The 140,012-nt window shown below is 46.0% G+C and overlaps 6 protein-coding genes, 2 long non-coding RNA genes and 1 pseudogene across 21 annotated transcripts in view; 7 read left to right on the forward strand and 2 right to left on the reverse strand.

Annotated features, from left to right (window-relative positions):
• Positions 1-215: 215 nt before the first annotated feature.
• On the forward strand, positions 216-21,524 carry LOC147580830 (uncharacterized). Its single transcript, XR_015251132.1, has 3 exons — positions 216-1,121; positions 16,601-16,744; positions 21,493-21,524. It is a non-coding gene; the product is annotated as an uncharacterized LOC147580830 (long non-coding RNA).
• A 226-nt stretch (positions 21,525-21,750) lies between these two features.
• Positions 21,751-25,694, forward strand: LOC147580831 (uncharacterized). The gene is made up of 3 exons (XR_015250786.1): positions 21,751-21,840; positions 24,688-24,751; positions 25,289-25,694. It is a non-coding gene; the product is annotated as an uncharacterized LOC147580831 (long non-coding RNA).
• A 16,361-nt stretch (positions 25,695-42,055) lies between these two features.
• Positions 42,056-60,250, forward strand: DDR1 (discoidin domain receptor tyrosine kinase 1). Of its 5 annotated transcripts, none has more exons than XM_086706499.1 (18): positions 42,056-42,188; positions 48,857-48,989; positions 49,081-49,183; positions 49,381-49,609; positions 50,986-51,133; positions 51,381-51,489; positions 51,961-52,147; positions 52,259-52,505; positions 53,029-53,124; positions 53,252-53,403; positions 54,301-54,466; positions 55,445-55,555; positions 56,654-56,898; positions 57,072-57,199; positions 57,445-57,663; positions 58,144-58,378; positions 58,982-59,131; positions 59,238-60,250. In XM_086706499.1, exons 2-18 carry the CDS (start codon positions 48,899-48,901, stop codon positions 59,376-59,378), a joined length of 2,757 nt encoding a protein of 918 aa, XP_086562625.1. In that variant the 5' UTR covers positions 42,056-42,188; positions 48,857-48,898; the 3' UTR covers positions 59,379-60,250. The 5 variants fall into 5 exon arrangements, with proteins under 5 accessions (XP_086562625.1, XP_086562624.1, XP_086562623.1 ...); XM_086706498.1 differs by lacking the exon at positions 42,056-42,188 and adding an exon at positions 43,823-43,938; XM_086706497.1 differs by lacking the exon at positions 42,056-42,188 and adding an exon at positions 45,348-45,484.
• Positions 60,251-65,954: 5,704 nt separating this feature from the next.
• Positions 65,955-71,718, forward strand: GTF2H4 (general transcription factor IIH subunit 4). Of its 5 annotated transcripts, none has more exons than XM_086706493.1 (14): positions 65,955-66,207; positions 66,841-66,983; positions 67,242-67,346; positions 67,696-67,827; positions 68,094-68,190; positions 68,279-68,367; positions 68,564-68,675; positions 68,811-68,879; positions 69,082-69,165; positions 69,558-69,690; positions 69,916-70,007; positions 70,680-70,727; positions 70,875-70,953; positions 71,424-71,718. In XM_086706493.1, exons 2-14 carry the CDS (start codon positions 66,841-66,843, stop codon positions 71,594-71,596), a joined length of 1,356 nt encoding a protein of 451 aa, XP_086562619.1. In that variant the 5' UTR covers positions 65,955-66,207; the 3' UTR covers positions 71,597-71,718. The 5 variants fall into 5 exon arrangements, with proteins under 5 accessions (XP_086562619.1, XP_086562615.1, XP_086562616.1 ...); XM_086706489.1 differs by having other exon boundaries at positions 65,956-66,175; positions 69,877-70,007; XM_086706490.1 differs by having other exon boundaries at positions 65,956-66,150; positions 69,877-70,007.
• A 101-nt stretch (positions 71,719-71,819) lies between these two features.
• On the forward strand, positions 71,820-83,302 carry VARS2 (valyl-tRNA synthetase 2, mitochondrial). 4 transcript variants are annotated; one of them, XM_025916960.2, is made up of 30 exons: positions 71,841-71,978; positions 72,417-72,643; positions 72,783-72,864; positions 72,981-73,081; positions 73,386-73,507; positions 73,627-73,693; positions 73,796-73,893; positions 74,608-74,689; positions 74,864-74,983; positions 75,264-75,375; positions 75,995-76,083; positions 76,599-76,689; positions 76,923-77,050; positions 77,191-77,294; positions 78,022-78,103; positions 78,420-78,496; positions 78,577-78,652; positions 78,942-79,047; positions 79,247-79,317; positions 79,438-79,563; positions 79,785-79,889; positions 80,031-80,099; positions 80,225-80,303; positions 80,425-80,552; positions 80,672-80,824; positions 81,199-81,405; positions 82,110-82,221; positions 82,380-82,555; positions 82,727-82,855; positions 82,950-83,302. In XM_025916960.2, the coding sequence occupies exons 2-30, from the start codon at positions 72,443-72,445 to the stop codon at positions 83,043-83,045; spliced, it is 3,189 nt and encodes a 1,062-aa protein (XP_025772745.1). In that variant the 5' UTR covers positions 71,841-71,978; positions 72,417-72,442; the 3' UTR covers positions 83,046-83,302. The 4 variants fall into 4 exon arrangements, with proteins under 4 accessions (XP_086562613.1, XP_025772745.1, XP_086562612.1 ...); XM_086706486.1 differs by lacking the exons at positions 72,783-72,864; positions 72,981-73,081; XM_086706487.1 differs by lacking the exons at positions 72,417-72,643; positions 72,783-72,864; positions 72,981-73,081 and having other exon boundaries at positions 71,820-71,978.
• On the reverse strand, positions 81,774-87,800 carry SFTA2 (surfactant associated 2). Of its 2 annotated transcripts, XM_086706494.1 has the most exons (4): positions 87,533-87,800; positions 87,205-87,293; positions 86,131-86,228; positions 81,774-82,249 (listed from the first exon to the last, which is right to left on the reverse strand). In XM_086706494.1, exons 1-4 carry the CDS (start codon positions 87,591-87,593, stop codon positions 82,201-82,203), a joined length of 297 nt encoding a protein of 98 aa, XP_086562620.1. In that variant the 5' UTR covers positions 87,594-87,800; the 3' UTR covers positions 81,774-82,200. The 2 variants fall into 2 exon arrangements, with proteins under 2 accessions (XP_086562620.1, XP_025773150.1); XM_025917365.2 differs by lacking the exons at positions 81,774-82,249; positions 86,131-86,228 and adding an exon at positions 86,864-87,055 and having other exon boundaries at positions 87,533-87,735.
• Positions 85,212-107,124, forward strand: MUCL3 (mucin like 3). 2 transcript variants are annotated; one of them, XR_015251131.1, is made up of 3 exons: positions 85,212-86,471; positions 89,319-89,436; positions 102,654-102,759. XR_015251131.1 is itself a non-coding variant. In XM_086706495.1 (3 exons), exons 1-3 carry the CDS (start codon positions 96,371-96,373, stop codon positions 106,506-106,508), a joined length of 3,435 nt encoding a protein of 1,144 aa, XP_086562621.1. In that variant the 5' UTR covers positions 92,295-96,370; the 3' UTR covers positions 106,509-107,124. The 2 variants fall into 2 exon arrangements, 1 of the variants encoding a protein (XP_086562621.1); XM_086706495.1 differs by lacking the exons at positions 85,212-86,471; positions 89,319-89,436 and adding exons at positions 92,295-96,452; positions 106,362-107,124 and having other exon boundaries at positions 102,654-105,859.
• A 7,198-nt stretch (positions 107,125-114,322) lies between these two features.
• Positions 114,323-116,921, reverse strand: LOC112853794 (gamma-soluble NSF attachment protein pseudogene; annotated as a pseudogene).
• Positions 116,922-132,819: 15,898 nt separating this feature from the next.
• The window catches only part of MUC21 (mucin 21, cell surface associated), an 8,046-nt gene continuing 853 nt past the window's right edge, over positions 132,820-140,012 (forward strand). Inside the window, exons 1-3 of the mRNA XM_086708378.1 lie at positions 132,820-132,839; positions 139,102-139,280; positions 139,332-140,012. The exon at positions 139,332-140,012 is cut by the window's right edge and continues 68 nt beyond it. Of these exons, the coding sequence (XP_086564504.1) occupies positions 132,820-132,839; positions 139,102-139,280; positions 139,332-140,012 (880 nt within the window). The remainder of the gene's footprint in view (positions 132,840-139,101; positions 139,281-139,331) is intronic.

The following is a 140,012-nucleotide window of genomic DNA, read 5'->3' on the forward strand; positions in this document are numbered from 1 at the left end:
ACTGGGCTACCTGCTTGGTCAGACTGGGCACTAGTGCAAGTTTGTCCCAGAGGCCAGTTCTTCCTGGAACTGAGTGTCATTTCAGGACAGAGAATGTCAGGAGTCATAACTTGGCCCTGCAGCAAATGAAAGTCTTCCAATCCTGCCTGAGATGGCAGACTGCTTAGCTTGGGCCTTTGGCCTGAGTTAGGATTGCAGTTCCATGGGGAGTTGCTGGAAATCCCACCAGGGGGAGCCCCTTCCACATCTTGCCCCAGTGAGTCTCCGTCAGCCTCCCAGAGTATTTGTGTGGGTGCACACTGATGTAGTTTTTATATGATACAACATTGAACCATGCCTCCATTTTTCCTAACTCACATATTAAACTTGATCTACTGCCATGGTTCAGGTTCTATCGTGCTTCAGATAAGAGTAGTTATGACTGTAGTTACGTAACATTACAGGCATATGTTGCAGTGTGGGGTGAGAGAGAAACGAGAGTGATGTATCTTCACTCGCCAAATACTGCTTTGTCCACCCCACCTGGTAACCAAGGTTCTGAGAATGTTCTGAAGCTTCAGAGTCCCAGACAGTTGGAGGAGAGAGGCATGGGAGGTGGATCAGTATGTCGGGTGCTCGATGGGCTCCACTGCTCTCAGGCAGGCATCCCCACTAGAACAGATAGCCCTGGCTACCAACAAATTCTCCCTTTCCATTCTTGCCTTGTGCTCTGGAGACCACGGGTGGGGCGGTTCAAGGAGTGCTCAAGGAAGACACTGCTTGGGCGAGGATGCTGTGGTCACATCTGAGGAAGGGAGGTGGCTAACCCTGCCTCGCATGTGCTGGAGAGCAACTAGGGGCAGCAAGCTGGGTGACAGCTGGCAGAGAGGCTGAGCAGCGCAAGGTGGGGGCAACCTTTCCAGCTTTAACTGCTTAGATAGCAGACAGTCTGGCTCCTTACAAAGCACCACAGGCTCCCCTGCCTGGGTTAAAACACTGTAAGGTTGTGCTGTTAGAAGTGGTCAAGTAAGTCAGGGGGAATTCAGGGTCATGGGGCTTGTAATTCTCTGGTGCAGGCTGAGAAAATGCCAAGCTCTCCCAGGAAAAGTATCATGTTCCACAGAGCGCTGCCCACGTTGCAGGTAAGAGATGGGGGGAAGGAGGGCTCTAAGTGGAGAAAGGGTGGCAGATAGGACATGGTGATCCTTCCATGGCTCCTGAGTTTTAAATACTAGACCTTTGAGAGAATTGAAAAGGTTCACAGCAAAAGCCCAGGATTTAGGAGAAGGGGAGACTGAGAGCAACATTCTCCCCTTGGACTGGAGGGGAAGAGGGAAGGTGATGAGGCTGGGGACATTTATGGGTCCAGAGGAAAGAGTCTTTGGGCTAAGCTCTGGGGAGGTGGTAGAAGTGCCAGGATGGTTTGTGGGATAGGAGGGAGGCTTTGCTTATTTGAGCCCTAGCAGGCTGGAGCCCTTGGGAAAGAAGCACTGTGTGGTGCTGCCAGCTGGGCCAGGTCTCAAATGCCTCAGACTGGTGCCCTGTGCCTTGGTGGCACCCTGTGTCTTGGTCAGGGCCTGTGCCTCGGTGATGCCTTGCATCTTAGTGGGGCCCTGTGTCTTGGCGGGGGCCTGCACCTCAGGAAGAAGCAAGACAATCAGAACGGCTCCCGACAGAGATATGCCTATGAGGGACCATGCTGCAGCCTACACCAGAAACTGCCCAAAAAGCTTTCCACAAAAGAACAGGAAGAAAAATTGTAATGGCTTCATACAGTGAGATACTTCTCAGCGATGAGAATGCATCATCTCACAGCAACTTGTGACAACACAGGTGAATCTGCAGGCATGAAGTCTATACAAGGGCACATATTGTCAGGTTCCATTTATATAAAGCTCAAGTCCGGGCAAGACTGCAGAAGTCAGGAGAGTGGTTACTCTGTGGGGAGGGTAGTGACTAAAAGAGGACATGAAGGAGGCCCCTGGCATCCTGGGAATGTTCTATTCCTTAATCTAGGCGCTGGTTGCATGATGTGCTCAGTGTGTGAAAGTTCATTGTCTGCACACTTACGATTTGTGTGCCTTTCTGTATGTGTACTCTATTTATGTAAAACAGTTTTAGAAAGATTTAAGTATGAGAAATGAAACTACAGAATGGAGTGAGGAACATGGGAATGGTCTTTAGTCAGTCTCAGTGTTCACTGTCCTCTGTGCCCTTCTCGTAGCATCTTTGCTCTTGTCTCATCAAGAGGAGGGGAGGTGGTGCAGAATTTAAATCATGAAGGACTTTTTTTTTTTTTTTTTTTTTTTTTTTTGCTTACCCTTTTAATGGCTTCCTGAATTGATCTCATGCATTTTTAAGCTCCTGGAAAAACTGAAATGAATTAGACGGGTTGTGTTATTGACAGCTCCTAATTTGCTGCCTCCTTCATAAAATACTAGCTGGACTCTTGAGCATGAGCATCAGCATTTGTAAATCCATGAGTAAGGCCTGTGTGCTGCTCACAGCAGCCACACAGACACTACTGATCAAGTTGGAGGTCTTCTCACTATCTTCTCCAGAACCATCAAGTTTCATAGGTGCTGTTGCTAAAGCAGGACACAACTCACCTAGAATCACCCAGAGGGAGGGGTCCACTTCTATCCAGTGAAGCAGATTACAGATGACTACAAATCCTTTGCTGCTTGTCCCATTAAGAGTTGAGGTTCCCTTGAATCTGGGTGTATTCTATGGCTTTTTGATCAACAAAATTCAGTAAAGTGATACTGAGCTAGTTTCCAGACCTAGCCAACTTCTACTTCCTGTCTCTTGGAACACTCTGGGAACCCTGACCTGCCATGCAAGATGTTCAAATTCCCCAAGGCTGCAGCCTGAAGCAGTCATGTGTAGCACTCTTGTCAACTACCACCAGAGTCCTGCTGTCCCCACCAGAGACAGAAATGTGAGGGATGCTGTCTTGGACACTCTAGACCAAGCCCATCTGCCATCTGATGGTGCCAAGTGATTTCAGTCAACATCAAGAGTAGAAGAGGGGTGTCTGGCTGGTTCAGTTGGTAGAGCATGCAACTCTTAATCTTGGGGTCATGAGTTCAAGCCCCACATTGGGTGTAGGGATTACTTAAATAAATAAATTAACTGTAACTCTTACATTAAAAAAAAAAAGAGTAGAATTGCCAAATTGACAGAGAAAATCATGAGCTATGAGGCACTGGTTGTTGTTTTAAGCTACTGGATTTGGTATAGTTATTTCTCAACAAAAGGTAACTGGAAAAGTTTAATCTTTACCTGGAGCACAGCCTTCATACCTGTGCCTTCATTTGTTGGCTCTGTAAGAACTCATTTACTTAACTCACTTTGCCAAATTGTGGCTACAGTATTTATTATCTCTTCATTCCATTAGAATTTATCTAAGCTGCCAGGCTTGTGGCAGGATAGTTTATTGTGGAATTATTTTTTATTTTGTTTTTGTTGCTCTATGTACATTTTCCTCACTGAGAAAATTATGAAGTTGTTCTCAATTCTGAGCTTCTTTTTGGGTATGGAGCAGATGGGTGGTTGTTGGCATCTGGATTATGTACTAACACGTAGGCTGACAGAAGTGGCCTGTGGGTGTGTGCTGAGCAGAGGCTGAGATTCTCTGGGATCTGGAAATTTGGGACTTTCTCCCTATCAGTGGTGGAGACCCAGGCACCTAATTTTGTCCGGGACATTCTTAGTCCGAGGGATTGCTACAGAATGCTTAGAGAGGCTGGGCACAGTTTCTCCTAGTAGGAGCAAATAAGCCAGAGTCTCCCAGGTAGACTCTCTGTCAGCCAGGACTGGAGGGCTTGAAAGCAGGGGGAGCAACAAAAACAATGGCTGCTGAAATGGACTGCATGTTTATGCCACCCTAAGATTCCTATGTTGAAGCCCTAATCCCCAGTGCAATGGTATTTGGAGTGGGGCTTTTGGGAGATAATTTGGTTTGGATGAGGTCATGAAGATGGGGCCCCCTCCCCACACATGATAGAATTAGTGCCCTTATAAGAAGAGGAAAAGACTAGAGTCAACCCCCCACCCCTGCCATGTGAGGTTACAGTGAGAAGATGGCCATCTGCATGCAAAACAGGAAGAGAGCTCTCACTAGACACTAAATCTGCCAGCACCTTGATCTTGGACTTCCTAGACTCCAGAATGTGAGAGAAATGTCTACTGTTTAAGCCACCTAGTCTATGGTGTTTTATTATAGCAGCTTGAGCTAAGGCAGCTACCACTAAAAGGACCTGGCATTGCTTTTAATTTTTCTGATACTGCATAAGCCCCTGATATTTTGTAACCTTATAGAGGGAGGACAGAGCCCCACTAATGACGAGGATTGAATTTCTTCCCAGCCTGGCAGGTTGGGGCACAGAGTAGATTCCATTTGATTGAGAAAAAAGAAGGAATGTGACATTTGGTATAAATTTTATAACCAAAATCAATAAACATGATTCTCAAGGCATTGGAACATTTTATGACCTTCTCTTTTTTGCACTGTGGCTCCTATGCCCATCTAATTCTAGGCATTTTCCTTTGTAGGATTCTCCTGAAATGTCTCCAAGGTTGGAAATTTTATTTTATTTTATTTTATTTTATTTTATTTTATTTTATTTTATTTTATTTTATTTTATTTATTTATTACAAAAAGAAGGGAATGGAAACAGAAGAGAGGCTTCCTCAGAAAAAGAAACCCCAAGTATTTTTGATGCATGTCCCTTATTTCTTGCTTATTGAATATCTGCTTTCAGTATTTCTTTATTTTTTTAAGTTTATTTAAGTGAGAGAGAGGAAAAGAGAGAGTGAGCAGGGGAAAGGCAGAGAGAGAGGGAGACAGAGAATCCCAAGCAGACTCCATGCTGTCAGCACAGAGCCCGATGTAGGGATCAAACTCATGAACTGTGAGATCATGACCTGAGCTGAAACCAAGAGTCAGATATTTAACCTACTGAGCCACCCAGACGCCCCAGTTATTTCTTTAATCTTTAATAAATCATTAGAGATTTTTAAAAAGTTTACTCTTTTCTCCTAACAAATATTTCTTGGGTTTTTCATTCTTTTCTCTGTTTCTGTTCAGAAACTGGTATGTCTTCCAGTTCACCAAGTATGTTTTCTGCTATTTCTGACCCATTGTTAACCATCTATTGAGTTCTTAATATTAGATGTAATTTTGTATTCCAGAATTTCCATTTGATTATTTTATAGAGTTCAATTTTGTGGTGAAAGTCTCCATTTTAATATAGCTTCTCCATCTTTTCCTCTCTTTCTGTGAACCTATTAACTATAGTCCTTTTAAAGCCCTTTTTGTGTTACACAATGTTGGGATCACTTGTGTTTCTATTTTTATTGCCTGTTTTTCTCTTGATTTTCATTTTTATGGAAGTGACTCTCACCATGTCTGCGGATTTTGATTTGATATTAAATATTATTTATAAAAACTGTGGCTTAGGGGCACCTGGGTGGCTCAGTTGGTTAAGCATCCAACTTTGGCTCAAGTCACAATCTCACAGTTATGAGTTTGAGCCCTGCATCAGGTTCTCTGCTGTCAGCACGCAGCCTGCTTCAGATCCTCTCCCCAACCACCCCTCCCGCCCCTGCCGACCCTCCCTCGCTCTCTCTCTCTCTCTCTCTCTCTCTCAAAAATAGATAAACATTTAAAAAATAAAAAATAAATAAAAACTGTGACTTATTCAGATGATGATGTCTTTTACTACAGAGTTCACTTTTTTTTTTCTGCTAGGCAAACAGAATGGAAGCTGACCACATTGATCTAATTGGTGACCTAGCTGTGCTAAAGCTGAATTGCAGTTATTTATGTATTTAGTTTTTAAGACTGTAGTCCACCTTTTATTTGTTTTTGTTCCTAGGGTATAATTCTACAAGTTTTTGTAAGAGCCTAGTGTCTTCACTGGGAATCTTTCCCCTGGAGGGTCCTTAACTCTAATCTCTAGTGTTCAAAACTCTGAAAGACTGTGGAAAACATTATTCATTTCAGAGGTTTCTGCTTGCAGCCCTATGTGCATTCAAAATTTGGCAAATGTCTTAAAGGGATACTGTGGTTTTGAGACCTCTTAACTCTCCAGTTTTGTCACCCTATCTCCATCCATGGCACTCTGCCTGAACCAAGCTCAGAGTCTTAACCTTTTTCCTGAGCCCAGAGTCAGCAAATGCCTCTGGGAAAAAAGCAGTTTCAGATCAAAAGCTCACTTTCTTAGGTTCTCCCTTTAGAACTTTGACAAAAATTAGTTCTATAGTATGAATTGCTTCCTCAGATCTCTGGTGATTATAAACATTGTTTTTCTAGTTGTTTTTTGTTTGTTTGTTTTAAAGTAACCTCTACACCAAACATGGGGCTTGAACTCACGACTCCGAGACCAAGAGTCACATACTCTACCAAATGAATCAGCGAGGTGCCCCTATAGTTTTGTGGCCACTTTAGTTTGTCACAAATTATTATAGCTTACCCAAATTGGAAGTCTTCTTGTTTAGGTTTTTAACAATCTTCCAAAGCAGCATTGTTTAAAATTTAGTTTTAAAATATTATTTATTTTAGGGGCGCCTGGGTGGCTCAGTCAGTTGAGCCTCCGACTTCGGCTCAGGTTATGATCTCAGGGTCTGTGAGTTTGAGTCCTGCATCAGGCTCTGTGCTGACAGCGCAGAGCCTGGAGCCTGCTTCGGATTCTGTGTCTCCCTCTCTCTCTGACCCTCCCCCATTCATGCTCTGTCTCTCTGTCTCAAAAATAAATAAACCTTAAAAAAATTTTAAAATATATTATTTATTTTATTGAGCTATAACTGACATATAACATTGCATTAGTTTTAGGAAGACTTTTTAATAGATATTAAAATTATATAGTTAAAAATGCAAGTGATATCAACAGGTACGTGAGAAATATCATTCCCACCCTATCCCTACCTTTGTTCTCCCTTGCTTTGCCCATGTAAGTAACCATTTTTATTGTAATAGTGTCTTATTTATTCTTCCAAAGTTTTTTTATACAAATATAAATACTTTTATTTTGTCCCTTCTATTTTTATTTTCTATTTTTATTTATTATTATTATTTTTAAGTAAGCTCTGTGCCCAACATGGGGCTTTGAACTCACAACCCCAAGATAAAGAGTCCCATGCTCTACTCACTGACCCAGCCAGGTGCTCCTATTTCCTCCTTTCTTACACAAAAGAGCATATTATATATATTATAAATATATATATATATTATATAAGTGTATATATAGTATATATATAATCTTAAAAAACAATATTATATATTCTCCTTCCTTTTTAAAATTTTAATGAAATATTCTGGATATACTTCCATATCAAAGCACATAAAGGAGGGCGTCTGGGTGGCTCAGTCAGTTGAGGATTCGACTTTGGCTCAGGTCATGATCTCATGGTTTGAGAGTTCGAGCCCCATGTCGGGCTCTGTGCTGACAGCTCAGAGCCTGGAGTCTGCTTCAGATTCTGTGTCTCTGTCTCTCTCTGCCCTCCCCGACTTGTGCTCTGTCTATCAAAAATAAATAAAATGTAAAAAAAAAAAATTCAAAGCACATAAAGGTCTTCTTCATGTCTTGGTCCCTTTTGATAGCTGTATAGTATTCCATTGGTACATATAGCAGAGTTATGTGTTCAACCAGTCCCCTATTGCTGGACACTTGGGCTACATTACAATATAATAAGTTGTTATTACAAATAATGCCACAATGACTAACCTTAAAGCTGAACAAGTTTGTGTTTGTGTGGACAAATTTATAAGGTAGATTGCCAGAAGGGAGATTTCTGGATCAAAGGGTAAATGCATTTATAATTTTGGCATATACTACATGTTCTGCTTCTCAGGACTGTGCCATTTGCACTACTGCCAGCAATGTATGGGATAGTCTGTTTCCTTAGTCTCACGCATGCACTGTGATGTCCACCTTTGAACTTTTGCCAACCAATGAAAGATTTATATAAATCTAACATGGATGCACTTAGTCTAATTCTCCTTCTGGCATTTCCCTAAGAGCATCCTCAGATTCTTCTTTCATGTTAGACTACTTAATTACCTCTGAGATAGGGAAACTGAAGGTATCCCATAAAAAAAAAGCCATTTGTTTTCCTTTGCCTTTTTTTTCTGGCTTCCATTCTTGCCAGGATCTGCACCCCTAGCCCACTCTACATGTGCCTTGTAATGCAAATAGTACATGTACTCCTTGGAAGGCATAAATAGATAATGATATCTTTGGAATCTCCCAGTACAATAGATAGCATGTAAGGAGTGACCAGGAGGGTTGTCATAAATGTTTTCCAAGACCACTGACTTCAAACACCTTGATGCCAAGACCACTGACTTCAGGGAATTAGTGACTTATGAAAGACACCTGGACCCTGTCCTTTTTCTGACCAGTTCCTGGATGTTTAAGAGAACATGTGCACTAGATCACAATCACCAGTAAGAACTCCAGACCCCAAGCAAAGATAAGACTCATTCTCTTTTCCTTTCTGAGTCTCCCAGACCTGGGTCCATATCTTTCTATCTTATCTTCAATAAACTCTGCTTTTACCTCTTGCTGGCTCCCATCTAATTTCCATCCTTCTTGAAGCCAAGGACCCTCTCGGCTAGTCCTGTGGGTCCTTGGACCTGGCCTGCCAGCATCAGCTTCAACTATCTAGGACTGGAATTTTTAACCAGTCTGTTATTTCCTGATCCATACTGATGAGGTAATCTGTATGGTAAGATCTCTTGCCTTCCCTGAAAGGGAGGTAACATTGCCTGAAATAATCCACTCTTTTAACTTCCTGTCCCTCTCTTTGTCTGTAAAAATCTTACATTTTGTACAAAATCTTCAGAGCTCTCTTCTATTTGTTAGATGGGATGCTGCTTGATTGAATCGTTTGATAAAACCAATTAGATTTAAATTTACTCAAATGAATTTGTTTTAATTAAAAATATTTATTTATTTTTGAGACAGAAAGTGTGAGCAGGGGAGGGGCAGAGAGAGAGGGAGACACAGAATCCAAAGCAGGCTCAGTTGAATGTTTTTGAAAAACAGTATCTAGGGGCATCTGAGTGGCTCCATTGATTAAGTGACCGAATTGGCTCAGGTCATGATATCACGGTTCATGGGTTCAAGCCCCACATCGGGCTCTAGGTTTACAGCTCAGAACCTGGAGTCTGCTTTTGATTCTGTGTCTCCCTCTCTTTCTGCCCTTCCCCTGCTTGTGCTCTCCTTCTCTCTCAAAAATGAATAAATACACATTTTAAAAAATAATAAAAAAATAAAAGCAGTATCTTTTTCCTTACTGGTTCTGTACTGGTTATTATATATATATATATATACAATTATGGAGATCTAGAAGTTCCAACCTGCTCTGCTGTCTGTAGCTGGAGAATCAGAAGAGGTGATGGTGTATTAGTATGTTAAAATGTATGAGTATGAAGTCTCAAGAACCAGGAATGTGACCTCTGAGGGCGGGAGAGAGAGATGTTCTGTGAGAAGTAATGAGATGATTCATTTTCAGAAATACCAAATAAAAGCTGTGCTGTCTAGTTAACAATAGGTTTATAATCTATTGGAAATATGTACAACTCCTCTACCCCCAATGGAGTCCCAAACCCTTAGACACTTCCTGGTTTTCTTCCCCTCTCCATTTCACAAGGTTTTTTCACAGGCTTTGCAATAAGCATGTACCAAAGAACTGAAGTCTCTGCATCACCTCAAGGAATGTCCGTCCATTTGTTCCAGTCAGACTACTTTTTGCCTTACGTGGGCATAGGCAACTTCTGGGTAAGGTTGTAACTTCTGTAGTGCTCAGCCAATGAGGAACCAGGGGAAGGACTTGCATGCTAGGAGATAAATTGCGTACTGTAACTTCCCTGAGTGTGCCTGTCCATCAGACACCCGCTCTTGCAAGAATGTTGATTAAAGCATCTCTTCACTGTGCCCTGAATCTCCACGTCCTTCCTTTGATTGGGTCAGTGGGCTTATTTCTCACATGTTTCAATTCAGGCAAAGAGCTTCTTTCTCCTTTTTGTTCCATCAGGCCCTCACAGATTGAATGATGCCCACCCACAATGGGGAGGGCAATCTACTGAGTCTACTGATTCGAATGCTAATCTCTCTCAGAAACACCCTCATAGACAGATGCACCCACAAATGTTTTAGCAGTTATCTGGGCATCTTTTAGCCAACTCAAGTTGATACATCAAATGAACCATCACAAGGAGTAATAACCAGGGTATAAAAACCCCATCAGAGTGAAGGACTCAAGGGAGAATGCCTGGATCAGCCTCTCTTGCTGATATATGAGACCTATAGTCCTACTTAGGTGTAGTTTTTGCTGCCTCAGAATTAACTATTATGAAAATTTATCTTACAACATTTTCATTTTGGTCTGATATTCAACATTTCTGTGATGAATTGGTAAGTCCATGAGGGAACAGGATGGCTGAAGAAATGCTGGAGGGATGGATCCGCTGATGAAACCATATGCCAATGACAAAGACATCTGGTGTCAGCACCTTGTCCTCTGCCATCTTGGGGGAATGGTGTTACTCAGCAAGTTTCCATCAGAGGAATCTCTTCAAAGAGCTTCCAGGCTATAAACAGATTGTTTCCTTTTTCGTGTAATGCAAGCAGGTGGCCTTCAATTCAGCTCAAAGGACATAGATCAAATATGGTTGCTTTTCATGAAAGTTCCCATAAAATTAAATGAGGTAGTTAAAATCCTCCTCCAAGAGCTAGAGGTAGTGATTGCTTTGCTCTTGAAGAAGCTAAAATAAAATGGGAAATGTGGTTGATAAATGCACCATTGCACCATCCTGGCTGGTAGCTTCATTAATATGATGTTTGGTCCCAGAAGCCAGTAGTCAACTAAAGCCACTATGAGAATCAGCTAATGGAAATCTGTGAGGTGAGAAAAGAGGCCACACTGAGAAAGGAACTATCTCAGGCTGTGACCATTGCTGAAACCATTCCACAGTGTGTGGAAAAGACAAGAAGTCTCAGTGATACAAGAATCCTCAGTGCAATGAAAAGACCACCTGTGGGATGGGTAGCATTAAGTCTTTCAGCTCAGTTCAATGTAGCTTAGGGTAGGAGTAGCTTTTCATGGCACAAAATAAAAATAGGAAAGTAAAATGCCCCCTCCAATCCAGAAAATTTAAGCAATATATATTTTGCCTTTGTGGCAGTGATCAATATCGTATAATAATCACTCACTTATTTGTTCTGTGTAATCCATCCATTCCTTTGTTCATGGTAAAAGAAACATCAAGATGACAAACCTCTTTGATGAAAAGTCAGGCTAATGAATATACACTTAAAAAAACAAAATTCAACTCTCAAAATTTGAGATTTTATTGACTTTATTCAATGATTCATGAATTGGGCAGTATTTCATCTAGCAGATGAAAAGGAGCTCCAAGGCGCTGTATAAAACGAAAGACATTTCTAGGCAGATGTCAGCTGGAACAAGGAGGCAGAAAGCAGATTGATTATGGCAAGGTCACTTTCCTTTAGGAGATGGCAGAAGTCTGTCAGACAGATCCCCAACTAGCACTGATCAGGTGATTCCTGATTGACTGATTTAAGATTCTATTTCTGGGAGAGGCTGAAACTGTAATTAAGTTAGGTCTTGGCTTGGTGATTTGGGGCTTTGCATAAGCAACACACACACACACACACACACACACACACACACAGCTGAGGAAATTCTGGAAAAAAATGGAGAAAGTAGGAGAATGTATCCTGAAGGCATACAGGTTAAACTTATGTAAATACATTATTAGTGTTGTCAAAATCTAGATAATCTAGTAAAATCAGAGAAACAAAAGGCATAACAGAGAATTGATGAGCAAGAAACTGTAAAAATTTAGGAATGCATATCAAAAGGTATTTGGAATTTGTTTCTCTGGGTAAATTTGCTCTTCCTTGGCCTCTGACCTTTGTGAAATCATGCAGGTGGAGACACCCCAGCAAGGTCATGACAGAAAATATATGAATGTAGGTGGATAAAGAACTGGAATACTGCATCACAAATCTGACACAAGTCATCTGGAGTTAGCATCAGACTCCCAGATTAAGGGTACAGTCCCTAACATGACTGCCCTTATTTCAGATGTCAGCCACAAGTTTGAGGGTCCCCACTTGTTCTCTCACCAACTGGATTTAAATATGGAGGGTCCCCTTTCGGGTTTGATAATTTGCTAAAATGACTCAGAGAACTCAGGAAAATGCCATACTTAGAATTACAGTTTATTATAAATGATACTAATAAAGACCATAACTGAACTCAAGGGGTTCAGTACTTGAAGTGCATCAAATTGAACACAACCCAAGGAAGTGTTGAAAGCAAAGAGCTTTTTATTATTTGTTACAGGTAAGGAGACAGCAAGATAGCTCTCAAAACACTATGTCCTTGTGGGGTTAGTACAGGAAGCTTCTATTCTTACGGGGTAGGGGCAAGGACCTTGCATATACGTTTTTGGGGAAGAAGAAATTCTTCTGCTCTTCATGGTCCTTCTAGCTTGACTAAGAATCAAAGTGACATGAGACTGATTAACAGGAGAAAGTGAAATTAAATAGGTGTACCTATGGGGATTCCACACAGACATGGAAATTCCAAAGACAATGAGACAACTTGAAGCTTCTATGAACTAGAGAGCTGGTAGGGTCTAAGGATACAAAGGGGCGGAAGGCCATTAGCAGGAAGATGAAAATGAGATATTTGAAAAACAAAGTTGCCCTATTATGTAGTTGAGTTTCTAAGGTAAAGAGAAATTTCTGTTAATAGTTCTCTTTGATGAAAAAGCAGGCTAATGAATATCAGGCAAGCCATTAAGGGGAAGGTAAAGAGCTTCTCCTCAATTGGCTGGATTTTGATTGTTTTTAACTCAATGTTCATGTCAAAGTGGCCCATTTTTAGGAGGCATGTCTCCCACAACATTAAAGAACTCATACATATTCTATTATTTATGCACTTCAGTTAAATTGTGCATGCCTAGCACATCAACCTGCTAGTGCATGCATCGTATGTTCAAAAAATGGTGGCAAACTACCTATAGGAGAAGATCTTAGTTTTATAATGAGCTAAAGATATCTTCGGGACAACTCAGGGGGGCTTCTGTGCAGGTCCTCAGTAAGAGGCTATCAGGTGAGACATACATAGCAAGGGGCTGTCAGGTGAAATACCTAACCAGTGTGTCCTTGGCTGAACCTGTTGGTTCTGCAAAATAAAACACATTCTTCCCTGCTTTTGCCCCTTACCCCTCTTCCCTTCTGATAGATTTTAGCCCTTTGATTTGAATAGCTTCTTATTGCATCTTGGCTAACAGTACCAGCCAAATGAAAAAACATGTAGGGTGAAATATAATTAGAAGGTCAAGTGAAGCCCTTATACCAGAACATATTAAAACTTCAGGAATTTCATGTAATTTCTAGAACTATAGCACTTACCTGAACAACATAAGAAATTTTATCATTGTTTGCTTAACAGTGCTTCCCATGTAATGTAACATACCAAATAGACAAGGCCTAATTAGTCAAAAAGACTTCATTTATGATTAAAATCTGGGGGAAGTTTCAAAGTACATTCCTAGATAGGATCACAGATGATTATAAATTTAATATTTACATTTAACCAAGGTGGCAGTGAGGGATTGTATAGGAAGTTACATAGTTGTTAGCAAAACCCAGCTTCTTTAATACTGACAAGTTTCATTTCTATTAAGTAATCAAAGACCTGATAAAGACAACACATAGAAGCTTTAGTTTTCTGGGCAGATCAAGAAGAGAAAAACTTTGTTTACACTTTCTTACTAAGAGCAGACCAACAAAGAAAACTTTCTCTTTTTAACAGAGAGAAAGGCAGATTTTTATCTTTACCAGTGTTCTTTTATTATTTTATTTATTTTTTATTTATTTTTAAATGTTTATTTACTTCTGAGACAGAGAGAGAACATGAGTGGGGGAGGGGCAGAGAGGGAGACACAGAATCCAAAGCAGGCTCCAGGCTGTGAGCTGTCAGCACAGAGCCTCGAACTGCGGGGCTCGAACTCACAAACCGTGAGATCATGACCTGAGCCAAAGTCGGTTGCTCAACCGAATGAGCCACCCAGGCGCCCCACTAGTGTACTTTTAAAATCCATCCATTTCGGTCTTAGTCCTGACCACCAAAATCTTCTCCAAAGATTTTCCTTCACAAACCTTCTAAAACTTTCTTTTTCTGTCAACAAAATGTATTCTTATTTCTTATACCTTCCTTACACATTTCTGACTTCTGTGCATACAAAGTTGCTTTCCTTATCATTTCCATCAGTCCTAATTACATTTAGCAGAATTTTAACTTAGAAACCTTAGTCTCCAGTGAAAATTAAGTAGTAACCAATTGTGAACTATCTGTCACATAACAATTCCTTAGATTGGCAAATTTATAAATGCTTTTCATAATTTCTAAAAACATATGTTTTCCCATAGTACAATCTTTCAGTAAGGCATAAAACGTGTTTACCAACAGACTCAAGTATCCTCAGTTTCTCCATGATGGGAGGCCAAAAGCACAAACTTATTCATTAACTCATGCTTTAGTATTTTATCTTCTTTGGAAAAGATTTAGATAGCCAGTGAGTTCAACCCAACTTATCATTTAACTTAGCAAAACTTTATAAAGTTTCAGGTTACCAAAGATTTTGAAAGCTACTTAAAAATTTTACCTAGCGGCACATGGGTGGCTCAGTCGGTTGAGTGTTGGACTTTGGCTCAGGTCATGATCTCGCAGTCTGTGAGTTCAAGCCCTGCATCGGGCTCTGTGCTGACAGCTCAAAGCCTGGAGCCTACTTCAGATTCTGTGACTCCCTCTCCCTCTGCCCCTCCCCCACTCATGCTATGTCTCTCTCTGTCTCTCTCTCTCTCTGTCAAAAATAAATAAACATTAAAAAAATGTTTTTTATACCTACTTGTTCTTAACAATTACCCATGAAAACTCTTATGAGACAGACAAAATTAACCATCATTTTAAGCCATTTTTGCTGACAAATTGCAACAGAGATAACATGAGCTTATTTGACCTTTAGTAAACCTTGGTGAAATAGTTTTATATTTAATGTTGATAACTCTATAGACATGTCTATCATAATTAAACTAACAAACTTACATTAGCCTTAATACAGAATATGTTGCACCAATGCCCAGTAAAAGTCAATCAATTGTTTCCCCATGATTGATTTTACTTGGGGCACCTGTGGGGAAATCTAAAGTGGGCAGTTTAAGTCCAGGGGAATTCTTGGGCCCCTTCATGCTGATTTGGGAAGTGCTTCAGCTTGAACCTCATAAGGAGGTGGCCTAACAGCTTAGAGTGCTCTTTGCTCCTTGTGAGGGAAGGAGGAACAAGAGCCAATGGCACTGGAGGATGGTATCAGAGCCAGTTGATTCAAGCCATGACCATGGTGGTGCAGAAACAGCAGGAGGGGGAAGTGGGGGCAGAAGAGGTGAGGTGCCACCATCAGGGCTGGAGGTGGATAAAAGGCCAGACAGAAGAAAGAGGACTCCAGGTCCTAAAGCTCATCAACTTGGACAGATGAACAGATAGATGCACGTTTTCTTTCCATCAACAAAAAGTGAAAACAGGCAGTCCATGTTGAGATGGAGAAAACAGGGAAACAAAAGGAGTTTCAGCAGCTGCTTGGAAATATTCCTTAAAGTCCCCATCCTGAGGTAGACTAACCGCAGACAATTGGCTCCAATTATCATAGCCATTAACCTGGAAACGAATAAGGGAGAAGCCCCCACATACAACAAGTGTCAGACAACATTCATCTAGTCCTCTCAAGATGTATTTCAAATCTGATACACACAGAAGAAGCAAAAAAGAGGAGATGAATTACTCAGGACAAAAAGGGAGGCATGTACATGATCTTGGCAGCAACCTGTTTTTAAGAGAGGCAAAAAGGGGGCACAGAGAGAACATGACAGAACACAGATGATATAGCGGATTAACAGAAGCTTCTACTTCTGTAGAAACAGCTGAACTGATGGTGGATTTGAGGAGTAGAGGGGGAAGAGAGGGGTGTTCTCAGGCCCCCTAAAGAAGTATGGACAGATCAGGATTTGGGTACAGGGCCATAACAACCTAACCATACAGCATTTTGGTCAGTTTTTCTGGTCATACTTCTCCATCCTCTAGTTTATATTGAGGCCAACATAGTTACAAAAGAAGCAGATTTGGGAAGGAAGCATATGAGGTGTTGGAGTCAAACTGTTTCCAGTTTCTCAAGATACATCCAACGAGAGTGTTGGATAGGATTAAGGGTTTAGAGGAAAGATAAACAGTGAGTCTCCTGGGCTAGAGGCATCCTTGCTGAACCCCAAGAACATTGCCTTGGATAGGCTGGGCCCCTGGGGCATCTCTTTGGATCCATCAAACTATCATCCCTGGTGCAGGTGGGCATCCCCGCCCAACCTGCTTACCTCTTTGGCCTGGCATGCATCCTGAAGAGGGAACCCCTGCCAATCCTTCTTTTCAATCAACATGAGTTTCCTTGGGAAATGGGAGAAAAGTCTCCCCTACACTGAGATTGCATTTAATCTGGTGAGCCAATGGTTTTTGTTTCTTTCTTTTTTAGGCCTTTTCCCCCAGTAGATCAGAAGAAAGAGAGAGTAGAACAAAGGAGAACAGTGACTAAGCAATTCTCCAGCACAAGAAAGGCAAGAGTTGGAGACTTACTGATGAAGAGGTCCCTTCATGGTCACCAAAAAGATGTTGCCGGGTAAACTGGGGAGACCACAGGCCCTGGAGCCTCAACCCAGCCAGACCCAAACGGATTGCTGAAGGTTCTTGGTCATGGAAAGGAATTCAAGGACAGACATGTAGCACAGCAGATGAGTAACAGAAATAGGAAAGTTTATTAAAGTAAAAAACACTCAGGAGTTCTGAGAGGGGAAAGCAAGCTGCACATCCTGGGGGTTGGGTTTCTACCTTTTATTGACAGTTGTTAACTAGGGGGCAGAATATTTATTATTTGGGGTGGGAAGTAGGGTTTTGAACTTTTTCTTTTCTTGTCTTTATTTATTTATTTATTTATTTATTTTTTAATGCTTATTTATTTTTGAAAGAGAGAGACACAGAGCATGAGCAGGGGAAGGGCAGAGAGAGAGAGAGGGAGACACAGAATCCGAAGCAGGCTCCAGGCTCCATTCTGTCATCACAGAGCCTGATGCTGGGCTCAAACCCATGAACTGCAAGATCATATGACCTGAGCTGAAGTTGGTGGCTTAACCAACTGAGCCACCTAGGCACCCCTGGAGTTTTTTCTTTAAATCCAAATTGACTCCAATGTGTTAGGAGACAGCCAAAGAGAGAATCCTTCCTTTGGGATTGAGGAAGTTGATCCCATAGTTAAACCTTACAAAGCAAAGAGAGTACATTAACTAAGAGTCCATTACTAAAATCCCCCTTGGTTTCCGAATGGTATCCCATCAGGAATATTGCCGAATGTTCCTGGAGTTCAGAGTGGCAAGAGGCATCCCTCTTCTTGACCACTCTAACACCTCTGTACTACCTGAGAGGGAATGTCGACCTCCCTTCACTTCCCTCCTGCATCCTAGGCTACATTAGGGGCCGGTAGATGGACTGAAATACAACAAACATTGAGGCTGCCTCTTTCAATTTTGAGGGAGTAAATATATTTGGCAACGAATAATAATACCCCTTGCAAGCTTCTAGTTATAGTGTTAATGGATGGGGTAAAGGTCCTGGCCTTTGTTGAGAAAGGCAGCTATTTCATATCATATCAAACATCATATATCTAAACTAGAAGTACTTTCAATCTGAGACCAAGAATGCCAAACAGCCCATGGGGAAGGACAAATGAGACACATGAGAAAACAAAAGTGTGGAACTCCTAGTTCTAATCTGGGCAACTTTCTTGTGAGCTTTATCCATGGAGCGGTCCCAAAGGAGCGGTCCCCTGTTGAGTGAATGACCCAACTGTGTAATAGCTCGAACTAGTCCCTTTCGGGATGTATGAGGTTGGACTTAACTTGGATTTTATGCTCATTGAGGGATCCTGCCAGGTTATTTTGGAGGAAACCTTACAGGCAAGTCTTAGGATCAGCGGCTACCTAATAGCATGTATGGCCATCCTTTGTCCAAAGAATACAAGTATTAAAAGAACAAGTAAAACAAGGAGATCCTGATTTCTGAGCCCAATGCTATTACAGCCAAGATACTAGTGTCTGGCCAGATGGCAGGAATTTGTCTCTCCCCATAGTGTAGCCACAGGCAAGAGGTTCTCTCCTGAGCATTTGGACAAGGCATCTTCTGAAGGGTTGTATTATTCAGGTAATCTCTGAAAAAGAAACAAAGAAGGCTTACCAAGCTACTTTTGGATTCACTTTGTCACTGTCACCATAATGGGCCACCAAAACTGATGTTGGGGTCATGGAGTACAATGGTCAAGGAATAATTCTTGAGATGTTTATGGTGCAACTTAGTAACTTTATTTAAGTAGCATGGGGACAGGACCCGTGGGCAGTAAGAGCTGCACTGTTTGCTGTGTAAGGCTGGTGGTTATATACTTAGTAATCAAAGGGGAGGGGGCATGTAGGAAGAGAGTATCAGTTACAAAAGTTTCTTTGAATTTCTTTGAATTTTGTACTTCTAAAACTACTTTTGCAAGGTTCTTCTGGTGCTTATCATTCAGTTCAATATTAACTATTGGTGAGATATACAGGCAGTCATGAGACCCTTAAAGAATGTAGCAACCAGCAGGTATTTGATCCTTATTGAAACAGTGTAGGCATTAGGTCAACCTTCAGGGCAAAGGGCAAACATCTCTCTGCTTCTGTCCCTCATCATAATGACCTTATATTCATAGATAACTTGGGAGAAACTTGTGTACAATATTAAGGATTCACATTCAAGTACTTGTGGTATTTGCATTAATGTTTATGGACCTTCAAAAACATTTGTAATTTTTCCATGGATGTGAACGTTTCTTTTCAGTATGTTTCAAGTATTTTATATATTGATATTGTACATGATAATTTTTTGAATTATATTTTCCAACAGGCTGTTGTTGGTAAATGGAAAATCTATTGCTTTTATATTTTATTTTGTTATTACCCACATTTCTGAACTTAATGGTTTTTCAGTTTACTCTCCCAATTTTTAAGGAAGATAATTAAGTCTCCAATAAGAATACGTTAATTGCTTCTTTTCCAATGTATATTTAGGCTCTTTAATTTTATATTATCTTATTATATTGGATATGACTATCTAGAAAATATAAATAATAATAGTGGTTATAGTGGGAAATTTGTTTAATTCTTGATATCATAGGAATAGTTCAGTAAGTGTTATGTTGATGGTTGATTTGAAATAGACATTCTTTAGCATAAGTATCTTTCTATGCCTAGGTTCTGATGATTCATTTGTTTTTGTATCTATACAGGATTGATTGTTCAATTTTATCAAGTGTCAATAATAAAAATGACCATATGGTGTATTTCCTTTGGCCTATAAGCATGATAAATTTGAATATACTTTAAAATATTAAGCTATCTTTGCACTCTTGATTGGTCACAGTGTATTATTTTTTTACTGTTTCATACTAAATTTTTACATTCTGTATTGAGACTCTGGAAGTCTTAAAACTTTTTTCAGAAACTCTTCCTATATCCAATATGCTCCTAAACCAACCTCTCAGAAGAAAGACACTTTTTTCCCTTTGTACTTTGTCCAATATCAAAGGAAACTTCCAAGTTCCAAGTAGGTCAGGCTACTAATACCTACAAATCAATTCTTATAAAGTCATTTTACTAAGTAATTACTCTCTACTATACATTGGATTAAGATAAATATTTTATTTTTTTTTTAATTTTTTTTTTTTTTTCAACGTTTATTTATTTTTGGGACAGAGAGAGACAGAGCATGAACGGGGGAGGGGCAGAGAGAGAGGGAGACACAGAATCGGAAACAGGCTCCAGGCTCTGAGCCATCAGCCCAGAGCCCGACGCGGGGCTCGAACTCACAGACCGCGAGATCGTGACCTGGCTGAAGTCGGACGCTTAACCGACTGCGCCACCCAGGCGCCCCTGATAAATATTTTATTTAAGCTTTAAATCTATCCTTAGTTTCTCATCAAAAATATACTATAGTGAGAAATCAACAAAATCTTAAACAATATCCCTATAACAAAGACCTTTACAGCTGTTGAAAAAACTCTCTGCCTGTGATGATAATTTTCAAACACACACAAAAGTAGTAAGAGGAGTATAATGAATCTTCCTATGTCCATCACAAAGCTTCAATAACTGCCAAAATTTGGCCATTCTCACAACCTATTCTTACCACTTTTATTTTTTTCTGGAGATTAAAAAAAAATTTTTTTTTAACGTTTATTTATTTTTGAGACAGAGAGAGACAGAGCATGAACGGCGGAGGGTCAGAGAGAGAGAGACACACACACAGAATCTGAAAAAGGCTCCAGGCTCCGAGCTGTCAGCACAGAGCCCAACGCAGGGCTTGAACTCACGAACTGTGAGATCATGACCTGAGCTGAAGTCGGACGCTTAACCGACTGAGCCACACAGGCGCCCCTGGAGACTTTTTTAATGTTTTTTTTTTAACGTTTATTTTTGAGAGAGAGACAGAGACAGAGATAGAGCATGAGCCGGGGAGGGATAGAAAGAGGGGGAGACACAGAAACTGAAGCAGGCTCCAGGCTCTGAGCTCTCAACACAGATCCCAATGTGGGGCTCAAAGCCATGAACCGTGAGATCATGACCTGAGCTGAAGTCGGATGGTTAACCAACTGAGCCACCCAGGCGCCCCTAATGCTTATTTATTTTTGAGAGAGAGAGAGAGACAGAGAGAGAAAACAAGGTGGGGAGGGGCAGAGAGAGAGGGGACCTGAGGATCTGAAGCTGGCTCTGCACTGATAGCAGTGAACCTGATGTGAGGCTCAAACACATGAACCGTGACATCATGACCTCACCTGATGTCAGATGCTCAACCGACTGAGACCTCCCAGTCAATCCTGGAGATCTTTCAACACAAATTCCAGATATCATAGTATTTCATCTATAAATTCTTCAGCATTATACCCGATTCTTATTGAGTTCCTGCAAACTGAGAGCATAATCACAAAGCACAATTCATCATAAAGGTTTAAAACAGTGTGAACAAAATTCACAGTGTTGTGAATGTCTGGAACTACGTAATCCACAAAACTGGGTACTGCATACCCTTTAATGAATCCCACATGGACTTTGTTTTACTTACATGAGTTTTTGGTAAGAATTAGGGAGAGGGAACAATGTTCAAGGTTATATGTTTTGGCAATAACTTAAGAGTGTAAATTATTTTTGTTGCCAGTTATGAGAGGTCCAGTGAACAGAAAGTAGATTTGGCATCCTTGTAGAAAAATTATATAGCCTAACCAGAATTCATGACACCTAGTCTCTGCACATGAGCTCTTGACAGGATTCACTAAGCTGAACTGTCTCTCCTCAGAATGGTGTCTCTTAAAAGTGGACAGCCAGAGGGGCGCCTGGGTGGCGCAGTCGGTTAAGCGCCCGACTTCAGCCAGGTCACGATCTCGCGGTCCGTGAGTTCGAGCCCCGCGTCAGGAGGCTCTGGGCTGATGGCTCGGAGCCTGGAGCCTGTTTCCGATTCTGTGTCTCCCTCTCTCTCTGCCCCTCCCCCCTGTCTCTCTCTGTCCCAAAAATAAATAAATGTTGAAAAAAAAATTAAAAAAAAAAAGTGGACAGCCAGAGTGAAGGAGCCAGATAAAGAAGAGTACATCCTTCATGATGTCACTTATATGAAGGTGTAGAAAATGCAAATTAATCTATAGTGTTGGTAAGAGGATCAGTGGGTGCTTGGGAATGGGTGTGGGGAGGAGCAGAAAGAAAGGAATTACACAAGGGAATGAAAACTTCTGGGATGTTCACTTATTGATTATGGTGATGGTTTCACAGAGATTTACATCTGACAAAACTTATCAAAGTGCAGACTTTAAATCTGTCCAGTTTATTTTATATCAAGTATACCTTCATAAATGTTTTTTCAAAAACATTCAAAAACATTCAGCACAGCTGAAGGACAGTGTGCTGGAAAGCATGCAGATGCCCTTCCAGAGGTGTGTGCTCATAGCTCCAGGCACAGGTCATAAGTGGAACTTGAAACAAGAAGAGATAGGAGTCTGCAAGCTGACAACTATGAGCCCACAAGTTAAGGAAACCACCCTCCAGGTATACAATCCATTCTTTGGGTGGAGTCCTAACTAGCCAGTTCGTTGAGTCAAGGGTGGAGACCTAAGGCCTGTTGGTTCAAAAGGTTGCCCTGGAGATACAGTGCTTGCCTCCAAGGTTTTCCTGGGGTTTTCTTCAGGCAGCCTGATAAAACTCCCAGCTTCTTTGTACAACAGGACAATTTTTGTGTACCTGGACCTTGTCATGCTCAGGTGAAGCTGAGAACGTGGTGTTTGTTTCTGGCCTCTGTCTGAATATAAAAGCTAAAAAGGAATAAAGTTGAGCATGGGAATTATTTGGTACTGTATCTCTAAGAATTGTGTTGGCATTTGGTGGAATTTAGCTATCAGGCAGAAGTTAGTCAGACACTAGGATCTGGAATTTTGACTGTCACTCAGGATTCTAATCTGGACAACTAAAATTTAAAACACTATTGTCAAACTTTTACATGAAAAATTGGTTCAGGTGGTGACCCAATGCATTTGGGTAGAGAGAAGCCTGATCTTGCTAGTTTCTCTCTGCCTACCTAAACAGAGTGCTTCAGAGGAAGCACACCCCACAGAAAAGGCCAGATGTATCCATTACTGGGGGTAGCTTTACTTATACCATTAGAGTCTTGACCCTTCAAAACCCTTTGGAGTCCCATCTAAAGATCTTTGTATCTCCTACTGGAAAATATTGGGGTGCTCCAGGGTCCATGTAAGTCTTGTCCTACCTGCCTTGAGCTTTTTCCTCATGCCTGAAGGTCTTTTGGCTGCCCTAAGAAATGCAGGAGACCAGTGCCTGAACCCTCCTCTTTGGAAGATGGTTGAGGTACCAGTCTAGATTTGAACAAAGCTCTAGGTCCTCAGGGGCTGGTAGAGTAGAGCATCTTACCCAAGATAACTGAAGATTGGAAGATTTGGGAGAGTAGGCCCCAGATAAAGCATGGAGAGAACTGAGCACCAAGCGAGGGAGCCTGAGTTCCCAGGCAAGTTTGGAATAGGGGAAAGAACTCAGTCAGGAGCAACAAGGAATGGGGAAAAAAATGATGGGAGATGGCTGCTCTGAACAGACTCATGCCAATATCTCTACAGGCCATAGAAACGTCATTCATGAAGGTGGCAATTTGGTTTGGAGGCAGGGCAAGCACCCACTCACATTCCTACTGCAGGGCTGTATCTCTCTTAGAGTCACCAGTGGAAGATTCTGAAGTGTTCTAGGACATTTGGCGTGGGAGGCTATTTCATAAAACCATATTGTTGGCCATACTTCCCCATGGCCCAAGTATTTGGAGATGGCCATGATGCTTGATCCTAAAAAGATCCTGGTGGCTCATGTTAGCGGCTGCTTGATATTTCCTGGAGCCTCTCAGGAGATCATACCTTCTCAGTCACTAGTAGTTGTTTGCAGCACTGTTGCACTTTGCCAGGAAAAGGCCATCCTGACTACAACAGTAGTTAGACAGTGGTCTAGAAGTGCTCCCCTTGTGGGGCTGGACAGATTCCCTCTTAGTCTTGGCAACCTTTAAAGTCACTGCCTGGAGGGGCGCCTGGGTGGCGCAGTCGGTTAAGCGTCCGACTTCAGCCAGGTCACTATCTCGCGGTCCGTGAGTTCGAGCCCCGCGTCAGGCTCTGGGCTGATGGCTCAGAGCCTGGAGCCCGTTTCCGATTCTGTGTCTCCCTCTCTCTCTGCCCCTCCCCCGTTCATGCTCTGTCTCTCTCTGTCCCAAAAATAAATAAACGTTGAAAAAAAAAATTAAAAAAAAAAAAAAAAAAAGTCACTGCCTGGATGATGCTCTGTGGTGCTGGGCTTTCAAGACTTACTGAGCACTACACCCATGGCCTGAGTTCCTAATGGTTCTTGCACATGTTTTAGGTTTCCTCTTTTTGTTATCTCTTTTTGTATTGGTGTTACTAATCATGGGAGATAGATGGGCCACTCCTGCCCACCATTCCTGACTTGATGGGGTGAGTGAGAATTGCCCTCTGTCATGTGAGAGTTCCTTTCTTTTCTACTTTTTGTGAAGAGGTTTCTAAGAGTTACACGTGGAAATTCCCCTTTGTGTTCAAACATCTGCTCTGAAATTTAATGGCATGGCCCTGTAGCTCTCCACAATTCTAAACTTTGTATACATGCCATCCCCAGCATCCTGCCCCAGAGTCCAGTCTGTACTGACACCAGGCATATTTCTGATGTGGCACCCATAAGCTTTATACTAGCCTCATTCTTTCTCTTTTCTCCTTTATGACTCTGCCACTCCTCTGGTGTCTTAAAGGAAAGTTCCAGCCAATGTTTTAAACATCTTATTCTCTGGACCTGGCACAACACTTCCATCCTTTTCATCTTTGGTCCAAAGACTGAATTTTTGGTAACTCACTGTTATAACCATTATATTGGGTAAGCAACAATCATGAGGTATGGGGTGAAGACTGCCAACTACATACCAAAATGCCCTTTTCTTCTCTGTACACAGACTACATTTCCCAGCCTCCTTTCAAACGGGTGTGGTCACATGACCAAATTCTCTCCAGTGGAAGGTGAACAGATGTATATGCACCAAATTCCAGGTTTGTTCTATTAAAAACCTCCCACATTCCTCCTCCTTTCTCTTTCCCCCTTCTGGCTAACTGAGAGTTTGATACCCAAGATGACCTTTGAAGCCATAGTTGAAAATGGCAGAGCCACTGTTCGTTTAAGTTCCTGATTCACCACGAGGAGGAGAGCTGCCCTTGGAATCCAAACCTCCTCAGGAGTTTACATATAAGAAATAATGTTGTATTATGTTATGTACTGAAATTTTAAGGTCTTTTTGTTACTACAGCCTATTCTACCCTAACACAAGGTGGGATCAGGAAGCAATTTTATTTTCATTTCTCTGTATCTATGTAAACCCACTTTGTGGAATACAGTCTCATTCTGCCCCTAGATAAAATTTAAGGCAGGTTCTGTGACCTTTCTGGTCATGTGTAGATAATAAAAGGTTATCTGGTCACTCTAATTCCCCAAGTAGTTCAGTAATTAAATGGTCTAGTCTCATGTAATGGTAAAAACTTCAAACTTTATTTAAATTCCAGGCTTTTCCCCTTTCTTTGTGGCATTTACAGACCAGCTGCCCTCACTGGAAATTGAGGTATGCAGAGATTTCTCATTTCCCACTTTGTGCTTTGTGTCAGAAACTCCTATTGTCCCCCAATATTCATTTTCCTCCTTTTTCTTGTTAATTGAACTCCCAAGTTTTTGTGGATTTGTGGCTACACCAAATAAAGACTACATTTCTTAGCATCCCTTGAAAGTAGGTGTGGCCATACGAATAATTTGGCAACAGGGTCTGAATAAAGGAGTGAGCAACCCAGGTGCCACCATATTCTCCTGTTTGAATTCCCAGGCCACCTCACCCAGGGCCACATGCAGCAGGATTCCACCAGGCTGCTGTCACTGCTGTCATCCTCACCAGGTCAGAGGCTCTGATCCCAGAGTTGGTACAGGTAGTATTTTAAGAGTGAGTTCCGGGGCACCTGGGTGGCTCAGTCGGTTGAGCGTCCGACTTCAGCTCAGGTCACGATCTCGCCGTCCGCGAGTTCGAGCCCCGCGTCGGGCTCTGGGCTGATAGCTCAGAGCCTGGAGCCTGCTTCCGATTCTGTGTCTCCCTCTCTCTCTCTGCCCCTCCCCCATTCATGCTGTGTCTCTCTCTGTCTCAAAAATAAATAAATGTTAAAAAAAAAAAAAAAAGAGTGAGTTCCAAAAATGTAAGCTGAGTTTCCCTGGTTCTTTCTAGTCTACACAGATGCGCAAATGGGGCTACCATAAGGTAGTAAGCCAAATTTCAGTGTCTCTTCCAAACTCCTAAAAGCTTCCTTCTCTGTCCAAGTACTGCTGGGCTCTTAGGAAAGTCTTACAGATGCTCATAAATCCAGTCATCCAGGTATACTTTCATTTTGCTCTTGCGAGCATCGCCCCCAATAAATAAGTTCTCAAGGTACAAAATCCCATACTGGGGTATGTCTGTACCCAGGGGGGAAAGGTCTTTCCCTCTCTTTCATGTTCCACTTCATTAGAGGGCTGCCCAAGCAATGCCTGTGCGCTCCAGGGTCTTACAGAACTTCTGGAACTGCAGATTCATATTGACATTCAGTCTTCCTTTTGCCTGGGAAGGAGGACTAGAGATGATGACAAATTACATCCACTTACTCTTTAATTCAACAAATATTTCCTGAATTCCTTTTCCATGCTAGCCATGTGGTACAAGATACATGTGGTCTCTGTACCCATGGAGTTTACAGCCTGTTGCAAGACGAAAACAAAACACACAACAACAAAAGTCACTTAAAATTTTACATTCAAGACTTTGTTATTGGGTCCAGTTCATTGTGGATGATTGCTGCTTCTGCTTGGGTGAGTTTTGCGCATGAAGCTTGGCAACCCTCAGGCAAATAGATGCTGACAGTCTGCCTCACCATGTGGGGCACAACCCCTCCTTATCCCATGGGGCCTCGTGCAGGAGATTAATCCTTGCTGTGCTAAAATTGTCTGATTTTTTTTCACACTTAGTGACAGTTAAACAAAAACATGAACTGTGTTTTCCCAAGAGCTTTCTCCCTACCATTCCACACCATGGTTCCTAAACTCTCCATTTCCTGAAGCAAAACTGGATAGCAAAGAGAATGGTCTGGTGGCTCTGATAATAACACTGTAAGAGGAGGCCAAGGATTTGTTAACCCTGGCAGAAGAGGGAGGCAGGCCAGTGCAGACATGGGGAGGTAGGAAATTTTGAGAGAAGGTGAAAGGAAGGCTCACAGAGGGGGAAGTGGAAGGCTGAAGAAAGAAGTACGGGAGGAACTGAGGGAGGTCTTGGAGGCACATTCTCTGTCGGCCTAGGAAACCCCACACAGAGATAAACCGAAGTTCTGGGCAGCAGGTACAAGGCAGGAAGCACCTAGTGCATCCCTCTGAGACTCTATACTGTTTGGATTTGGGCCTTGAAAACCTTGAGTACCAATCTTCCTTGGGGTTTTACATGAGAATGAAAAGTCTCCCCAGCTACCAAATAACACATGAAGGAGATGTATTCTTACCTCACTTTCTATGGAAATGAAAGGATCTCATAGAAAACATCCAGTGAACAAACAGTAAGACTGAGAGACCCTTTGTCTGCTTCTCATCCTCTCCCAGGTCTCCCCACTGCACGTCTGTCTCCATGTAGCCCAGAGAAACTAAACTCAGTTTGGTGGTCATCCGGGGTTGAAATCCAGCATGGAATATTAGCTTCCTGTCCAAGAAAATCCAGATATATAATTTTTTTACACCATTAAAATGTCAGATTTCCTTTCTTATTTTCTCCCATCCAAGTACTAACCAATCTCAACCCTGCTTAGCTTCTGAGACCAGAAGAGATTGGGAGTGTTCAGGGTGGTATGACTGTAGACACCTTTTTTATTTTCTTAATTTCTGGTTCTGTGGCTTGGAATACAGAAACTTTCAGTCCCTCCTTTTGTGAAGTGTCTATTGATCAAGAAACATACCCTATAATAACATTAAGACAAGATATTACCTGATGGGTTCATGTGATTATTTCCTCAAGTGAGAGATTCTTTCATAGTTTGAATAATTTCATTCTATGAGTAGAATGTTCTGTAAATGATGTTATAAAGTAAGTTCAATGACTTAAAAGGCCCATCCCATTAAAGGGAGGATAGATCTCGGTAGAGAAATTTTCTCCTCTGCCTTGTACCTCTAACCCCTCACTACTCCATACAGGGTTTTTGTGGAACACATAGGCCACGCCTCACTCCAGGTGGACACCTCGTCAAGACTGGAGGAATACCTGCAGGCGGTGGCAGCTACACTGAATGTGGCCCCTGCTGTGGTCAGTGGCAAATGGACAGGCAACTCCTCCAGTGGAGAAGTTTGAACGCTGTTTTCCAGAGACATGATGTAAACTTCAAGCCTCGGCTGATGATCAAGTTGTGTAGTGTAGTATAGTTGTGTAGGTTGTGTAGTTGTCGCAAACTATCTATAATGAAGGGAGGGACTCCAGCAGTACAGAGAAGGAGGTGTGCCACTTGTATCACTATTGCCCTCGGATCAGGGGACAGGTCATTATGAAGTTCTTGAGTAATGCATGAGATGAATGCATTATAGATGGGCATTCTCCTCAGGTGAATGTATCATAGATGGGAGTATAGTCTATGGCATGATGCCTAAAATTAGGCAATTAGAAGTCTTAGGTTGTCACTTTTTTTCATTTGTTTGTGTTTTGTTTTTGTTTTTAATTTCAGAGAGAGAGGGAGAGAGAGAGAGAGAGAGAGAGAGAGATGGTGGGGGAGAAGGGCAGAGGGAGAGAGAGAGAATCTCAAGCAGGCTCCACACTCAGCTCAGAGCCAGACACAGGGCTCAATCCCATGACCCTGGGAACAGGACCTAAATCAAAATCAAGAGTGGGACACTCAACCGACTGAGCCACCCAGGTGCCCCAGGTTGTCACTTTTGGTGCCTTGAATGGGACATGGTGGTCTGTCCCAGGAGCATAGCAGCAGAATTTAGCACTTGTATCAGTCTTCTTTGATTAAGACATTATCAGCCCTCTCCCATCCTGGCCACTGACCCCCTCAACCACCACCACAGTGGATCCTAGTCAAGCACTAAGTCTGCTCTTTGTACTTAGGTTAGTTCCACCCAAGCATCAAGAGCTATGAAGTTCATTGGGAAGATCTCCAAGGACAGTTTTTGCTGCCTGCAATCCAGCAGTCATGATAGGTTATCTATCCACCTGCCAGCTTTGGTTCCCTGATATGCAAATGATTTAGAATTAGAAGCACACAAAAAATAGCTGTATTACTGACACCCCTGCCTCTGATCTCAGTTCCCTTCATATCATTCTTTTTTAAAAAAAATTTTCACGTTTTTATTTATTTTTGAGACAGAGAGAAAGCCTGAGCTGGGGAGAGGCAGACAGAGAGGGAGACAAAAACTGAAGCTGGCTTTGTGCTGACAGCAGAGAGCTCAATGTGGGGCTCAAACTCATGAGCAATGAGATCATGACCTGAGCTGTAGTCAGACGACACCCAGGTGCCCCCCTTCATATCATTCTTTATAACATTATGCAAATCTGATCATACCCAGGCTCAATTAAAAAAAAGCCTTTCCAGAACCTATTGGATCAGATCCAAATCTCTTGGCATGGCAGGCAAGTCCCTTTAAGAAAGCCCATATAATCTCATGAAAGCTTTTTGCAGAGGATACTTTTGGCCCTCACAAAACAGTCATCCCTGCTTCCTTGATGGCAAAGGTTTTACAAATTTTATTTATTATTTCAATCCTGTCCTCTCATAAATTCAGAGATGGAGGTCCCTTCACAGCCCAAAGGGATATACATATTACTATGATTGGTCTAATGCCTCTTCCATCCCTCTTGCCATGATTTATTTAGTAGTAGAGCTCTGGGCCCAGTTAGAAGTGAGGGAAAGTTGGCTGGGGCACTTCTGGGAAAACCTTTCTGCCTCTGAACATGGTTGTTGAAGATGTGGTATCTGCTGTTGCAGCAGCCAAACACAGTCTATGAGAATGAATTCCAACACACCAAGGATTGGGGAACAGCGAGATGGAAAGAAGCTAGATCCTCGATGGCATCATCAAGCCACCAAATTAACCCAGAACCTTTTGTCTGGAAACCTTTTAAACCCAAAAACTTTGCACTTGCAGCCACAAACATTCTGACTGATAAATGTGCATAATACAATCTTTTAGAATTCACCTCTTTCCTTCTACTTAATGCCTGCAGTGGTCTCTCTCACACCTCCAGGCTCTTGCATGTAGTAGTGCCCTCTGCCTGGAGTGCTTCCTCCCTGCTTTTTGACCTGTAAACTCCAGTCATTCTTCCTGTCCAGCTTGGGTGTAGCCTCCTCTGTGAAGTCTTTGCAGTATCCCCCTCCCCCCCTACACACCCCAGGCAGACCCAAGGAAGCCACTCCTGTATTCCCACTGTTCCTCATTGCTCTAATCTCTATGGGAGCAGTGCTTCTATATGTGGAACACATAAGAACTTCCCCATCTTCTCTTACCAAAATCATTTTATGAAAAAAAATTTCTAAACCTTCTTTTATTAATCTATCTGATGGAGTAATTCAAGCATCCCATCAAAACTCATTTTGAGGAGCAAATATAAGTTTGTAAAACACTTAAAATTTTAAATTAAAAAATGCTTTTCATATAGAACGTTTCAAACATATTTAAAAGGAGAATGTTGTAATAGACTCCATTGTATACATTTATACATTGTATACATTTATATGCCTGTGGCATATAAATGTATGACCAGTCTTGGTTCATCCACTGCCAGCCCCATCTGCCCCATTGTTTTGAGGCAGCCTCAAACATTGTGCCATTTCTCTCATTAATATTTTACTCTGATCTCCAAGAGTAACAGCTCTCTTTTTAAAAAATATAACCACAATATCATTATCACACCTCAAAATATCTACATTTATTCCTTCATGATATCATTAAATAGCAAGTCAGGGTCAAAGAATTAATTTTCTGATTGTTTTACACACACATATACAGTTTCTTGGAAAATCAAGAAATAAGATCCATATATTGTAATTGGTTGATATATCTCCAGTCCTTTTGAAAAGTTATTTAGATTTTATTTATGCCTGTGTCCTACTTTATGCTATTCTTTTTTTAAAAAAAAAATTTTTTTTTCAACATTTATTTATTTTTGGGACAGAGAGAGACAGAGCAGAACGGGGGAGGGGCAGAGAGAGAGGGAGACACACAGAATCAGAAACAGTCTCCAGGCTCTGAGCCATCAGCCCAGAGCCTGACGCGGGGCTCGAACTCACGGACCGCGAGATCGTGACCTGGCTGAAGTCGGACGCTTAACCGACTGCGCCACCTAGGGGCCCCTATGCTATTCTTTTCTAACTTAGCCAGGATTTTTTTTCTTCTCAGCATTCCTAATGGAACTAGTGTTTGAATGGCAGGGCCACTTGCCCATGCAAGGGGACCTAGAGGACAGGCTTCAGACAGTAATCTGTAGGCTGCAGTAAGCAAAATCTCTTTAAAAAAAAGTTTTTTTTCAGGCTTATTCATTTTCAGAGACAGAGACAAAGTATGAGTGGGAGAGGGTCAGAGAGAGAGGGAGACACAGAATCCAAAGCAGGCTCCAGGCTCCAACTTGTCAAAACAGAGCCTGACGCAGGGCTTAAACTCATAAACCGTGAGATCACGACCTGAGCTGAAGTTGGACACTTAACCAGCTGAGCCACCAAAGCACCCCAAGCAAAACCTTTTTTAAAGAGAAAGTGGTAAAGTTTCAAAAGCTCTTCTGAACACAAAAGAAAAGGTGGTTTCTTTCTCTCTCTCTCTTTTTCTTTCTCTCTCTCTCTCTTTCTTTCCTTCATTGTCTTTTTATTTTTTAATTACAGTGCCTCTAACTATATCTCAGTTTCTTCAACTTCTGAATTTTGTCAGTTCATTTATGGGGGCAAATCTCTATCAAAATCTATACGAAGAAAACCCTCCTACATTTGTGGTATGAGTATGAAATTGTTCAATTTCTGTAGGAGGCAATTGGCTGAGTCCATCAAAATTACAAATTCCCTTTTACTCAGCAAAGCCACTTCTGTGAATTTTCCCTACAAACATAATCATGTGTGACATGGCTCCTGTACAAGATGGTTTGCTGCAGCATTGTTCATGCAAAAGGATAGAAATAACTCAAATGGCCATCAATAGGAGGTCATTTTTAAAAATTATGGTATTTCTATACCACGGAATGCTTAGCAATTGTAAAAACTATATGTAAGCTCTTGATGTACTGATATCAAAAAGTGGGAAACTGAATAGTACATCCACATACACACAACACGCTTGTTTTGTTTAAAAAACAAAAAAGTATGTTTGTATGTGTATATTATAAATTTGTTTGTATATACACAGAAGGATAGAAGAATATCAGAAAGATAAATAGCCCATTGGCAGCATTGCTTCTGGGGAAAGGAACCGGATGGCCTGAGAATCTGGTGGGAGAGAAGATTCACTTTCAGATCTTTTTAAGTTTGAACCATAGGAATGTATTACCTATTCAAAATAAATTAAGATGATCTACATATAAAACTTAATACTTAAAAGGCTGAGTCAAGGGATTAGGAGTGATCTCTTGCAGAACTCAAATGCTACAGTTGACCATGACCCCCTTACATGCTCCCTCCATGGGCCTCAAAGACACCTGGCTCCCCTGGCTCCTTTCTGCTAACTCAGCTCCTATGCTGACAACTCTACCCGTCTTCCTCACATGGATGCTCCTCAGGGCTCAGCCTGGGCCTCTTCTCTTAGTCATTCTACACCAGTGCCTCTTTCTCATTCCTCCCCTATGGGACCTTATGGCACATGGTTCTCATGTGCCTGGGCAAAGCCTCTATGTTGTTTATTTATTCCATTGTATTCCACTCCTAATTCTATTTATCTCTTCCTGGGCAGTCATTCTAATGTGCTCCATGTTTTTCCTTTTGCTTGAAAGTGTTTTATAAATCTCATTCTACTTCTTATTTTTTCATTCAGTACTATGTTTTTTTTTGTTTATTTTTTATTTTTTTTTTTTTAAATTTTTTTTTCAACGTTTATTTATTTTTGGGACAGAGAGAGACAGAGCATGAACGGGGGAGGGGCAGAGAGAGAGGGAGACACAGAATCGGAAACAGGCTCCAGGCTCTGAGCCATCAGCCCAGAGCCCGACGCGGGGCTCGAACTCACGGACCGCGAGATCGTGACCTGGCTGAAGTTGGACGCTTAACCGACTACGCCACCCAGGCGCCCCAGTACTATGTTTTTAAGATCCATCAGTATTGCTGTCTTAGAGAACTAACTCAACCTTTGCATGATGTACAAGCCCATTCATTCATTTATTCAATCAACACACATTTATTGCACACTTCTTATGTGCTAGGTGCTGGGGATATAGTATGTGAGCAGAAGTGGTTGGAGTTGATGGGGAAGAGAGAGTTAATAGGGAAGAACAATGGGGGGGATCATGACAGCAGACTCAGTTGCTGGAGCTGGCAGAGACTCTAGATCATGGTGGGGGATTTTATCTCCCTTCTAGGAGAGCAAAGGAAATCCCCTAAGACAAATGGAGTTTTAGTGAGGGGATAACATTATCAGAGGTTCATTTTGAAAAGGTTATACTGTCTGCAGTGTGAAAGATTGATTGGAGTGGACCAGGGTGAAGGCCAAGGGGTCCTGGATTATTCTAGGCAAGACGTGAATTAGGAGAGTTGATGGAGGAGATGGAAAGACATTGTCAGATTTGAGAAATATTAGGGAGTAAAGTCCATGGATTGAATATAGGTATAAAAGAGAGAAAGAGGGGCGCCTGGGTGGCTCAGTCGGTTAAGCGTCTGACTTCAGCTCAGGTCATGATCTCTCAGGTCGTGAGTACGAGCGCCGCGTCGGGCTCTGTGCTGACAGCTCAGAGCCTGGAGCCTGTTTCGGATTCTGTGTCTCCCTCTCTCTGACCCTCCCCCGTTCATGCTCTGTCTCTCTCTGTCTCAAAAATAAATAAACGTTAAAAAAAATAAATAAAAGAGAGAAAGAGGCACCAAGGTGGACCCCAAGAAATTGGGCTTGTCCAGCTGGACAGTGATGGGCAGTTTTCTGAGAGAAGGAATGCCCAAAGAGGTCTGTTTTGGTGGCAAGGCAAGGAGGGAGGTTTTTGATGTGTAAATTATTTTTTTTAATGTTAATAATAACAAATTATTACTTGTGTGAGTGTGTACGTGCATGTGCGTGTGTGTGTGTTTGTGTGTGTGTGTGTGTGTGTGTGTGTGTGTGTGTATAGAGGAGAGAATTGCTTATTGTTTGAAGCTTTTAACTTTTGGGGTGGTTTGTTACACAGCATTACATAGTACTGAATGAAAACAATGGATTTTCACCACATTTGAAGGTTTTGTTTGATAAAGTATGACTTAAAATATATACTATGTGGCATATACTATCTCTAATTTAGCAGACCTGTGATGTCACCTCAAAAAAATGGGCAGTCACCCACTAGAGCAGATTAAACTTATGTATAAGGAGAGGCCTGGAAAGACATCCCAAGCCTACTAACATACTGTGGACAAAGAAGACAAACAGTAATCACAGGTGAGAACCTCATATAGGAAGCTATAACTGTGAGTGTTCCAAACTGCAGTGACTAATTTGCTATCCAGCTGCTTCTTACACAGGCATCTCTATGGAACGATGCTTCAAGTGGTATAGGAATTTATTTAATGTCTGTTGATAATGGGGACTGTTGATAATGGGGACAGTATTTCTCTGATATAGAAATATCAACTTGCCCCCATAAATCATAGGGTTTTGTGAAGATCAAAGGAAATAATGTGGAAAAGGTTTTGAGAGCACAAAAGAACTATGCAGATGTATAAGGGATTATGTATTAGTTTTGTCATGGTGACAAAAACTCCACACTCTTAAGGGCTCACAACACTCAAGGTTTACCCTTTGCTCATGCTGTATATTACAGTTTGGCCGTGGCTCTCCCTCTGTCATCTCACACTAGGACCCAGATGGAGTCATAGAGAACCATACACTGGCTTTCAAAGCTACTTCCTGGAAGTAACACATATCACTTCTGTTCACATTTCATTGAGTAGAGCAGGGACGTGGCTAAACTTGGCATGAAGAGGTAAGAAAGTATAATACTCCCATATTTTTGCTTGTTCCATTGTACTTTCTTCCTTCCTGATGTTCCAGGTTTCCTTCTTTTATCACATCCTTTCTATTTTAATTCAATTTAGGGTAGGAATGCTGATGACAAATTCTCTTAGTTCTTCTAGGAATATCTTGGTTTCCCCTTCATTCCCAATGGATATTTTTCATGGATGTTGAATAGTGGGCAGACAGTTCTTTTCCTTCAGCACTTGAAAAATGTTGTGCCACTTTCTTCTGGTGTCCATGGTTTCTGTCATTTGAATTATTTTTCCCCCATAGGTGATGTGTCATTTCTTGCTGCTTTCAAAATTTTTTGTCTTTGGTTTTCAGGAGCTACACTGTAATGTGTTTTGACATAGATTTGAGTTTACTTTGTTTGTGGCTTGCTCAGCCTTTTAAACCTGTAAGTTTATGTATTTTGCCAAATATAGGAAATTTTCAGCCATTATTTGTTCAAGTTCTTTTTTAGTTGCACTCTGATTTTCCACTCTTACTGGGACCCCAGTGACACAAAAGTTAGATATTTTGTTATAATCACAGAGGTCCTTTCTGTTCTGCTGTTGAGCCTATCCAATGAACTTTTTATTTTGGTTATGGTATTTTCTGCTTTTAAAAATGAGCTCTGTAGTGGGGGCCCTTTACTGTTGGGCAGGGATGAAAGTCTGTGATCCTCACTGAGTCTTCTCTGCTGTCACCTCTAAAAGGGAGAGGAGGCGTTTAAGGTATCAGAGAGCCAAGTATCAGAGGAAGTCTAGGCTCCTCACTCAGCCTTTGCTGATTGGAGTGGAGTAGCATTTGTTTTCCCCCTGGTGTTTGGCTGGGCTAGGCCATTATTATTTCATTTTTCTGTCTTGTTAAAGTTATTACTCTTAAAAATATAAAATTAGTTAAGCTTATTATAAAAACTAAAGTATACAGAGAAGCATACAGTACAAAATAAAACTTCCTTTCCTCCACCATTTGTAGACCTCTTTGATTTACTCCAGATATTGTTCTATAGCATTCACACAGGTCTACCTACTCATATACATGTGTACACATAGGCACATATATATGTATTTATGGGCATATATACACTACTCAAATGCTCCAGTCTCTTTGCTTCTCTGTTTGGTGGTTTTCTCTAGTGCTATGAGAGGTCACTTAGCCATTTAAGGAAGACTATAAGTGCCAAGGAATTAATACCTCCAAGGGCAAGCCCCCACCAGTGAGGGATAGGAGTTGGTGGGTGCTATGAACTGGATGATTTGTCCCCTCACCCAAAAAGTCATATGTTGAAGCCCTAATCCCCCATGGGATGGTATTTGGAAGTGGGGCCTTTGAGAGGTAATTAGGTTTAGATGAGGTCAGGAGGGTGAGCCCCCATGATAGGATTAGTGTCCTTAGGAGGAAGAGACCAGAACTCTGTGCTCTGTGTCTGCAATGTGAGGACAAAGCAAGAAGGCAGCCCTGTGCAAGCCTTCAAGAGGGCTCTCACCAGACACCAAATCTGCCAAGACCTTGATTTTGGACTTCCCAGCCTCCAGAACTGTGAGAAAGAATTGTTTGTTGTTTAAGTCATCCAGCCTGTGGTATTTTGTTATGACGGTCCAAGCTGACTAAAATGGTGGGAAATAACTTCTTTATCTCTTAGGGGGACAAATCTGAGGAGAACTCTATACAGTTCCTTAGATGGCTCTCCAAAGTTTTAAGTCCCAGTGTTCCCCAACAGTAGTCCACAAATTAACATACACACCATTGGCTTTTTTTCCTTCCCTGTCTCACTCCTCCCAGCCCTTCACTTGTGCTTCCTGGGCTCCCCTCCCAAGGAAATTACTTCTATGTAAGTCCTTGTCTCAGGGCATGTTATTGGGAAACCCTCAACCCTCATGAAAACTCCATCATTTTCATGGCTCTTCACCATGATTAATGAACATTTCACTGTCTTCTTTTCCTTTCTTCTGCTTTTCTTTCCTTCCTTCCATTTCTTTTTTTAAAAAAATTTTTTTTTAACGTTTATTTTTGAGACAGAGAGAGACAGAGCATGAACGGGGGAGGGTCAGAGAGAGGGAGACACAGAATCGGAAACAGGCTCCAGGCTCCGAGCCATCAGCCCAGAGCCCGACGCGGGGCTCGAACTCACAGACCGCAAGATCGTGACCTGGCTGAAGTCGGACGCCCAACCGACTGCGCCACCCAGGCGCCCCTCTTTTTTAAAAATTTAATTTATTTTTTTAAATTTACATCCAAGTTAGTTAGCATATAGTGCAACATTGATTTCAGGAGTAGATGTCTTAATGTCCCTTACCCATTTAGCCCATCCCCTCTCCCCCAACCCCTCCAGTAACGCTCTGTTTGTTCTCCATATTTAAGAGTCTCTTATGTTTTGTCCTGATCCCTGTTTTTTATATTATTTTTGCTTCCCTTCCCTATGTTCATCTGTCTTGTATCTTAAAGCCTCATATGAGTGAGGTCATATGATATCTGTCTTTCTCTGATTAATTTTGTTTAGCATATACCCTCTAGTTCCATCCACGTACTTGCAAATGGCAAGATTTCATTCTTTTTGATTGCCAAGCAATACTCCACTGTGTATATATATATATATACCACATCTTCTTTATCCATTCATCCATCGATGGATATTTGGGCTCTTTCCATACTTTGGTTATTGTTGATAGTGCTGCTATAAACATTGGGATGCATGTGCCCCTTTGAAACAGCATACCTGTATCCCTTGGATAAATACCTCGTAGTGCAATTGTTGGGTTGTAGGGTGCTTTTATTTTTAATTTTTGAGGAACTTCTATACTGTTTTCCAGAGTGGCTGCACCAGTTTGCATTCCTACCAGCAGTTCAAAAGAGATCCTCTTTCTCCGCATCCTCACCAACATCTGTTGTTGCCTGAGTTGTTAATGTTAGCCATTCTGACAGGTGAGAGGTGGTATCTCATTGTGGTTTCAATTGGTATTTCCCTGATGATGAGTAATGTTGAGCATCTTTTCATGTGTCGGTTGGCCATCTGGATGTCTTCTTTGGAGAAGCGTCTATTCATGTCTTTTGCCCATTTCTTCCCTGGATTATTTATTTTTCGGGTGTTGAGTTTAAGTTCTTTATAGATTTTGGATCCTTCCTTCCATTTCAAACAAGGTAATGGAAACCCTGTACACATCTTTGCACACCTGTACAAATATATCCATGTAGGATAAATTCTTAGGGGTAGAATTGCCAGGGAAAATTATGCACATTTAATATTTTCATAGACACTGCCATTTCCTTAAAAAATCTGTTTACACATATTTGAGAAAAATTCTACACATTCTCACCTCATTTCCTGGTCCTGTCACATAAATTCTCTTTGGAGTTTCCCCCAGGTACCTGCTCTATGACTTCCTCACTCTGTGACCAGCCCCCATTTCAGTAGCCCAGAGGCCCCAAGTTCTAACTTCCTTGTACTGGACCTTGAGGGTGAGGAGCTTTCTGGTCCTTAACAGGAATTCTATCACTACAGGTTTCCTCTGGAGGCTCCTGAAGGCCCTGGTTTAGTTTAGCCCTGCTTTAAAACTTGAATAATGTATGGACCCTTTTGAAAGAAATACAATCCTCATGGACTTGACTTAAATTATTTTTATAATTTAAATGTGTGCAAACCATGCATGCAAATCCAGCTAACTCTGAATTCCTTATGCTTCAATACTTGAGCAGTTAGGGGCACCTGGGTGGCTCAGTCTGTTAAGCGTCTGACTTCAGCTCAGGTCATGATCTCACAGTTTGTGAGTTCAAGCCTGGTGTTGGGCCCTGTGCTGACAGCCCAGAACCTGCAACCTGTTTCAGATTCTGTGTCTCCCTCTCTCTCTGCCCCTCCCCTGCTTGTGCTTTGTCTATCTCTCAAAAATAAATAAACATTAAAAAATTAAAAAAAAATACTTGAGCAGTTATAAAGCTGTAGAAACAAAACAAAGTAGAAATAAATCCACATAAAAGTAAAAAGGCAATTTGAAGTAACTAATTTGATGTGATGAGTAGCTGTTTTTCTGAAATGAAGCTGCTTCTGGCAACATAAACACATACTGCCTAATTCAGGTTCTTTTGAAATTGACACAATATTCCACTGTGTGCCCAGTGATGACTCAGTTCTCCCCATACTTGTGTCTATTCAAATTGCTCAGAAATCTTTGTCAGTACATGTCTTCTGGACTTCACTTAGTACAAATGCAGCCCAGACAGTTACAGAAGAACTAACTTGACCATAAAAAGCTAAACACAAACATAAACAAACACAGACACTCACATACTAGCCTTGTATGTATGTAAGATCTGTTACATATGATCCAGAAAATGCTTATAACACTTTTAAAAAATCACCAATGAAACAAAAACATGGAATTTAATCATTTTCACAGGGCATCATGGGTTGTCAGGAGTCCAGGGACCTCAGTTTGAGAAATACTATCCTAGTAGTGACTTTGACTTCCAGTGTGACCTTGAGCAAATCTTTTGCCATTGTTGGATCTCTGTACATTCTTTGTACACAAACAATGATTTTGTGGGAGGTGACAATGTATTCTTGGGAGGTGAAGGAAGTTAGAGTCTTTTTGAGGACTAAAAGGAAAGGACAAGGCTTTTTACAGACCCTAGATTTGGGAAAATAATGATGGCTAAGACCCTACTGTCTAGCTTTGGCTTTGGAGTTAAAAGGCTTAGGGTTTGAATTCCAGATCTGCCAGTTGCTGTGTATGTCTGTGAGCAAGTTGACTTCTCCTGTTTCTGCCCCTGTAAAAGTGGGCATATATCAAAACGCTACATCACAGAGCTGTGGTGAGGACCAAATAAGGTGACTCAGGAAAGTGATGAGGGCAGAGCCTAGCCTTAACAAGGTTCAGTAATCAGCAGTGTTTTCAGAAAGAGGCCAAGGGCTGCAAAGGACAACAGAAAAGAGAAAGTAAAGATTCTGAGATTCTGTCTATAAATAGCAGTATTTCTGATACATGGCTGTCGGGAAATTTCACCCTAATGAGACCTGCAGCAACCCTGTCAGCTTCCACTCAGCCTTTCTCATTTCTCCTTGCCTATCTGCCTTTCCAGGCCCAGGCTGGAATCTCTTTCCCCCACCCCCAGGCTTTCACTTCTTTGTCCAGCCAATAATATTGGTCAGCCGTGAAGGGAGCGCCCCCCTGTGGTCACCCTGTTCACTGCAGGGACCATGAGCCTCACAAAAGAGATGAAAGGCAGAGTTTTCCAGGGGGAGCAAGACTCAGGTAGCTCAGGTGAGTGTCTAGCCCCACAGAGGCTGATATGGATCTCCCTCCTAGATACCTCCCCCTTTTGAAGAAGAAAGAGAGAGGTAAAGGAATTTAGGAGAGGCCTGGGTGGGAAGCAGTAACTCCTCAAGATCTGAGGCAAGTTACAACCTCTCTAGGTCTGGTTCCCCTTTCATGAGGAGCCCTGCATCTCGCACCTCAAAGGCTCCAAGGAGACAACCAAATGATGTGAAAATACCAGAAAAATATATAGCACATACACTGCTCTTCTATAGGATCTCAGCATTTCCTCCTGGCATTCCAGGCTGGGGGCGGGAGGTGAAATACTGGCTAGATGTGGCCGGGATAAACTTGGAATCAACTCCTCCCTCCCCCCCCAGCTGTTGCTCTGCCAGATGCTGCCAACACACTGCTGCCAGAAACCACCTTTAAAATCTAATCAAGCCATTTCCCAGCTCAATACCCCAAGGCTCTTCCTCCTCACCTTCAGAATAAGCCAAACTACTAATGAGATTATCTCACCTCACTCTGCCTTTCTGGGTTTACTCACCTGGACAGACCCTGTCTTCCAGTCACAGCTGCAGTTCCCCATAAAGCATGTCTCCTTGCTGTTGTTCCCTCAGCTTCTTCATGGGAGCGGCCCTGCCTCATCTCTGCAAATCTCTTTCTGACTTAAGGTCCAATTCAAGCTCCAACTCTTCCATGAAGTCTTCTTTGATCTTGACTCAGGAGGACCCGGTCTGCTCCTCCCCTGGGTATCCCCAGCTCCTTCCAGCTCCAATTATAGCAGGGGTCATCCTACCTTCCGTGATTACATACATACATACACATACACATTCATATACATATATATATATATATATACACATATATATGCATATATATATATGTATATATATATATGCATATATATGCCTCGTTCCTCCTCTAGACTGTAAATGCCTAAAGGACATGGAGCGGGTTGGGTTCCTCAATGTATCTCTCATAGCACTTACTTTCAGAGCACAAACAATAACTATGGAAATCAATTGGGAGGTGGAAATCAAGAGACCCAAGTGACACACGAGGGAGCCAAAGAGGGAGATCACATTAGTGGAATTTGGTTGGTTGCTTCCATGAAAAGGGTTTGTGCTTTACAGATGCCATCTCATATTATCATCCCTACAGACTCCAGGGGCAGGCATTACCATGTCCATCTTACCGGTGAGGGAACTGGGATGTACTAGGACTCAGTATAAGAAACTAGATGGTAAGTGGCAATGTCAAGCCTCACCTCTGAGAGGCCAGCCCTTGCTTTCTTCCCTCCCTGTTTGGTACTCTGCCTACTCTCAGTGCTGTGAGAGGCGTGGTCAGTACCTCTCTCCCTGCGCCACGCCTCCAAGCCTAATCAGTCACCTTTGGCTTTAAAGATCATATTTTCCAAACTAAGAATTTGTGCACACTGACAAGGACATTTGATTTCAGAGGTGGCAAGTCAGCATATGTTTAAAGTTGGGGCTGTTCTTGAAAACTAAGGGTGTCTTTTGCAAAATCCTTAAAGAAGTGAATTCTTAGGGACCCAGAAGGCGGCCTCCAAAGGCCTGCAGCCAGTCAAGCTAATCTCTCTTCCCTTGCCTGGATTCTCCCCCACTTGGCAGGACCAGACATCCCCTGCTTAAGTAAGCCCTCAGCCACAGCTAGCCAATGCTGCTTTCCCCTTACGCTGCCTCCCTCATCTCCCTTTGTCTGGGGTCTCTTTGTCTGTGGTCTCCCTTTGGTTCAGTTTTGAAGCCCTTTGCCCCCTCCCCTCCTTTCTTTTGGTCTGGCAGCTCCCTCCCTCTCTGCGGGACTGCGGCAGTGGCTTGGGGGAGGGGAGTGGGGCTGGGTTGCCATGGTCACGTCGAAGCCGGCCGCAGCTGGCTAGGGCAGCTGCTCCCAACCCCCGGATGGGCGGACAAAGCCAGGCGTCCTTGGCAGTCCCAGACCTGGAACCCCAAAGGCCTGAGACAGGGGGACTGGGGCCCAGGAGAACCCTGAGCTGGAGGTGAGAGGGCAGAAGCCAGAGCTAAACTGGGACGGCAGCAGTGAGGACTGGAGCTGCGCCCATCCCTCACGGGGAGGGACTGCTCTTGGCTGTTGGTGTGGGAGGGAGGCAGCCTGGCCACTGCAGGAGGAGGGGAAGGATGGGGAGTGCCGTTGGGGACCGTGGTGGTGCCTCAAATGGGCTGAGGGACTAGGATGTCCCCAGGGGGAGGTCTGGGTTCTCTGTGTACTGTCACCCAGAAACAGGTTTGACTCAGACATTAGGCCTCTGTCTCCCCTGGTCTGTCTCTCCATTGCCCCTTCCTTTCCTAGCTGCTTACATTTGTCATCTCCCTCTGTCCCTTCATTTCAAACCTTAGGCCTCAGTCTCCCTCCTCTTCTCTATCTCTTGGTTTCACTCCAACCCCTTTATTTTTCTCCTTTGCCCTTGTTTCTGGTCTGCCCACCTCTTAGGGCTCCACACTTTCCTGCCCTCCTTTCTGAGTGCCCCCAATGACTCCTTGTCTCCACTCCAGTTTGTTGCTCTTTCCAGCAAACTTACCCCCTCGTGCTGTGTGTGCCCTCATCCCCCCCCCCCTGCCCCCATGTCCTCTCTGATTCATGGTTCCCCTGGTCCATTGAGTTCCATCCCCACCATCCCATCTTTCCCCACCCCCCAGACCACCCACAACTGAACTGCTTCGTTTTTCTCCCCATACTATGTCATCTCTCTCCACTCCTTCCACTTCTGGGCCTCAGTTTCCCATTTCTACTTGGGGATATCAAGGCCTGACTCGTGGTTGCAGCCTTGCGCCCCTGTGCCCGTCAGTTCTCAGTCTTCCCAGCTGCTGACCCGGCCTACTTGCTCCAGAGGCAGCTGCATCTCCTGGGAAGGGGAATGCAGCTAGTGTGTGTGGGACCTTCTGGTCCATCCTCCCTCTCACTGGTCCTGCTGGGCTTCCCTGCGGTGGCCTGAAGCTGCTTCTCTCTCCTACGTGCCTCTCCTCACGTTTTTTGAGCTGTTTCCCCTCCTCTCCTTCCTGGGTAGCAGGAAGCCTTTGGCCTGAAGGGGAGGGAATCCTGGATAGGAGGGCATGGATGTGGAAGGAGTGGAGGTTCCTTTGGGGGCTCAGGAAGACATGGGGTTCTCTGGAGTTGGGAGTGATGCAGCAGATGTGGGATGGGCTCCAGGGCCATGCAAGGCTGTGTGGACTCAGTCTTTGGCACTGTTCTGGGGGCCCCTGGATGGCTGGGATTTCCCTCTCTGGCCCCTGGGAATCTCGGCTCAGAGCCCCGCATTCCAGCCGGCTCCAGCCCCCTTTCCGCTGTCACTTGACTCCGCTGGGCCCCAGCCCTGCATCCCTCCCACTCCTCCAGCTTTGGGCTGGGGCGAGGTGGGCATCACTGACCAGGAATTTCTCTTGGGGGAGACCAGGAGGCAAGAGTTTCAGGATTCTATGGTTTCGTCATTCTCCCCAGGGGACCCCTCGGTCTGGCCTCGCCACGTCACCTGGCCGGGAGTGTGGGTCTGGGGTGTGGAATGTCCCAGCGGGGTGTGAGGGGCTGCCGCTCCTCCTTCCCTGAGGCGTCTGGCTGCGGCCCAGCCCCGCTTGCCAGCCCGGGGCTTCCTCCGAGCACAGTCCCTGGAAGGAGGAGCCGAGAGTCGGCCCAGGTGAGGTTACTGGGGAAACCTAGGCCCCGCCCCCGGCCCGGCTCCACCCCCAGCCCAGCCTCCCCGGGGCCCAGACACCCCGGCGGCTGTCTCCAGAGGGGTACGTGCTCTTGGGGACCCCTGGGGATTTGGTCGGACGGGACGGTGGGAAGAGGCAATTCTCCGAGTGACCATGGGGCTGTCTATTAGTGTCTTAGCAGTCGGGCGTCCTTGGATTAGTGTGTTCTGGGGGTTTGGAGCTCTTGCCCATATGTGCCTTAGCCTCTCCAGAAGGCCAACTTCTTCCTGGTAGTACTTTTGTGTACTTATCTGGTTAGGACTTCGTGTTTCTTTCTTGGGACTGTTGTCTGGGACTGCACGTAGGGTGCGAGCTGATATCTGCTGTGAGGTGCAGTGAGGCGGAGATCTGCAATGGACTTAGAGATCGTTCTGAGCCGGTGACATTGATAGGTGGCTGGCAGGTGTGGAGAAGCGGTGTCCTGAGGCCTCTCACCAGAGCTCCTCTGTCCTGCCCACCTCACCCCGCCTCCTTGCATCCATCTTCCCTGGGACTCCTGGTCCTGGTCCTGGTCCTTCTAGGCTGTGTCCGATTTTCTCTTTGCCTCTATCCCCCTCAAGCCCCTCGCCTTGTACAGGCCTATCCCTGCCAGTGGTCAGAGTCTCAACCCCGCCAGGGCCAGAGCTGACTGGGCTTGAGGAAGGCTTGCCCTGAGGATTCCCGGGTCTTGAGCAGGAAGCCCAAAAGAACCGGTGTCTGGGAGTCTGGGCCCCAGGGTCCTTGAGAGGACTGAGGGGGGGTGGGGTGGGTGGAAGTAGAGAATGGGGCGAGGAGAAAGTGGGGGGCCATCAGGCTCTGGGAAAATCTGGGTTGGGGTGTACAGGACAGGAGGCAGGAGAGTGCCAGAGAGAAGCAAAAGTTGGTGGTGTGAAAAATGTGGGTCTTGGGGGCCTGGTTGGACAGGTGAGCCTGCCCCCTTCCTCCATCCAAACTCCTGCTGCTGGGTTGGGCACCCGGCCTGTGGGAACCTGCTCCTTCCCTGTGCCCTGGGGCTGCCCCCTTCACCTCCCTCTCCAGGAACTGAGCCCAGAAAGGGGGAGTAGGGAGGGGACCATCCCCTCCTGGGGCCTGGATTTGTGGGAGGCCCCAAGCAGGGCCTCAGCTTTGACTGTTCCCTTTAGTGGGGACCGCGGGGGTTGGGCCGCGCGGGTAGGCGGAGGGGGCTGGGCACGCCGCGTTGAGGGGACAGCTGGGTGGTTACCTGGGGGAGGCCGGGGCGCACAGGGGAATGCGGGGTGGGCGTGGCAGCCTAGGGGAGCGCGCGGCCCGGAGGGCGGTGCCGGGCGTGGGAGCGGCGGGTACAACGCGGTCCTTGGAGGGGGAAGGGCGGCAACCCGGGAGGGCGGGAGGGGGAGCCGGGCCAGGGGGAGGCGGCGCCTGGGCCCGAGCCGCCCCAGCCCTGGCTCCTCTCCCCGGAACAGGCCCCCGACAGCTGCGCGCGGGAGCCGCCTCCCGACACCCGAGCCTCGCCGGCGCCTCCCCGCTCCCGGCTCCTGGCTCCCTGCGCCTCCCCCGCCCCTCGCCCAGCAGCCGAGGAGGCCCCGCTCCGGGGTCGCACGCAGGGGTCTTCCGGGAAGAGCGATGAGAGGTAGGGGGCGCGGCCGGAGGACCCCTGCGGGACGGAGGGGCGGAGGCAGAGGCCTGGGGCTCCGGGGGAGGCGCGGCGGCCGGGTGAGGGCCTGGCGGCGCTGTTCTTGGTTGTCCAGCCCCGCCAGGCGTGACCCTGCTGCCCCCCCCCCCCCCCAGCGCTCTGGCTTACTGTCTGAATATGGGGGGAACCCCCTGATCTCCGCGAAAGTGTGTTCCAGCCTTGAGGAAGGACCCCTTTTACTCAGTGTGAAGGAACTGACCCACAGGAAGACAGGTGCTTGTGTGTGGTCTCACTGAATCATCTCGGCCCTCTGGAGAAGTGGGCCTGCCCTCCCACCAGGCCAGTCCCTGTGGGCATCTGCTAACTGCTACGCCTCCACTCAGCTCCCAGTTGGGCAGCCTGCCCCCGGCCCAGCAGAGGCCTTGACACCCTAACCTGCCAGTGACAGCCTCTGGATGGTCATTTGGTTCTGTCGTGAGAATGTGTCACTGCCCGGTGAGCACCATCCTCAGTGTCCCATCCCCCACTCCCTTCCGCACCCCTTCGCACCCCCTCCGGGTCAGACTTCACCCAGCCTTCATCGCACAGGTCCCCTGCTGGCTGGACCTTCCTTTCCAACACCACCACCGCTATCCCCAGTCAGTGTCTGGTGCTGAGACTGCCTCTTGCCGCAGGCACTTAAGTGCATCCTGAGTTGAGTGCTACAGTGGACCCAGGTGAAAGCTGAGAGTATGGGAAAATGGAGCAGTGCCTCCTTATTCCCATTTCCTTCTGTTCCCCACCGACTTGACTTCCCTCTGGCTTGGTCATGGTGTGTATTAAGGGGTGGGCCCCAGTGCTCTTGGGATGCTGTGCCTGAGACCTTGAGTGTGTGTGTCTCACACTGTCCTCTGATGGTAGGCTCGTGTGGTGTCTGTCATATTATGCTCACAGGTGTCTCAGGATGGCTATGTTTTGTTTTGTTTTGTTTTGTTTTTACAAACATTTTTGATAGTTTATTTATTTTGAGAGCGAGAGAGAGCAGGAGAGGGGCAGAGGGAGACAGAATCCCAGGCAGGCTCTGCGCTGTCAGCACAGAGCCCCATGCAGGACTTGAACTCATGAACTGTGAGATCATGACCTGAGTCAAAATCAAGAGTTGGATGCGTAACTGACTGAGTCAACCCAGGCGCCCTGAAGATGGCTATTAACTAAGTGATGGGATTGGACTTTAAAGAAGGCCAATGTGTGGATGGAGTTGATGTGTGTGTGAGCATCTGCATTTGCCCCCGCTGGGAGTCCATGTGTGTAACAGATTTATGTGGATGTCACATGTGAGTGTCTCCGAAAGTGTGTGGAGAGTTGTCTGTTACAGAGGAGGGTGTGGGTGTGGGTGTGTATGCTACATCTAGCCCCAGTGTTTACGGGGCTCTGTCAGTAAGCTCTGTAAACTGGCATGTCTGAGGTCTGTGTGTTTGGGAGGGGGTGGGTATACAGAGCTGTGTGGGTGTTGTCTGTGGTGGAGGGTGGGGGTGAGAGAAGAGAGGGAAGGACCTACAGCAATGTCCAGGTCTCTGCTTTGTAATTGGTTGAAATGGGGTGGGGTGGGGTGAGGTTAGGGGTAAGTCTTCTGGGCCTGTTCTTCATGAGTCTGACCCAGTGGAGAGAAATGAGGTGATTGGAGTGTTGGAGGGGTTGGATTGCCTCAGACATCTGTGTGTTTCTCTGCTTGGCTCTGTGCCCTGTGCTTCTGAGCCCGCTCTATTTACCTCTTGCTTTGTGTTTCTCGCCCCGTCTCCCCCTGCCTCCTATCCTATGCCTGTCTTTGTATCTTTGCCCGGGGCTCCTCTAGCTCCGTCTGGCTCTGATGACTCATCTGGGATAGGCATGAAGGTTACCCACGGGAACAAGGGCCCCGCTGTTCCCGAGAGAGGTGGGGGTGGAGAGCGGCACCCAGGAATTCCAGGCCAGCCGCCTGGGACCTTGTAGCCTGCTCCCCTGCACGTGGCTCCTGGACCTCCAAGGGACCAGGTGTGATGCCTCTGGCTCTAGCTCTTCTTTGATGCCTGGGTGCCCCCCGCAACTCAGTCAGCCCCCTCAGCTGCTGCTTCAGAGCTGTGGGGTCTCAGCTGCCTCTTACATTCCTGCCCTAGAGCATTATGGGAGCAGCTGGAGGAGGACAAAGGGATGGGGGAGTGTCCCCCCACTCTTCCTACCTCCTGGGGTGACCTGGCCTCCCTGTCTTTAGACCCGCCCTCATCTCCAAGGCAACGCAGGCCTTTCCTAGCTCTGGGCTTTTCCTTCAGAAGCAGCCACCTTCAGAAAGTGCGACCTTGGGGGACAGGATGTCTGGGTCTTAGGAAGGGAAGACAGAGCAGGGAGAGCTGGAATGGGATGCTTTGGAACTGATGGCAGATATGGCACTAGGGGTCTCGGGATTCCAGGACCTGGAGAACTCAGTGCAGTCCTCCAGGAAGAGGAGAGGTCAGAACAGTTTTTCCTGCCGCTGGGGCTGGGGAGGGTACATACCTGGATTCACAAGGAGATGCCAATTGGAATGGTTTTAGGCCACGCTTGCCACCTGGGCCCTGGTGAAGAAGAGCAGGGATTCTCAAACTTTGATGGGCACAGATCACCTGGGGATTGTATTAAAATGAAGATTCTTTTTCTTTCCTCCAATTTTTTATTTAAATTCTAGTTATAGTTAACACATAGTGTAATTTTGGTTTCACGAGTAAAATTTAGTGATTCATCACTTACATATAGCACCCGGTGCTCATCATTACAAGTGCCCTCCCTTAATGTCCATCACCCATCCTGCCCATCCCTCCCCCACCCCCATCTCCCTCCATCAACCCTCAGTTTGTTTTCTATCATTAAAGTCTCTTTTGGTTTGCTTCCCTCCCTCTTTTTTCCACTTCCCATATGTTCATCTATTTTGTTTCCTAAATTCTGCCAGTTTGCCTTCCTACCAACAATGTAAGAGGGTTCCCCTTTCTCCAAAATGCAGATTCTGATTCAGCAGATCTAGGGTAGGGGTGAGGTTCTGCCTTTCTCCTAAGATGCTGGTCCAGGGATTACACTGGGCTTAGTGCGGCTACAGAAGACAGTGAGATTGGAAGGCACTGGGGTCCCCCACTTCTCTTAGAATTCTGAGCTCCTAGGTGGAGAGGAGACCAGAGTTTAGGCCAGTGTTTGGCACATGGGAAGCATTCTAAAAATATAGCTGATGCTCTTAAACAATGACTGCTTTGTCACTTTCCTCCTATTATTCCCAAAGCAGCCCATTCTGTCTGTTGTTGGCTGTTGTGACTCTGTCTGTTGTGACTCAGTCTCCTTGATTGCCCTTTAACTTACCCTACTACTTACCACTTGTTTTGTCCCCTGCAGAGATGCTGCCTCCACCCCCTTAGGCCTGAGGAGTCAGGAGCTATGGGGCCAGGGGCCCTCTCATCTCTACTGCTGCTGTCGCTTCTCTTAGTGGCAACTGGAGATGCTGACATGAAAGGACATTTTGATCCTGGTAAGGAGACTGGCTCCTGGGTCCCTGAGGATGGGGCTTTGGGAGACAGAGTTCAGGGACCTTGACCCTCCGTGTGCCTGTGTTCACACAGCCAAGTGCCGCTATGCCCTGGGCATGCAGGACAGGACCATTCCAGATGGGGACATCTCTGCCTCCAGCTCCTGGTCAGACTCTACTGCTGCTCGCCACAGCAGGTACCTGGAACCTCTGGGACTGCTCTGGAGGAACTTTCTGGGGCCTCTACTTGCCCTTCCAACTCCTCTGCCCATGCCAAGAGGCTTCTGGGAGGGCAAATGCCAATGAACTTCCCCACCCCCAATGCTGGGGGAGCTATAAATACGAGAGACAGAGACAGACCAGATGTTCCTTGTGATCTCTTGCCCCGTCCCAGGCTGGAGAGCAGCGACGGGGATGGGGCATGGTGTCCTGCAGGGCCTGTCTTTCCAAAGGAAGAGGAGTACCTGCAGGTGGATCTGCGGAGGCTGCACCTGGTAGCTTTGGTGGGCACCCAGGGGCGTCATGCTGGAGGCCTGGGCAAAGAGTTCTCCCCCAGCTACCGGCTACGTTACTCCCGAGATGGCCACCGCTGGATGGACTGGAGGGATCGCTGGGGTCAGGAGGTAAGGCTGGCAGGGGCAGCTCCCAGGAAAGGCTGGTTCTCCTCTCTTCCCCACTTTAAATGCCACCTGTCCACTGATGACTCTCCCAATTTATACCCTCTCTAGCCCAAGACTTTCCCTTGAGCTGCATCTAGTGTTGCAAACCTGACCACCTTCTAGGCCTTTCCACCTGGATGTCTAATGGGTTCTCAAACCTACCATAAATTTCCCTAGTTGAACTTGAATCCCATTCCCACCCCACAACTGCTCCTCTCCTAGCTCAGGCCAGTTGCTCAGGCCATAAGCTAAGATACCGCTCATTTCTCTGGTCTCTCACCTGCTAATTCCAAAGCACCAGCAAGGCCAGTCTGTTCTACCTCCATGATATTTCCTAAATCCAACCACTTGTCACCGCCTCTACCTCTACCACCCTAGGCCCTGCTCACACCATCCCCAGCTTAGATGAACACACTGGTCTCTGAACTGTTTTCCTGGCTCCTTTCTGTTTCCACCTGAAATCATATCTCCACCTAGTGGCTACAGACACTCTACCTGAGAAAATGCAAATCAGATGAGGCGTACTTGGCTTATAGCCCTCCCCTGGCTTTCCGCTCTGCCAGAACAAAAGCTGAGTTCCGTCCTGGGTGCAGAAGCTTAGCTTGCCCTGGCTCTTGCCTGTATCCCTTACTTCTCTTTCCTGTTCTTGTTCCACCTGGGCCCACTGGTTTTCTTGCTGTTCCTGGAACAAGCAAGGGTTTGTCCCACAGCCTCAGGACATTTTTGCATGCTATTCTCTGTGCCTGGAAAGCTTCTCCCCCAGATCCTCAGCTTCTCCTTCCACTCAGTTCTCCTCGAAATATCACCTCCTCAGAGAGCCCACCTCCCCCTACTCCAGCTCCACACCCTGCCTCTTGTTCTTCACAGCTGTTTTTCCTACTGGAATCTCAGTACTGCAAGGGGAGAGGGGAGGGATGGATGTTTACCACTGAGAACTTACATAGCTGGCACAGAGTAGGCACTCAACCAGTGCCTGCTGAGTGAACAGAGAGAATAGGGTAAAGGTGGGGGGGAGCCAAAGCAGGGGTGCAGAGCTGTGAGGGACTGGATAGAATCTGTGCACAGCGGGATGGGTGGCTTAGAGACAAATGGAGACAAAGAGTCGAGGCTGACACTGGTGGTAGAGGACAGACTGTCAGGTTGAGAGATGTGTCAGAGATCTTTGCTGTGGCCCCTTGTTTTACACATGCCTGGCTGTACCCCATATCCCTGTATGCTTAACACCACCCTTCATGAATCTCTCTGGCCACTGTGTGCTGGGCCAGGGAACAGCTGGTGACTGGGAAGTTAGATCCAACCTGTAGCCTTCCCACTCATGCACGCTGTTTCCTGGGCAACAGGTGATTTTAGGTAATGAGGACCCTGGGGGAGTGGTACTGAAGGACCTTGGACCCCCCATGGTGGCCCGACTGGTTCGCTTCTACCCCCGGGCTGACCGGGTCATGAGTGTCTGTCTGCGGGTGGAGCTCTATGGCTGCCTCTGGAAGGGTGAGTCATTCAGACCTCCAAGAATTCATTTCCTGGCCTGGGGCCTGGGGAGTGAGGCCTGGGGAGAAGGGCATCCAGGATCCTCTTTCTCTTGTTGGGAAGCTGTCACTCTGAGTGAGGAAGGGCCTGGCCAACATTGCCTCCTCCATGCTGGTGGGCCTGTGGAAGGACGCAAGAAGGGGAATGACGCAGGGGAGGTGGCCGGAGGCTTCCTGCCTCTAACACCTCTTCTCCTACCCTGCCCCAGATGGACTCCTGTCTTACACAGCCCCTGTGGGGCAGACGATGTACTTATCTGAGGCAGTGCACCTCAATGACTCCACCTACGATGGACATACCACACACGCTGTTGGCGGGTAAATGAGGCAGGCCCTGCGGGGCATGAGCCTATGTGCTGGAGGGAGGATGCAGTGGATGTGTTAAGGAGTCTGGGCAGTGAGATGGAAGAAGTGGGGAAAGGGTTAGGTGGGGCCTTGGGGACACAGGATCAGGATTGAGGGTAGCAAGGCAACTACTAGCTCATGTGACACTTTGTGGGAATTAGAAAAAGGCAACCCTTTGCTAATACACATCTGTTGGAAACTGTCACAGTAAATTCACACAACGTAGGTTGAATGGTGCCTCCGAGAGATGGTGCCTTCCTGCAGCTTATAGCTGCAAAGTACCTTGACAATCCTGGGGGTGGGAAAGAGACAACCACAGGAAGGAAGTTGGGGCAGGAGGTAGGGGCTGGTCCAGACTGGCTGGGGTTGGGGTTGCAGAGCACTTAAATGGGTGGCACTCTCTTCTCTCCCACCCTCCTCTTCCTTGGCTCCCCTGCTCTCCAGGTTGCTGTATGGAGGTCTGGGTCAGCTGGCAGATGGTGTGGTGGGGCTGGATGACTTTAGGAAGAGCCAGGAGCTGCGGGTCTGGCCAGGCTACGATTATGTGGGATGGAGCAACCACAGCTTCCCAGGTGGCTACGTGGAGATGGAGTTTGAGTTTGACCGACTGAGGGCTTTCCAGGCCATGCAGGTAAGTGCGTGTGGCTCTTAGGCAAGGTTATGAGACCAGGGTGGTTGCCCCTGGGGTGCTTGCCCAGGCTCTCCTGGCTTTGACCCTGTGTCCCTCCTCCCTTCCCCCCAGGTCCACTGTAACAACATGCACACCCTGGGAGCCCGCCTGCCTGGTGGGGTGGAATGTCGCTTCAAGCGGGGCCCTGCCATGGCCTGGGAGGGGGAGCCTGTGCGCCACGCCCTGGGGGGCAGCCTGGGGGACCCCAGAGCCCGGGCTGTGTCAGTGCCCCTGGGCGGCCGCGTGGGCCGCTTTCTGCAGTGCCGCTTCCTCTTTGCTGGGCCTTGGTTACTCTTCAGCGAAATCTCCTTCATCTCCGGTAAGCCTCTGGTCTATGCCCAATCCTCAACCTCTGGGATCGCCAACCCGCAGTACCCACTCCTGGCACCAAAGTATCCACTCCTGGCACCATGTTTATGTAGCACTCATGAGACTTTGCAAGCAGGATGCTCCAAATAATTTGAACACCTCCCTACCCCTTCCTCCCATCTCTGTCTTTTACTTTATGAGCCCTTCACTCATGACTGATATTGAGCAAGTAAGACAGTGTTGGCTGTAAAAATACTGAAGTACTCTGTGCTGGTTAAGAAATAACCTCTTCTCCAGGCTTCCTTATACCCAGCTTGGGCCTCTCTCTGGGAGTCCTGCCTCTCCCCATAATCCAGCACCTAAAAAGTTGACATCCACAACAGCCAGGCCCCTCCCATTCTAATTGGTTGGTACATATACCCAGTGTCAGCCCTGCTCCTGGAAGTAGAATTCCCTAGGTCTCATGCAAGTAGCTTTTCTTTGGTCCGTCTTCCCTATCTGACTTCTTCCTTTCTTCTCTTCCTTCTTTGCAGATGTTGTGAATGACTCCTCTCCAACTTTGGGGGGCACCTTCCCACCAGCTCCCTGGTGGCCACCTGGCCCACCTCCCACGAACTTCAGCAGCTTGGGTGAGCAGCCCTGGGGCGTCCTCCTGGACAAGTGTATTCTGGGCTACTATCCCTCCATGCCCCGCCCCCAACTTGGGTAGGAAGTGGTTCTGACTCTCCAGTGTTTCTGATTCTCTGTCTCTGCCAGAGCTGGAGCCCAGGGGCCAGCAACCTGTGGCCAAGGCTGAGGGGAGCCCAACTGCCATCCTCATTGGCTGTTTGGTGGCCATCATCTTGCTGCTGCTGCTCATCATTGCCCTCATGCTGTGGCGGCTGCACTGGCGCAGACTCCTCAGCAAGGTGGGCAGAGCGAGGGCAGGGCCCGAGCTACAGGGGGGGTGGGTGTGGGTAGGAGGAGTTGGGGGGTATAGCCTGGAGAGGACAGACAGGGTGTGGGTGTGGAGAGTGAGGCCAGGCTGAGGCCAATGTGTGTGGGGAATCCTGATTAGTTTGGGTCCTGCAGGGACCACAGAACATTGTCTAATTAGAATAATTAGAGGTGGACTTAGTAAAGAGATAGGTTATAGAGGAGTGGGCAGATGTATGAAAATTAGAGGGAGTAGTGCAATTTCCACAGATCTGTTACCACCCATAGGCCTGGAAGATGAGAGGAGGGCAGTTGCTGGAAACTGGAGGAGTGAGTCTGGGGAAAGGGCTCCTTGAGAGGGGCAGTGGACTTTGCTTCAGGGACACAGCTAGCCTAAGTACACCTCTCAGGGAGAGGCTGGGAGCATAATCACCCTGACCTCACTTCTCGCCTGCCCAACAAATTCCTCTTGGGCCAACCCAAACCAAGCCTGTTGATACAGTCCACACTGGTCCACCTTCTGGGGTAGAAGCTGGATGGGAAAGGTGGAGAGTGGAGCTAGAGAGGCAGGGAGGAGCTAGAGGAAGAAGCCTGGCACACTCTGAGCCCATGTCTTCCTGGCAAGAATCAGTGGTGGTGATATGCATGAAGGTTGAATGATTCCATAATTATCTGGTCAGATTTGGGTTGGAATCCCAGAATGGTACATCAGGGGACTCACTCGTATGCTCTTGAACCTCTGTTTCTTTACCTGTGAAATAGAGTTAATAGTAGATACAACTGTGGGACTGTCGTGAGGACTGAAGGGGAGAAGGTGGGCATGGCATTTAACTAGCTGGAATCATGCACTAAACAGTAGCCACAGTTAACCTTCCCATTCCCATGACAAGGCTGAGCGCCGGGTATTAGAAGAGGAGCTGACAGTTCATCTGTCTGTCCCTGGGGACACCATCCTCATCAACAACCGCCCAGGCCCTCTTGAACCACCCCCTTACCAGGAGCCCCGGCCTCGTGGGAATCCGCCCCACTCTGCTCCCAGTGTTCCCAACGGCTCTGGTAAGACCTGCTTTGTTCTAGTCCCACCACCATCCTCTGCCTGTTTTCTTATGGTATCCCTTTTCCTCTCTGTTCCCATTCCCTTTTCCTGTCTTCTCCAGATTCAACTCATTTTCTTATTTCTGTGCCCCTGGTCACCACACTCTGTGTCACTCCATGTCCCTACCATATAATCTTTCTTAAGAGTTTTTTATGTATTACCCATAATCCCTAGTGGCCTTATCCTGTCTCAGTGTCCCATACACATCTCTCTTCTCTATTGTTCCCTCTCATTATGTCTTCCTGGTCCCTCTCCTTTCTCCTAGATTCACTGCATTCATTCTGTCCGTCTGTCCGTCCATTATCCATCCTTCTATCTGAATTCATACATTCATCCATCTATCTGTCCATCTTTCTGTCTATCCACCATTTGAACATTTGTCTATCATCCATCCATCTATCAATAAATATTCACACATCTATTCATCCATCCATCATCCATTCAACCACCCATCCATCCTCTGTCTATCCATCTATTCATCCATTATCAATCCATGTTCATCTATCCATTCACCTATTCATCCATCCATCCATCCACCATCTAGCCATTCATCCATCATCCACCTATTCATCTATTCATACAGATTCATCCAACTATTTGTTCATCTCTCCATGCATCCATCCATCTATCCATTCATCTATCACTCACCCATTCATCTACTCATATATATTCATCCACCCATTTGTTTATCTGCCCATCCATCCATCCATTCAACTATTTGTTTGTCATCCATGCATCTATCCACTGATCTATCCATTCCTTCATTCATTATTCATCCAGCTATCCAGCACCCTCCAGACCCTTGTTTTATCCTGTCCCTGTCTCTCAGTACATCCATCCCCATCAGCTCTGGTCTTGCCCTATTCCAGGTCTCCCTGTCTGTCTAGCCTTGAGTCTCATCCCTTCCCCGTGTCTCCCCCCCTTCCTTTTCCCGACAGCGTTGCTGCTCTCCAATCCAGCCTACCGCCTCCTTCTGGCCACTTACGCCCGTCCCCCTCGAGGCCCCGGCCCCCCCACACCCGCCTGGGCCAAACCCACCAACACCCAGGGTAAGCCCCTCTGCCCCTGGGCTTCTCCAGGCTCCCCATACCTCTACTGGGGCAGGGAAAAGTCCTCACATCTTGCACTCCCTCCTCTCCCTGCTGTGGCCTCTTCTGCTCTCCTGAGCTCCCAAGGAGGAAGCTCTTATGCCTTTAGCTCTGTGCTGTGCTTGCTCCTTCTTAAGGCCTTTCCCTTGAGCAGAGGAGCAGAAAGCTCAACGGTTCTCAGCTCTGTCCTCCTTTTCCTCTTCCACCCCATCTTTTTTGCTCTCCAGACCCAGAGAGGAGGTTGCTATGCTGACCCCAGGTTCTCTTGTAACTCCTTCTTTGTTTCCCCTCTCTCTAGAGGTGCCAGGAGGAGGGCCTCTCACCCTGGGTGCTTGCCCTCTCCCCCCATGTGTTCTCTCTCTGCAGTCCCAGAGGTGGAGGCTCACACCCTGCCTTTCCTGTCTGCTCCTCCTCTTCTTGATGTTGCCTTCTCATTGTTCCCCCCTCCCAGAGCTAAGGGAGGACAGCTCTGCTTCCTCTTCTTTGTCTGTAGTTTCCTTGTTGTGCTGGCTGTGAGGAACTGTTCTCCTCTCCTCCTTTCTGTGTGCCCCTGTCTCTGCTTGTCTTTGAGCTTGGGGTGTTGGGTTAGGGAGGGTTTGGGTAACCACGGCAGGGAGGAGCCAAGGCTGAAAGCAAGGGGGTGTGAGGTGGGTGGAACAGCTGTGAACAGGAGGGGCTGACAGTGAGTGGAACAAGGGTTTGGAAAGTAGGGGGTGACTGGATGACTGGCACCATCCTTCTTCCAGTGGTGGGTAGAGGAATTCCTCTTCCAGCCAAGAGTTACCTCATGGTCTCTTGGGCTGTGCTAGGATCCCTAGAGAATAGACTTTATGTCATTCTTTGTTCAACCATTTCTATTGCCTTAAACTCTGGAACAGCTAACTCTCATCTCATGCCAGCGTCTTCTCCGGTTTGAGGTTGGTGGGTAGAATACCAAGAAGATGGAGAGTAGACCCAACAGGGAGACAGGGGGCCTCTGGGAGCCTGCGGTGGAGAGCCATGGCTCTCAGGGGCTGCTCCTGATGCCTTGTCCTGTCTTCTTTCCCCTCAACTTTCCAGCCTGCAGTGGGGACTATATGGAGCCTGAGAAGCCGGGTGCCCCGCTTCTTCCCCCACCTCCCCAGAACAGCGTGCCCCATTATGCCGAGGCTGACATTGTCACCCTGCAGGGCGTCACTGGGGGCAACACCTATGCTGTGCCTGCACTGCCCCCAGGGGCTGCTGGGGATGGGCCCCCCAGAGTGGATTTCCCTCGGTCTCGGCTCCGCTTCAAGGAGAAGCTTGGCGAGGGCCAATTTGGGGAGGTAAGGAAGATCCCTGCCCAACTCTCAGTAGTGTCTCGACTATCTGGGACTCTGATGCCATGCCCATATGTCCCTCTTGGTTGGAATCTGTCAGCTGTGACTGTGTTATTCCAATTGACCCTGTGACCTCAGTGAACTGTGTGATTATCTAACAAATGAGCTTCTTTCCCCAGGTACATCTGTGTGAGGTAGAGAATCCTCAAGATCTGGTCAGTCTTGATTTCCCCATTAATGTGTGCAAGGGACACCCTTTGCTGGTAGCTGTCAAGATCTTAAGGCCAGATGCCACCAAGAATGCCAGGTGAGGAGCAGGCATGGTGTCTGGAGATAAGGAAGGGAGGCCATGAAGAGTGGGGAGTGATCTAGAGAACAACAGAGGGGGAGTGTCTGGGGAAAGAAGTTTCCATCTTAGGCTGATCTCAGCCCAGGTCTCAGTGCCACTAGTGAGTTAGCTTGTCTGCTGGGGTTAGGGTGCTGGTCTACATGAGCAGGAGAGATGGTGCAGGTCAGCCCCTCAGTGTCCCTGCCACCTACCTGCTTCTCTAGGAACGATTTCCTGAAGGAAGTGAAGATCATGTCGAGGCTAAAGGACCCAAATATCATCCGGCTCCTGGGCGTGTGTGTACAGGACGACCCTCTCTGCATGATTACTGATTACATGGAGAATGGTGACCTCAACCAGTTCCTCAGTGCCCACCAGCTAGAGGACAAGGCGACTGAGGGGCCCCCCGGGGATGGGGAGGCTGCCCAGGGGCCCACCATCAGGTACCCACTTACTTAGGCTGGCCCTTCCCTGAGAGCTCCCCAAGGCGGTCTCCTCTCCCCTCGTTCCAAACCAGAGGGAGAGAGGGGAGCATGGGATAGGGAGGCAGGTAGATGTTCAGGGGGGTGGGAGCTGGGATGAGGAACATGTGGCCATGTTCATCTGGGGACTGAGGAGCAAAAGGCCAAAGTTACTATCTTGTAGGTGGTGAGGGACTTGGGCTCTGTCAGGCATCCCCCCCCCGTTCTCTCACCCTTGTCTGAGTCCAGACAATAAAGCGTAGTTCCCTGGGTCATATGAACCAAACAAATGTTGAGTGGGCACCTACCCCTGGCCTCTACATGGGCATTCCATCTCTGCACCAGAAATAGATGTAACCCAGTCCCAGGGAGTGGGCTCCCCTTCCTCTCCTGGGAATCTGTGAGATGGGGATCAGTCTGGGGCTGCCCCAGTGACCTTCTGTTATTGGTTCCCTCCCTCAGCTACCCCATGCTGCTACACGTGGCAGCTCAGATTGCCTCGGGCATGCGCTATCTGGCCACCCTCAACTTTGTGCATCGGGACCTGGCCACAAGGAACTGCCTGGTTGGGGAAAATTTCACCATTAAAATCGCTGACTTTGGCATGAGCCGGAACCTCTACGCTGGGGACTATTACCGAGTACAGGGCCGGGCAGTGCTGCCCATCCGGTGGATGGCCTGGGAATGCATCCTCATGGTGAGAGGCCCTGAGAGAGGCATGCAGGGTGCAGGGGAGGGGAGGTGGGGGAAGACAGGGCATGGGGAGGCCAGGGGAGGAGAGCACAGGCTGCTCTGTGGTCTTGGTCAGTCACTTGCCTTCCTTGGACTGCAGATTCCTCCTCAATAAAGTGAGGGTTTGGGCCAGTGCTCTGTAAGGTTCTTTCTGGCTCTAGGGCCCAGAGAAAGTGGGGAGGAGTGGTATGATGGGAAAAGGTCCAGGAGCCAAAAGTGGGTACAAGAGCTGGAGTCAAGGTGGCAGAGAGCAAGAGAAGTAAGGAGAGACAGGAGGCTAGAGATAGAAAGGTGCGAGTTGGGAGAAAATTAGGACCAGAAAATGGGGGGGCAGGGTGGGGAGGGAGGGTGGGTAGAAAAGGAAAGAGGCGAAAGAGAGGACTAGAGCCTGAGAAAGAAGGCAGAGCCAGAAGGAGGGAGGAGCAGACTTGTTGGGAGAGGGGGCCAGGCAAGAGGGAGTCCTGCTGGGGTAAGTGCTAAGTGGACACGGGGCTCCCTGTGGGGAGAGGAGGAGGGTTTGTGTGGCCTGATGCCTTTGTCTGCCTTTGTTGCTTTATCCACGTACCAGGGGAAGTTCACGACTGCAAGTGATGTGTGGGCCTTTGGGGTGACCCTGTGGGAGGTGCTGATGCTCTGCCGGGCCCAGCCCTTTGGGCAGCTCACTGATGAGCAAGTCATCGAGAACGCAGGGGAGTTCTTCCGGGACCAGGGCCGGCAGGTCAGAACAGAGGAGAGGGTTGTGGGTCTGGGAGGGCCAGAGCCTGTCATCTTGGGGACTAAAGAACATTTGTTCCCTGCCTTTCATCCACCCCACCACAATGCAGGTGTACCTGTCTCGGCCCCCTGCCTGCCCACTAGGCCTGTATGAGCTGATGCTTCGGTGCTGGAGCCGGGAGCCTGAGCAGCGGCCACCCTTTTCCCAGCTACATAGGTTTCTGGCAGAAGATGCTCTCAACACAGTGTGAATCACACACCCAGCTGCCCCTTCCTCAGGGAGGATTCAGGTGAAGCCAGAGGCAATAAACAAGAGGATTTAACATCACCCCCACTCCATTCCCATTCCCGACCACCCTTCACCTCTGAGAGAGAGGCAATGTGACCATAGGTGGGCTGGGCCTGCCAGGGAGCTGATGCCTTCCCTTCCTCGGACACACTCTCATTTCCTCTTCCTGCTCCCCTCCTGGAAGCCTCGGCCACCCACCCAGCTGGCCCTGTGGATGGGATCCTCTCTGACCTCTTCTAGTCATCCCTGGGGGGGGAGGATGGGGGCAAATATAGGGCAGACACTGGATAAGGCCTATTGGAGCACCTGGGCCCCACTGGACAACACTGGTTCCTGGAGAGAAGGCTGTGGCCTCCCCAGCCTCTCTTTCCGTCGCACACTGGACCCCACTGGCTAATAATCTGGGGATGAGGAGGACAAGAAAGGGAGGATGTTCCCGTGTTGCCTTGTTCTTACTCCTGGAATTGTCCTTGGCTTTGGCTTCTCCCTCCTCTATCCTCTGAAACACTGGACCTGGGGGTGATTCCTGTCCCCCCCCCCCCCCCCCCAGCCATCCCTACTTCCCACCTGCTGTGTTGTAGCTAGAACTTCTCTCAGCCTGTATGTTTCTGTGGATTAAGTACTGGGATTAGGGGAAAAGAGGGAGCAAGGGCCTGTGGCCTTGGGGTTGGACATCTCTGTTGTAGCTGCCATATTGGTTTTTCTATAATCACTTGGGGTTTGTACATTTTTGGGGGGAGAGACACAGATTTTTACACTAATATATGGATCTAGCTCAATGCAATTTTAATATCCTGCACTAGGCAGGTAATAATAAAGGTTGAGTTTTCCACAGCTGTGAGTGGGTTTCTTGGGGTTTTGGTAAAATCTGCTTCCTGTATCCACTCCCAACTCATTTCCTTTCTTCTCCCTTTTTCTCCTTCTCCCCATTCCACTTCCTACTGTGTATTTTCCCAACACAGTGTTCTGTTGTCTATAAGCCAGGTTCTTGCCTCTGGGACCTCAGGTCCTACGTGAATGTATGAACCTTGTCAGCTCCATTGGGAGCTCTGCAGGAGGCTTGGAGGGGGGTGAATTAGGCCAGGGGTCTTAACCTTAACCCATGGAACCCTTTGACAGTGTAGAGAGGTCTGCTGATTCCTCCTGAGAATTATTTTAAAACCCATTACACAGGGACCCCTGGGTGGCTCAGTCTCTGTTAAGTGTCCAAGTCTTGGTTTTGGCTCAGGTCATGACCTCACGGTTTCCTGAGTGCAAGCTCCAGGTCAGGCTCTGTGCTGACAGTGCAGAGCCTGCTTGGGATTCTCTGTCTGTCTCTCTCTCTGCCCCTCCCCTATTCATGCTGTCTCTGTCTCTCTCAAAATAAATAAATAAACTTAAAAAGAAAAACATTATGGGGCGCCTGGGTGGCTCAGTCGGTTGAGCGTCTGACTTCAGCTTAGGTCATGATCTTGCTGTCCGTGAGTTCGAGCCCTGCGTCGGGCTCTGTGCTGACAGCTCGAAGCCTGGAGCCTGTTTCAGATTCTGTGTCTCTCTCTCTCTGCCCCTCCCCCACTCATGCTCTGTCTCTCTCTGTCGATAATAAATAAACATTAAAAAAACTACACACACATAAATGTGTATATATCACATATATATCACAGAGATCAATTGAGTTTACTAAAATGTTTAAAAAACATTTAACTGTTTAAAAAAACACAGTAACCTACATATTTCTTTTTTTTTTTTTTTAATTTTTTTTTTCAACGTTTTTATTTTTTTTTTTATTTATGGGACAGACAGAGACAGAGCATGAACGGGGGAGGGGCAGAGAGAGAGGGAGACACAGAATCGGAAACAGGCTCCAGGCTCCGAGCCATCAGCCCAGAGCCTGACGCGGGGCTCGAACTCGCGGACCGCGAGATCGTGACCTGGCTGAAGTCGGACGCTTAACCGACTGCGCCACCCAGGCGCCCCTACATATTTCTTTTAAATATATTTAATAGGGGCACCTGGGTGGCTCAGTTGGTTGAGCATCCGACTTCGGCTCAGCTCATGATCTCACAGCTCATGAGTTCGAGCCCCATGTCGGGCTCTGTACTGACAGCTCAGAGCCTGGAGCCTGCTTCCGGTTCTGTGTTTCCCTCTCTCTGCCCCTAACCCACTCGCATTCTGTCTCTGTCTCTCTCAAAAATAAATAAACATTAAAAAAAATTTTAAATATATTTAATAACAAGATCTAGCAGCAGGTGTAGTAACTCTTAATGTCTCCAAATAGTAATAGGCATAAGAAATACTTGACACTGGGAGATTTCTATAAAGGTAGTGGGATATGAAAATAGATGTGGTGTCTTAGTGACAAGACCCAGGTCCTACTAATACTACTGAGGGTTTTGCTCATATTCATTCTTGGAGGGAGTGCCAAATTTCAGTTAGAGATTAATAAAAACAGAGGTGTAATTTTTTTGGGGGGGGGGGGCCAATTCTAGGACTCCCTTCCAGGGTCTGGAAGTCCCAGGGGGAGAATCCTTGGATTAGGCTGATCAAATGTACAGATGACCTAATAGGTGTGAGCTCTTTGGATGGGAACTAGAATCAAGAGCCTAAATTATCTCAGAGGTTTGGAAGGATGAGCCACAACCACCGAGAGAGTATTTAACAGAGTTTAAATTGGTTGGGGGGAAAAAAATCACTTGCAAGTATTGGACAAGGCAGACCTATCTTGATGGAAGTTCCTGTGAAATAAAGACCCTGGAGTCTTTGTTGATGATATTCACAAAATGAGCCAAATGGGTAATGAAGATACCAATAACGATAGTTAAATCTTATGTTGAATTAATAGCCCCTTGGGATCCAGGTCACAGATTCTGCTGAAACCTATGAAGGTCCGAACACTGTGACCCATGTTTTAAGATATGCATTGATGGGTCGGGAGTTTAGAGGCCACAACCCAGCATGGTGAACAATGGAAGCCATAGCAATGAGCCGAGAACTCCAAAGCTCTAGGCCTATGCAACCACCTAGTGTTCATTTGAACTCGTCTTGGTGTGTTCAAAGCTGCTCCTTCATGGTTTCCTGACTCCGTGAATGGTAGCATCATCCACTCAGCTGCACAAGCCAAAAACCTGGGGAGCATCCTTGACACCCTTTTCCTCTACCCTCACCTCCCAAGTGCAGTCTATCATGAAGCTCTGTTGATCTTTCCAGATTTCCCTCAAATTTATTATTTCTATCTCCATCTCCATCCTGGCACACACTACCTCCATCTTGTTGGGACCACTGCAGTGGTCTCCCGGGGTTTGTTCTTGTTCTCTGATTTGTTTTCAGCCCTGCAGTCAGACATAAATCTGATCCCCACTACTTTATTTCAAATCCTTTAATGGCTCCTGTTGACCCTAGAATAAATAAAATCTTCTGACCAAGTTTGCCCTCTCCTTCCTTCAGCATCCTTCCCCACCCTGTCTTTTATGTATCACTGGCCTACTTTCAGTTCTTGTAAGTGGCCATAGTCCCTCCTGCCATGGCCTTTGTAGAATCTTGTTCCCCTGCCTGGAACATAGTTCCCTGCTGTCTTTGCCTTGTTAAGTCCTGCTTGTCCTTCGGCACTCTTCCCTGACTTGACCAACCAGATCAAATCCTCCTGATGCTCTCAGAACACACGACTTCTTTGTCATACTTACTACAGGTGTGATTTTTTTTTAAAAGAAAATAATAACCATAATATTTTCTGAGCACCTACTATGTGTCAGGACCATCCTTATTACATATATCTTTTTTAATACAACATATGAAATAGTTAAAATTATTGCCATTTCACAGAAAAGAAAACGTCTCTGTTCTAAGCAACTTGCCAAAGGCAGCACAGCCAGGAAGCTACAAAACTGGTAAGAAGCAGCCAGTGGGCCCCTGGCTCTGTGTTCTCTCTCCAGGATGCTGCCTGAGGGGAGGAGGTTGTGAACTCTCCATCACACTCTGGATAATCCTAAAAAGGAAAGTTCCTAGGAGCCCAGGCTGATTATCTTCCTAAAGGCCAGCTCCAGAAACTCAGCCTGTGCTCATTTCTTGACATCAGACAACTAGCCCCTATCCACTGCATCCCTTCAAGCAGGGCTCACCAAGAGAATCTGTGATCATAGACATAAATGGTCTCTAGATGCACCATCCAATAGGTAGCCAATAGCTACATGTGGCTATTTATTGAGTGCTTGAAATGGAGCTAATGTGACTGAGGAACTTAATATAAAATTTTTAGTTATGGGGCACCTGGGTGGCTCAGTCGGTTAAGTGTCCAACTTTGGCTTATGTCATGACCTCGTGGTTTGTGAATTCAAGCCCCAAATCCAGCTCTGTGCTGACAGCACAGAGCCTGGAGCCTGGTTTGGATTCTGTGTCTCCCTCTCTCTCCGCCCCTCCCCTGCTCCTGTCCTCTTTCTCTCAAAGTAAATAAACATTAAAAAAAATTAAAATTTTATTTTAGTTAACTTAAATTTAAATAGCCACAGGTGGCTAGTAGCTCCTGTTCTGGACAGGGTAGCCTTAAAGAGTTTTTGCTACACTGCAGGAAACTGTGACCTGGTCTGCCTAGCTTCCCCTTGCTTGCTCTTGTCAAAATGAAGCATATGACCTATTGCAGTTTTACATACACACAGAAGCTTCTTACAAAGATGGCATTGAACTATACATGGCATTTTGTAATCTGCTTTTCTTCTCCTCATGATAGGTTGTACATAACTCAGTCACTCTGCATACAGTATCCTAAGTGTTGCCCAGTATTTTACATTGTTGGAATGACCCACATTTTATCTAACTAACCCCCCATAATGGACATTCAGGCTGTTTCCATTGTTTTCATAATACAATAACAATTTCAATAAACATCTTTGCATGTAAATCTCTGTATCCATGTGGGAGAATTTCCATGATACATTTCTAAAGGTGGAATTGGTAGGTCAAATGGCAGCCACATTAAAATAATTGGTACATACTGCCAAATTGCCCCCCAAAAGGTGTGACTATGTCAACTTTCAACAAAAGTATAGACTACTGTATGTTTTTCTGTGGTGACAACATTGAGGTTTATATATATATATATATATATATATATATATATATATATATATATATATACACACACACCCATATACATTATATATACATTAATATATATTTTATATGTGTATATATACATATGTATTTTATATGTATATACATATACATTATATACACATGTGTATATATATATTTGCTAATCAGATATTGTATTGTTTCTTTAACTTACTTTACCTTAATTACTGGTGAAGAAAGCTTTTTCATTTGATTATAAACAATTTGTATTTCTTCTGTTTATTGCCTGTTACATCTTTCTACAATATTTCTATTCTGTTCTTTTTCTTCTTGCTTTGTAAAAGTTCTTTGTATTGTCTATTTTGTCAAATATTTCTTCCCAGACTAATTTGTCTCTTATTGTACTTAACGTTAGCCTTAAAAAAGCTTTGTCAGCTTTGTGTCATTCTTTGTGGACTTTATACACCAATTGCTAAAGGATGGAACAACAAAACAAGCACCGGGTGAGCTACAAAGCATAACCAAGTCTTACACAGTTCTTGCCATTTTGGTTCACGGTCCCTCACAGGTACTTCAAATCCTAGCTTCAGGATTTTCTAGATGAATGATTGGCAAATTTCGTCTTTTTTAAATGTTTATTTATTTTTGAGAGAGAGCGTGAGGGGGATGGGAGCAAGGGCGGGGCGGGGGAGGGGGGGTGCAGCTGCAGAGGACCCCAAGCAGGCTCCGCCCTGACAGAGGGCGAGGCACAGGACTGGGACTCACAAACCCGGAGATCGTGACCTGAGCCGCTGTCGGACGCTCTACCGACCCAGCCACCCAGGCGCCCCTGTGGGCAAATTTCTTAATCCCATTGAGTTTTGGTCTTCTAGTCTGTAATGTGGAAATAATAAAACTTGCTTTATTGGAACTTGGGGGTACTTGTAGCTCTGGCTTTGGCTTAAGACGTTCCCTTCCCTTTTCCTGCAGCAGCTTCATAAATCAAATCAGACCCAACAATTGGTTTCCTAAAACAACTGTATTAGGATCTTCTAACGAAACGGGTTGGTGGGAGCATGGTGGACGTGGCAATTAAGATTTATTGAGTACTTACAAGCCGAGTAAGACGCATTGAGTGGTACTCCTAACTTGCGAAAACGCTCTAGAGAGTGCTGTATTTCAATTTTACGAGAAGCAAAGAGCTCAAGGAGCTCAGTTTCGTGTGTCTCTGAACTAAGCGTCTCACTTAGGAGACGCTTGCCTCTGACAGCAAGCCCTAGCGACCCTTCTCCTCCCTGGGTCCCGCCTTCCGCCTAGGTCGGTTAGAGTCGCCGTTAGCTGCGTGAGCGGAAAGCGACGCGGAACTAAGTGGCGCTGCCTCCGGTGTCTCGGACTCTCTCAATTAAAGGCCAGCCTCCCTCCTCTTGGCTTCCCCGCGGTGCCTTTTGGGAGTTGCAGTCAGACGCGCTTCCGCTCACCCTAGGGTGAGTCCAGAAAAGACTCCAATTCCCAGAAAGCCCCGCGGCGGGCGAGTGAGTGCAGTGCCTGTTCTTATCTTTCCTACTTTTCCACCCCTTCCCCTCCTTTCCTTCTCTTCTGAATCCTACACTCTGGACTCCTGTCTAGTTCTTTGTCCCTCTCCCCATCTTTTTCTCTCGTTTTCCATCGTACATTCTCCTATTCCAGGGAGCCAACGCCAGACATTAGCTCCGGTTAAGCGACGACTTGAGACTCAGGGTGCACGAGGGCGGGGGAATCGACACAGAGTGGTAGGGGGGCCGAGAGAGAGGGGGGTGGGGAGGTATAAGAGATTTGAGTGAGAGGCGAGGAGTAGGAGGAAAGTAGGAGAGAAGTTAGGAGATCGGACGTATGGATCAGGGTGAATGCGGTATAGTCTTGGAGGGGAAAGAGGAAAGGTGGGCGTAGATTTGGGAGACAAGGAGGAGAAAGGTAGTTCATTGCTGTGCCCGGCAGGACCTGTGGGGCCGAGAAATAAGATGGGAAGGATTGACAGATTTGGAGCTCATAAGCTGATCTGACCAGAAGAGGTGGAAGGGAGAGAGGATTGGGCTCAAACAAGTTTCCTTGTCACTGCTTAGGTAAAGATGAGACAAGATATTGAAATAAAAAAAAATGATTTTGCCAATATGGGACTATTAACAATTCATTTGTTTGGAAATTGAGAGAAGACTGGAGTTAAGGCCAGAAGTGGGGTGAGGAGGCAGGAGAGGAGAGGAGGTTGGTTAGGTTTGGGAGAAAGGAGAGATGAATGACATAGAAAAGGAAATCACAGAAAGAATGGGTTATTGTGGGGGCCAGTGGATCTGGAATTGGGAGGTGAGGTGAGGGATGACACTGACATGGACTGGGGGGGGGTGCATTTCTGACTTTGCATCTCTCAGATGATGGAGAGCACCCCCTCAAGGGGCGGACTGAACCGAGTCCACCTACAATGCAGGAACCTGCAGGAATTCCTAGGGGGCTTGAGCCCTGGCATATTGGACCGATTGTATGGGCACCCTGCCACCTGTCTGGCTGTGTTTAGGTAAGGATCCCCTTCATGGCAGGGACCACGTTGAGGAAATGTAATGGGGCCAGCACACTGGAATAAGTTATGGGTTGAAGCTTAGCTTTGGGGGACTTGGAGATTAAAGTGTGTCAGGCCAAAACAGATGGAGTTAATGGGGGCAGCAAGACTGGTAAAGGTGTGGGGAGTGGGATGAGATGTTTAAGAGGCTGTTGAGGGCAGAGATGCAGATGAGGCAGTTTTTGATAATAACATTTTATCTCTACCCCCTTCCAGGGAGCTCCCCTCTTTGGCTAAGAACTGGGTGATGCGGATGCTCTTTCTGGAGCAGCCTTTGCCACAAGCTGCTGTAGCCCTGTGGGTGAAGAAGGAATTCAGCAAGTGAGTCTCTGCTGCATGCTCAGCCAGATACACGTTTCTCAACAGCTAGATATTCCAAGTGTTCCTTGGGACACTTCCAGGAAATATTAATGGATATATCCCAAAGCTTGTATTTAAATAAGTTTGGGAAACTCTGCATACTGTATTTTCCCCCTTGGAAAAATGTGATGTCTACAACAAGGTTCTGGTAGGTATTGCAGTAAGAAATTTGCCTTAAGAAGACACTGATTTCACTCTGAAATAGTGTTCCAAGGGATTACCAGTTCAGAAAAGGCAGAAATAGGAGACTTTGTGCGCCTCCTTGTTTTTGTTCTCTAGACACCCCCTCACCTCTTTGCTTCTGTTTCAGAGCTCAAGAGGAAAGTACAGGGCTGCTGAGTGGCCTCCGTATCTGGCACACCCAGCTGCTCCCTGGTGGTCTCCAGGGCCTCATCCTTAACCCCATCTTCCGCCAGAACCTCCGCATTGCCCTTCTGGGTGGGTATGTCACTTCCATCTTCCTAAACTAGGAGAGGGGAACTAGGAATTAAACTGCTGGAGGGGGTGCCCCTGAGGGGCCTCTCTGGGACTTAGTGGGCTCCACCTGTGGGAGCTTGTTTAGGAATAAGTTGGACTAGATGTAGCTGCATGCTATAGGAAAGAAATGTCTTCTACTCATAGCCCATGGAGATAAGGGGGGGAAATAGGGCAGGGGAACAGGCAGGAAACTCTGGCAGGGTTCCTTACTCTTTGCCCATCCTGGCATAGGGGTAAGGCCTGGTCTGATGACACAAGTCAACTGGGTCCAGACAAGCACGCCCGGGATGTTCCCTCACTTGACAAGTACGCCGAGGAGCGATGGGAGGTGAGGACTTGGGACTCTGTCTCGGCTTGTGCTCATACTTCCACTGGCCCATAGAGCATTGTTCTCTCTGTTCACTTCTGTTTCTCAGGTGGTCCTGCACTTCATGGTGGGCTCCCCCAGTGCAGCCGTCAGCCAGGACTTGGCTCAGCTTCTCAGCCAGGCTGGGCTCATGAAGAGGTAAGGAAACCAGAGGTACATCAGATCCCTGCTAAACTGAGTGTCCAGGGTGGGTTAGGATTACAGGTGGTTAACTGAAAAAGGAGAGCTGAGTGGAGAATAGCCAGAGAGAAATCAAGAAAAAACATGAGAGGACAAGTGGGGATGGTGGCTTTTCTCTGCATCCCTCTACCCTTGTCTTTGTCTATGTCTCTAGCACTGAACCTGGAGAGCCACCCTGCATTACGTCGGCCGGCTTCCAATTCCTGTTGCTGGACACCCCTGCCCAGCTCTGGTACTTTATGTTGCAGTATTTGCAGACAGCCCAGGTGAGGAGGCCAGGCATGCTCTGCTCTTCTCAAGACCCATGAAGAGACTACCCCTGCAGACTATTTCCTGATGTTCTCTTCCCTCATTCTCTCCCTTCCATCCCTCCTACTTTGTTTCTGTCCATTCCTCCGTAGAGTCGGGGCATGGACCTGGTGGAGATTCTCTCCTTCCTCTTCCAGCTCAGCTTCTCTACTTTGGGCAAGGTAAACAGGGGGATGGAGCTGGGGGCTTGTGTGGGCAAGCTGATGGGTGGAGAGATGAGAAGGGGAAGTCAGGTTATGGACAAAAGTGTGAAAGATAAGAATGAACAAAGCACAGATGGGAAAAGAGGGAATGAGTGTATAGGGTTGAGAGGGGGAGAATAGGATGTATTTTGGATTCCAACTGGGCACCTCTCTTTCCCAGGATTACTCTGTGGAAGGTATGAGTGATTCTTTGTTGAATTTCCTGCAACATCTGCGTGAGTTTGGGCTTGTTTTCCAGAGGAAGGTATGAACACCCAGATACACGGCTTCTAGGGAAGAGGCAGGGTGGTCTGTTGCCTTGGCCTTTAAAAAGGAGTGGGGTCTCAGGTGTTAGCTACACTTGTAGTGAGTATAGGGTAAGTGTAGAGTTGTTGAATCACTATGTTATGTACCTGAAACTAATGTTACATTGTATGTCAACTATATCAAAACAACAACAAAACAAAAAACAAAAAGAGTGGGTCCCAGGGGACAGTAGCAGGAAGTAGTTGCCAGGACTGAATACTTGGGTCCCTTGGAGGAGACAAGTTGTGAGTTGAGGCTTTGTGCCCTGGAAGGGGTCTGTCTCAGATAGGAAGATGTTGGTTAGTGACACCTGAGCGAGGGCCCCCTGCCTTTCCTTTCTGTCTTTTCCAGAGGAAATCTCGGCGGTACTACCCCACACGACTGGCCATTAATCTCTCGTCAGGTGTTTCTGGAGCTGGGGGTACTGCCCATCAGCCAGGCTTCATTGTTGTGGAAACTAATTACCGACTGTATGCTTACACAGGTGAGGCCAGACAGAGGGCCCCAAGGACAGCAGGTTGGGGATGGGAGTGGGGAGGGAGTGCCAGTTTACGTTTATATTTACCTGGCAGTTTAGAGTTCTCTGACATTCCTCCTCACACTTGAAGGTAATGAGGGAGTCTGGGTATGGGGATACCCTCCTTATCTTCTCTTCCTATCCCTGGGTCAGAGTCGGAGCTGCAGATCGCCCTGATTGCTCTCTTCTCAGAGATGCTTTATCGCTTCCCCAACATGGTGGTGGCGCAGGTGACCCGGGAGAGCGTGCAGCAGGCCATCGCCAGTGGCATCACAGCCCAGCAGGTACCCCCACTTGGGGAAGGTGGGGTGGGAAGATAGACTGCACTTTGGCTATGGGGTACAAGGTACTCATCTTACAGAGGCTAACATTGGCTCTGTTACAGTAGATGGCGGTGAGTTCTTTGTGTTTGAGTATAGACCATGCACACGAAGAGAAGTCAAGGCTTTAACTGTGGGAAAAGGCAGACCCTCCATGGGCAAAAACATGGGGGAGGAGGTATAGATTTGTGTCTTCACTACTAACCACTTCCTATCTGCATAAACAGCTTGGTTGCTTCACTTCTCTGAGCCTCAGTTTCCTCATCTGGAAAATGGAAATAATGACAGTTCTCACCTTACGGGGTTTTTGGGAGGATTCAATGAGAGAATAGCAGTAAAGCATTTAGCTCAGAGCCTGCCATGCAGTAAGTGCTCAAAAGTTAATAGTTGCTGCTATTTTAAAGAAAAAACAAAACAAGACTATGGAAAGGGCAAATGTGCTAGAGCACATTTAGCAGACATAACCAATAGGAACAGCAACTTGGGACAACATCTGAACAGGGATGGGTTAAAGACAGGCATGGCTATGGATTTTTAAATAGTAAGGTGATATTTTACTGACATCAGATGACAGCTTAGGTAGCTTTCCTGCCCTCTTACTTGAGCTCCTGATCCCATTCTTGTCTGTTTTCTTAGATCATCCATTTCCTAAGGACAAGGGCCCACCCAGTGATGCTCAAACAGGTATCAAGCTGCTGGAGGCTGACAGCCCCTGGCACCTGGTGATGAAGTGATGGAAAAGAGAAAGGGGCATCCAAGTCCGGGGAGTAGACAGCTGGGGTTGCCTGGGGCAGTATTCCTGAATCTTATAGCCATTTCTTGCTTCTACAGTCACCTGTGCTGCCGCCCACCATCACGGACCAGATTCGGCTGTGGGAGCTAGAAAGGGACAGACTCCGGTTCACTGAGGGTGAGTGGCTTCTGGTGGTTGGTTCTTGGTCATTGGCCAGAAGAAAGACAATTTAGTCTTGATGAACTGAAAAAGCTATTCATGCATTTTATTTTTTTGTTTACTGCATGGGCTGGTAGAGAAAAGTTGGCAAAACACTTTTATTTTGGGGATGAGCCTGTAGTAGTAAGTAAATTGTCTCAAATCTGTGCAATTTGGATTCAGTAGAAGAGGGAATTGGGAGGGATAATTCACATTAATTTCTCCGATTTGGTGAGCATTAGTTGGGTTTCTTTACTGTGTTACATTGCCTTACTGAATATGGCTGGATCACGCTAGTGTTAGGATGAGCCCTGAAACAGACAAGCATAGAGAATTAGTTTTCAGATTGTGGTGGGTGGCAAGCCCAGGCCAATGACCCGAGGCTGCCACGCAGGGGTCTCATTTCTTGCCTTTTCTCTCTCCCACCGCCCCTTTCCTGCGGACTCCAGGTGTACTGTATAATCAGTTCTTGTCGCAAGTGGACTTTGAGCTGCTGCTGGCCCACGCTCGGGAGCTGGGCGTTCTGGTGTTCGAGAACTCGGCCAAGAGGCTGATGGTGGTGACCCCGGCCGGGCACAGCGACGTCAAGCGCTTCTGGAAGCGGCAGAAGCACAGCTCCTGAGAGTGCGGGCTCAGACCCGGGCGGGGTGGGGCGGCTGCATGGAGGCGGACGCAGCCTTAGAACTCAGGTGTTTTTTTATTTACACGCCGGACTCTTATTGTTTAATAAAGTTGTGGAAGTGAGCCACGGTGCCCCCTGGGCGCCTCCCCGCGTGGCTTTTCGTTTATCCTCGTTGGACCTGCACCTTACAGCGCTGGCAGCCCACCTGACCGCCGGAAAGCGAATGGGCCCGAGTAGGCTACAGCGCATGCGCCGGGCGTGGCCCCGCCTCCCTGCACCGCACGGCTCGCGGGTCGCATTCCGGGGTCGGATTCGCTGGTTTCCCTCAGCCTTCCATGCTGCGGCGGCTGCGGGGCACCCTGGGATAGCGGCGGCTCGCCGGGTGAGCGCGCGCTAGAGCGGCTTGGTCGGGGTGGGTGGCTCAGCGCTGTAGAGATCCACGCGCTGCGACGGGCAGGAAAGCCGGGCAGAGCAGGGCCGGGGGCAGTGGGGGCGTTGTTTGGGCAGGCCGAGATGGCAATGATGAGACTCTCCGCTGGCTCTCGGGCACCCTGATGTGGACAATCTCCCAGAATCCTTGAGTCCTTTCCCCGCCCCGTGCGGTCATTCACCGTCGCGGATACACAGGTTGAAGGCAACAAACTCCGACACCATGCACTCTAGTCCTAACGGGGAAAGCGTCGTGTGGGGGGGGGGGGGGGGGGCTGGAGATAGAAAGCAGGCCAGTGCTAGTAGAAGGCAGGGAATAAGGAAGACGGTGTGACACCCCACGCCCACCCACCCACGTATCCTCCTAATGTGCTCTGTCTGTCTGGAACAGATCTTGGCCCTTTCCAAGCGCTCCTGATGCCTCATATGCCTCTGGCTTCTTTTCGATCACCACTCTGGGGGCTGAGGCCGTCACAGGTCTTCCCCAGGTCGTATCCCCTCTCTACCCAGTCAAAGCCCCATGGATCCTCCCTCTCCCGGAGAAACCATGAAGCCAAGAAGAAGCGCCAGCGAGAAAAGCAGGCGGCGCTGGAGGCTGGGGTAGCCCGGAAGAGCAAGGTTAGGGGTCAGATAGCTTGTTCTTGGTTTTTTGAGAAAACTTCGGAGGGGGCTGGAGGAGAGACTGGTTGGATTCCAGATGCCTGGGGTATACTGGAAATTGTTTCCCCGCATCCCCACTTTTGGTCATTCTCTCCAGTCACCTGCAGAATCCAGTAAGTCCTGGACTCCTAAGGAGGTGGTGGTGTATGAAATTCCCACAGAACGCGGTGAAAAGAAAGGTAACTAGGGAACTTGAAGGTCTTTTCTCCCACATTTTTGTTGCCCATTTGGTCTGCTGAAATGCAGCCTGGGAACAAAGTTCAGGAGTTAGTGGAGCTCTCCTCTGCTGCTGCAGATGTCTCCCGGGTCCTGCCTCCTGCATACAGCCCTCGATATGTTGAGGCTGCCTGGTACTCTTGGTGGGTGCGAGAGGGCTTCTTCAAACCAGAATATCAGGTTAGTACCTGGAAGAGAGGGGTACTAAATGGTCCCCAGCACAGAATGGCCATTGAGCTTGGGCACAGCTGAGTGTTAGAGTCTGGAGCTTACAGCTAGCCATATTGCAGAACCTGTTTAAAAAAACAGAGAACGTGTCTTCTGCTCCTGGTGTCCAAAGCGTTTTCTTGGCAGGTTTTCCCCTTTCCTATAATTTGCTGGACTATTTTTCCTGCAGTTCTTCCTGCCTCAGAGGCACCAGAGGGTGCTGTTCCCCCAGGTAACATCCAGTCGTCTTTTGCCCTTTGACTTTTCTGTTTTCTAGACCAGGCTGCCCCAGGCCACAGGGGAGACGTTTTCCATGTGTATCCCACCTCCCAATGTCACTGGCTCCCTACATATTGGACATGCACTGACAGTGGCCATACAGGATGCCCTGGTGCGCTGGTGAGAGGGGAATGGGGCTGCTTATGGTCTTGGAGGGAAAGGAGGAAGTGTGCTAGTGTGCAGGGAGTGAGAGTAAATATGGAGGCTCGGGGGTTCCCGTGAGGGTATTTGTTTTGCAGGCACCGGATGTGTGGGGATGAGGTGCTGTGGGTCCCAGGCTCAGATCATGCGGGAATTGCTACACAAGTATGAATTTTGCCACTTTTCCCTTTTCTTGGGTGAAGGAGAGTTGTTCTCCTTTTAAAATGACCTGATTCTCTGTTCATTTGCCTCCTTTTCTTACCGTAGGCTGTGGTGGAGAAGCAACTTTGGAAGGAGCAAGGAGTGAGGAGACATGAGCTGAGCCGGGAAGACTTCCTTAGGGAGGTGTGGAAGTGGAAGGAGGAGTGAGTACGGTGGGTGGAGTTTGCCCCCCCACCTCCCTGCACATGGAGGGTTTGGGTCCTTGCTTCTGAGTCACTCTCCCTAACCTGATGGGCTCTTTGCATCCAGCCCTAAATTCCCTCAGAGAGGGAAGCCCTGGATTCCTTTAGCATTCAGTGGGGTCTCTAAGCGTTGTGAGTGTGTGTGTATTACATACTTGAAAATGCATGAATTTGTGTGTGTGGGTATATATGTATATTGTTTCTGCACTTACCCCATTTTTTCTAGCCTAGATTTCCTCGTCTCTTTTACTTACCTATCCCTACCTTCCATCTACTTGAAATTACCCTCATTCTTATAGGTGTCTGTTATCACAAACCATTTTCTCTGTAAAGCTTCTTTGGGTTTTTCCCAAATTGGCTGCCCCCTCCTCTGTTACTGCAGAACTTTATTTCCCTCCCTCCCTCCCTTCTTTCCTTCCTATTCTGTACCCAACATGGGTCTTGAACTCATGACCTTGAGATCAAGGGTCACATGCTTTACCAGCTGAGCCAGTCAGGCACCCCGGAACTTTATACTTCTTTTAATGCCATAGAAGACCCATACTGAGTTTGTGTGCGTGTCTCCATTAGCTTCTAGAGACTAAATCAATGCCATACATTGCTGGGAGTGTCACTGGGCCGGTACATAGTTGGTGCTCAGGACAAGTTTGCTGACAAAAATCTCTCTGGGCACAGGAAAGGTGGAGAGATCTGTGAGCAGCTCCAAGCTCTGGGGGCCTCCCTGGACTGGGACCGAGAGTGTTTCACTATGGATGCTGTGAGTGCTCCATGCCTTGATCCCTGTGGGTGTTGAGGAGGTGTCTAGAGATATGTGCAGGCAGGTGGGATGTTGTGTGTGTTGGGGGTAGCAGGGTGGGAATGCCTGGGTCTCTGAGTGGGGTGATGGGCTGAAAATGGGCTGTTAGATATGGACACTGAGATCATCCCCTAGGGCTCCTCAGTGGCCGTGACTGAAGCTTTTGTGCGACTCTATGAGGCAGGGTTGTTGTATCGGAACCAGCAGCTTGTCAACTGGTCCTGTGCTTTAAGATCAGCCATCTCGGATATCGAGGTGAGGCAGAGGAGGAGAAGCAGGTCTGTGAGAGCTCCTAGGGATGATGGAAATGCCTGTGTCAAGGGGGTGTTGTGAGAATTAAATGAGAATTCATGGAAGGTGTTCAGCACAATACCCAGTGCGGTGTAAGTGCTCGGTGAATATTTTTGAACTATGACTGAATTAGGGGAGGGGGAGGTGGCTCCTGAATCCTCTGAATGTCTTTAGTTGGGCCGCAGGGCAGGCTGGTGAGTGGAGGAGAGGCTGCTCTCCAGCCCTGCTGCTGTGACTCTTCCAGGTGGAGAGCCGGCCCCTGCCTGGCCGCACGGAACTTCGTCTGCCTGGCTGCCCCATCCCTGTGTCTTTTGGCCTCCTTGTTTCTGTGGCCTTCCCTGTGGATGGAGAGCCTGGTAAGGGTAGTCCTCAGAGAGGTTGTCTGCTTATCATAACTGCTTTCTTGAGCACATGTGGGGTTGGTGGGAGGGAGCCCACCAGCCTGTTTCCTACATGGCCTGGTGGGAGGTGCATAGGGAATCTTGGTAGTGTTGGTGTTCTTGTAGGCATTTATTCTGGGTCTTCTGGGCCATGTAAGAAAAGTGCACATGGGCACTGCCCTTTGGAAGCTTGACCTAATTCTACAGGAGGCTGTTACCCCTTCTCTTTCTCAGAGAAAGAGAAGAAAGATTAGCTGGAATAGACAGAGGAAGTTTCTCAACGAGTGATTAGGGCACTGAGAATCCCCAGTGTTCTCTAGCACCAAGTAAGGATTCTAGTTGCTTTTGTTAATGCTCTACCTGTTTGTTCCATGCAAGTTATGGAGAAATTCCTTAACACCAGATAGCCTCCTGGGCTTCTGGTCATGAGCTTACATGGAAACCCCAGGCTCCTAATTTCCTCTAGTTATACCTGGGGGTCTGTTCAATCATGACTGCTTCCTGTCCCCTCCCTTTTCTGGTTCTCCTGGCTTTAGTTACAGGAGTGAGGAACCAGGGCAATGACCAGCATTAAGTGCTTGAATTTTGTCTTCAGACACAGAGATTGTAATAGGAACCACAAGGCCAGAGACATTGCCTGGAGACGTGGCTGTGGCTGTTCATCCTGATGACTCCCGATACACAGTAATACACATTGTGCTTTCTGCCAGCTGACTTTCCTACACATAGCTTTCTCTTCCCTTCCTGTTTGATGGTAACTCCTTTCCTTTGATTTCCTTTTCCTAAGACTTGTCTCGTTTCCACTTTCCAGTGTCTCTGACTCTGTGCCTTTCTTTTCTTGATGTCCTACTTAGTCTCTAGCTTAGCAGTTGACAAATTATTGCCTGTGGGCCAAACCCATCCTACTGCCTGTTTTTGTATATCCGCACTTGCATGTTTTATGTATTACCTGCAACTGAGTATTATTACCTAACTGCGCTGCATTGGCAAAGCAGAGTAAATGTGCAGAGACCAAATTTGCCTTGTAGCCTGCAAAGCCTACAATAAACTCTGGCCCCATGAGAAAAAGTTTAGTGACCATTGCTCTAGCTCTTTACCTTCTGGTTTTCACCCTCTTATTCCCAGAGTTTTTTACATTCAGCCCAGACCTTTGCACCCCACACGTGTGCCTGGCCTTGATCTTGCTTTCTTCCTTTCAGCATCTGCATGGGCGACAGCTTCGTCACCCCTTGACTGGGCAGCTTCTCCCCCTCGTCACAGACTCTGCTGTTCAGCCACACATGGGCACAGGTGGGTGGAGGCCACGGGAGGGAGAGCAGACTGGGGATTCTGGAGGAGTGGGGAAGCATCAGGAAGAGGAAGAAAGGAAGGGAGGGAAAGCCTTTTCTGGGGTAGTCTCAGTGGGGAGTGGGACAAAAAGGAGGCATGGACAGAGAAGAGAAAAGAGAGATGGGGGTGTGGGCGACAACGAAATCTCTGGAAAAGGTCAGGGGTCAGTGTTCATGGTGGTTCTGTACCCCCAGGGGCGGTGAAGGTGACTCCAGCACATAGTCTTGCTGATGCTGAGCTGGGAGCCCGACATGGCTTGAGCCCTCTGAGTGTCATTGCAGAGGATGGGACCATGACTTCCCTCTGTGGGGATTGGCTACAGGTGGTACTGGCCTCAGTGTTACCCCATCCTTTGGGAGCACCCTCTGCCTTTCCTCAATCCTCCCTCTCACACTTTCCTCAATCCTTCCTCTCACACACACTTAGTGGCCTTTAACCTTTACTGTTACCATTTTTCCCCAGGGTCTTCACCGATTTGTGGCCCGGGAAAAGATTATGTCTGCACTGAGGGAGCGGGGCCTGTTCCGGGGCCTTCAGAACCACCCTATGGTGCTTCCTATTTGCAGGTAACCCCATTTTAACCCTTTTACTTAGGACTTTTCTGGGAAGGGAGTGGATGAAGCTAATAGTGCAATAGGATGGACTCCATACCGCTTGCAAGGGAACAGAAGCTCTGTGTCAGTTTTGTTTTTTTTTTAATTTTTGTGGTTTATTTATTTTTTTGAGAGAGAGAGAGATAGGGAAAGTGTGAGTGAGGAGGGGCAGAGAGAGAGGGAGACACAGAATCTGAAGCAGGCTCCAGGCTCTAAGCTGTCAGCACAGAGCCTGATGTGAGGCTCGAACTTAACATGATGATATCATGACCTGAGCCGAAGTTGGTTGCTTAACCGACTGAGCCACCCAGGTGCCCCTGTGTCAGTTTTTTTTTTTTTTTTTTAATTTTTTTTATGTTTGTTTATTTTTGACAGAGAGAGAGAGAGAGAGAGAGAGAGAGAGAGAGAGAATGAGTGGGGGAGGGGCAGGGGGAGACAGAGAGACACAGAATCTGAAACAGGCTCTGAGCTGTTAGCACAGAGCCTGACACAGGGCTCTAACTCACTGACCGTGAGATCATGACCTGAGCCCAAGTCAGATGCTCAATCGACTGAGCCACCCAGGTGCCCCTCCCCTGTGTCAGTTTTATTTGCTGCTATATTCTCAGGTCTGAGGGCCTGGCATGTAGTATGTACTATGTCCCAGTGGGGAAAGGCACAGGGCCTGAGGAGCAGCAGACTCACCCTGCCTCTTTCTCAGCCGTTCTGGGGACGTGGTAGAATACCTACTGAAGAGCCAGTGGTTTGTCCGCTGCCGGGAGATGGGGGATCGAGCTGCCCAGGTAAGGCTGCAGGGTGAGGAAGGAATGGGAATTCCCTGAAAATTGGAATGAAAAAACAGAAGCTGGGGCCCTCCTGCCCCACAGACCTCTGGCCCTGGCATTTGAGAGGAGAGCTGTGGGGATGGAGGTAGGGAGGCCCAGAACGGGCTGGCGCACATTCCAGTCAAACCCCAAATCTTCTCAGGAGCCTCTGGAGGTCTTTTATGAGTAATAGCACCACCTCAGAGGACGCTTGTCTCATCTCAGGAGGGGTGCTGGTGTAGGAAGCATTATCTAAGCTTTTTTAGAAGCATTATCTAAGGGCCTTTTTCTCCAGGCTGTGGAGTCAGGAGCTCTGGAGCTCAGTCCCTCCTTCCACCAGAAAAACTGGCAGCACTGGTTTTCCCACATTGGGTAAGGGTAAGGGGCTCTATGGAGGTGGGGTGGGGCGATGCCCTGGTTATGCTGAGAAATCACTGGCGTCCTCTTGGCAGAGACTGGTGTATCTCCCGGCAGCTGTGGTGGGGCCATCAGATTCCCGCCTACCTGGTTGTAGAGGAGCAAACGAAGGTTGGTAGGAGGAAGGGGACGGGGAGGGCTGGGCACGGCGGAAAGAGAAATAGCCATAGCGCAAGCATCAGAGACTTTGAGCACCCGTCCCAACCCCCTGCCTTTCTAGAGCTTCATGGTCTTAGTCATGTAACCCACTGCAGGATCAGAGCGCCTGAGTGGGCACTTCTTCATCTCACTGCCGGAGGGGGTCGGCCATCCCTAGACCACATGGGTGAACACGAAAGTCGGTGATGTTTCACACTGGCAGAACTTCCTTGTTCTCCCCCACCCCTTACTTTTTCTGTAGGGTGACAGGGAGGACTGTTGGGTGGTTGGGAGGACAGAGGCCGAGGCCAGAAAAATAGCTTCAGAGCTGACAGGGAGACCAGCGGCAGAGCTGATCCTGCAGAGGGGTGAGTGTCTGTGTTGTGGAGGGCAGGGGAGAGCGTCTGGGCCTTTGAGGGGGCAGATACTGAGGTGGAGGAGGTGGGGTTAGGAAAGTTGGGAATGGGGCAGAGTGCCATGGTCTCTGTGGGTGGGGTTGGGCTGGAAAGGTACACAGTTGTGGGCTGGAGGTTCCAGTTGTCCCCCATTCCCTGTTCTGTTTCCCAGACCCTGATGTCCTGGACACATGGTTCTCTTCAGCTCTTTTCCCCTTTGCTGCCCTGGGCTGGCCCCAAGAGGTGAGGGGAGGAGAGTGAAGGTGGGGATGATGAAGTAGACACTTGGCCTTCCAGAGAGCCTCAAGGAGAGCTGCAAGAACAGAGCTTGGGCCTCTCACTGCTTAATCTTTTTCCTCCTAGACCCCAGACCTCACTCGTTTCTACCCCCTGTCACTTTTGGAAACTGGTAGTGACCTTCTGTTCTTCTGGGTGGGCCGCATGGTCATGTTGGGGACCCAGCTCACAGGGCAGCTCCCCTTCAGCAAGGTAACAGCACTTCAGTGCTGAGCCCCTCTTGTGGACTCCCCAATCTTCCCTAAATCTTGTTCTCTGTTCTAGTCCCTAATGAAGTATTTTCTGTGGTCCCAATTCCTTTTTCCTGATTCTCTTCCTACCCTAACCCCTGTTGCATGGAGGCCAGAGATTCCCTGGGCACTTCCGGGGAAAGGCTCCCCTAGCCCCTCTGCTGACTCCCTCCATGTTCCCAGGTGCTTCTTCATTCCATGGTTCGGGACAGGCAGGGCCGGAAAATGAGCAAGTCCCTAGGGAATGTGTTGGACCCACGAGACATCATCAGTGGGGTGGAGCTGCAGGTCAGGATGAAATTTGGCAAGGGATGGGTTTGTGGGAGAGAAGAACGGAGCCTGTGGAGAGGACCCGGCTGGGAGGGAGAGTGGGTGGGGCCCTTGTAGCAGCAGGGTCTTTGACCAAGGCCGGTGAATTACCCATCTCAGGTGCTGCAGGAAAAGCTGAGGGATGGGAACTTGGACTCTACAGAGCTGGCGATCGCGGCTGCAGCACAGGTGAGTCACCAACGTCCACTTCATCTCGGCCTCTAGCTCGAGGCCTCTGGTTTTCTTCACAGCCCAGGTTTCTGATCCTGCAGCTGCGTAGGCATCTGCCACTCCTCTTCTCCCTCTGGTTGTAGAGAAAGGACTTCCCTCATGGGATCCCTGAGTGTGGGACAGATGCCCTAAGATTCACCTTGTGCTCCCATGGGGCCTTAGGTAAGCCTGGGCAAGGGAGGGGTCCGGGCTGTAGGCACCCTTGTAGAGGGTGGGGCAGGGTCAAGGATTCCCTGTGCTGCTGCCACCCACTTGTACACTCCCCCTCTTCCTATTCCTCTAGGGGGCGACTTGCACCTGTCTGTCTCCGAAGTTCTGAATTCCCGGCATTTCTGCAACAAAATCTGGAATGCCCTGCGCTTTATCCTCAATGCCTTAGGGGAGAAATTTGTGCCCCAGCCTGCAGAAGAGGTAAGAGAGAGGCTTGGGATGCAGAATCATCAGGTCTCTGGGGGCTGAAGATGGCATTTGGAGCAAAAGGACACAGAGGAGTCGAGTCGTCCCATCCTGAAGCCCTTTGCTGCCCGCAGCTTTCCCCTTCATCGCCCATGGATGCCTGGATCCTGAGCCGTCTTGCCCATACTGCCCGGGAGTGTGGGCGAGGCTTCCTTGCCCAAGAGCTCTCACTTGTCACCCGTGCCCTGCACCACTTCTGGCTCCATAACCTCTGTGATGTCTACTTGGTGAGTAGACTGGGGTCATGGCGTGGCATTCCACTCCTGTTACCTGCTTCCTGTTCGCCTTGAGATCCAATTCCCTGGCAAAGGGCTCTGCCTCTTTTTGATAGGCCGAGAACTCAGTGCTTTTCTTCTGAAACTGTGCAAACCACACTGACAATTTTATACACCTCCCCACAGTCCTGAGAATCCCTGCGCTAGATTTCTACATCTCAGTTGCTCCAGAGTGTGTTCTGGGACAGCCGACGGGGTCCAAGATGCCCTGTGCTCCTGCCCATGTTCACCCACAGCATTCTTCACTGTCAGGGCAGTGAGTGTATAGAGAAAGGACACAGATAATGGCCTGGGCCTGTTCCCTGACCCTCTGGCTCCCTCCCCAGGAGGCTGTGAAGCCGGTGCTGTTGCACTCGCCCCGTCCCCAAGGCCCCCCTCAGGTCCTGTTCTTCTGTGCTGACATCGGTCTCCGCCTCCTTGCCCCACTGATGCCCTTCCTGGCTGAAGAGCTCTGGCAGAGGCTGCCCCCCAGGCCTGGAGGCTCCTCTGCCCCTAGCATCTCTGTTGCCCCCTACCCCACTGCCTGCAGCTTGGTGAGTACGCATCCCTGATGTCTGGGTATGGGACCACTGGTGAAGGGCTAGGGAGCAGTCTTCTCAAAGGGTTTGCTGCTGTAGGGTCCTCAACAATCGTGATTTGTACTTTAGTGTAGAGTCTTTAGGAGGATGGGTTGTTCTCACAGGTCTGTGTTGGGGGCAGTATTAGCCCCATAGACAAGAGCAGAACTTTGTCCCTAGACTGACCATGCCTCAGTTCTCCATCTTTAAACCAGGGGTAGTAATAGTTAATAGCATGGTTGTGATGAGAACTAGATGAGAACTAATAGGATGGTCCCCAAATTACTGCAGTTTTAAGCTTTAATAATTTCAGAAGGAAAAATACTACAGACTCACCCAAAAAATAATTTTAAAGTTTAATTATTTAAATTTCTTTATGCTTATTTGGTTTGGTGAGTTTTCAATGATACGGTTTAAATTCCAACTTACTTTTGGTTGTTTGGTATATTTGACCAGAACAATTAACAGACATCAACACAAACATCAACTAAGACGTCCTTAGATGGTACCCCAGGTTTTGCTGGGTTCTGTTCCTTGAGGTGGTGAATTTTGTGTGTAGTGGAGAGGAGAGAGTATGTTGCCCTTAGCAGATCAGGGTGGTCAGGTGGAGAGTAGAGCCAGGAGAGCTGATATCAAGTCTCCCAGGGGCCTGCTTATCAGCTCTGGGTCTTCATCTCCAGGAACACTGGCACCAACCAGAGCTCGAACAGCGCTTCTCCCGGGTCCAAGAGGCCGTGCAGGCACTGAGGGCTCTCCGAGCCACATACCAGCTCACAAAGGCCCGGCCCCGAGGTGAGATGGGTCCTGGGCTCCTGAGTCCCTGCAGAAAGAAGGGGTTGGTGGAGGAGTGGGGAGAGCCTGGAGGGCAGAGCCCAGAGTTAGGAGGTGCAGGATGGGGAGGGAAGCAGGATCTCATGCTTTGACACTGACGGTTTCCCTTTCCTCCTCAGTGCTGTTGCAGAGCTCAGAGCCTGAAGAGCAAGGCCTCTTTGAGGCCTTTCTGGAACCTCTAGGCACCCTGGGCCACTGTGGGGCTGTGGGCTTCTTACCCCCAGGTGTACTGGCTCCCTCTGGCTGGGCCCAGGCTCCACTCAATGATACCATTCAGGTGTACATGGAGCTGCAGGTGCTTAGAGGAGATTGGAGGGGGAAGGGAGGGATTGAAAAGGATGTTGGGAGGAGGGCAAATGGTAGGTTCTGTAAAAGTGAGAAGGGCTCCTGAGAATGGGGTGGAGACAGGTACTGGACAGGCCGCAGATGTTACAAAGAAGGCTGAGCCTTCTCTGTTCTTCCACAGGGGCTTGTGGACCCCCAGACCCATCTATCTCTGCTAGCTGCCCGAAGACACAAGTTGCAAAAGCAGCTTGATGGCCTCATGGCCTGGACCCCATCAGAGGGGGAGACGGAGACTAAAAGGCAGCAGAGGGTGAGGCTGGAGGAAGCCTGATTCCCTGTGGGAATGTGGGCTGGAGGGGATGGGCCTTATACCTGGATCCTCACCTGCTTCTCTTCTCGGCTAGCTTTCTTCCCTCGAGTTGGAATTGTCGAAGCTGGACAAGGCGGCCTCTCACCTCCGGCAGCTGATGGATGCATGTCCTAGCCCCAGAGAGCTCTGAGCTCCAGCTCACCATATGGTGGTTTTCTTCTCTTCCTGATCTGCTTTTGAGGACAGACAGAATCTAGCAGCTGTCAAGCATGATGGAGATTCTGAGACCTTGTGGCTCACTTCCCATATTTCGTAAATAAGGAAACCGATTGGTTTGGTCAGTGTCACTGGGTGTCCTCAAGATGCTCACATTCCTGCCCAGCCTCCCTCTTATTCAGTCCTACCTGGAAGTTTAGGAATGAGATAAACTTGGTCTTTTTATTCCTCTTTCTCCTAGTGGTGACTTTCTTGCCTTTCAATTGTTCCCTGAGGCTTTGGTCTAGGAAAAGAGGGGGGCTGCCTCTTACCCTGGGGCTAAGCCTGGGGCTCTGGGCTGCAGTGGGAGTGTGCATGCTGGCGGTGTCTGCCTTATTGGAAGAAAGAGGAGCGTCCTGCTAAGGCCTGGGTACTGTGACTCGGGTTCCACCTACTTCTTGGAATTACAGTGTCCTGGCTCCTGCAGGCCATTTCTCCTCACCAAATGGAAGGTACCCCGCTCCTTGGCTTTATCCTGGGGTGGGGTGTGCTAAGAGGAGCAGGTACTTCCTCTGGGCCTGAGGGGCTGCAAGGCACGCTGGGGCTTGAATGCTGCCCCTGTTCTGTGTATCTGATACCAGACTGCCAGGGACATCTTGACCAGCCTCCAACAGATGTACATCCCCACTGATGCAGACACCCACTGATCCACCCTAAACACCTTGTGTCATCTCCGTGGAATTCAGGGACCTGCCTCTTACATGCCCAAGTTATATTCTGTCTAGCAGCTCTGAGGCTATTACTTATGGTAGGCCTATCATGGTCTGTAGCTTCCGTGGTGCATTTAATCCTCCTGAGAACCTTAGGAGGTGGGTGTTGGCTCCATTTTGGAAATGAAGAAATGTGCTCGGAGAATAAAAGTAACTTGTCCAAAGTATCAACTGGGATTCAACCCAGTACATAGGTGCAGGTTCATTTTGGCTGCTCTAACCAAGCATCAAATATAATGGTGGGTTAGGCAAGGTGGACATTTCTTTTGCTGAGCAGAGGCAGTTCAGAGTTCTGTAATAAAGGAGGCCCACACCCCATTTAATCTTATTTCCTGCCATTCTGATACACTGTTTCCAACTCTGGGTCTAAGATCTGCTCCACCCTACCCCCACCCCCATCCTACCCAGAGAGAGGAGGGAGAGGAGGGGTTGGGCAGCTTCCTTTCTGTCTTCCCCCAGTTCAAATATTTCTATATGCTGGGAACTATTCTGGACCCTTGGATTCATAAATGACTGAAACAAAGGTCTTTGTTTACTTTAATTCTAGCAAGGAGAGTCAAAAAGAACACATGTAAATAAAGTAAACTATACACTATATCTGAGAGTCATAAATGCTATGGGGAAAAAAGGGTAGAATAAGGCAATGTGGAAAGGGACAGATTGTAGTATTAAATGGGTCAGGGTAGAACTCACTATGAAAGTGAGATTTAAGCAAGGACTTGTAGGAGGTGCAGGAATTAGCCAAGTGGATGCCTGGGAGAAGAGTGTTCCAGGTAGAGGGAAGAGCCAGAGCAAAACTAAGATGGGAGCATATCCTGAGTGCTCAAAGAGCAGCAAGGAGGCCAGTGTTGGGGGGAAGAGTAGGAGATAAAGTCCATTGTGGGGTAGGGAGTCAGGAAAGCTCAAGGCAGATCATCTAGGGCTGTGCTGTCCAAAATGGTTGCCATTTAACGAATTCAAAATTAAGTACAACTAAACATTCCGTTCCACAGTCACACTAGCTACATTTCAAGTGTTTGATAGCCACATGTGGCTAGTGGCTACCATATTGGTCAGGGTAGGTTCTAAAACATTTCCATCATGGAAAGTTTATTGGAAAGCACTGGTCTATGACCTGTAGGCTACTGGAAGGACTTTGTTTTCTTCCCTCAAATAAAAGTGCCTCGGGGCGCCTGGGTGGCGCAGTCGGTTAAGCGTCCGACTTCAGCCAGGTCACGATCTCGCGGTCTGTGAGTTCGAGCCCCGCGTCAGGCTCTGGGCTGATGGCTCAGAGCCTGGAGCCTGTTTCCGAGATTCTGTGTCTCCCTCTCTCTCTGCCCCTCCCCCGTTCATGCTCTGTCTCTGTCCCAAAAATAAATAAACGTTGGAAAAAAAAATTAAAAAAAAAAAAAAAGTGCCTCTCCTTTCAGAGATGTCATCAGGAAGTTGTATACTGCCTTTCTCCTTGTAGCTGTTGCCATTCCTAGCTGACAGGCTGGGAAATACGATGAGCTGTGTGCTAAGCTAAATGTAAGTGAGCCATGTGCTCAGCTAGAATTTACGTGATTACCCAAAAGGAGAAGAACGGCAATTAGGTGTGTTCAATCCCAAAGCATTCTTTTCCCTGTACTGCTCTGTCAAGTCTTGGAAGAGAGTTTTTTTCAGGAAAGAATCTGGAAATCACAGCCTGGTGATCCCAGGCCCTGAGATGTAGGAATCAGGTTGAGAGGCAGTTAGCTGTTTGCTCCTTGGAAATTCAGACATCCAGTTCCCCAACTTGGGTAGGGCCTACACACCTGACCCATGAGTGTCACCTGCACCTAGTGCAGGCAAAGAACAAGTCATGGAACACTGGGGCCCTTTTTAGCTCCCAGCTACCTCTCTTCCAGGTTGCTGATCCCAGGATAGTTGTAAAGGAAAATAGAGGAATTTTGTTTTGGAAGTTTTTTGTTTCATTTCCCACTTGCAATTCCCCCCTCATCTTCAGGGATGCTCTATTTGGAGCCGTTGCCTTCTCCTCCCTCCAAGGAAGTCAGCCTCTAATTTCCCATGGTGGTGATACTGGGTAGGTGGGGAGTATGGTAGGTAGGGGAGAGGACTGTGGAGAACAGGAAACAGTCACATCAGTACCCCCAAATGGTCAAGTTTGAGCTGCATGATTGCATTTTGAGAAAGCTGGTAAGAAGTCAAGATCATCTTGGGTGAGGAGACAGAGGAGTGCCTGCCTCAAGAAAAATCAGAAGGAAGACCTTGGACCCTTGAGGGGACTAGGACTTCTATGTCAGGACCATGGTTGAATTTTAACAATCCCTACTACTCAGGCTCACTTACCTGCCCATGTACCCTACGTAGCTTCTCCATGTAATGCTCACAACAGTCCAAGCATCAGGTACTATCATTCCCACTTTGCAGGTGAAGAAATGGAGGCTCTGAGAGATAAGAAATTTACCCAGGACTCAAGCGTGGGCCTGTGGGACTGTATGTCCTCACAGCCAGCACAAGCTTTGCTAGCACCCACCCTCCCCACCACTCACACCTGGCTGGCCGGATATCCTCTCACAGGTGGAACCTCTCATCTATCGCTGGAGCTGCCTCCCAAGCAAAGAAGGATGAAATGAAAATCTTGCTTAAGTCAAGGCATTTGTCTGGTGTCCACTGCTAATGGACCTAAAGTGAGTAATTTACCCTCTGTAAGCCTCAGTGTTCATCTGTAAAATTGGACAGTGACACTTATTCTACATTCAAGATCACTGCACGCATTGAAATGGGAAAGCATCAAGTCTGGAACAAAGTAGGAATTCAGTACATTTCTTGCCTTTATTCCTAGATATTCTGAAGATCTCAGCTTGAAGTGTGTGTTCACGCACATGCATGTATAAGTGTGGTGCGTGGGTCCTCAAACAGTTAACTTCCCAGATTCTTTCTAGGCCTTTCACACTGGTGTTGAGGGAGAGGGTGTCCATCCCGGAACCCCTCTGCTTAATAAGGGGGAGAGTCAGAGAGTTTGGTGTCCAATTCTATTTTCCTGCCAGCTCTCTGTTCACAAACCCACAAAGGCAAGTCATTGAATTCATCATATTTACTGCCACTCGGCAGGGTTTAGGGCATCTTTCCTGTACCTTGGTGGTCAAATGCCTGGGCCAAGGGAGGACACAGGTTTCGACTGTTCTCAGACTTTGCAGATGGCACGGTGTGGGGATCCTGCATGATGAAGGGTGACATTGGTCCCAGGTGGGAGGTGGAGGAGGAAGCAGAGCTGGGGAAGAGAAAGGGTTAGAGGGAAGGGTGTAAGATGGTTCTCACTCACCCTTTGGAGATGGCCAGACCCCAGCAGAGAGGCCCACACTGACTCAGAAACACACTCCAAGTTCACACAGCCTCACATTTCCCCTCCCAAAGAACTACCTTTTCAAGCAATTCCAGGAAGCTGGAATCATAGGAGAAATTTGCTAGAAGGGAGTCCTTCAGCTTCAGCTGCAAAATCATTCTTGGCCCTAGGGATCAAAAAATACAGCTTAGTGTCCAATTATTAGGGCTATATTCCTTCAGAGATGCGGGCACCCCTGCCTCCCCCACCCCAAGTTGCTCTTCCCTGACAATGCCCTTCAGGACCCACTCGATGCAGGGGTTCAGCCCCAGACCTCTGGAAGCTCAGGACTGGATGCCTCTCTTACTCCCCTCTTTGGCCTCTTCCTGCTATGAGCACCCAGGCATCAAGCCCTCCAGCCCTCACCTGTTCCCTGTGAGCTGCTCAGGAGTGTCAGGAAGAGGAAGAAGGGCAGCCTGGCCCCCATTGTGGCCACCTCACTTCTTGCTTCTCTGATGGACAGAAGAGATGTCTGAAGCCCCAGCTAGCTTCTCCTTACCAGGCCTGCCTTTCTATACTCCACTCAATCCTTAGCATAAGTGTTTGGGTGGGAAATGGGAGAGGGAAGCTGGGTAACTGGATTTTCCAGTTCTCCCAGTATGGCTTTGAGGACCCAGAAGAGGGCCATTCACTGGGCTGTTGGGGAAAATAGAAGGTGGTCCCCTTTCCTCAATCCTGTGCCCCACCCCTTCCCTATGTCTGGAGGCTTTGATGGGGATGGTGCCCAGTTCTACAGAGAGGGAAGTTAAGGAGGTGTCCCTCCTGCAGGTGTCTGGGCCCCACCTAAGCCTGGGCCTCTACTTGTTCTTTAGGGATTAATTATTAACAGCAATTAATTTCCATCATTCATGCCACCAAAGGGCTCAGGAATGTGGGCCCAAAAGGGAGGGGGAGATTACACCAAGTTTCTTCCCAAACCCAGGTATCCTACTCCCCCAGGCACACTGGCTTTCTGTGAGAAATCTGGGTAAAGGGGGAACTTTCATCCTTGAATGTTTTGTATTAGTTGTTCTAAAACATCCTATATACTCAGGTGGAGACATGAGTTTCATCACTCTCCCACCCCCTGCCTTATGCACTCATCCTTACACACAGGCACTCCAAAAGGCAAAAACAAGGACAGATGTATAGAGAATGTTTGGAGCCCATCTAGTTTACCACCTTTCATTACAAATTAGCAGACCAACGCCCAGAGAGGGCATATGACTCATTAAGGCCACACAGCAAGCCAACAGCAGAGAGATTAGAAACCATCCCTCATTATGCCAGACACAGGGACAAGCTCAACAGATTGACACACTAGTCACATAAGCCCCCTGGAACACACAAAAGCACATGCCCTTTGTCTTCCTATTTGCTTTCCTATGTATTATCTCCCTTCTCCCTTAGAAACCAGTGGGCCCAAGCACAGAGGGATGGAAGCAGTGAGAGCAATGGGCCGAGTCAGGGAGAGAAGCTAAAAGCAAAAGCAAAAGACATTCAGGTTTGGACATCCAAGGGCTCTCAGGCTTCTGTGGGAGAACAGGAAGATAAGAATGGAAAGAATAAGTGGACAGAAGGATGAGCAGGCACAGGAGGTATGAGAAAGGGTAGAAAGCAGGAGCATAGAGAGATGCTTTGGGCATCTGAGTCTTCTTAAGAGGAGAGCAGAGGCACCCTTATGTCTTTCCCAGCTGGTGCCCCCAACTCTTTCTACATAGTCATGCTAGGAACATTAGAACCACTATTTCCTTTAATGCTTGTAATGACTCATTGAAGTAGGTAGTAGATCACCCCATTTTAGGGATGAAGAAACTAAGACTTAGGTCACATGACTTGCTTGAGATTGCACAGGTTGGGAGTAGTGGATTCAGAACAGTCTGGCTTCAGAGCTAGGTTCTGAACCTCTGCATTGCACTGTTCTTGAACATGATGCATGTCTTCCTTGGTGCTCCTTTTCTCCCTTGGCCCTTCTCTGCCAAAAGAATGGAAAACTTTGTGGGCTCCAGTCAGCTAGGTGAGAGATGGCTCAGGTGTTTACCCTGCCCTGAGGTCTCCCAAGGGTCAGATGCAAGCCCCAGGCCTTGCCATTCTACACCTTCATCCAGCTCCCAAATTCTCTTTCCCCAGGGACCTGTGTATCTATCCTCACCCCCAATGGTTGTGCTTCTAGGAGGAAGAGGACCTTGGGATTGGACACCTGGGCCTCCTTCCTTTGCGAAAGGTCTGAGCTAGAGATGGACTTGGGACTGAAAGATTGGTCCCAAGTCTGGGAAGAGCCTGAGAGCCAGGTAGGGGAATCCTCAGCCTCTCACTCACTCTCCCCCACCCCCCAATGTTTCCTGGGATCAGGTTGGGAGAGGACAATCCCTTGGGGACAGCTTGGTGACCTCTCCCTGGAGATGGAGATCCTGGGGTTGGTGGAAATACTAACATACCTGGCTCTCCTGAGACTTATAATCAGCGTCAGAGCCTTTATTTATTTTTTTGATTTTAATTGTATTTTTTAATTTGAGAGGAGGGGAGAGGGACAGTGGGAGAGAGAGAGACAGAGAGAGAGAGAGAGAGAGAGAGAGAGAGAGAGAGAGAGAGAATCTGAAGCAGGCTCCACACTTAAGCAGAGAGGTCGATCCCACGATCCTGGAACCATGACCTGAGCCAAAATCAAGAGTCGGATGCTCAACTCACTGAGCACCTCAGGTGATGCAAGCCTCAGAGCCTTTAAAGAGCAGGGGAAATAGATCTGGAAAGGCACACACCATCAGGCACCATGGACGCACCTGGGTGCTATTCCTGGGCCTGCAGGAACACCAACCTCTGAAAAGGGTTGTTGGAATAAAGAGGTGGCCTTTGGAGTTGGCCAACTCTTCTAATCCCATCACTTCATTTTTCTTCTTCCAACAATAGCTCAGCTGACCTCATCAGGAAACAGCATCTGGAGGCATACTGACAACCTCTGAGAGTCCCTCAGGTTCTGGAGATACCTCTGTCAGTCTCCCCACCGTCTCTGCCAGTCTCCTATTTCTGAGGATATCTCTCTGTTGGTCTCCCCACTGTCTCTGCTGGTATCCCTACCATCTCTGCCAATCTCCCTACCATCTCTGAGAAGATCTCTGTCAGTCTCCCCACCATGTCTACCAGTCTCACCACTGTCTCTGGGTAGAACTCTGCCGATCTCTGCACGTTCTTTGCAAGTTTCTCAACAGTTTCTTCACCTTCTGGGAGTTTTCCAAATAGTTCTCAGATTTCAGCTACAACCATTTCTGGGAGCACTACAGTAACATTCTCGGTGTTGCTAGGTGATATTTCTATTTCTCAATCTATCTCTAGAGGGCTTTTTAGCTTGGCCTGTGGCTCTGGGCGGGGGCTTCCTGTACTCAGCCACGTGTAAGTCAACAGTTCCCCAAAATCTCATTGGAGCAGTGCCCTGGGCTTGGTGGCTATACAAAGCACCCCCTCCAACCCCACCCCTGCTTTTCAATTCATAAACTTTTTTTCTCTTGTAGTTAGTGTCTTTTGTATCCTACCTAAGACTTTTTTTTTGCCTACTTTAAAGTCATAAACATATTCTCTTATGCATGCTTCTGGAAGCTTTCTTATTTGGGCTTTGAAATTTAAGCCTATGATTTGTCTTCGATTAATTTCTGTGTATGGAGTAAGGTAGAGGTCGGTTCATTTTCTCCCTGTATGGATAACCAGTTGCCTCAGAGCCATTTATTTCAAAGACCCTCCCTCTCTGCCCACCATTGAGTTGTGTGAGTATCTTTATCAAAAGGCCGGTGAGCATATACATGTGGGTCTATTTCTGGACTCTATTCTGTTCCTCTTTTTTTTTTTTAAGTTTATTTCTTTCTTTTGAGAGAGAGGAAGAGTGTGGGAGTTTACATGTGCACATGAGTGGGGGAGGGGCGCAGAGAGAGAGAGAGAGAGAGAGAGAGAGAGAGAGAGAGAATCCCAAGAAGGCTCTTTGCCGTCAGTGCAGAGCCTGATGTGGGGTTCAAACCCACAAACTGTGAGATCATGACCTGAGCTGAAACCAAGAGTTGGACACTTAACCAACTGAGCCACCCAGGCGCCCCTATTCTGTTCTTCTGTGTCTATTTTTAGGTCAGTGCCACAGTACTTAATGACCTCAGCTTTGTAGCAAGTTTCAAGATCTGGTAGTTTAAGTCTTCTACTTTTGTTTTGTTTTGAGATTTCTCAGCCATTCTCAGTCTTCATTTTCATAGAATTAGCTCATCTATTTATACCAACAACTCGCTAGGATTTTTATTTTATTTTATTTTTAATGTTTATTTATTTTTGAGAGAGAGAGAGAGACAGAGCGTGAGCAGGGGAAGGGCAGAGAGAGAGAGGGAGAAACAGAATCTGAAGCAGGCTCTAGGCTCTGAGCTGTCAGCACAGAGCGAAATGCAGGACTCAAACTCAGGAACAACGAGATCATGACCTGAGCAAATTTTAGACGCTGAACAAACTGAGCCACCCAGGTGCCCCTGTAAGTCGCTAGGATTTTGATTGAGGGAACACTGAATGTAATTTCTGCTTCTGCTCTCACTTCTGATCTCTTCTGGCCATTTTTTCTCTCTTCCCTTCTAGGATCTGCATCCCTCACGACAGCCCCTGGAACGGCTCCCATTGGGTCTGGCCTTCCACATAGCTAGCACTGCTGTCTCAGGAGGCTCCACTCCCATAATGGCTGGAGTGGCCACCACATGCCCCGAGCTCAGAATCCTGACCAGTAAGGCGCTCTTATTTGCATTGGGCCATTTACCAGTAAAGATGATGGTTGGGCCCATTCTCTCTTACTCTTCTGCAGCCAGCTCTGGCTCCTGGAGGGGAGTACAAGCATTCATTAGTGCCTGATTTCAACTGTGTTTTGAGTATGTCTGATGATGTTTCCAGTTCTTAACGGGGTTTCGGTGCTCCCTTGAGCTTCTGGTCACACCAATAGCCAGATGTCTGTTACCTGATTGCTTCCTTGAAAAGTTTTCAACTTCCTTTCTCATGGCTTTGATCTTTCTGGTGTAAGAAACATCCCCTCCAAGGATCCTGTTCCCCTTCCTCCCTCTTTTTCCTTCTCCTCTCCCTTCCATTCCCAGCAGGGATGGCATGGGCAGCTTCCCCCTCCCCCCCCACCCCCGGTCCCCAGTAGCTAAAGGCAGGAAATTAAGGGAGGAAAGGGGAGCAGGCTCAGGCCACTTTCCCAGTGGGAAAGACTGGGGTTCAGAAGAAGGAGAGAGGCCCACCTGGGCATCCTCATAGTAGAGACATTGCAGAGTGAGATATATATGACAACAGAGCTGGAGATATGGAGGAAGGTTCAGAAAGATGGAAAGATGTGGATGTCAGTGATGTGGATGTCAGTACCTGTCAGTGACCAAGTAGGGATGGGGAGTTGGGGCCACCAAAAGAGAGAATGGGGAGTGCTGGAGGCTGACCAGCTCAGGGAGACACTAAATTCAGCTCTATCCAGGCAGTGAAGACTGTGTGGAGTCACATTAGCCTGGGTGTTGAATCCTAGCTCCACCAATATAGCTGTGTGATCTTGTGCAAATTACTTAACCTCTCTGTGTCCAGATTTCTCATTAATAATAACTAATACTTAAATAGCACTTATTATGTGCAAGGGGCTGTACATACATACCTATGTACCTGTGATATATATAATATTATTACCCCTCATTTTATAGATGAGTGCTGGATAAAATGAGAATGATAGGTCAAAAGGCTGTTGGAGAATGAAATGAGCTATACATGTAAAGCCCTTAGCTGCTTGGCATTAATGCTCAATATTCCCCTTATTCATCGTTACTATCATTTCACTTGAAGAGGGATGCTGAGAACCTGAGTTGTCAAGGAGAGGGAGCAGCCCATGGGGAGAGCTGAGGGCTGGGAAGCACATTCCTGGGGCCCTCAGTTGACCCACCCTCTCCATGGTCTCTCAGGCCTGCCAGTTCTGGAAGGAGATGAGTGTGGAGTGTGGTAGTGGTTCTGTGACCCCTTATGACTGCCACCATAGGGACACCAGCCACTACCCTGTCAAATGAAGGGGTGGGGCCGGGATGGTAGAGTATCCCTCTCCCTTCAACCTTCCTTCTTCCTCTCCAAAACAGACTCATTCTCAGACTCAGCCTTCCCATTCAGTTAGCTGGGACCATTTCCTGCGGGTGGATTCCTGGGGCCACCAGCCCATCCAGGTCTCCTTCACCAACAGTATAAGGGGATCAGTCACCAAGTAGGAGGCTGAGGTTCTGGTCTGGGTCCTGCCACCAGCCTGCCATTTGGACCTAACTTCTCTGAAGCAGTTTTCTCAGCTGCAGAAGGAAGTACCAGGGCTAGCTTGTCTCCAGGAGTCTTCTAGCCTTCAGGAAGTCTAGGTCTGGGCAGTTGGAACCTTTGTCCTTCACCCTTTCTTCCCATTCCCACCCTCTTCCTTAGAGAGCCTCATTAGCTAGGGATACTTTGGACATCCCATGTGCAGGATGGGGAAGCTCTCCCTTCACAGCTCCTTCCATATGGAGCCCCTTTGGGCTGGCTCCTGGCCCTCCCAACACCTCCAGTCCTCTCACTTTGAGACAGGCGAGGAGTCTTGCTCTGTGATGCCTCCTTAGACCACTCTGAGTGGATGAAGGACACAATTCTTGCTAAATAAGACACCACCCCCTCCACTTGTCTCCTAGTCATTGTGTATTTGTCAAAGCACATGTGCTTTGCCATTATGCAGGTACCGACCAAGTCTGGTCTCCTGCTTACCAGGTGTGTGACCTTGGGCAAGTCACTTCCCTAATCTGAGACTGTTTATTCTCATCGGTAAAATGAAGCTAACGTTGCTAATCTCATAGGTTATAAGAAGGTAAGGTGTTTAGCATATTCTTTGGCACATAGAAATGCTCAAACATTAGAAATTAGTAGGATTATTTTGTGACTAACCCCTCAGCCTCTAACTCAGACACAACAACCTCTACTCACACTAAGAGATCAACCTGAGCCTCTACTTACCCCCTAGTTTCTCTAACCCAGATGCATGGGTCGTCTGGAGGAAGTTGTGGCTAAAAGAGAAGGGCGTATGTTTATTTATGCAACTAAAGCAGAGATTGTGAATCTCAGCACCACTGAAATGTTGGGCTGGAGAGTTCTTTGTTGCGGGTTGGGGGCTGTCCTGAGCATTGTGTATTATGTTGAATAGTACCTCTGGCCTCTATCCACTAGAGGCTAGTGACACCCCCTCCATGTTGTAACGAGAATATCTCTAGGGACACCTGGGTGGCTCAGTTGACTGAGCATCCGACTCTTGATTTTGGCTCAGGTCATGATCCCAGGGTTGTGGGATCAAGCCCCATGTCAGGCTCCACGCTTAGCATGGAGCCTTCTTGAGATATTCTCTCTCTCTCTCTCTCTCTCTCTCTCTCTCTCTCTTTCACTCGGTCCCTCTCACTTACTCCCACTCTCTCTCTCTAAAATAAAATTAAAAAACAAAAAAAAAAGAATATCTTTGGACTTTCCCAAATGTTTGCTGGGGGAGCAAAACTGTCCCTCTCTGTTGAGAACCACTCTCCTAGAGGCCTAGGTTCCTGGGGGAAAGGGTGGGGCTGGGGACTAATGGAAAAGGGAGTTGTTAGTCACTCTGGGTCCAGATGGAGCTACAGGGGAAGGCCTGCTGCTGCCTTAGTTCCTCCATCTTTCAGGGTGCTCCCTTTCAGGGAGGCAGGCCACCCAGTTCTGAGTAATCAGTCTTTGGCCTGACTCCATGGAGCCTCATTAATTTCCCATTAATTACATTAATGAGAAGTTGGCCTGTTCCCTTCTCACTCATTCCAGCCCTGCCTAGGGCTTAGGGACAAGTCACACCAAGTAATAAGAACAATTCATATGTTCTCCCAAAATGTCTCTTTGGTCCTCCCATGAGCCCCACTGCCCTGAGCCCCTGGCTTCTTGACCTTTAGATCTTGACCCCCTCCACTCCTTCTGCCTGCTCCACTTCCCCCAGAAAGGCAGCAGACGGTCCAGACACCCACTCTGTATAGCCGAGTAGTAAGTGCTTACTGATTGTCTACTGTGTGCCAGACACTACCTCAGGTGACGGGGAAAGCAGCAGTGGTCAAGACAAAGACCTTGCCTGCAGGGTGCTTACTTTCCATGAGAGGAGACACACTGTGAACAAATCAAGTGAGCCATAAAGAGGTGGTGACTTGGACACCTGGATGCATGACTTTCTCCTTGGCCCCAGTAGTCTGTCCCCCACAACTCCAGCCCCAGGTACTGCCACTTGGAAGTCCAGTGAATGAATTTTGACAGTCTTCTGAACTAACGCTTGCTCTAGGCAAGGAATCAGGAGGAGGGAAAGAGGAAGACTCCAGGAGATTCTAGAAGTGAGATGTCTGCATTTCTATATAGGGGTGATAGGGGCTTGGAGGCAAGTGATGGCTGCTGGGCTGATGTGGGAGAGGAGGGAAGGGGTGGGCTGAAGGCAGAGCCCCTGTACACCAAGCATCTCTACCAAAGAACTCAGCCTCCGTTCCCATCTGCGTCCCTGGTGAGGTGTGTGATGTTGGGTCCTGGGCTTCTGTATCAGTCTTGTAGCTTGTCTCTGTCACTGTCCCCACTGTATCCACATCTTGTGTCATCTCTGGACATCTGGAAGCACCTGTCTCTGCAGTAGTGGACCATGTGAGGTCTTTCCGCTTCTTTGCTCTTTCACCTGATACTCATGGATGACTCCACCCATGGCAAAAAGAGTGACCATGTGTGAATAAGGGGTGTGGAAAACAGGGCTGACACGAGAGAAGTGGAAGGGCAAATGTGAAGCTGGAGAACCAGAATGTGAATCTCCTCCCAGAACCTGAGCACCCAATCACCCCCCCCCCCCAATCTGCCTCACCCATCAGAGCCCAGTCCTTTTAGAACCCAGCAATATGCTCCCTATCTCCTCAGAGCCCTGGAGGCTGCCCCCACCCAGTCCCCTCTCCCTCTGCTGGGGCTGGGTCAGGAGTCTGCCATTCTGTATTCCTTTTCCCAGATCCCACCCATTCAGCAGGCGCCCAGGTGCTTGGCTCTGTGACACAGCAGTTGCGGTCTCCTGTTATCAGGGCACCCTTGTGGGGTGGGGCGGTTCCATTTGCTTAAGGTTGAGACCTGGGGGGCCCCAGCCCTCATGACGTCAAACATGGATCCATTTAAGCTGAGAGGACCCCAGCCCATGGTCCCAAGCAGCTGTCCAACTCCAACATGGCCCAGCCAGCCCACTGCATCCGCTCCACCTTTGGCCTCCACTGCTGCCTCATCTTCCTTTTAGCTTCTCAGGAGGCAGGTAAGATGCCTTCAGAGGCAAAGGGGTTACCATAACACAAGGAGACAGAAGACAAAGAGGAATTGTTTCTTAGCATTTGTAGGGTTGAATGACCAATCATAGAGATGAATAGCAGGTGAATGTGTGGTGGGAAGGGATGTGGGTATAGGGTTGTTGCATACAGTTGCCTAGGGTGTTCACTGCTTAAGGTTACTGTCTAAGGAGCAGGTATGAGATGAAATCCAGCCTGTGCTCTGCTTCTCAAGACATAGCCTGCAAAGCTGCACCCACGCACAGAGGGGCTGTTTCCAGTTTACATAAAGACACTGTACAGGCCAGCAGTCTTGGGTAGACAGCAGTGGGGCCTGACATTCGCTGAGCATCTGTTATGTTCAAGGAACTCACATGTGCTCACAGTACTTCATCTCATTTCATCTCCTCAAATCTCCTGAGATGGTTCATATTGCACTTTATAGAGAGGAGAGCATGATGCAGAGGAAGTGAAGGGACTTGTCCAAAGTCATGAAGTTAGAGGGTGGCAAGCAGGGATTCTGCCATTCCACATTGCCTGCTGCCCTCATGGGCCCGAGGTGCATTTCTCTCCCAAGAGCCCTGTTATATGCCAATCTTGGTTCTATTCTGGACTCTGGCCCATTTAGTTAGTCAGGGCTTTCCTACATTTATAAGCTTAGAAGAATGCCATCTGGCCAATACCAGTAGATGACGCGTACCAGGCATTTACTATGTGCTAGGCATTGTTCTAGGCACTTTGTTCACATTTACTTATTTGATCCTCATAGCAACTCGATAAGGTGTGCATGATTTTGTCCCCATTCTACAGTTGGGAAACATTCCAGAGCTTCAGTGAGAAAAAGTATGTGGAAAAGTTTAATGAGCACAACAGAACCTACAAGTTAAAGTGAAATCACCAAATTAGTTCACTTAGTTAAGAAATAGTTCTGTGACTGACCCCAGGGAGTGGAGAGGTGAAACACAGGAGAAGTCTGGAGGGGACCTGGGTGATTCAAAGGAGGGTCTTCACAAGGTAGACACACACAAATAAATTCAGAGAGACGCAATGTGCTGGATAGGGTCATCCATGGCAACGATGTTGATGATTGCAAACCAGGACCCAGAAAGTTGTGAATCTGGATGCTGCAGACAGTATTTAGGGTAGGGCAGGCAGCAGCTTCTTCTTCTAATAGTATTTGACAGAGGGTGATATTGGAGGAAATTTCTCCTTCCTTGAGCTCAGGTCATGTTGGGACCAGTGGGGATGGGAGCGAGGGGAACAAGTGGATGGTGGCTGGCAGGGGCAGGAGCTGAGGAATCTTTGAGCTGCCTCTGCTAGGCCTCAGCAGTGCATTCTGTTTGTGCTCTGACTTGTACCTCTCTCCCTATCTCAATGGTCTGGGGACAGAGGCACCAGAGCCGTCCTCAGCCTCCCAATCCTGGGTCTCTTCTCTCCTCCTTCCTGTCATGCTGCTATCCCACCTGCTGCTCTCTGCCACCTTCTGTTATGCTGCTGCCCAGGAAGAAGGATCTGTAGGTACAAAGCAGAAGGGAATGAAGCATGAGACAACTCCATACACATTAACTTTTGAGGAAGATTTGCTCTAGGGCACAGGCAGATGCAGGGCAGACTTGAGATCTGAATTCCAGAATAGGACACTCTGGGCTCTGTGGGTTTTGTCTGGGGAGATGACTGCTAGAGTTTGCCTGGGTGGAATGGAGGAGAGGGCTGGGGGGAGGGCCGGGGCAGTGGACACTCAGATCCTGTAGAGAAGAGCAAGTGGGTGATAGGTAGGGAGGGTGTGAGACTGGGATAAGGTTGGGGTGGGGTGAGGGTGGAACTGGAATGTGGGGCTGATGGGGCACATGACTATGTCCAGCAGGCAGTGAGGCCAAGGTAGAGAGGGAAAGTGTGATGACTGAGGTGGATGAATACCTTTAGTACACAGTTCTGACCCCTCCCCATCATTTATGCACAGGATTAGTCAATACCCAGATTCAGATAACTGGGTCTTAGAACCCCAGAGTCTGTGGCATGCAGTTGTAGAACCAGAGGTGCAGAAAGTAGATTAAATCATCTCTGAGGGGAGCACAAATGGGGTCTTGGAGCAAGTCTAAAAAGGATGTCTTGTTTTTCCTCTAATAAATGTTATTTGATGTAACTTATCTGACAGAAATATGCTCATTATAGAAAGTGGAAAACTGAAAAAAAAATGAGAAAGAAAAATAAAATATAATAGTCCCCAGTTACCCACGCAGGCAACCATTTGAGTGTATTTCTCTTTAGTCTGTTTTACTCTGAGTTTTAGGCCATGTACTGAGCTTGTGTTCTATAGACATTTAAAGCATTTACCTGTATTATTGCAAATGGAGTAAGCCATTTTCTAGGGGCAGGACACCAAGAAACACCAGATACACTCTTCTGGGTAAAGCTGCTCTGATGGAGACCCTGCATCATGAATCACTTAGCATGATAAGTGAGAATGAAACATGTTGAACAGACCTTTGGAATTACACGTAGTTTTGATGTGGGATTTTTTTCATTCTTTAATCCAGGCTGAGCATCCATCTTCAGTGTCTTGTGCTAAAGCCAGAGTTTCCTCTCCGCCTATGTATCAGTGACCAAAAAAGTTATTTTGGGGCCATTACTGTAGTTGGCGAAATGAATATCTCACGGTAAAAACTTCCTAGGGAACTAAAATTGCTACTGGGGAGAAGAGATGGTCATCTCATCTTGGGGTGGGGGGGGGGTGGGGTGGGTGGGCAGTGCAGTTAGTCACTGATTTGCTCCATGGCTGAGCTCAGAACCAAGGAATCCTTTGAGCTTCAACTCAAGACTTAATAACCAATGGTTCCACAATTGTGTGATGTAGATCTGGAATTCTAAGATCTAGTTATCTGAATCTCTTTATTGACTATATAGGCCCTGGGGTTAAATGACAACCAGTATCCCAGAACTGGTGGGCTGTAGGTCTTCTAACATCTCAGGGGCTCAATTACTTCATGTGGCAGAAATTACCCTTTGGTTTTCCAACTTATGGAGGTCACAGTTATATATGCTTTTTTACTTAGTGTGCATAATGAGAGGTTGTTGGCACTGCTTCTGAAGAGTTTTCATCAGTCTTAAGATACTGTTAATCACCCATTCAACAAATATGTATGAAGTGCTTCCTGTGGGCCAGACATTGTTCTAAGCTGGAGACATAGCGATGAATGAAACAATTAAAAATCCCTGCCATTGTGGGAAGTATTTATTATAAATAGAAAATGATGAGTGTCATGTTGATAAAACACAGCCAGGGGAAATGGCCCAGGAATATGGGGCTGCCCTTTGGACGAGGTGGTCAAGGCAGGCCTCAGAGGTATGTGAACCAGATGGGACAGGAGAGATACCTGGGGCTGTAGAAGGCCACAGGCTCAGGCTCCCCTTACTACCAGGAGAACAAGGCAAAGTATGAGACTGTTTGAAAGACTATAATTCAGATTCAACAAATGCTTTAAATAATCTATGCTTAGGGGCGCCTGGGTGGCGCAGTCGGTTAAGCGTCCGACTTCAGCCAGGTCACGATCTCGCGGTCCGTGAGTTCGAGCCCCGCGTCGGGCTCTGGGCTGATGGCTCAGAGCCTGGAGCCTGTTTCCGATTCTGTGTCTCCCTCTCTCTCTGCCCCGCGCCCGTTCATGCTCTGTCTCTCTCTGTCCCAAAAATAAATAAACGTTGAAAAAAAAATTAAAAAAAAATCTATGCTTAAGCTGGTGCAGTAGACATCATTGTTATTTACAGTTGAGGACATGGATATTCTGAATATTTAAGTGACCCAAGCAAGCATGCAAAGCTGGTGAGGGACAGAGCCTGAACTCTAATCTTGTCCTCTGATTCTTTAAAGCCAGTGGAATTTGCCACTGTCCTGCTACTGCTCATTTATTCACTTTCTGGATATTTACTCATCCCCTATCACATTTAACAGCATCTGGGGTTTAGTGAGAAGCCTGACTTTGCCAATTATTTCATCACTTTGAACTTCCTTTTCTCACCTATAAAATAGTAAGATCATATGCTTGTCTCACAGGTTTGTGGTGAAGATTAAATAAACAAATGTATAGACAGCATCCTTTAGGCGTTCCACAAGTGCCAGTGTTCTTCCTTTCCCAACAGCTGGGCTGAACTATAGTTTGTGTAGTGTAGTCTTAACCAGTAGGAGCCTGGGTCTGGGAACCCAGAATATGTGTTCAAACTCTAGCTCAACTTTTGACTTGGAGAGTATCCTTGGGGAGATTACTCATTCTCTCTGAACCTTGTTTCCTCATCTATAAAAAGGGGGAGAATAACAAATAGTTCTCAATTTCAAAGGGCTGTTGTGAAAAGTAAATGAGTTAATACATTCATAAGACCTGCCTGTATCATAGTAAGTGTGCAAGAAAGGTTGGCCATTGCTGTTGCTGTGGGATTGTGTGCAAGTCACCATTCCTCTTGGGTGAAACTTGAAACTTAAGTTTTTGGGCTGTAAAATAGGGAGGTTAATAGCTTGTAACGCTTCTAAAGAGACACATTTTTCTTTCAAGAGGGCAACTTTCATCTATCCAGATAGCTTTAGGTGTGTGAAGAGGGGAGGCCAGTGGGGAACCATAGGGTTGAGTCATCTCATCTACTTCTCTGCATCCAGGCCAAACTTTAACACTAAAATGAAAGTCTCCCATCTCCTTCCTCTATCCATCTTCCATTCCTCTTCTTATCCTCCTCCCATTCATCATCTGTGTCTACTTTTGGGGAGCCGGCAGATCAGTGACCCTAGAAGAGAATCCAGAAAGAGAATGTCTGTAAGGCAACCACCTGAGCTTTTGGCTCAGAAAAGGTGCCCAATGAATAGTAGCTATCATTGGTATTGCTGCTGAGAGAACCAAGGAATGGAACTAACATAGCGAAGTGAGGGCCTGAAAATTCAGCCATCCTTTCTCTCCCTAACCTCGATTCCCATAAGAGACTTGGGACCCTCATCCCCTTCTTGTCCCACCCATATTTTTTCAAAGAGTTCCCCGGGCCTCTACTCTTCTTGGCAGCAAGGAGGTGGGTGGATTTAGTTTCTTTGTGATTGGGAATGGGTCCAGGTTCTGGTTGCCACCTTGAGCTAACAGACTGGAAATCTCAGTTACGTAACAACACTATCTCCCTCACTCTTTGGCGATCTCCTGACTAGGTATCAGAGACATCTCCTCTGTCCCCGTTGGTTTTTCCCCACGTAATTAAGGCCCATATCTGTTTATTGATAGAGGTGTTTTCTCTCACACCCTGTCCTTAAACACAGTCAGTCCCTTCTACAATTCAGCTGCCTCATTCACTCATCTCAGGACCCCCAAGCAGACATCTTTTTCTTTCAAGCGGGCAAACTTCATCTATCCCAGATAGCTTTAGGCGTGTGAAGAGAGGGGTGTCCAGTGGGGGACCATAGGGTTGAGTCATCTCATCTACTTCTCTACATCCAAACCAAACTTTAACACCAAAATGAAGTCTTCCATATCCTTCCTCTATCCATCTTCCATTCCTCTTTTTATCCTCCTCCTATTCATCACCTGTGTCTACTTATTAATCCTATGGCAAGTTCTGCCAGAAGTCTTACTTCAGTCTGTTACACAATTACATTTGAGATGGAGCTGGAATGTTATGGAAAGATGGAGATTCTGATATTTGTTCCCTTTCCTCTCAGCCCTGTCATGGAAAGGGAACTCCATTTCATAAGTATATAAACTCTAAAGGAGCATTTGTGGAACAAAATACCCTCAATATCTGATCTCAAAATCTTGTGATTTGATAGGTAGGGCAGGAAGTAGAGGTTGATAGGCACACAAATAACTGTAAGGTTGGGTTGAAAGTAGCAGGAAAGGGTATTAATAAAGAATTTTTTGAGCATTGAGATGAAACTAGATCTTATATGCTTGGAAGGATCTGGAAAGATGCCATAAAGCCAGAAAGGTCTGAATTTTAGAACTGAGGAGTGGAAGTGGAGAAGAGGTAAAGTGGCATTCTTGCTGAAGGCACAACCTGAACAAAGGTCCAGAGACTAGAGGAGAGAATGGGGATTTTAAGTCATAGTATTTTGAGGATACTGGCTGGGGAGATATATCTAGGGTAATAAAGGGACCCTTAGAGGGAGAGGTGGGCAGAGAAACAAGGAAGAAAATAATGGAAGTTTCTTATTTGCCTCTTTTCCTTCACAGGTGCTATCACATTTCAAGAACTTCAGAAAACTGGTGATTCCCCAGCATCTGATAATTTGTTCCCTCCTATTTCAGGCTTTGTTTATAGTGCACCCCCTGATCATACTGCTCTTCAGTCAAGCCATAGCCCTCTAGACCTCACTAAATCTACAGAAACCCATAATCTAAAACGCAATTGCAACACTACACACCATCTCAAGCCGATTTACAAACACATAGGTAATTCCCAAAACTCTACAAGTCATCATGAAGTTCTTCCTACTTCTGAAAAAACCCCGAGCAATCAAGGAAGAGACCCAAATGTTCGGAATGGACGGTCTATTGATCCTACTGACTCTACTAACACACATAAAGGATCGTCTGGTGTAAAATATCCAACGTCAGCACCCAAGATCAAAACAACTTGCCTTAAGTTCAAATCAGTTATAGGAACAGATAAAAGTGTAACATCTTTGAGAAACATTACTTCAGAGAGTAAAAGCGCTACTTCACAGAAGACCATAAATCCTGTCCACAACTCAGGAAATTCGGAGAGCAAAAAAATACCTATGTATTCCTCAGGCAAAAGCACAACAGCCCCATCAGATGAGGTTACAAGAACCCCACGAAGGTCAGAAAGAGCTGGAGATCATACAATAGCTGCTAATCTCAGAACTACAGTTGCCTCAGGCACAACGATGATGAAGACTACAGGACATATAAACAGGACATCACCCATTGAAAAGACCACACAAATACCAGCAACACTTAGAGAACATGGACACAGCACCATATCAGCTCATATAAATATCACAAAATCACTAGAAAACTCACTAGAACATGGAAAAGTAGCCACATTGCCTTATGAGAAGACTCCGGGAGTCCCAACAGAATCTACAAAATATGGAGAAGAGACTACATCAACCAATAAGAAAACCACACTAACCCCCCAAAAGTCCAAGAAACATGGACAGAACACCACTCCGGACAGCAGAAGGATCACAAGGGCCCCAGAAGGGCCCACTGACTATGGTGAGAAGACAACCGCCGCCAATGGGAAGACCATGAGAGCCCCAGCAGGGTCCAAGGACCATGAGAAGACCACCCCAGCCAACAGGGAGGTCACAAGACCTGTGGAAGGGCCTAAGAATCATGAGAAGAAGACCACTACAGTCAACGGGAAGACCACAAATGCCCCAGAAAGCCCCAAGGGTCATGGGGAGAAGACTACATCAGCCAACGGGATGATCACAAGAACCCTAGAAGGGCCCAAGGACTATGGGGAGAAGACCACCCCAGCCAATGGGAAGACCATGAGATCCCCACCAGGGTTCAAGGACCATGAGAAGATCACCCCAGCCAACAAGGAAATCACAAGATCCCCGGAAGGGCCTAAGGATCATGAGAAGAAGACCACTACAGTCAACAGGAAGATCACAAGTGCCCCAGAAGGCCCCAAGGGACATGATGAGAAGACTACATCAGCCAATGGGGTGACCACAAGTGTCCCAGAAGGGCCCAAGGAACATGAGGAAAAGACCACAAGAACTCCAGAAGGGCCCAAGGACCACAGGGAGAAGACTACCACAGTCAGGAAGATCACAAGTGCCCCAGAAAGGTCCAAGAACCATGAGGAAAGGACTACATCTGCCAATGGGATGATCACGAGAGCCCCAGAAGGCCCCAAGGAATATGGGAAGAAAACCACAAGAACCCTAGAAGGGCCCAAGGGCTCTGGTGAGAAGACAACGCCAGCTAATGGGAAGACCACGGGAGCCCCAGAAGGGCCTGAGAACCATGGGGGGAAGACCACTAGAGCCCTAGAAAGGACCAAGGACCACAGGGAGAAAAACACCTTGGCCAATGGGAAGACGACAAGAGCCCCAGAAGGGCCCACGGACCATAGGGGGAAGACCACTAGAGCCCTAGAAGGGATCAAAGACTATGGTGAGAAGACAACCCTAGCCAATGGGAAGACGATGAGTGCCCCAGAAGGGCCCAAGGACCATGGGAAGACCACCCCAGCCAACAGGGAGACCACAAGAGCCCTGGAAGGTCCCAAGCATCATGGGGAGAAGACCACCACAGTCAACAGGAAGACCACTAGAGTCCTAGGGGGGCCCAACGACCATAAGGAGAAGACCACCCTGGCCAATGGTAAGACCACAAGAGTCCCAGAAGGGTCCAAGGATGATGGGGGTAAGACCACCAGAGCCCTACAAGGGTCCAAGGACCATGGGGAGAAGAACACAACAGTCAATTGGATGACCACGAGAGCCCCAGAAGGCCCCAAGGACCATGGGGAGAAGACCACCAGAGCCCTAAAAGGGCCCAAGGACCAGAGGGAGAAGACCACCCCAGCCAACGGGAAGACCACAAGAGCTCCAGAAGGGCCCAGGAATCACAGGGAGAAGACTACACTGGCCAATGGGATGACCACGAGAGCCCCAGAAGTTCCTACAGACCATGGGGAGAAAACCACCCCAACCAACAGGGAGACCACAAGAGCCCCAGAAGGGCCCAAGGACAATGGGGAGAAAACAACACTGGCCAATAGGATAACCACGAGAGCCCCAGAAGGCCCCAAGGACCATGAGGGGAAGACCACTAGAGCCCTAGAAGAGCCCAAGAACCATGGGGAGAAGAACACAACGGTCAATGGGAAGACCACAAGAGCCCCAGGCATTCCCACAGACCATGGGGAGAAGATCATCTCGGCCAACAGCAATACCACAAGAGCCCCAGAGAGGCCCAAAGAACATGGAGAAAATGCCACTCCAGCCAATAAGAAGACAACAAGAACTCAAGCCAAATCTATAAAACATGGAGTAAAGGCCACATTGGCCACTGAGACCACAAAACCCCCAAGAAAACCTAAAGAAAGTGTAGGAAAAAACACAGCTTCCACAGAGACTATAAGACCTCCATTCAATGTCACAGGAGACAAATCTGTCACTAATACCTCTCCTGGTTCAAATAAAACTGATGTTACCTATGGGGTACCCATTGGTTCTTTTACACTCACCACATCTCACATAGAGCTGAGTTCCATCATGTCAGAAGCCCCAGGCAACCAAAACCATCCATATCAGAACAAAGATGGCTCACAGGGAGGTCTTCGTGCTGGAGGAATGAGGGAGAATGATTCATTCCCTGCATGGGCCATAGTTATTGTGGTCCTGGTGGCTGTGATTCTCTTCCTGGTGTTCCTTGGCCTTATCTTCTTGGTAAGGGGCAGGGATGCTACAGGGGAGTGAACCCATGAGACAGGGAGTTGATGAGAGATTATGGATCTGAACAAGAGGCAGTAATTAGCCCAGGAAAAGAGGCATGGTGGGAGGATGGTAATAAAGGGGTAGTGGTGGTGAAAACTTTGGGGAAGGACAATAGATGCATGAGGCATGAACAGTGGCATTGAAGAAAAGTCTGTGGCTGAGAGAAAAGGAAATAGAATAGGGAAAAACTGGGGGCTGGAGATAGAATCTGGGATATGAGAACAGGGAATATCAGGAGAGGGAAAATTGGACAGAGGAGGGAATTGGAGATGAAGTCTGGGACTTAGTGTATGGGATCTGGGGCTGGAATAAGGATCAAGGTTTGGATGGAATCTTGGGAAAGAAGGAAGCTAAATGGCTAGGATCAGGGAGAGTAGAATTGAAGGGTTATGGGTATTGAGGAAAGCAAGTGGCATGGCAGATGAAACTCATTCCTCCTTTCTCCTAATCACAGATTGCCTGTACGATGAAAACACGCCGTGCACTGGTCCAAAACACAGAGGACAATGACCCAGAGGATGATGGGGGCCCTAATTCCTACCCAGTCTACCTGATGGAGCAGCAGACTCTTGGCAAGGGCCAGATCCCTTCCCCACGGTGATCCTTCAGAAAGGTCCCAGCTCTTCCATGCCCTTCCTAAGATGAGGAATTAGACTCACCATTCCTATTTCCTGGACACCAGGAAGGGCAGAGTACTGGCAGTTAACAGCATTAACTCTTCATCAGCTGTGTTCTTATTGAAACTGGTCAAGGGATGAGGTGATAAGCAAGAAGGAGAAGCAAGAAGGGAGATAAAGAAGAAAGGATGAATAATGCAAGTGTTCTCTGCAGAAGATGGTGGTCTTGGAATGAAAACATGTTTGATGGACACATGGGGTAGACACCAACATAGGACACTGAGTCTTGGGAGGAGCAGCATGACTAAAGGAAGTTTGGGGGCCTTAGAAGGCAATGCCCCATATCTGACTGTGAGTTGGAGATTGAGGACAGAGTTCCTGGGTGTCAGGACCAATCTATAATATTTCCATGTACTATTACTTAGATTTTGTGTATAAGCAGGCTCGTCTTTGACTTCCCAGGACACTTGCCTACCTCCTTTTTAAAATGAAAAAAGTAGAATCTGAGAAGAAAAGAGAACTTATTTCCTTCACCCTCTCTATACCAAGGAGAAAGGAAAATTCCAGAAAAGATCATAAATGTCTCTCATCCAGATGGTTCTTCCCTCTTCCTTCTGAATCCTTTAGTTTTTTCTAAATGTCTACAGTAGACATCCTGCTGGTCTGGCTTTCTGGGTTGTGGGTGGCACAGAGGGAGGGATTTTTGTGTGGTCTGCAGTCTTATCCATTTATCCCCATTCCAGACTGTCCCTGATGGTGTTCCCCACTCATTATTTATTTTCCTGTCAGTTCTACCAAAAGCCAGTCCAGGCTTTTTCCTGGAAGAGTCACTTGCCTTCTCCACTGCCCCCATTCTCTCTCTACTCACACTTTCACCCCAGATTTTGATATTCCCCCTTGTAGGCATATCATCTGGATTTTCTCTCCAACTATTAAAGCCCTTTCACCTATTACTGATTTGGCATAGTGGAAAGAATGAACAGAAAATAGATAGCTTCCTATCTATTGGTCTTTTTATAATAAAGTAGAAAATATTTGTAAAGTAAGTACACCATAATTATTGAACTGTCAGTTGGGAGAAGCCTTGACTAGTGTTCCTGACTCTGGCTGTGACCTTACATATGACCTTGAGCAGCAGTGGCTAGAGAACAGGAATTCTTTAGAGTGTCATGGAAAATTAGGCTGAATTTCTACTGCTCCTAAAATGAGTCACTCCTGGATTTAGATAGGAGCCAGCCTGAGTTCCTGCTGGGCCCATCTGCATGGTGCAAAAGCAGGAGAAAATGTGTTCATTAATAAGCCAGTATTTCCATGTACCTATTATAAAATCTGTTGAGCATTATAAATATAAGATATAGTTACCACCTGAGACACAAATATAGGGAAATTAAATACATAATTCACTAAGAGTTCTCACAAGGCAGTACTACACAGAATAAAGCATGACTCTAATGAATTAAATCCAATATTCATGGGCAACTACTACATCCCAAATTTATGTTAGGATACTAGCCCTGCTCCAAAGCCATTCCATGCCCAAACATCACTCCCAGCAGACCAACTGCCCATCACCCACATGGCCTTGGCTCACTCTTACCAAAGGAGGATCAGCAATTTCCCTGACCAGAAAGGCACAGGCCTTCCAAGTTTAACTTCATTGAGAATCAAATAGCAACCCTCTCTGCTACTTTTGGCATTCCCATTTTCAGGAATCTGGAAGTCTACCACAGACAGTGGTCTCATGCCACTGAGTTATCTGCCAGGGCACACTGCAGGCTCAGGAACTCTCTGAATCTCCCACCAGAGCTCTACTCTGCTAAAGGCAGGATTGTAGCTTGGATCCCAGAAAGGTGCCACAGGAACCCCAGACTTGGGTCCCTGGAGAGAGCCCTCTCTCCAGAACACCTGGTTTCTGGAAAGGGCTGGAGTGCCTGGGAAAAAAAGAAAAGGATACCAGGCTTGTAGTCATCCGGGCAGATGGTGACAGCATGCGGCAGCTGCCAGGACAGGAGTGTCACTCTTTCTGGGAGGAAAGTAGATACCCCCTATACCTAGCCTATAAGCATTGAATTTCTCCAGCATGGACCCCAATTTAAAAACTAAAACAAAACCAAGCAAGAGCACCTTTGCCCCTAGAGTGCCAAACATTGAATCCCACGGAGGCCTCCCTGCAAAAGGACCCAAATGGAGCTCTGGGGTCAAAGGGTGTGTATTTGGGGGTGTATAGGAGGTTCTCCATCTCACAAGTGCTGCAGGGACTGTGGGCCCCACCACAGCTGCTGATTGTCTCCCTTCCCATTTCTCTCTCCCGCTACAATGCTTACTTGGAAATCTACGGGGGAAATCCTCTGACAAGCTCTCGGGTTGGGCTCTCATTAGAGAAAATTACATAATGAGTGGCAAGGAGGGAATGGTTCCCTCCTCACAAGCTTAATCCCCACATCCCCAGGATAGATCAGTGCCCAAGACCTCTAGGGCTGAAGTGGGCAACAGGTGCAAGGGCAGAGGGGTGAGCCCGGGCAGGGCGGGCCAGGATCGGGGGTGAGGGACAGGGGACCAGAGCAGCCTCCTTCCTTCGCTCTAGGTTCCACTTGGCTGGAGGCTCCTGGGTCTCGCTGGGTAACTGAGTGGATTGGTGGTTCAAGGCCAGCCACACCCAGGCGCCCCCTCTACTTGGCCACCGTGAGCACGCCCTTGGACCACGCCCCGCACCGCCAGCCACCCTCGGAGTTGGGGTGCAGTTCCTAGCCCTGGCTTCCTGCCCTGAGAGCCAGATTGACAGGCCTCGGCTTCCTTCCATCTGCGCACCATCCATAATAAAACTAAAGTTTTCGCTGTGCTTTCTTTCACCACATCACGTGCTTCAATCTTCTGTTAACTCTGCGAGTTCTTTCTTACTAAGCTTGTTTGACAGAAGACAAAACCGAGGCTCAGCGAAGAACCTTGTTCAAACCCACACAGCTCCTGGGAGCAGAGTTTTTCTCCCAACACAACTTTACTTTGTCCCTTAGTGGAGCCAGGATCCCTGTAACTTGGCAGCATGATCTAGATGGGTGGGATGTTTATAGGGACCACCTAAGGAAAAAAGTATAATTGAGGTTTGTGCAAGAAAAGGTCCAGCTCCTTCTTCTGGAGTCCAGGTTCCCCTTTCAGCCCCTTGGACTTCCAGAGTTTTGTTCTTCTGGCCCCACAGGGCAGAAGCACTTTGCCCTCCCTCCCAGCACCCAGACCCCCTTACAGCTGACTGTGCTAGCACTCTCTGTCCACCTGCTCCTGGACAGTGAATGCTGGCACAGTAAGAATATCGAATGATTTGGGACCCAGTCACCCTCATTTTTCTCCTTTCTGCCTGCTACAAAGACCTCTGCTCCAGAAATGAGACATCCCCAGAGAAAACAGGTTTTTGCTGATCTCTGGCCCCAAGGGTGGGTCTCCTTTTCTTTTGACACATTTGATCCCCTTGTTCTCTCTCTCTCCCTGTTCCTACCCCCCTAAATTGCCAGAAGCACCCCTCTCTGTAGAGGGAGGGCCAAAAGTTATGGCTTCCCCTGCTTAGCAGCAATTACAAAGCCCATAGCAATGGCCAAGTGAGACAAGAAAGTAAGCTGGGCATATTGTGGAGCAAGTGTTAGAATCCAAGAATCCAGCTGTTCAAGTCCCTGGCTCCCTACTACCACGGAACTCATCCCAGTTGATCTTCCTCCTCCCACAACCCTGGCCCTGGCAAGCTTTTAATTCTTCCTGAAACTTCATGTCCTAGTGAGACTCCAGGCATCAACTCATCCTATGTAGTCCATTTCTGCCGTAGAACCCACCATGCTAGATAACAACTTCCAATGTGGATTATTTCAAGATGAAGAGAGGAAAATTATCGCCTGCCTCCTGCATCCTAATGCAGCTTCTCTTTGGAATCCTGGGACCTGGTACATGAATTATCCATCAATCACAGAGGATATGGAAGCCACAGAAAGTCAGGAGACAAAGGTCTCTGTCCGAGGCACTCTGCTTGCATATTCTCATTCTTTTTCTGGAAGCAAAGATGATAAACTTCTTTTCTCCTATTTCTGTGAAAGTCAGTACTGACCCTAGCCCCCATTGACCACAATTGTGGCCCTCACCTTCACCTTGCAGCAAATCCACCTTTCTCCTCTCCCTCCAACCTTCAACTATAAGCAGGAACACAAATAGCAACTTTATTTTGATTTTTCCCTTAGAATCCTGGAGTGTAATAGCTGCTTGATAAATGTTTTGTATCTAACATGAAAATCCTAGTTTCTATATCATCCTTAATTCCTTATTAGAGTTAGCCTCCAAGTCTGAGGCTAGGGAAATGAAAGCCAAGGGAAATGAAAATATCCCTACCAGAAATGCTGCCTAAATGTGAATCCTTGGTCAGCTCTCCCTGGATAGAGACACATGCAGAGGGACCACAGAAACCCCAGGGCAGTGGGAACTGTGGATGAAATTAGCCAGAGGAGAAGTAAAGTCTGGGCTCCTATGTTCCTAGCCATTTCACCTGACTTCTCTCTTAGACTCCTCCAGACTTTCAAGTTTCTCTTTTTAAGTGTTAAAAACAATGCCAGATAACTCTTCATTTCCACTGTAGGATGGAATGCCTAAAAAGGGAGTAGCAGGGTAAGTGTGGAGTTGACAGAAGTAGGCCTGGGTTGGATTAGCAAAAGGACTTTGGGTGGTGTTTTTCTTTTTCTTTTGATATTTATTTCTTGCATCCTCCATCTGCTCCCTCCCAATGACTGTCTCCTGGAGACAGCTGTCTTGCACATTCTGTTCTCTTTCTCCTTCTTGCCTCTCTGTGAACCCCTTCGATTTGAACCATTATTACTGCAGAGGACTTGCAGACTCATCATTAGCCTCTCTTTGCTCTGAAATCCAGTCCTGTATTTCCAGGCTTATTTTTCCCATAACATCTTCACTTGGATGTCACATCATATCAAACATGAGGCTCATGTATTCGTCCAGCAAACATTTTTGGAGCATTTCCTCCGTGCTAGATCTGAAGATAACATCAGTGAATAAAGCAAGCAACAGGTCCTGCCTTTAGGTAAAGATCTCACAATCCACCAGGAAAGGCAGATATCACACAAGGAATGACACACAAATACTTATAACTCTTTTAAGTATGCAAAAATACCGGCAAGCACCACCTCATCTTCCCACTATCAGGTCTTCATAGTTTCCCTCATTGGCATTCATTCTCTTCCTCCCTGCTCCCCCTTTACATTGGAGGAGTGTCTCTCCAACCTGGGTTCTGGTTCCCATCCCACACTTCCTGCCTCTCAGTAGGCTTCTCCTCCCCCTCCCACACTGTCTACTTCTCTTTCTCTGGGGTCCATCCATCAGCATCCAAACAAGCTCTAGAAAAGTGTACACAAGAATCACCTGGAAGAGATTCTACTTGTTTACTTATTTATTTATTACAAACCATTTATTTATAATTGAGGTATAGTTAATATACAATATTATATTAGTTTCAGGTGTGCAACAGGATGATTGGATATTTGTATATATTGTGACATGGTCACCACGATAAGTCTAGTTAACATCCATCACCACATATAGTTACAATTTGTGTGTATGTGTGTGTTGAGAACTTTTAATATCTATGCTCTTTGCAACTTTGAAATATGTGATACAGTATTATTAACTATAGTCACCATGCTGTACATTACACCCCCAGGACTTATATTTAAAAAAATTTTTTTTAACATTTCTTTATTTTTGGGGGGCGAGGGGCAGAGAGAGATGGAGACAGAGAATCAAAAGCAGGGTCTGCGCTGCCAGTGCAAAGCCCAATGTGGAGCTAGAACTCAGGAACCGTGAGATCATGACTTGGGCTGAAGTCAGACACTCAACCAGCTGAGCCACCCAGGCGCCCCAGGACTTATTTATCTTATAATTGGAAGTTTGTACCTTCTGATCCCGTTCATGCATTTTGCTCACTCCTAACACCTGCCTCTGGTGACCACCAATCTGTTCTCTGTAGCCATAAGCTTATTTTGTTTTAGCTTCCACATATGAGATCATATAGCATTTGTCTTTGTTTGATTTACTTCACTTAGCATAATGTCTTCAAGGTCCATCCATGTTGTCACAAATGGCAGGATTTCCTTCTTTTTTATGGCTGAATAATATTTCATTCTATATATATGAGATCATTTCTAAAATGCAGGTTTTGGTCCCTGTCCCTTAGGGTTCCTGAATCGGTAAATCCGGGATAGGGGCTGGGATCTGCATTTTAACAAGCTCTTAACCAACCTTGAAGCCTGTGGTCTAGTGACCACACTTTGAAAACTGTTCTTCCAGTATCCATCCTTAATAAGCCCATATCTTTCCCAGCTCTACCCTCTGTCATTGCCAAGTTTCTTGAAATAATTCCCTATAAACACAATATTCATTTTCTCATCTCCTACTCACTGTGTATATATTTCCTTTGCAGATTTTATCAGAGTAATTCATGTAGTTTTTGAAGTCCAGTAGTCCTACAGGCTCATTACAGAAAATAGCCATCTCTGATGCACCCCTCCTTTTCACACCTGATGCCTGCTGTCCAGAGGCAGCAACTTCCAACTTTTAGCTTTTTCTCTTGGTATTTGCACCTACAGATTTAAACAACATATTTAGGGGCACCAGCGTGGCTTAGTCAGTTAAGCGTCCAACTTCAGTTCAGGTCACGATCTCATGGTTTGTGAGTTCGAGCTCTGTGCTGACATCCGGCTCTGTGCTGACAGCTCAGGGCCTGGAGCCTGCTTCAGATTCTGTGTCTCCCCTCTCTCTGCTCCTTCCCTGCTTGCACTCTGTCTCTCTCTCAAAAATAAATAAACATTAAAAAATTTTAGAAAAATAAACAACACATTCATATTATATTGCTATTCCTGGATTTTTAACAAAGATCTTGAATGAATTTTTAATTAGGCTAAATAATATTGTAAGACTCAAAAACTTCTTATCCCAATTTTTCCCCCGGAAAAGATTTAATAATTTATATATATCCAATATCATGGGGAATAAATATTCTTTTCAAAACAAAACATGTTTTTAAAATTCTAATTAATTTTCTTATCAGTTAACTTCATTTTTAGCAGCAATTATTAAATAAAGTGAAAAAGAAATTCTCTCATAGTAAATTACACAGGCCCAAGAGAGAATATCCACACCTATTATCCTACTTTCTCAGAAAATAATTTATCTAACATCTGGCTCACAAATTTTAAAATCAACTGCGTTAAAACATGACAGCACATTGGCTGTTAACTCTTTCTTGTGTCTTAAGAAAGCACTTATGGAAAGAAAAAAAAATGTTTCACAGGTAGTGGGCACAAACAGGTGATTTGGGGAATTGGTAACGGAAAATGGCAATCTTTCTTAGTTGTAGTGAGGTATGGAATGCTCTTCAACAAGCTCCAAGTCCATGAAATGGTATACCAGAAGTTTTCCTTTTCTTTTTTTGCAAAGCAGAATGCTAGCAGAGTTTTCTGCATATGCACCTTCCACTTCATCAGTTCTGTGGTAGGGACACCATCAGGCTTGGCCCGTGGTGTCACTGATCTTCTTCTTCTTCTTCTTCTTCTTCTTCTTCTTCTTCTTCTTCTTCCTTCTCCTTCTCCTTCTTCCTCTTCTTCTTCCTTTTCCTCCTCCTCCGCCTCTTCCTCTTCAGTCTAATTCTTCTCATTCTCCTCCTCCTCTTCCTCCTTTTTTCCTCAAAATTTTTACTGTGGTAGAACATACATAACAGAAAGTTTACCATTTTAACCAATTTTAAGTGAACAGTTCAGTGGCATTAACTACATTCATATGGTTGTGTACCATTGCTGGTGACTTGTTTCTGATTTCTGATTCTGCCTCCCAGAACCATCACACTCAGGCCTGGCTTAGTGTCGTCTCTGTCCAAGTACTTGAAACATGGTGAATGGTGAGGGGCAGACCTCTGATGCTGCAGCTTGGTCTTGCTGTTCATACCCTTCCAGAAGCTGATCTAGGGTAGCACAGCTGTTACCTCCATGGACCCTATGTGCTAGACTCTCCTTGACATAGCTTTCTGTAGCCATGTAGTCATTTCTGAATAGGTAAACTAAGACTTGAGCAATTGTTTTCTTATACCCCATTGAATAATTCTTATTGTCCTTATTAACATTTTTGCTTTCTGAATAGAGTGCTGCCCGATCAATTCTTGTGCCAGCAGTCTCAAGGCTTTCCCTAAGCATTCAAATTCCTGTTGAAGTGTTTCTCATTTTCAAACATGTGGGCTGTCTGTTGATAAAATTGTCCAGAGTTTTCCAGATTGACATTTTCTATGAGCTTTCCAGCTAGTTCCAGTGCCTGCTGTGTTTCAGTTCCTTCAAGGTTGCTCTGTTGGGAGTGTTATTTTCTAGAAATATTGTTCTGGCTTTCTCCATCAGTTGGTAGTTCCTGCATCTCCTTCAACATCATGCCTGCTTTCTCAGAAGCTTTATGTCTCCAGATTCAGAAGTGTTACCATCAGTATCTGGTTGCCATTAAAAGAAAAGCAGTTTTCAAGTATTTATCTGCTTTGATAAGATGCTCCAGCCCTTCATCTTTCTTTTGAGCGACTATTTCCACAGTCTGTCTGAAGGGCAAGACAGCGTCTTCCTTTTGGGCCCTGAAAGAATCCTAGACAGAGATTCATAGGTTATTTTGTTTCATATATTATCTGTGTATTTATTCATCGTCTTTCTCCCTTACTTGAATATAAGCTTCATACCTATTTTTTAACACTGTGTCCCATGCCTGGAATCCTATATGCTTTATAGAAGTTTCTTTTTTTTTTTAATTATTTTTGTAATGTTTATTTATTTTTTAGAGAGAGACAGAGACAGAACATGAGTGGGGGAGAAGCAGAGAGAGAGGGAGACACAGAATCCGAAACAGGCTCCAGGCTCTGAGCTGTCAGCAAAGAGCCTGACGCGGGGCTTGAACTCACAAACTGCAAGATCATGACCTGAGCCAAAGCCGGATGCTCAACCAACTGAGCCACCCAGGCGCTCCTTTACAGATGTTTCTTGAGGAATATTTTTGAATGATGAAAATGAAGTACTGGGACAGAGAGCACCTATCAGAGAGAAATTTAGATCAATCTCCCAGATTCTTCTCTAACCCATTCCCCCTGCTACTACTTGGTCTAGCATTTTATACTAAAAAGTAACTAAATAAAAGAAAGAAATTATTCCAAAGATTTTCCCTTACCATTTCCTTGTGTCTTTTTACTGAGAGAACTGATACAAACTGCCTAACACATCAGTTCTGACCTTCACTGTCTAAGAGGTGATGAAGCATTTGGCCTCATTTAAAAACTACAACCTGGCTGCCTTCATTTCATGCATAACAATCTGTGGGCTCTGCTCAGGCAGGGACAGTATGCTGAAGGTCGCAAAGAATCAATGGGGGATTTGCACTTGAGGGTCTCAGCTCAAGTGTCCTACCGTTTTGGTGTGACCTCCCCTTTACTTTCACCCAGCTGAGGGAATGCTTCTGGGGATATCTGTCCAGATGACCTCTATGTTTTCAAACAACACAATTTCTCCTTCATCTGAGCTCCAACAATCCTTCGTGTTAGAGAAATGATATGCAGTTTCTGTTTGTGTTGCCTCCTTAACATCTGTTAGATTTTAAGATTCACCTAGGCGAACAGCAACAAAAAACCCACAGAAACCAAAAGACTGAGGACACTGATTAGCAAAATTCTTGAAGAAAGAAGAGTATAGAGGTGATTGATCAAACGATTCATTCAACACAGAAGCACAAGTGACTCAGCAGGCGTGCCCACAGCATCCACATTGGGGGGGGGGGGGGCGGAGATTAACTGCAGTCTAGATACCAGTAGTTCTGCTGACTTAAAGGAAACAAGAATGACAAATTTGCACAATATTCTTAATTAAATATAAAAAAATGCAAAAATTAGGGTTATTCCTGAATAAAAATTAATGTATTTTAGGGAGGACTACAACTCCTGGGTCCACCATAGCCTCTGAGCCCTCCATACCCTTGATCACAGCTGCCAGGCACACTACCAAGACAACCACGGCCTCAGGAGACACCACAGTGTGTGTCCACAATGGGCTCCTCCCACAGGTCCTCAGAGCAACTCAACCTCTCAGGCCATCAAGGTCTCCACCACAGCTTCTGAGACCACACAACCATCACCACAGCCTCTGAGGCACCACACCCTCCACCACAGCATCTGTATCCACCATGACCTCTCCCACAGCCTCTGAAACCACCACAGGCTCTGAGACTACCTCAGTCTCCCGTACAGTTTCTGAAACCATGAAGTCCTTCACTACACTGTCTGTGCCAATGATGGCCTGCACCCCAGCCTCTGAGACTACCGTGTCCTCCATAATAACCTCTGTGCCTACCATGGTCTACAACTCAGGCTCAAAGATTACAACAGCCTCTGAGAACATCATGGCCTCTACCACCACCTCTGAGACTACGATACCTGCCAACACAGCCTCTGATATCAGTACAGTTTCCACCAAAGCCCTTGTGACAATTTTGAAGTCTGTGCCTTCTGCAGTCACCCCAATAACTGCTGACACCACAGCATCTCTGTCCTTCACAGCCTCTGAGAGCACTGCTCCCTCCGTGATGACATCTGTGCCCACCACAGTCTTCACTACAACCTCTGAAATCATCACAGACCCCAGGGCCACCATAGACTTCACCGCAGCTCAAACACCACTGCAGAGTCTGTGTCCACCACAGGCTCTGAGATCACCATGTCCACAGAGGCCTCTTCCTTTGCCTCTGAAATCTCCATAAGCGTGGACACCACCATAGCTTCTACTATAGCTCCTGAGATCATCACACCTTCCACTACAATGTCTGTGCCCACTACAGCCCTCAGCATAGCCTCTGAAGTCACCATAAGTTCTTCAACTACCCTAGTCTCTCAAATAACTTCTGAGGCCCTCAGGTCCACCATTGCAGCATCTGTGTCAATGATACCCTCTATCCCAGACTTTGAGGCTTCTGGGGCCTCTACCAAGGTCTCTGAGACCACCACAGCCTCCACAATTACATCTCTGCCCACCACAGGCTCTAAGAATACAGCTTTTGGGACTACCATGGCCTCCCCCACCACTTCTGAGACCACCATGGCATCTACCACCACTGCTGATACCACTAAGGCCACCACTGATCTCTGACAGCAGTGTGGTGTCTACCTTGGCCTCTGAGGCAATGACAGTATCCACTAAAGTCTCTGACTCCAGAAGAATCTGTGCCCTCCGCAGCTATTCCAATGTCTGGAGAGACCCTAACTGTCTCACCTACAGCTTCTTCTTTTTTCTTTAACTCATCCCTTTATTTAAAAAAAAAAAGTTTATTTATTTTGAGAGTGAAAAGGAAAGAGAGAGAAAGTGTTTAAGTAGGGGTGGGACAGGCAGAGAGGGAGAGAATCCCAAGCAGGCTATGTGCTGTCAGCATGGAGCCTGATGTGGGGCTCAAACTCACAAACTGTGAGATCACGACCTGAGCAGAAATCAAGAGCCTGCACCTAACCAACTGAGCTACCCAGGCGCCCCTCAACGACAGCTTCTATGGGCACCACAGTTTCTTTCTCAGAATCCGGGTCCATCATATATTCTTCAACAGATTCTGGCAACACCGAAGCTTCCACCTCACCTTTTGGACCTACCACAGCCTCAGAGGTCACCACACCTTTTACTTTGGCCTTACCACCTACCTTGGCCTTTACCTCTGCCTCTGAGGTCCCCACAGTCTCCACTAGTGTCTCTGGACCTTTCATGGTCTCTTCTATCACCTTGGTGCCCACCAAGGTCACTGACTTTTCTACTCAGACCATCACCAACACAGCTTTATCGGGTACTGACCACCATGTCTTCTCTAAGCACACACATTTACCTCCAGTGACAACCATCACCTTTTTGCCTGTTTCTGTCATTTCTGCTCTAGACTCTAGTCAAGCCACCACTCCTATTAGATATAATTCTGTTCCTTCTTTTTGAATCTTACTTATTTCTGTTCTGGTCTCACTTTCTTTTGTTCAGTGTTCCTCATTTCCATCCCAATCAGATTCTTTGCAAATAACCGCCCCCCCCACCCCAACACACACACATTAATTATATTCCATCACTTCTGCCTAGAGGGAACTCGCCTCAACTGCGACAAACATCTCGGTTTGTTAGATGCTATCACTTCTGTGCCAAGCCCAATCAGCTCTGTCCCACCCACCGCCTGTGACATTGCCACCTCATCTTCAATGTATTGAGCGCTGGCCCAGGGGCTGCTAACTACACTTCATGGACCAAATCTGGCCTGTTACCTGCTTTCTCAAATGAGGTATTATTGGAGCACAGGTGCACGTACTCCTTTACGTCTATAGCTGCTTTCCAGCTACTTTGCATACTTGTGAGAGAGACTTTGTGACTCAAATAGCTTAAACATATGCCACCTGACGACGCTTTACAAGAAGTTTGCCAACCCTTGCTCCAAGGTTGATTAAGACCAAAGTGATTTTTTTTCATATTCTTCCACTTGCTCTGAATAAAATCACCTCTGCACTTGCCATCAGCACTCATGGAGAATGTGATTCAACCCATTTTGTTCTGAGCCACTCACTGCTATTCCAGTGACTGACACTGCTCTTGTATCAGGGTAACCACTTCCAGTCTAAGCACAATCCTTGCTGCCAATGCCACCTGCTGTATGTATTAGTTCCCCCCGCCTTATTCTGAGCCAGCCTCTCCTGTCCCTAGGGCCAGCCTCCTCCCTGTGGGTCAGGTTCTTCCACACAAGTTCTGAGCACACTCACCTCACCTTTGTTGACCACCACGATTGTGTTAGATTATGTAACCTGTGCTCCCAGCCATGGCCACTGTCTCACCCCTGAGTAAATCTGAGTCCATCATCCGTCTTCCAGCAATGTCCTTATGCCCAGTTGAGTACATCACAAGAATATCAGACTCTGCCCCTTTTATCCCTGCCCACCTTCTCTATTTGGGTGATCACTTCTAAAATTGAATAAATCTTCTCCTACATCAATCACAGTCACATTTCCTCAGTCTTAGCCTTCACCATCACCAGTGGACATAGTCTACGTCCTCTTCTCTAAGACACTCACCTCTACTCTGGGGACCATGGCCTCAGGTGAATCACTTTCTAACATCTCTCCTCTCACCACAACAGCTCTTCTCAAACCACCACTCCCATTAGTGGGTTATATTAACCTTTCTTCTCTAAGTACACCCGCCTCCCTTTTGATTACCTGTTTCCTAGGCACCAGGACTCTGGAGTCAGGAAAACTACCTCCCCCCACCCCGTCACCATGGCCCTTGCAATGGACTCTACACCCCCTGCCACCAGGAATATTGTCCCTGAGAGAGCCCCAAATGCTCTTACCTGGGCACATCCACTGTTGGAGCACCATCTACCACCTCTGTTCCAGGTACCAGGAACACCAGGATGAGATCCACCCAGGAGTCAATCTCCACTCCTGGAAGAAGCATTACCTCCCCCCAAATAGGCCCAGTCACCACAGGCACAAACACAGTTACCAAGAGTCAAATGCCAACAAATGAGAGTAAACAAGTGGATATTTGCACCCCTGAGGCATCATCCTCATCTCTCTGTCTAGAGTCATAGTGACTATTGGACTGTTAGTGGGACTGAGTTTCTGTATGGTGAGTTACTGTGAGTAGAGATGCAGGAACCACCTACATGATGGATCATGAGTGGGAATAGGATAATGAGAATAGAACTGCTAGGATGTTCAGGACAGGAAAGCAGTTTGTGGAGATCATATACACCCTAGCCCAGTCAACACAAGAGCAGCAGGAGCACACCTGTAGTCTCACAAAGTCAGCTTTGTAAGGTCATTGCAATAAGAGAAACTGTACACCAGAGAGACTAAGGAGCTTTGTACCAAACTAAGGTAAAGAGTCATTATAGTATTGGGGGAGTGTAGTTTGGGTCAAAGTTAAATGAAGCAGAGTGTTCTTAAGCTCACAACTATGCAGGATGAGTACAGGGTCAACAACTGCTCCAGACTGTGAACTGGACTTGGTTTCCTTGGGGATGACAAAGTTACAATAGATGGGAAATGCTGTATAGTTGACCCCTCACAGTAAATAATCTGTATAACTTTAGTCTCCCCCAAAACTTAACTACTAACAGCCTACTGTTGACTGGAAGTCATACCCATAACATAAATAATTAACACATATTTTGTATGTTATATGTATTATATACTGTATTTTAAAAATAAAATAAGCTACAGAAAAGAAAATGTTAAGAAAATTCTAAGGATGAGAAAATAGATTTACAGTATTGTACTATATTTATTGAAAAATTCTTCATATAAGTGGACCAGCACTGTTCAAACCCATGCTGTTCAAGGGTCAAATGTATTCAGAAACTCTTATCTGCCCCTTGGTTGGAAATCGAAACTATTTCTCTGTGTTAAAGTAACTTAGATTTTCCAGACAAGAATAGGATTTGCTTCTTACTAATATAATTTCAAACAGGAAATTTGTGATAGTCTATGTGTTTAGAGAATCAAATTTTTCATTGACAAAGTCACTGAAAGTAAGTCACTGAAAGATGGGGGCTGTTATGAAGGCTTGCAGCTGCAATGTGTCTTTGGGGAAAATATTCTTTCCTGTGAACCTTGCAGCTGGCTTTATCCATGTTGTCATTCCAGCCTGAGGAATGGCAGGACAGACTGTTACTTTCTCAGTGTGTTTTTCATTTTCCCAAATAGCATGATATAAAGACCATGAGAGAGGGAAAGACAGAAAATGTGAATTACAGATGTAGTGAGAAGCAGTAAAAGGAAGAAGAAAGGTGAAGTGGAGTCAATGGGAGAGGTAAGTGTATGAGTCTATGTGCTGTGAATGGAAGACAGTTAAGAATACAAGGGCAAGCTTATATTTTATAAGGTTGCTGAAAACAATAGCACTGGAAAAAGGATCTTTAGAAAGTGATGAACATTTGAACTTCCAACAGGTTTTTCATTTCCATGGCAGATGTTGCTTCTGAAGGTGAGGGGGTGAAGATGTGTTCTTTCCCCCTCCTTTTGTGATTTTACCCAAGTGGAAGGAAATTCACTTTTCTAGGTACCTCTTAGCACAGCTCAAACAGGCTGGACATTTCAAAATACTTCACTAAATACTAAAAGGGCAGATAAGAAGGAAATACCCTTCTCAAGGACAGAAACCACAGAAACACCCACTGTCTTGTAGGGGAGGCTTCTGATGCTCTGAGAAGTGACATGTTTTGAGGCCCAGAGCCCCCTGCATTTCTCTGTGGTGTGATGCCCACATACTAGCAGCAGACTGCATCCCTGCATTCTATTCTCTATCCTGGTCTTAATCTTCTATTTTAATGTATTTTTTTTTGTTTTGTCTTTAAAAATATATTTATAATTTCCTCTTTTGGTTTTATGTATTCCTTGAAGTAGTCTTCAGCATTTCTAGAGTGACCCACAAAAATAAATGAGAAATTTACACACTAGCCACAAATGGCTGGCATAATTTCCAATCGGTTTACTTGAGTTTCTTACCTCAGAATCTTGATTGTTCACCATGGTGACAACAAAATACAACTTTCCAGCCATGAGCAATTCTTCAAATGTTTAAAATAAAGATGTAATAGGAGCACCTGGGTGGCTTAGTCGTTGAGCGTCTGACTCTTGATTTTGGCTCAGGTCATGATCTTAGGGTCGTGGAATAGAGCCTCGCATTGAGGCTCACTCAGCATGGAGCCTGGTTAAGATTCATTCTCTCTCCTTCTTATCTCTCTTTCTCTCCCTCTCTCTCCCCCTCAGCTCCTCTCTCTCCCTCTCTCTCTCTCAAAAAAAGATAAAGATGTAACAATAATAACTAGCACTTTATTAACTATTTACTAGGTGCAAGGTCCAGAGCTGAGAGTGCAAAATAGCCGTGTCCTTCTTTTACTCTGTATAACCACCTTGGGGGAACATACTTTTATTATTCCATTTCACAGACTAGGACACTAGAGTCAGAGACTAAGGTAACTTGCTGAAGGTCACAGGGCAAGGCTCCAACCCAAGTCGGCTTGACTGAAGAGCCCATGCTCTTAGCTACAGTTTAAAGCCAGTTCTTCAACTTTTGGCTCTTCATGGGCCTTCCCTTATCTTTTTAAATTTATTTTATTTTGTTATTTTATTTTATTATTTTTATTTTTTAATTTTATTTTTTAAATTTACATCTAAATTAGTTAGCATATAGTGTAACAATGATTTCAGGAGTAGATTCCTCAATGCCCCTTACCCATTTAGCCCATCCCCGCTCCCATAACCCCTCCAGTATCCCTCTGTTTGTTCTCCATATTTAAGACTCTCTTATGTTTTGTCCCCCTCCCTGTTTTTATATTATTTCTGCTTCCCTTCACTTATGTTCATCTGTTTTGTATCTTAAAGTCCTCATATGAGTGAAATCATATGATATTTATCTTGCTCTGACTAATTTTGCTTAGCATAATACCCTCTAGTTCCATTCATGTAGCTGCAAATGGCAAGATTTCATTCTTTTTGATTGCTGAGTAATACTCCATTGTATATATATACCACAACTTCTTTATTCATTCATCCATCGATGGACATTTGGGCTTTTTCCATACTTTGGCTATTTTTGATAGTACTGCTATAAACATGGGGGTGCATGTGTCCTTTCAAACCAGCATACCTGTATCCCTTGGATAATTACCTAGTAGTGCAATTGCACCACTTAGGGTGGTTCTATTTTTAATTTTTTGAGGAGCCTCCATACCGTTTTCCAGAGTGGCTATAGCAGCTTGCATTCCCATCAGCAATGCAAAAGAGATCCTCTTTCTCCTCATCCTTGCCAACATCTGTTGTTGCCTGAGTTGTTAATGTTAGCCATTTTGACAGGTATCAGGTGGTATCTCATTGTCGGTTTGATTTGTATTTCCCTGGTGATGAGTTATGCTGAGCATTTTTTTCATGTGTCGGTTGGCCATCTGGATGTCTTCTTTGGAGAAGTGACTATGTCTTTTGCCCATTTCTTCACTGAATTGTCTTTTGGGTGTTGAATTTGATAAGTTCTTTATAGATTTTGGATACTAACACTTTATCTGATATGTCATTTGCAAATATCTTCTCCCATTCTGTCGGTTACCTTTTAGTTTTGCTGATTGTTTCCTTCACTGTACAGAAGCTTTTTATTTTGATGAGGTCCCAGTAGTTCATTTTTGCTTTTGTTTCCCTTGCCTCTGGAGACGTGTTGAGTAAGAAGTTGCTGCAGCCGAGGTCAAAGAGGTCTTGCCTGCTTTCTCTTCGAGGTTTTTGATGGCTTCCTGTCTATGTTTAGGTCTTTCATCCATTTTGAATTTATTTTTCTGTATGGTGTAAGAAAGAGGCCGAGGTTCATTCTTCTGCATGTCGCTATCCAGTTTCCCAGCACCACTTGCTGAAGAGACTGTCTTTATTCCATTAGATATTCTTCACTGTTTTGTCAAAGATTAGTTGGCCATACATTTGTGGGTCCATTTCTGGGTTCTCTATTCTGTTCCATTGATCTGAGTGTCTGTTCTTGTGCCAATACTATACTGTCTTGATGATTACAGCTTTGTAGTATAGCTTGAAGTCTGGGATCGTGATGCCTCCTGCTTTGGTTTTCTTTTTCAAGATTGCTTTGGCTATTCGGGGTCTTTTCTGGTTCCATACAAATTTTAGGATTATTTGTTCTAGCTCTGTGAAGAATGCTGGTTTTATTTTGATAGGAATTGCATTGTATATGTAGATTGCTTTGGGTAGTATCAACATTTCAACAATATTTGTTCTTCCTATCCAGGTGCATGGAATATTGTTCCATTTTTTGGTGTCTTCTTCAATTTCTTTCATAAGCTTTCTATATTTTTCAGTGTATAGATTTTTTTTTTACCTCTTTGGTTAGATTTATTCCTAGGTATTTTATGGTTTGTGGTGCAACTGTAAATGGGATCGATTCCTTGATTTCTCTTTCTGTTGCGTCAATGTTGGTGTATAGGAATGCAACCGATTTCTGTGCATTGATTTTATATCCTGAAACTTTGCTGAATTCATGAATCAATTCTAGCAGTTTTGTGGTGGAATCTTTTGGGTTTTCCATATAGAGTATCACGTCATCTGCAAAGAGTGAAAGTTTGACTTCCTCCTGGACGATTTGGATGCCATTTATTTCTTTGTGTTGTCTGATTGCGGAGGCTAAGACTTTTAATACCATGTTGAATAACAGTGGTGAGAGTGGACATCCCTGTCTTGTTCATGACCTTAAGGGGAAAGCTCTCAGTTTTTCTCCATTGAAGGTGATATTAGCGTTGGGTCATTCATATATGGCTTTTATGATCTCTAGGTATGCTCCTTCTATCCCTACTTTCTTGAGGGTTTTTATCAAGAAAGGATGCTGTATTTTGTCAAATGCTTTCTCTGCATCTATTGAGAGGATCGTATGGTTCTTGTCCTTTCTTTTATTGATGTGATGAATCACGTTAATTGTTTTTCAGATATTAAACCAGCCCTGCATCCCAGGTCTAAATCTCACTTGGCCGTGGTGAATAACTTTTTAAAAGTATTGTTGGATCCGGTTGGCTAATATCTTGTTGAGGATTTTTGTATCCATGTTTTCAGGGAAATTGGTCTATAGTTCTCCTTTTTAGTGGGGTCTCTGGTTTTGGAATCAAGGTAATGCTGGCTTCATAAAAAGAAGAAAGTTTCCAGTTTTCCTTCCATTTCTATTTTTTGGAACAGCTTCAAGAGAATAGGTGTTAACTCTTCCTTAAATGTTTGGTAGAATTCCCCAGGAAAGCCATCTGCCCTGGACTCTTGTTTTTTGGGAGATTTTTGATTGCTAATTCATATTCTTTACTGGTTATGGGTCTGTTCAAATTTTCTATTTCTTCCTGTTTCAGTTTTGGTAGTGTATATGTTTCTAGGAATTTGTCCATTTCTTTCAGATTGCCCATTTTATTGGCATATAATTGATCATAATCTTCTCTTATTATGGTTTTTATTTCTGCAGTGTTGGTTGTGATCTCTCCTCTTTCATTCTTGATTTAATTTATTTGGGTCCTTCCTTTTCTTTTTGATCAAATTGGCTAGAGGTTTATCAATTTTGTTAATTATTTCGAATAACCAGCTTCTGGTTTCATTAATCTGTTCTACTGTTTTTTGGTTTTTGGTTTTTTGGTCTTGATAGCATTAATTTCTGCTCTAATCTTTATTATTTCCTGTCTTCTGTTGGTTTTGGGGTTTATTTGCTCTTCTTTTTCCAGCTCCTTAAGGCATAAGGTTAGGTTGTGTATCTGATATCTTTCTTCCTTCTTTAGGAAGGCCTGGATTACTATATACTTTCCTCTTATGGCCGCCTTTCCTGCATCCCAGAGGTTCTGGGCTGTAGTGTTACCATTTTCATTGGCTTCCATGAACTTTTAAATTTTCTCTTTAACTTCTTGGTTAGCCCATTCATTCTTTTGCTAAAGAATGTTCTTCAGTCTCCAAGTATTTGTTACCTTTCCAAATTTTTTCTTGTGGTTGATTTCGAGTTTCATAGCGTTGTGGTTTGAAAATATGCATGGTATGATCTTGATTTTTTTGTACTTGCTGAGGGCTTATTTGTGTCCCAGTATGTGGTCTATTCTGGAGAATGTTCCATGTGCACTGGAGAAGAATGAGTATTCTGCTGCTTTAGGATGAAATGTTCTGAATATATGTTAAGTCCACCTGGTCCAGTGTGTCCTTCAATGCCATTGTTTCCTTGTTGATTTTTTGATTAGATGATCTTTCCCTTGCTGTGAGTGGGGAGTTGAAGTCTCCTACTATTATGGTGTTACTATCAATGGCTTTCTTTATGTTTGTGATTAATTAATTTATATATTTTGGTGTCTCCACATTTGGCACATAAATATTTACAAGTGTTAGGTCTTCTTGGTGGATAGACCCCTTAATTATGATATAATGCCCTTCTTCATCTCTTGATACAGTCTTTATTTTAAAGTCTAGATTGTCTGATATGAGTATGGCTACTCTGGCTTTCTTTTATTGACCATTAACATGACAGATGGTTCTCCATCCCCTTACTTTCAATCTGAAGGTGTCCTTAGGTTTAAAGTGGGTCTCTTGTAAACAGAATATAGATGGATCTTGTTTTCTTATCTAGTCTTTTACTCTATGTCTTTTGATTGGAGCATTGAGTCCATTGACGTTTAGAGTGAGTACTGAAAGATATGAATTTATTGCCATTATGTTGCTTGTAGAGTTGGAGTTTCTGGTGGTGTTCTCTGGTCCTTTCTAATCTTTGTTGCTTTGGGTATTTATTTATTTATTTATTTATTCATCTTTTCTTCCCTCAGAGAGTCCCCCTTAAAATTTCTTGCAGGGCTGGATTAGTGGTCACAAACTCCTTTAATTTTTGTTTTTCTGGGAAACTTTTTATCTCTCCTTCTATTTTGAATAAGAGCTTCTCTGGGTAGAGAATTCTTGGATGCATATTTTTCTGACTCAGCACATTGAATATACCCTGCCACTCTTTTCTGGCCTGCCAAGTTTCTGTGGATAGGTCTGCTACAAACCTGACCTGTCTTCCCTTGTACGTTAAGGACTTTTTTCCCCTTGCTGCTTTCATGATTCTCTCCTTGTCTGAGTATTTTGTGAATTTGACTATGATATGCCTTGTTGATAGTCGGTTTTTGTTGAATCTAATGGGAGTCCTTTGTGCTTCCTGTATTTTGATGTCTGTGTTTTTCCCCATGTTAGAAAAGTTTTCTGCTATGATTTGCTGACATAACCCTTGTACTCCTATTTCTCTCTCTTCCTCTTCTGGGACCCCTATGATTCTGATGTTCCTTTTTAATGAGTCACTGGTTTCTCTAATTCTTAAATTGTGCTCTTTTGTTTTAATCTCCCTCTTTTTTTCTGCTTCATTATTCTCCATAAGTTTGTCCTTTATATTGCTGATTCTCTGTTCTGCCTCATCCATCCTTGCCGCTGTGGCCTCCATTTGAGATTGCAGCTCAGTTATAGCATTTTTTATTTCATCCTGACTAGCTTTACTTCTGTTATCTCCACAGAAAGGGATTCTAATCTATTTCTGACTCCAGCTAGTATTCTTAATATCATGATTCTAAATTCTCGTTCAGACATCTTGCTTGTATCTGTGTTGGTTATGTCCCTCACTGTCGTTTCTTCCTGCTCTTTCTTTTGGGGTGAATTCCTTCATTTTGTCATTTTGAAGGGAGAAAAGGAATTAATGAGGTAGAAAAAATTAAAGTTAAAAAATATTAAAATTTAAAAATATTAAAATTTAAAAATATTAAAATTTAAAAATATTAAAATTAAAAAATTAAAAACAAACATACACACACAAAATTGAATAAATGATGCTAGATCCTAGGTGTGTTTTGGTCTGGGTGTGAAAGGGGCTTGATAGATTAGAGAAAAAAGGGGGGCGGGGGAGAGAAATCATTTGAAAATTTGAAAAAATGAATACACTGAAGTAGACTAAAATAAAATGATGGAAATAAAATAGTATTTGAAAAAATTTACACAAAAGCAACAAATATAGTAAAAAACATTAAAGAAAAATACTTTTAATAAAAATGAATTTTTTCCTCTTTCTGTATTCAAGAAAAATAAATGAAAAAGAGAAAAAGAAGAAAAATGAAAGAAAATTGAATAGATGGACCAGCTAACTGGTCTGAAATACAACTGAAATACAACTGAAATACAAATTACTTTGTTTTCCCCTAGAATTTAAACTATGAGGTGCTTTATAGTCCATAAACTAAGCAGGCAGTGAGACTTCTGTTCTTGAAGAGGGAGGATGGCCCACTTGGGCAGGGCTTAGTGTAATGTCTCTGTTCCTCACTAGATGGTGGTGCTTAGCTTACTGGGGTGGATTGTTGTGGTGCTTGTGGGTGTGTATGCACATGTGCAGGAGTGGTGAAAATGGCGTCACCCAGCTACTCAGTCTCTAGTATTGGAACTCTGTTCTCCCTGATCAGCAATTGTGCACCTGTCCTTTGTCTTCAGCTTCTATCCACTCCCCGCTTTTACACAGTCCATGACCAAGCTCCAGGCAGCACCTCCCTCCTGAGTTTTGTCTCAGATGTGGCTGTTTTTCCTGACCCCTTACTTCTGAGGGACTGCAACTTTGAGCCATTCTGCCCCTCTGTGGAGGGTATCCCTGAGCGATGGCTGGGTGCTGGCTGCATCCAGGAATGTTCACAGGACTGTGCTGCTGCCGTTGCCCAGAGACTGCAGCCAGGTGCCAACCCGCCCCAGAAAAATTTTGCGAGATAGTGTAGCAGCAGCATTTCAGGGATTATGGAAAATCACAACGCACATCTGGCACTAGACTTCACCCTTAATGACCTTGTTCCAGCACCAATGAATGTGGTTGTTCTCTGGGGTCTGCTGGGACCAGGTGGCCTCATAACTTCTACCAAACATCCTTCCAACAGTGGAACTGCTTCTCCCTGTGCGGCCAAAGAATCTCCTGGACCCCACTCTGCTCCTGGGGATTTGCCCTTCCCACCAGAGCACCAGCAGGTATCGAGCTGTGGAGTTTCAGACTCTGCGCTCTCCCTTTTATAGTCTTAATGGAATTTAAACCCTCTCCTTTCTTCTTGGTCCTTTCTCCTTTCCCCCTTTTTAGTTCATTCCTTGTCGCTGTTTCCACTTTCTCTCTAGCTGCTTTTGGGGAGGGGTGCTTTTCCCATATTCTCCCCCCTCTCCGTCCTCTGTCTGCATGCAAAAGTGGCTCCCTGCCCTCCGTGGCGTCTCTCTCCCCATGTTCACCTCTCCATGCCTTGTACCTGCTGAATTCTGTGGTTCAGGTTGTGCAGATTGTTGTGTTAATCCTCAGATCAGTTTTCTAGATGTGCAGGATGGTTTAGTGTTTTCTGGCTGTATTTCAAGGACGCAAGACACACAAAAAACTTCCATGCTGTTCTGCCATCTTGGCTCCTCCCTCCCTTATCTTTTTTTAAAACTGAAGTATTATTTACAAGAAGTCCACACATTTCAAATGTACAATCTGATTAATTTAAACATGTGCACACACCCTTATAAAGTTCAAAATATAGAACATTTCTATCATTTGAATAGTTTTCTGTGTGTGTCCTGCCAGTCAACCCAGTACCTGCCCAACCCAAAGTAAATACTATTCTAATCCTTCTTTTATGAACTTTCATTTCTTCTTTTCCTGTCCTCATATACATGCAAATTTCTTTGTTGATTAGCACAACAAAAGACTCCCTATTTCTGGGAGACTCTACTGCCTAGGTACAGGATGTGGATTTACCCTTGTCTTGAGAATTTTGTGGCATATAACCTTACCAAAGTACAGGGCAAGATCATAACATTTACATACAGACTATGTAAGTGCAATAATTGGAAGGCTGTTTTCTCAGAAGAGTGAGTAAATAAACAATAAGAAGAGAACCAGCAATATCACACCTACAAAAAAAAGCATAAGAGAAAACAGACAGAAAGTTAAAATTTGTGATTTTTTACAATCTAAGAAGGTTTAGTGATATCAAAGGAAAAGATTTAATTCTAGTAATATATGTTTTTTCTCTTTTAGAAGGACTTTTCTTTTCCTCTGATAAAGAGAGGCATTTAATACCTCCATAATTACAGAATTGGCATTGGTCCAGACCTGGACTCAGGACTGAGCTCTGGGATGTTCCATAATTGGGAAAATAAACTGGTTCATGGGGGAGAACATGGATTTGGACATGGAGTGGGCCATGATGTGGACCATGAATTGAGCCACACCTATGACAGTGGTTATGTAATGAATCACGGCAGAAGTCATGGACATGGAGGAGGCCATAACAAGAGCCATGAAATGGATCACAGAGGAGGAAGACAAGGAAGCCATGGATGACAAGGGGAGTATGGACAAAGACTGAACAATGGAAGATATTCTAGGAAAGAAAATATTGGGGAAAAAAGCAATCATGAAAAAGAAGGCAGTGACGATAAAATGGGTCAGGACGTATTTTCAAAAAGTCTTCAGGAAATTGGCCTTTGAGATGGTCATGAGCAAGGTCAAGAAAAAGAACCAGAGAAAAGATCACAAAGAGCTTAACCAACAGGCCAGCCAGAAAAATAGAGAAAGATTCTAGAGGAGACCTGCAGCTTTCTCTAGTTTACATGTGAGCTCAAGTGAAAATATTCCCTGGGCTTAACCATAGTTCAGAAACTCTTAGGAGGTCACAATCTCTGAACAATTTCTCTTTGATCTCCTGATGAGCAAGTGATAATAATCTATGCGCTTTCAGCTTTGGATTTCTACTTTTGTTTCCTTGGGATGCAATGCAACCAGTAAGAGAAAGAATAGTATTATTATGGCTTAAAAAAACAAAACAAAACAAAACCTCGAGGCACCTGCGTGGCTCAGTTGATTAAACGTCTCTTTTTTTAATTTTATTTTTTATTTTTTAAAATTTACATCCATGGGGCGCCTGGGTGGCGCAGTCGGTTAAGCGTCCGACTTCAGCCAGGTCACGATCTCGCGGTCCGGGAGTTCGAGCCCCGCGTCAGGCTCTGGGCTGATGGCTCAGAGCCTGGAGCCTGTTTCCGATTCTGTGTCTCCCTCTCTCTCTGCCCCTCCCCCGTTCATGCTCTGTCTCTCTCTGTCCCAAAAATAAATAAACGTTTAAAATTTACATCCAAATTAGCATATAGTGCAACAATGATTTCAGGAATAGATTCCTTAATGCCCCTTACCCATTTAGCCCAACCCCCCTCCCACAACCCCTCCAGTAACCCTCAGTTTGTTCTCCATATTTATGAGTTTCTTCTGTTTTGTCCCCCTCCCTGTTTTTATATTATTTTTGTTTTCCTTCACTTATGTTCATCTGTTTTGTGTCTTAGAGTCCTCATATGAGTGAAGTCATATTATTTTTGTCTCTCTCTGACTGACTAATTTCACTTAGCATAACTACGTGGATGGAACTGGAGGGTATTATGCTAAATGAAAGTGTCTATTTCAGCTCAGGTCATGATCTCACAGTTCCTGGGATTGAGTCCCATTTCGGGCACCATGATGACAGCATGAAGCCTGCTTGGGAGTCTCTTTCTCCCCTACATCTCTCTCTGCCCCTCCCCACTCATGCTCTCTCAAAAACAAACATTAAAAAAAATACCTCATAATATTTGTGGTAGCCAGATCAGTTGTTTGCTGTTTGGACATTCTTTCCCCCTTTCTCCTTTGTTACTGAGTGCTTACTACGTGCTAAGCATTGTACTGACTTTAAATGCATTATCATATATGATTGTGAAATTTGTAATCTCAAAACAATCTTTTGAAAACTTCCACTTTTCTGGGAATATAGTGAATAAAGTATGTTAACCACTCCTCTTAACAAAAGCAACAAAAATTGCCAGTTAATATAGAAAAAAATATTTGTAGCTCTATCAATTAGGTAGATGGTAGTATTTAGATCAACAATGGAGAGAAAGCAGAGACTGACAGAGGCTCAAAGAGAGCTCTGAACCAGCCTTTGCATTGAGGGTATCTGCCAAATCTGGTTAACATAAATTTATCTTCTCACAGCTTCTTAGCAGGTAGGGTACAGGAGACAAAGTCCAAGGCCTGAACAAAGAGTGGAGTCTAATAGGAGACCCTAAATAAAGCTGAGATATTAATGGTTAAAGCCTAGAATATGGTTAAACTAGAATAAAAGGACCTTGCCCATGGTGCACACTGGGGACTGAGAAGAATGTCTACCTTGAAATTGAACATTGAGTAGAGGGGCAGGGGTGAAAAATCTCCCCAGAGGATTTGTAATCGCATGGCATTCTTCATTTGTTTTTGTTTTTGTTTTTTCTAAGTCGGAGGAAGGTAAATCTATTGAATCATTTTGTAATAAAAGCAAACATTTAAAAAACACTAATAGCAATATGTCTCAGAGGAAAATGGCAGTCCTTTCATTGTATGCTTAAACCAGCAGCCTAAGAGGACAGAAACAACACAGGTTAAAACCTACTGTTGAGTTAATTTCTAAGACTTCCACCAAAAAAAAAAAAAAAATGAAAAAATAAAAATAAAAACACCTATCATACTAGATGCTGAAAGCAAGGTTTTCACACCAGAGACCTCTCCTTCATTGAAAAATGAGATCATATCGAGGATATCTTGGCAAAACTATGTCAGTTGATCTTATGTCATTGACTCCAGCTGTGGAAATGGTTTTTGTGGCTGGTTGCAGAGGCAGATTCCAAAAGCAGTGGGAAGTCACTCTCTATATCAGGGTTGAATCCCGACCATGGAGTTGACTGGTGAAAGGTACACAAGAGGCATTCTTTTTTTTTTTTAATATGAAATTTATTGTCAAATTGTTTTCCATATAACACCCAGTGCTCATCCCAACAGGTGCCTTCCTCAATGCCCATCACCCACCCTCCACTCCCTCCCATCCCCCATCAACCCTCAGTTTGTTCTCGGTTTTTAAGAGTCTCTTATGTTTTGGCTCCCTCCGTCTCTAACATTTTTTCCCCCTCCCTCATGGCACAAGAGGCATTCTGCAAGCAGCTGCTAGCAGCCTGATCTTCACTGAACTGATGTCATTCCTTCCTTCCTTTTTAATTTTATTTTAGAGACAGAGAGAGTGAGTGTGAGTCAGAGGAGGGGTAGAGAGAGAGGGAGAAGGAGAGAGACTCTTAAGCAGGCTCCAGGCCCAGTGCAAAGCCTAACTCCAGGCTTGATCTATCCACTTTGAGATCATGACCTGAGCCGAAATCAAGTCAGACACTTAACTGAGGCACGCAGGCCCCCCAACTCTCTCTCTTTCTCCCTCCCTCCCTCCCTCCCTTCTTTCCTCCCTCCCTCTTTCTTTCTTCCCTCTCTCTTTCTTTTTCTTTCTTTCTTAGTTGAGGTATAATTGACATAGAACATGATAGTGGTTTCAGGTGTACAAAATAATGATCTGATATTTGTATACGTTGAGAGATGATCACCACAATAAGTGTAGTTAATATCTGTCTAGATTTGTAGCTTCAACATCATGAAAACTAGGTGACAGGAAACCATCTTAGAGCCACCTATTATTTTCCAGGTCTCCTTCATCTTTGGGAAGATTCTTCTTCTCTACTTCTTTGTCTCTTCCAAATGCCATGTGACAAGTAAGGAGAAAATCACTGGGATGTGCTACAAATTAAAATCCTAAAATACGCTGGCTACTACATATATGTTTTTATGTTTTCCTTTTTGTTTTTCCTGTGTCCTTTATAATTTCATGCTTACTATGTGCCAAACACCATCCTAGTGCCTTTAAATACACTATCATTTATTTCTCAAAAAAAATCCAGTGAAAACTTAAATTTCTGTTTCTGTAATGGACTAAGTGTGTTGACTTAAAATACCTTGAAGAACTTAAAATGGTGGACTAAAAATCATCTTAAATGAATCAGTGAGTTGGCGGGAAAGTAAGGAATGCTAGAATTAAAGGCTAAGCTAAGGTAGGAACCCAAGAAGGTAAGAGGAGCACTGAAGCCAACGTTAGCCAAACCCAGTGAACTTTTCTGGTAGCACAGCCTCAGTCCGACTGACTAGCCCAGGTGAGGACTCTCACAGTAGACCCTCACATAAGCCTGCAACCTTCAGGGAGTGTAAGCTAAAAATAAACCCACTCTTCCTCTCAGGAAATGCAAACAAAATTGCCTATCTCTAAACTTGGCATGGGGGAAGTATCTCTGGAGAAATAACTTGTAACCACATACTTTACATGGCTTGTAGTTCCAAATCATGGGTTATTCAAAAGACTTGAAGCCTACAATTTAATTTGGCCAAAACATGCAAATTCTCTATGGAAGGTCAAGCCCTCATCTTAGGCTTCAAAGTACTTCTACAGATACCTTTGCAAGAAAAACAAATTCAGTCATAAATCTCAAGTACAACGATCTCAGAAACCATCAGTGAAAGCCAGCAAGAAACAAAACACAAAATAGACAGCAAGATCAGATCCACAAAAACTAAAGGTATTAGAATTCATAAATACAGAATATAAAGCTAGTGGGTTTATTCACACTGGTCAGAATGGCTAAAATGAACAAATCAGGAAACTATAGATGCTGGCAAGGATGTGGACAAATGGGAACCCTCTTGCACTGTTGGTGGGAACACAAACTGGTGCAGTCACTCTGGAAAACGGTGTGGAGGTTCCTCAAAAAATTAAAAATAGAGCTGCCCTATGACCCAGCAATAGCACTGCTAGGAATTTACCCAAGGGATACAGGAATGCTGATGCACAGGGGCACATGTACCCCAATGTTTATAGCAGCACTTTCAACAATAGCCAAGTTGTGGAAAGAGCCTAAATATCCATCAACTGATGAATGAATAAAGAAGATGTGGTTTATATATAAATGAAATATTACCTGGCAATGAAAAAGAATGAAATCATGCCATTTGCAGCAACATGGATGAAACTGGAGGGTATTATGCTAAGTACAAGTCAGTCAGAGAAAGACAGATATCATATGTTTTCACTCATATGTGGATCTTGAGAAACTTAACAGAAGACCATGGGGGAAGAAAGGGGGAGAAAATAGTTACAAACAGGGAGAGAGGCAAACCATAAGAGACTCTTAAATACAGAGAACAAACTGAAGGTTGATGGGGGAGTGGGGAGAAGGGAAAGTGGGTGATGGGCATTGAGGAGGGCACTTGTTGGGATGAGCATTGGGTGTTGAATGCAAGCCAATTTGACAATAAATTATATTAAAAAAACAAAACAAACAAAACAGAATGAAAGTTCCAGGAATACAGAAACTATATAAAATAAATAAATAAAAATAAAGTAGGTAGGTTTAAATGTATGTCATGGCTTTATGGTTGTCCACTAATATTCATTCTCCATCTTTAATGATAATATTCTCAAGTTTTAGTTGATCACAAGCCCACTCTGCTAGTCACTATATTCTCCAGTCTCTCTTTCAGCTTACTTTAGATGTATGACTATGTTTGGCTGGAGGTGTGTAAACAACAATAATCTCTGATGAAGTTAAAAATTAAGACAGATCTAAAAGACTTGGTAACATTAGGATATGAGTTGGGAACTGGGTAATAGAATTCCAAGATTCTTCTATTGTTTTGAAAGAGACTAAAGACACTAATTATATATATATTCTGATAAGTATGCATGCAAAAAAAATTTTAGGATTATGTCTAAGGGGTGGAATCTGGACTTGAATTCAGGACCTTTGCCTCCAAATAAGTCTAGAGGGGAAAGAAAAGGAATTCTTAGAGTGCTATTGGCCTCTCAGCCATAGAATGGGATTATGGGATTGCTAGATGTCTAGAGCCTTCCCTGTTATTGAGCAATTCCTCACACTTCAGCCTCAGGAACTGCCCATCCCAGCTGCTAGGTTGATCTGCATCAGCCTTTTCCAGCCCACTTTGTCCCCTCTTGACTCCTTCACATCTTCAGCCACCTCCTGCTTCTTTCAAACAGGTCTTATGTGTCAGGGATATTTGTTCACCTACAAATAAACTGAGATGTTGCTTCTTCCACAAAGTTTCTCATTAATGGGAATGAAGGGTGCCTGGGTGGCTCAGTCAGTTAAGCGTCCAAATTTGGCTTAGGTCATGATCTCATGGTTCGTGGGTTTGAGCCCCACAACGTACTCTGTGATGACAGCTCAGAGCCTGGAGCCTGCTTCAGGTTCTGCATCTCCCTCTTTATTTGCCCCTCCCCTGCTCATTCTCTTTATTTTTAAAAATAAAAATAAAAATAAAATAAAATGGGAATGAAGACAGCTGACTTGGTCACACAGACTGTGCGCTGAAACTCCCATCAATCCATCTCCTTCACCTTGGCCACAAGATGCCTTTCCCATGAACCCCCAAAACTCTCTGCTTATTTGGGTCTGTTCAGTCCTATTCATTTAGGGGACTGTGTGTCCTTTGCTGTTACATCTGTGTTCAGACGAATATGAAGTTTCTAGAGAATTTGGACTATATATCTCACTCCCTCAACAGACTTGAAGTCTCCTAATTGGTGTTTGTGGTATATCCTACTGAGAGATACTTCATTAGGCTAAGGAGAAGGAACATCTGAAGGATTCCAGGGCAGAGAAAATCCTACAGATTCCTCTGAAAACAAACAAGAGGGGAACTTCTATGGTGGAGGATCAGAGAGGGAAATTATACCACCCCTTCACCTGCTATGAGCCTGATGAGGGGCTTGTTCTGCACATTTTACACTCTTCATGCCCTCAGCCTTAATGATCCAGAGACCCCAAATATGGCTTCATCAGCCCCTGGATCTCTCTTTCCCTGTTCATTCAGTGTGCACAGTTGAGTGCTTACTGCATACCCAGTAATGCTCCATCTGTCTTCTGTCTTTAACCCAGAAGCCCAGATACCTAGTTCCTGCTAGGTCTCATATTTGAGTCTCATATTTCCATTTGATTCAGAAATTTGGGGTACCACCCCCTTAGCTCACTTCATTAGGGCTATTTCCTTGCCAAAGCAGACACACAGAACTTCTTGGCCAGGAAACAAAGTCTTGCAGTAGAACAGGTTTCTGGCCCCATCTCTGCCTTAGAGGGTAGGTCCCTTCCACTCTGACAAACTTAATCACTTTATATTAGTCTACTTCCTGCTATGACCCAGCCAGTCCAGTGCCCTGCCTAGTGTGATCATGTCATTCTCCTTTCTCACCTTCCTCTTGACCCCTAGTCTATTCCTTCCCAGGCTCAGTATTGTTTAATTTCTCACAGTTGGCAGAGGAATAAGTCATCTTTCCTACTCCTCCCCAACACATAAGAAACTATAAAGGTCCTTGAAGCTCATCCACAATAAAGAAAGAGGCAAGAACATTGCATGGAAGAAGCTTAAGGAACCCAAGCATCCAGTCTTCTGCCCACTAGGCTCAAAGTTCTTCCAAAGAACAAGTACTTAAGAGACCCAAGTTTCTGGAAACTCTAGCTTTTACCTCTTCACCTTGAACTCTCCTTTCTCAAGAATCCTGTTCTTTGCCTTCTAGATCTTGGCCACAACTGGGATTTGGGTATCTTACCTTCCAACCACAACAAGACAGATCAAGATGTACAAAGGACACATTATCCTTAAGTGTTGGCTACTATTGCATCTCCTACTTTTAGAAACTGGTAAGTGATTTCTTTTAAAAGTGGGTGATCTGAGAACCTTTTAGGTGTTTTGGGAGAGGCTGACCACTGCTAGGACTAGCTATGGTTCTCTTCCATAGAATGAGGATCAATTGTTTTACCCCAATCACTTCAATATAATTAGGTATCACCCAGGAGGCAGTTAGAACCCAGGGATTAAAACTGTAGACTCTGGTCTCAGATTACCTGTGTGTAGATCATGGCTCCAATGTTACCTGTGTACTTTGGGTGAGTCATTTAACTTCTCTGTGCCTCCACTTCTGCATTTATAAAATGGTAATAATCTGTGGGTGGCTGGGGAGTTAAATACTAAGAACAGGAAGAGTTAACTGTTGTGTCATTCCTAGTCTTGGTCATCTCAGTTTCTTTTAAGTTTTACTCAAGATTCTGATCTTAACCCCAATTTGTACCATATTGCTGATATGGGGGAGGGGCTTCCCCCCATAAAAGTCTAATCCTATGTTAGTTCAAATAAACCTGAGGAAAAAATACACATGTGTGGAATGAGGTGATAGGTACCCATGTTCCAGTTAGTGGTAAATGAGTCACAGATTAATTTTGGTTATCTGGAAGAGGTTGTGTATCTTTGTCCTTCAGTGTTGTGAGTGGAAAGAAATAAACACAACTTTAACTCAGTCGGTTTACCCAAGGTTGAAAAGATGTGCTATACATTATAGCCATTAATCCTGGGAGATCTTATATGTTTAAACTACATATAACATATTCTTCTCCAGCCTCTGGTATAGAGATCAGGAATCCCTGGAAATTTAATGCATATGGAATCACCCAACCCCTCATTGAAAGGTCCCATCTCAAACTCTGATTCATTTAATCTGGAGTGGTATGCCTAGGAATCTTTATTATTAACAAGCTACTCAGACAATTTTGATGTAGATATTTTCTGAATAACACTAAAAAATATTTTCTAGGAAAGGAGCAATACTATTTTAAATGAATTAATATATACTAGTTTCACCTGGCTTTTGCAATTCCTTTATAATACTTCTTATCTGTATTGGATCTTATATAGCAGCATATGGAATAAGCTTACTGCCAGTGAAACTAGGTTATGTAATCTTGGTGTTGGGGATGGGTGGGGAGGGCAATTTAGCATTGTGGCTGAAAGTGCAGATCCAATAGCCTGGGTACAAATTCCTGCTCTACTACTCTGTATAAACATGAGCAAATGTCAACATTTCTAAGCCTCAATTTCTTCTTCTTAGCTGTTGATAACAATAGTATCTAGTTCATAGGGCTGTTAGTGAGCATCAAAGAGAATTATCCATGTAATGAATTTAACCAAGCATTGAGCAGAAAGTATTTATGCTCAATGTATATGTTTGTCATCATTTATTATTATCAGCAGGTGTAACACCCAGTGCGTTTAGCACATCAGGCACAACTTCTGGTGGGACCAGTATAACCTCCAGCACTAAATCCAGCACAGCCTCTGGTGGAACCAATACAATCTCCAACACTGGATCTAGTGTGATTTCTAGTGGAACAAGTATAGCCTCTAGTACTGTATCCAGCACAACCTCTGGAGGGAACAGCACAGTCGCTAATACTGGATCGAGCACAACATCTGGTGGGACCAGTATAGTCTTCAACACTGGATCTAGTGTGACTTCTAGTGAAACCAATATAGCCTCCAGTACTAGATCCAGCACAACCTCTGGAGGGACCAGCATAGCTGTCAATACTGGATCCAGCACAACATCTGATGGGACCAGTACAGCTTCCAACACTGAATCCAGTGTGACCTACAGTAGTTCCAGCACAACCTCCAATACCGAAACTAGCACACCCTCTGTAGGGACCAGCATACCTGTCAACACTGGATCCAGCACAACCTCTGGCAGAACTAGTACATCCTCCCAAACTAGACCCAGTGTGACTTCCAGTGGGTCTGGCATAACCTCCAATACTGAATCTAGCACAACCTCCAGAGGGAGTAGTACACCTGTTAACAGTGGATCCAGTGAAGCCTCAGGTGGGACCAATATAGCCTCCAACACTGGATCCAGCACAACTTCTGGTGGGACCAGCATGCCTGCTAATACTGGATCCAGTACAACCTCCAGTGGGATAAGCACAGCTGCCAGTCCTGGATCCGGTGAGATCTCCAGCAGGACCAGTGTAGCCTCCAACACTGGATCTAGTGTGACTTCCAGTGGGACCAGCACAGCTGCCAACATTGTATCCAGTGCAACCACAGGAAGCTCTGGCACACATTCTCCAACTGGAACACACACAACATCCAATGGCACGAGTGCTACAACTCCAGTGAATGAAGTGACACCCAGTGGGTCCCTGAAACCATGGGAAA

The sequence above is a fragment of the Puma concolor genome, chromosome B2, assembly GCF_028749965.1.
Source record: "Puma concolor isolate L17-30 chromosome B2, mPumCon1.1.hap2, whole genome shotgun sequence".
Taxonomy (NCBI): domain Eukaryota; kingdom Metazoa; phylum Chordata; class Mammalia; order Carnivora; family Felidae; genus Puma; species Puma concolor.

Bases quoted from the DNA above. Each gene is read 5' to 3' on its own strand.
- MUCL3 (XM_086706495.1), top strand. From the start codon at position 96,371: ATGGCCCAGCCAGCCCACTGCATCCGCTCCACCTTTGGCCTCCACTGC. The intron at 96,453-102,653 runs GTAAGATGCCTT...TTTCCTTCACAG, and splicing joins TTTAGCTTCTCAGGAGGCAG to GTGCTATCACATTTCAAGAA. The intron at 105,860-106,361 runs GTAAGGGGCAGG...TCCTAATCACAG, and splicing joins TCCTTGGCCTTATCTTCTTG to ATTGCCTGTACGATGAAAAC.
- SFTA2 (XM_086706494.1), bottom strand. From the start codon at position 87,593: ATGGGGGCCAGGCTGCCCTTCTTCCTCTTCCTGACACTCCTGAGCAGC. The intron at 87,294-87,532 runs GTGAGGGCTGGA...TTTGATCCCTAG, and splicing joins GAGCAGCTCACAGGGAACAG to GGCCAAGAATGATTTTGCAG. The intron at 86,229-87,204 runs GTAGTTCTTTGG...CTTATCTCTCAG, and splicing joins TCCTGGAATTGCTTGAAAAG to AGCCTCCATTTCTTCACCTG.
- VARS2 (XM_025916960.2), top strand. From the start codon at position 72,443: ATGCCTCATATGCCTCTGGCTTCTTTTCGATCACCACTCTGGGGGCTG. The intron at 72,865-72,980 runs GTAACTAGGGAA...CTGCTGCTGCAG, and splicing joins AGAACGCGGTGAAAAGAAAG to ATGTCTCCCGGGTCCTGCCT. The intron at 80,100-80,224 runs GTGAGTCACCAA...CTCTGGTTGTAG, and splicing joins CGATCGCGGCTGCAGCACAG to AGAAAGGACTTCCCTCATGG.
- DDR1 (XM_086706499.1), top strand. From the start codon at position 48,899: ATGGGGCCAGGGGCCCTCTCATCTCTACTGCTGCTGTCGCTTCTCTTA. The intron at 51,134-51,380 runs GTGAGTCATTCA...ACCCTGCCCCAG, and splicing joins CTATGGCTGCCTCTGGAAGG to ATGGACTCCTGTCTTACACA. The intron at 52,148-52,258 runs GTAAGTGCGTGT...CCTTCCCCCCAG, and splicing joins GGGCTTTCCAGGCCATGCAG to GTCCACTGTAACAACATGCA.
- GTF2H4 (XM_086706489.1), top strand. From the start codon at position 66,841: ATGATGGAGAGCACCCCCTCAAGGGGCGGACTGAACCGAGTCCACCTA. The intron at 66,984-67,241 runs GTAAGGATCCCC...ACCCCCTTCCAG, and splicing joins ACCTGTCTGGCTGTGTTTAG to GGAGCTCCCCTCTTTGGCTA. The intron at 67,347-67,695 runs GTGAGTCTCTGC...CTTCTGTTTCAG, and splicing joins GTGAAGAAGGAATTCAGCAA to AGCTCAAGAGGAAAGTACAG.